The 144,179-nt window shown below is 40.1% G+C and overlaps 4 protein-coding genes across 6 annotated transcripts; 1 reads left to right on the top strand and 3 right to left on the bottom strand.

Moving 5' to 3' along the window:
* The first annotated feature begins 6,609 nt into the window (after positions 1 to 6,609).
* onecut2 (one cut homeobox 2) lies at positions 6,610 to 43,237 on the top strand. 2 transcript variants are annotated; one of them, XM_078271884.1, is made up of 3 exons: positions 6,610 to 6,787; positions 6,821 to 7,819; positions 42,948 to 43,237. In XM_078271884.1, the coding sequence occupies exons 1-3, from the start codon at positions 6,610 to 6,612 to the stop codon at positions 43,235 to 43,237; spliced, it is 1,467 nt and encodes a 488-aa protein (XP_078128010.1). The 2 variants fall into 2 exon arrangements, with proteins under 2 accessions (XP_078128010.1, XP_078128009.1); XM_078271883.1 differs by having other exon boundaries at positions 6,610 to 7,819.
* A 27,734-nt stretch (positions 43,238 to 70,971) lies between these two features.
* On the bottom strand, positions 70,972 to 98,714 carry fech (ferrochelatase). The gene is made up of 11 exons (XM_078270845.1): positions 98,483 to 98,714; positions 96,680 to 96,773; positions 93,082 to 93,201; positions 88,015 to 88,163; positions 86,796 to 86,930; positions 86,056 to 86,162; positions 85,326 to 85,424; positions 82,006 to 82,113; positions 78,690 to 78,854; positions 78,308 to 78,367; positions 70,972 to 75,208 (listed from the first exon to the last, which is right to left on the bottom strand). The coding sequence occupies exons 1-11, from the start codon at positions 98,520 to 98,522 to the stop codon at positions 75,071 to 75,073; spliced, it is 1,215 nt and encodes a 404-aa protein (XP_078126971.1). The 5' UTR covers positions 98,523 to 98,714; the 3' UTR covers positions 70,972 to 75,070.
* A 4,086-nt stretch (positions 98,715 to 102,800) lies between these two features.
* Positions 102,801 to 122,180, bottom strand: nars1 (asparaginyl-tRNA synthetase 1). Of its 2 annotated transcripts, none has more exons than XM_078270635.1 (15): positions 121,993 to 122,180; positions 119,720 to 119,802; positions 119,479 to 119,544; positions 117,011 to 117,103; positions 116,809 to 116,898; positions 116,318 to 116,396; positions 116,033 to 116,103; positions 115,326 to 115,412; positions 112,762 to 112,983; positions 111,598 to 111,797; positions 110,859 to 110,994; positions 108,904 to 109,017; positions 107,950 to 108,081; positions 105,275 to 105,406; positions 102,801 to 102,994 (listed from the first exon to the last, which is right to left on the bottom strand). In XM_078270635.1, exons 1-15 carry the CDS (start codon positions 122,012 to 122,014, stop codon positions 102,863 to 102,865), a joined length of 1,659 nt encoding a protein of 552 aa, XP_078126761.1. In that variant the 5' UTR covers positions 122,015 to 122,180; the 3' UTR covers positions 102,801 to 102,862. The 2 variants fall into 2 exon arrangements, with proteins under 2 accessions (XP_078126761.1, XP_078126760.1); XM_078270634.1 differs by having other exon boundaries at positions 121,972 to 122,179.
* Positions 122,181 to 133,338: 11,158 nt separating this feature from the next.
* Positions 133,339 to 139,359, bottom strand: txnl1 (thioredoxin-like 1). Its single transcript, XM_078271993.1, has 8 exons — positions 139,092 to 139,359; positions 137,793 to 137,889; positions 137,227 to 137,400; positions 136,694 to 136,816; positions 135,222 to 135,291; positions 134,591 to 134,763; positions 133,710 to 133,814; positions 133,339 to 133,609 (listed from the first exon to the last, which is right to left on the bottom strand). The coding sequence occupies exons 1-8, from the start codon at positions 139,187 to 139,189 to the stop codon at positions 133,580 to 133,582; spliced, it is 870 nt and encodes a 289-aa protein (XP_078128119.1). The 5' UTR covers positions 139,190 to 139,359; the 3' UTR covers positions 133,339 to 133,579.
* Positions 139,360 to 144,179: the final 4,820 nt, after the last annotated feature.

Here is a 144,179-nt window from a genome sequence, read left to right as displayed (position 1 = left end):
GTAAAGTCAACTAATTCAGGATAATAGTCCGGTCTCTCCCTGTGTGGTGTGTGTGTGTGTGTGTGTGTGTGTGTGTGTGTGTGCGTGTGTGTGTGCGTGTGTGTGTGTGTGTGTGTGTGTGTGTGTGTGTGTGTCGACCTTTAATAACACTGAGGACAGTTACAGTAACTTCATGGGGGGAAAGTGTTGGGAAACTTGTGGCTAAGACTCATGGGAGCTGTAGTTGTTGAATGCTATAACAAATTACTTTTTAAGTTATGAAATAAACCTGTGAGGGGGGGCGGCGCTTTAGTTCCTGGCTGTGATGTCAGCGTTGTGTTTACACCTCCATATTGCCTACAAACTCTATCACTTCCTCCTCCGCCTCCTCTTCCTCCCCCCTGCAGCTGCTCCTGCTACAGTCTGCCTCCCCCACCTCCTGAACCTTCCCCTCCACCCTCCCCTCCATGTCGGTCATTACTTCATCCCTCCTTTCCTCCACCTCCACCTCTTCCGCTTCCATTTCTCTATCATCCGGATCTCCGTCACCTCATTGTTCACCTCCCCTTTTCCCCTTGTTCCTCATCTTTTGTTATCTCTTCCTCCTCCCTCTCCGCCACCTGCTCATCTTCTTCTCTTCTCTCTCATCCTTCTCTCACCTCTGGTCTCCATCTCCTCCTCCACCTCCTGCTACTTGCTGCTTCATCTCCTCTTCCTCCTTCTCACACTCTTTCACTTCTTGTAATTTTTCTTCACCTCCTCATGCTAATCCTGCTGTATCTCCTACTCTCCCAACACTTCTTCTTTTGTCTTTCTTGCTCCTCTCTTAGCTCCCACTTCCTCTCTCTGGTTTGTGGAACGTCATGTGGAACATAGAATGGCAGCCACCTCTCAAATCAGCTATCCCTCAGCAAGACAGCTAAAGGTTTCAAGAGGAAACAGACAGACAGACAGACAGACAGACAGACAGACAGACAGGCAGGCAGACAGACAGACAGACAGACCCCCTGCCTGTCTCTCTGACAGCTGATCAAAAGGAGAAAATGGGTCAGGCTTCTGGTCTTCTGTCCTTAATTACCCAACAGTCTTTAAACAAAGCAACATCTGCCCAACTACCCATCCTGCTCCTCCTCCCCATCTCTTCCTTTTCCATCTCCTCCACCTTCTTTTCTGCTTTTTACATCGCCTCATCCTTCCGTGCATCACTCAGGCTCAGTGAATTTGGTAACACTCTGTTCAATTCAATCCAAGTTTATTTATAGTGTCAAATCACAACAGGAGTTATCTCAAGACACTTTACAGATAGAGTAGGTCTAGACCACACTCTATAATTTACAGAGACCCAATATTTCCCCCCCAAGAGCATGCATTTGCTGCGACAGTGGAGAGGAAAAACTTCCTTTTCACAGACAGAAACCTCGGACAGCCATCTGCCGTTGCTAATACACAGGGCTGTAATTTAATATGATTTTCCAAGAATTATCCTTAAAAGAACCATACAATGTGTGAGGGATAATATAGGCAAGATAGTGTTCAGTTGCTTCACTTCCAATTACTTAATTCCATATAATAGCTACCGTATATAAAGAATTTTAGTTGCTGCTGAACATGCAAAACATGTCAAATGTTGCTACAGGCAAGATTACAATTCAATATATGTGGAATTTCCAGTGTAATTAGGTAACAAATGAATATTTACTTGAGTTTAAAGAAGCTTTTTTTTTCCTTTAATTACTATCAAATTACATAGTTCATTTCTAGAAATGATCATATTAGAAAATTACAGACCCACAAAATAAAGCAACAACTGACTTGTCAACCCGTTCTCACTCCGAACTCGTAAAATACGGACGTTTGGACAGTGGCTGTCAGCGTCTGAAGCGACGAAAAAAGCGCCCTTCAGCGTGTTTGTAGAACATACCGGGGAGAGCAGCATCTATACAGGGTTTAGCGAGTAGTATATAAGGGGGAAATTCCGCGTAGGGAGGTAGGGTGGTAGGGTGGATGGGTCAAACACAGGACTTTCACCCAGGAGACCTGCGTGTGTCTTTAACTGTCCCGTTATTCCCGAGTGTCACGGAAGCGTAAGCCCACCCACAACCTTTTCCTAAACTCAACCGTCCCGTTCTTCCCGCGAGTCACGGAAACGTAAGCCCACCCACAAGCTTTTCCTTAACCTAACTGCGTCAAAAGGGACGCCAATAGTCCCAACCAAGTCCGTTTAGTTATATGACGCTAAAGGACACTTTTAGCATCATTAACAACGACAAAGGCACCTGACCTAGTGTCCGTATTTTACGAGATGGGAGTGAGAATGTGTTGGACTTGTAACATTCAAAGAATGGTCATGTAATTTTTTTTTTTTTATTTGGACTGTAAAATTCGGAGGATGTCTTAATGAACATCAATCTTTTTACAGTCACAAAACTAATACAGAACATTCAAACTGAAGCATTGCGAGGATATTTGATGCCTACATAATAAGTCACAGATTACAGATACAAAGATTCGGTCTCTGTATCTGTAAAGGTGCAAAAGTGTGTTAAAATACTCTGAGAACGTTGTGCTAGAAATCTTTAAGAGTGTTGTTTCAATGCAAACATTTTTAAGCCTTTTCCAGATATCTTATAGATTGGCTTTCCACATCTCCAACTTGTTTTAGTGATTCAAATATGTTTGGTGTTGTGCTTATTAACTTCTGTTTCCTCAATCCCCCCACATCACAGTTTTGTTGTCACGATTAAGGATCGGAACATCTTCTATCAAAAATGACCACATGGCAATTTGGTCTGATTACTAAAAGAACAACCAGAAAAATAGCCCAAACCATATTAGGATAAATACAACATGGACCACATAGAACATATTGTACTTATACTAATACATGTATTTCTTGATTGAGTATACTGTAATACAAAAAACATGGAAAAGTCAGTAATTGAACTAAAGAACATCTAGTTGTTTTGTTGTATGGAAGATGAAGAATGTCTTTAACTTTTATATTACAATCAACCCTGGTGTCATTGTTGTGTTTTATCACAACAATGTGACATACACAATAATGTACAATGATAAAGGGAGTCCAATCATTAGTAATTTAATATGAAATAAGTGTTGTTGTTGTTGTTGTTGTTGTTGTTGTTGTGAGAGAGAGAGAGAGAGAGAGAGAGAGAGAGAGAGAGAGAGAGAGAGAGAGAGAGACAGAGAGAGAGACAGAGAGACAGAGAGAGGCAGACAGTTATTTAGCAGTCATTTGTCCTTGGAAGTGTAATGAATTGTAAAGTGAACCAGCTACAGGCCATAATGCTCTTTCAATGCAGCTCCCACGCTCATCACTCCACCCAGAGACTGTCGATAACATCCCAACACACACCAACACATCATTTACAGTGCATCAGTCTGAACTCAACACTGTGAGCTACAGAGCTGCAAACATCTGTCAGACACCACACAACAGACCAAACTGTTACTGTATTGTTGCTCATGTGTTGATGTCGCACATCATTTCGTGTTGTGCCATACCGTGTCACGTAATGCCACGTCATATCATATGTATTGTGTTCTATGGTAATGTCATACTTGTCATGTCATGTCAAGTCCTATTATAAAATGTTGTTTCATCTCACGTCATAAGAGGTCATGTGGTATTATATTATGTCATATCAGTGCCCCTAGGATTTTTTCCAGGTACGTGAGTTTTATTTTGGGCTGCCGGAAGATAGTGCTTCCGCTAATGAGCATGGCTTTAGACACATATTTGTACACAGTTGTAGATGTCGTATTACGTTTCATAAAATGCTTCTTACTTATCCAAATGTACAACTTTGTAAAACATATACAATACAAATAACATCAAATCAAATCATGTCAAATCAAAATAATGCAAAAAAAGAGGTCATGGGTCGATAAACAAGAAGCCTCAGTGGAATAAGTCGCATCCTCCCTGAGAACATTTTACCCTTATGGGTTTTTTTTAAAACAAATTGGTGGAGATTCTTGATGCCCCTGATGAAGTGGAAAACACTCGCAAATGCGAATTAGTCTGAAACCTCTCAGTTCATTTTCAATTTCCATGGGGCGTTGTCAACAGGTCATCATAGTGCTGAGTGACCAGGTACCCCATGGCCAATAACAGCACAGTAGTAGGCTACCAGCCAATCACAGCACATAAGGACACCCGAGCGACAGAAAAATGTAAACAGACTACACCGTGCAGAGAGGAGCTGGTATATTATGAATACGGCAAACACATCTTTCATCTTAAGAAAAGCTTCAAGTGCAGTTGATTGTTCTCCTTTTAGCAAAAATATACAGTCCAATTTTGTTCAATACCGATGCGATAGCGGCTTCGACAGAAAGCTCCACACATAAGGCGCTGACACACCAACCCGCTAATCGGCCGTCGGACAGTCTGGCGAGGTCGGTGACTCGAGTTTGTTTGGTGTGTTCCGTGCCGTCGTCCGTCGGGGGGGCCATCGGCCTTCGTTTCGAACAAGCCACCATTATCGATCGGCTGGAGAAGCCAGACCCACGTGACGCGTTCGTCATTTCCGTTTTTCATTTTTCGGCTGTCGCTTCGATGTGTTCCGAGGCACTTTTTGGACCTCGGGAAGATGAGTTGTGTCCAGGTTGTGTCATGTAGTGTCATGTTATTTTATGCCATGCCATTTAAGGTCATGTTATGAATGCTGTGTCATATTACATTATGACAATTAGTTTTAAGTCACCTCATACAAGTTTATTTCATATGATGCTGTGCTGAAGGAAAGTCTGATAATCAGGAATTTTAAGATTAACTTTAAGATTGTTTTTTTGTGGAAAAATCAAACCTTAAAGGCAAATGATAGACAGACAAAACTTTTGGGGGATTGGCGCTTTGCAAGGAAAAATAAAAAGGAACCATTCCTCGGTGTTGGGGGAGGTTTTGTTGTCTATCATGTCAGTTCTGGTTTGATCATGTGTCTATCATGTGTTATTTCCTGTCACCTTACTTTATCTCAACAATCAGAAGCAGCAGGTGATGAGATGAGAGCTGAGATGAGATCAAATTTTAATGATCCCTGTGGGCAAATTGCTTCTTTTCAGCAGCAGCAGAAGAAGAAGAAAAAGAAGAACGGCAGTAAAAACCAGCATCCTCCACGTGAATCCTGTTTCACAGAGTATAATGAATGTGAAGATCAGCAGGACGTACATCACTGACTCTCCACACAGACACTGTCGGCTGAATTAATATCACACGCATGTCCCGGTGATCCTTTAAATTGTCTGGACATTTTTCATCAGGCCGTTTTGCTCCCTGGTGATTTTATAGCAAAACTAGTGATTGTTGTGAATTTGAGAGCACATTTTCAATTTAGTTTCTATATTCCCTTTCCTTTTTTTGTTGTTTGTTTAATTTATAATTAAATATCAATTATTCATATAAAAATGCAGTACACAGTAAAATACAGTATAGGTAACATTGATGAATTGAACACCTTAGTTAGTTAGTACGATACATGTCTATATAAGAAAACGCTGAGAAAGCAACCTCACGATGTCCATTTACTGGAGCTTTCTTTCATATCACTTGATCTTCATAAGCAGATGTGGCCTATAAGTTGTCCAGTTCACATGGAATTGTTCAAAATGTCCATCTTGTGGTGAAGATGATGTGATATGATCAAAAGCTCCAGAACAACTAGCCTACTAAATGGACCTTGTGGTGAAATTCTTTACTAACTGTTACTAACTGTTTGGTGAAGAAAAGTCACAATAGTACTTTATAAATGATCATATAGGCTATGAATACTAAACAGTATGTCTTTTCTTTGCTAGCCCAGGTTGAAATACAGTAAGATAAAGTTAAATAAGGACAAAAATTAAATATTGGTTCCACATCCACACTTATATCTTCAATGATTTTGAATTAATGATTTAGCCTTTGCATTGTGCATTTATAATAGGCCTACTGTCATAATATTAAATAGGGAGAAATGCCACAGTACAGAGCAGAATATGACACATTGCACTCACATTTAAGTCCTTCAGACAAGTGTAACAAAACTATAGCCTAAAATAGCCTATTAGCATCGTTTCAAAACAATGCAAAAAATATTTTTCGTTCAAATCCCACCCAGAGAAGCTTCAAAGTCCACACCGCTGCATACTTTAAAGACGCCGATTGGCCAGTCGGCCCCTTGCACCAATCCCAATGTCCCTCTGATTGGTCCGCTGCACCGTCAGTCAGGCGGGAGACGCCCCTCCATCCGAGCCCGCTTCTCCCTCTCCTCCTCCCGCAGCAGGTTGGGTTGAGCGGTCTGCTAGGGGACCGTGGACAGCTCCCGTCTGAGAAGCAGAGTAACGCAGGAGGAGGAGAGGGCTGGATATGGGGGAGCCACCGCACAGGCCCGTACGATCGAGATAAAAACATTTTTTTTTTTTTTTTTTTGTGCACCTACCAGGGAAAATACACAAAGACACCGAGCTGGAGAGGCCTTAGGAGGACGGGGAAACAACCGAGGAAGTGAAGGAAAAGGGGGAATACGGCTACTGACCCATCCCGGCGCATCAGGGGAGAAGCAGCGAGAGAAAGGAGGAGAAGAAGGAGACATAATTCCGCTCGACCCGATGGACTGAGAGGACAGATGAATGAAGACTGCTTACACTAACGCCTATCGATGCCTGGCCAAGGACCTGGACGCTTATGCCATGAACACGGACATGACAATGGACGGCATTGGCAGCCTGCATGGCGGGGTTTCCGTGAGCTCCGTGGTCCCTGATGTAGAGCTGATGAGCGGCCACAGCCCGCACCACGGCCGCGGAAGCTCTTCGGGGGGACACGGGGCGGCGGCGGCAGCGGCGGCCACCCTGCGGATACACCAGGACCTGGCCGCCGCCGCCGCGTCATCCCGCTCTGCCATGGTGTCCGGCATGGCCACGATACTGGACGGCAGCGGGGAGTACCGTCCGGAGCTGTCCCTGCCGCTGCACCACGCCATGAGCGTGCCCTGCGACACGTCCTCTCCCGGGATGGGGATGAGCGGCACCTACACCACCTTAACCCCGTTGCAGCCGCTGCCCCCCATCTCCACCGTGTCGGACAAGTTTCACCATCATCACCATCACCACCACCACCAGCGGCTCTCCGGGAACGTGAGCGGGAGCTTCACCCTGATGCGGGACGAGCGGGGGCTACCGGGCATGAACAACCTCTACAGCCCGTACCACAAGGACCACATGTCCGGGATGGGTCAGAGCCTTTCCCCGGTGCTGGGTAACGGCCTGGGTTCCATACACAACACCCAGCAGGGTCTCCACAATTACGGCAACACGACGCACGGAGGCCACGATAAGATGCTGAACTTCGACGCGCACCACACCGCCTCAATGCTGGCCAGAGGGGACCACCACCAGCACCGAGGCCTCGGTGGGCCGGCGGCCGGGATGATGTCGCACCTGAACGGGATGCACCACCCGGGGCACCCGGCCGTGTCCTCGGCGGGCCACCACCCCCACCCCCACCTCCAGTCTCCATCCCACGGGCCCGTGTTGGCTTCCACCAGGGAAAGACCGCCCTCCTCCTCGGGGAATCAGGGGGTGAACAGCTCGGGGCAGCTGGAGGAAATCAACACCAAAGAGGTTGCGCAGAGGATCACGGCGGAGCTGAAGAGGTACAGCATCCCCCAGGCCATCTTCGCCCAGAGGGTGCTGTGCCGCTCCCAGGGGACCCTGTCGGATCTCCTGAGGAACCCCAAACCCTGGAGTAAACTTAAGTCGGGCAGGGAGACCTTCAGGAGGATGTGGAAGTGGCTGCAGGAGCCCGAGTTTCAGAGGATGTCGGCCCTCAGACTGGCAGGTAAGAAAACAACAAACCGCGGTGCTTATGCTGGTGTTTTGGTTTGCTCTGTGCGTCGGACAAGAAGAGGAATTTAAACCTCCTCCATTAAACAATCCCAAATGATTTCCCCACTGTCACTTTTTATCATTTGCTGGCTTTGTTTTGGTGTTTCTTCGTGGCTCCGTTCCTGCACAGCACCCAAATTTAGACATTTATTTAGAATCACTGGTGTTATGATTACCATTATTGATCAATAACAAAAAGGGATCGATAGGAAATGACAAGGTCACGGGATTTCCCTCCAACAGTCCGGCACTGTGCTGTAACCTAGATTTTGTTTTTCCTGTCCCTGCATGTTAGAGGGAAAACACTGCACTTTTACTAAATATTAGTTCATTATTTTTGCTCAAATGTATACCCAAATCCAGGCATATAAAAAAATAGAAAACAAATGGAAAGATAAAAAAGGCAGCACTTTCATTTAAAAAGAATTCTTTACAGTTGGAAATTTAGCACAGAATTTCGAGGGAAAAAAAGTCATTCATTGCATATAGACTACACCTAAGTTAACTTTAGGCTTAATTCAATCAAGGGGTGAACATGTTTATCAGTGTTATTCAGTGGCAGCATACTTTTTTTTTTACTTTATTCAGCTGGTGTTGTTACTGTGAGTAGCCTGTTACAGCTTATTGTATTCTTATGGTGTTAGCAGGGAGAGAGGTGTGAGAAAGCATTCACAGCAGGCTGAGAGGCTCGGAAGAGGATTTGTGTTTGATTGTGAGGAGCTTGAAGTGATCAGACGGCTGTGACATAAACATGAAGGTTTGTAGCATCAGTGGGTCCGGTGCCCCCTCTAGTGAGGAACCTGGTTTCTGTCCCAACAACACGCCTCTATTGTCTGCAGGAGACAGCAGCAGCAGCAGGGACCAAGCAACATAAAAAGGATCAGCATGAGAGTGGATTATATTCCGTTTTTAGGAATATTGCAACAGCTTAAATTGCTGTGGGGTTTTGTTTGCCTGTGGCAAGTTTATCGAAAGATTTTATCACATTTAATGTATTTAACAGAGGTGTTTTTAATGGCAATTTTAAATTCTGTAAGCCTATAGTTTGAATCTCCCTTTTTAGTTCATAATCCAGTTTCTGGATTACAGCAACTGCCTTTTTCTTGTTTGTTTTTTTATATATATATATATAGGCCTACGTAAACACATACAAAAATTCAAAGAAACCAAATACATTCACAGGTAATAAAAACAAAAGCCAAATTAAAATAAAACAGGAGGAGGGCAGCATGTATGTATGTAGGTGTAAAGAAAGTGAAGGACATGTTGAATTACCTTATTGCACAGGATTCAAACTGTTCATAAATTAGAGCTCTTGGAACCTATAGTGGATGTTGTCGCTTTTGACATTTTTTCAAAATAAGTTGGGTTTTAAGAAGTTAGAGAATTTTGTCAACCCATAAAGAAACAGTCGGACAGAGACAAATGGTATTTGCTCTATCTCATGAATTTCCAAACTCTAGAATCCATACTGTGTATGAGGTCAGGTTCCAAACACCGAATTACAATACATTTAAAGGTGGCCAACAGTAAGATTTGCAACAAATAGATCTTAGCCTTTCTGGAATGACGCCTAGAAGAGCTGTCTTGGGATATTTTGAAATACCATGATCTTTACAAGCATCAATATTATTTTCCAGTTTTAAAGCAGTTTGCTTCACAATCACTATTTCACTTTGCTTCACTACATTTTACTGGTCATACTGGTTCAAGACGTGCTCCAATATTTAACAAATGGCTTTCTGTGCACAACTTTTGATGCTCCTAATTTTGGGCAAGCAGGATGCCAAAATCTGTATAATACTGTATCCTGCGTTCTTTATCATAACGTCATATCATGAGTACACAATATTGTACTGTATATGCATTTTCATAATCAACTTCATTTGACTCTGGTTGTCAGTAGCTCGCAAATTGCGAATACTGTATAGACACAAAACTTTAGGTCAACACAGATAGGGACACAAACATAACTATTACGTACAGACAAGAGATTTGAAAATAAATATATGTATCGAGACAAAAATCGTATTATTATTATTGGTGAGAGAGTGTGTGGCAGTGAGAGACACGATAGAATAAATATTAAATGCAATTCTTTTTATATAAATTCTTTAATATTTGAAATTATGAAGAATGACAAAACTTTATTATATTCATTGCTGTTCAGTAAAAGACAATGAATTTTCCAATAAACTCAAGGATTTAATCCTCATTTACGGGTTGAGGAAATTCTCTGTATTTTTCTGTCTGAAAAAAAAAACCTCTTTAAAAAGTTGAAGTATGAAAAATGAAAATGACCTTAAATCCTCATTGTCATGCGGCTTTAAACAAAGCAAAACAATTTCATCCAAAGTTTACATTTAGGAGATAACTGGACAGTGTTTTACTTTATTTTCAATAAGGTCCTATCATGAAGTGTGCTTCTAGTGGTAGGCCTATCATATAAAAAAAACAACCTTTAGCATAAACCTTTTTAACTTCTTCAGTTATTTTTTTATATATATATATATTTTTTTTTCCAAGACTCCCTGGAAAGCAGTACTAATACTCAGGGGATAATCCAGGTTAAAGCAGGTACATTCAAATTAAAATACATTCCTTCAACACCGGGACACTTGTATCATACCTGCGTGTACTCTTTGAAATAAAGCACACTCGTGTCACATTTCTATAAGTTGTCATTTAACATATACATGTCAAAAAGACAACCTATAGAAATGACAAATCGAAATTATATAAGAAAAAAATTATAAAAAATGTACTGGTAATTTAATGGACACAACCTATGTGTAGTATTCTGTGCACCATAGCTTTCATAAAATATTCCTAAATTGTAATTATGCCTTAGTTCAAATGGCTATAATAATTCCATTATAATCTTATAATTACCTCATTACTCGTGGTGTCAGTCTATTTAATAAAGTATCAATCATTTAGCTGTATCAAGATAAAACATTTAGCATTACAACAACACTAGAAACAGACCAGAGATAAATAAGAAGAAAAAATATATATACAACAAATATGTGACAGAGTAGATGCAGGAGGCTCTGTTTCAAATATTTATAGTTGTATAAAGTTGGGTGATTTAGTTTATTCATAGCAAATTAATATTGGGTATTCTACTAATCATTGAATATTAAATGTTTTCCTATATGTTTATATAAGGACATTTCAAATACAACCCAAACACATATGAACTCATGGTGTCTTTGTTTGTATTCAGTATAACTATCAGTAATAATAATCCAATAAGTCTTCCCTTTATTTCATATAGTGAATATAAACTTAAGTGAATAAAACAGCGCCGTATTTTCTGCCATATATAATATTCCTACATTAAACAAAACACAAAACAAAATTTTAACTTTTTTTTTTCCTAATACCAACATAATAACATTTATCATATCTATAATATTCCTACATTATACATTTATGATCTCAATGCGTTTGTGATGTATTCATAGTGAGTTATGGAGATCGTATCATATTCTAAAGTCATATATCTGCCATGGTTTCACACATCCTGGTGTAGTTTCTGATATTTGGTGGCTGCATCATATTCCAATGTTTGCTCATAATATCTGTCTGGTATCCTTTTAAAATGTTCTGAGATTTATTGTGGTTTTATTTGTGGTGTAAATGTAACATTGTTTGAAGTGGCTGAACAGTGTTTGTTGAATAGACTCTTATAAAGAATAATCACTGCAAATAGGCAATGTTGTCTTTGAATTTTTTCCAATTAATGGAGATCCAAACATCCCAGCACGAACAGCTGATTCTCAAAACATTGATTGGAATTTTGCCTCTAATTAGCCTAGATTCGGTCAGTGGATTTGGTCCCATATTTGAAATGTGTGCACATGCTAATGTGGATGAGATTATCTGTGCAGGATTTGACTGTTATTTCATTAGGGCTTCTTAGATTTTCAGGGCTGGTATCTGACGATATATGTTAATAAGAAATACTATGAGTGACAGTTTATGGAGGGTGGAGCTGTAGGAGAGCAGGGGAGCATTCATGGGATCTGTGTTGCCCTGTGTGTGTAAAATGTCAGTGTGCAGCTACACACTGGACAGCCTCATACTCATGCTGCTGTCTGATGGAATTGCACTCATTTGCTTTCCCCTTGATAATAAAATCACTCTTTTTCAAAAGGCCCAACAATCACAAATCAAACCTGAAAACATTATTAGGTTGGGCATTGAGCCAATAGTTACAGTACCGGAGTTTTGGTTATAATACCAAAATGATAGGCTACTTTGTTGATTCCTTACAATAATAAATACACAAACACCCTTTTTTATTTTAAAAGTTAGAGAAATAGAAAGCTTTCTGATATTAGTCACCAGTTAAAGAGTCAAGAGTCCGTTTTTTGAGTAAAGCCAGGTGCTACAACTTAGAGGCTAACTATGTTTAGCCTGGATCATCACACAGATTGGAAATGGGGGAAACTAGCTTGCTAGTCGAAGGAGGAAAAACTCTGTTTATAAAAATACCTGTGTGCCTTACTTAACTTAAACTGAACCTCCAACAATTCCAACAACTCTAACAACTTTACTCTGCCTGCTTTTCATAATATTTCTTTCTTTGAAGTTGAAATGCAAAAATAAGACATTGTGGTTTGGTAAGTAGCTTGCTAGCTGGAAAGCTACAGAAGCATCTGATGAAACGGTGCCAAACTTTTTTCCATGGCTAATAGCAGGGTGAAGTCAGAGGCTGGCCTTTGTAGAGCTTTAAATTCAGGAAGTTTTTTTTCTCCTGCTTTTAGCAACAACAGATAGGAACAAACCATGTTTAGCCTAGCTAAACAAATTGATTTGAAAAACCTAGCTGATTACAGGAAGGATTGGTGACTAGCTTGTTAGCTAACAAGAAACAACATGTAAATCAGACAGTTTTGGAGTTCTTGGAGGGTTTGTTTTTCTCTTTAGATGGAGCTAGGCAAGCAGTTTCCCATGCTTCCAGTCGTGCTAAGCTATAGGCTTAATATGCACTGGACCTCTGAATCATGTAAATCAGACACCTTTGAAATTGTTGTTGGGATTCATGATGCCTCCATGTTAAAGATATTTTTAGGTAAGCACAGAAATATGAATCGTTTTCTTTCTTCCAGCTTGACTCCGGAACTGTAATTGGGAGCCTGTGGTTTCACAGAGAATGGGTCAATACTGTTCAGGTTTTTTACGTCAGAAACATGCTAACACATCTAGTTGTGTGAAGGTACTCCTTGCAGTATGATTCTACTCATTTTATTTGCTTTATTTTTGCCAGGCATCACATTTTGCTCGTTTCATCCCTCTCTCTTCTTTCCACGGTGACTTTAAAATGACTGTATGAACAGAGGGAGCCTCAATTCCTAGATCAACAACGCTACAAGCAACCAATAGAGCTGAGGTCAAATGTCAAAGCTGCAACACTCAGACAATGGATGGAGCAAATATCGCCCTGACCCTGAGACTAGCAGAGAGGAGAGAGTGGAGCAGCATGCAGGGGGAAGAAAGAAATGAAAGAGCTGGGAGACAGGATTATTTTTGGGTTTTCTTTTGCTGTTACATTATCCACATTCATGTTGTGTACATTCACAACATTGAAACAACAGGTTCTCTTTTTCAGTTAACTTCTTCTTTACTCGTCTCTCTCAAAATCTGTCTTCTTCTCTAAATGACTCTTTTGATGTAGTCAAAGAGCTGAAATGATTAGTTGATTATTGGATTTGTCGAAATTAAATATCGCCTATTTTTTCTTAAGTCATTTTTGCTTTAAAAATGAAAAACATTCTCTCTTGATCTTAAGAAGATTTTGCTGTTTTCCGTTGTATTATAGAATTGTATTGAATGTTTTGGGGTTGTTAGGCTATTGGTTAGACAAAACAAGACATTTGAAAACGTCAGATTGAGCTTTAGGTAACAGTGATTGTCAATTTGAGCTATTTTTAATCACTTTATTGACCAAGCGATTAATCAATAATCAAATAATCAGTAGCAGCAGGCCGACTCCTTCCCCCTTCCTCACTCTCTCTCTCTCATTTATCTTTGCAGTGTTCCAGGTCAGAGTAATTATGTAAATGTGTTAAGTTCTATTTATATAAAGTAGCACTTTTAAAAACAAAAATTGCAGAGTGCTTTGTATGGAGAATATTTTTGGTCATAATTAAAATGAAAAGTCCAAAGACAAAATTAAAAGAGATTGAATTAAAAAGATAATTCTTTTACTGCACTACTAGTAATAATCAGGCCATAATTTTTACTTAAAAAAAGGAAATTGATAAGTTAAAAGTTAAGTCAAAATGTTAAATGATAAATGTGAAAATGTAAAGTGACAATGAAAAAAGTTAAAGAAAAACAAAAAAAGTAAAACTATTTTTTTTTTTTAGCATTTGCACTTTACTATTTGGCAGACTTTTGAATTGAATTATGACCCAAAATATCCTCCATAGTTCCATGATAAAAGTATTTCGCCTCACAGAGGCTGCGGTATTTTCAACTACTGCAGACAGGAGTATAAGGAAGTACAGTAATCTATGGCATTAAGCAGAGATGGAAAGAGTACTAGAATAGTGTACTCATGTAAAAGTACTTATGCAAAAGGCTACTTAAATAAAATAAAAAAATAGGTCAGTTAAAATGTGCTCTTGCATTAAATGTCATGCATTATACACAGGTGGAACAACACCAGCAACGAGACCCCTTATTACCATATACAGTAAATTCCATTTCTATAGAAGGCTCCTTGTAGCCTGCATACAACTGACGTAATAAATAACTTAGAATTAACCAGAAAAAAGAACTTACTCAGACAATTAAATAAAAATGACACTTTAACTATTACATATGGGTGTCATGTTTGGGTGATTTCTGCCCGCCAAAGACTCGCTACACTATTGAACGCTCCCTTTTACATTACATTTTACAGCCCAAACTGGCTGTTTGTCAGGTACAGAGGTACCTGTTTTGGTGTCCACATACCATGCCATGTAGTCTAAGTACCGTATTGTCAAAGCAGGTTTTACAAGGGTTACAAAGTGTAGGAATTCAGAATTTTGAAGAAAAAGACAACAAATGGTATGCAAATTACTAGACAGTATACTATGATAAAAGAAATACTAATCTGTCTAAATGTCTCTCTGGAGCCTTTCCTCCGTGCCTCCTTCTCCTCTCCTTCTTCATTTTAAATCTATTTCTTTCTCTCGCCATCTCTCTCCTCCCTTGGACCTCTCTCTTTCTCTCTTTTGGGGGGAGGTATTATGTGATCGTCAGGGGAATTGAACACAAGAGCAGAGGCAGCAGCGGCCCAATGAATTATTGATGGGAATCTCGGCGTGACCTGCCTCGGTCTGCTCACTTCACTTCTTCTTCACCTCGCAGCCGGGTTAACCAGGCAAAATGGAGGGAGGGAAGGAGAGAGAGAGAGAGAGAGAGAGAGAGAGAGAGAGAGAGAGCGAGAGGAGGAGGAGGAGTCCATTGTTTGGTTGGAGGATGCTGCCTAACTGTGACTCCAAGTGAATTATGGATGAAAAGACAACAATCAGTGTTAGAATAGAATAGCTCATATAAAAGCTGGAGTCATGGAATAGGAGCCATGGTAAGCACAAATGAAAAAACACAGGGGAAGTACTCTAAAAGTTGACGTGGCTAATTCAGTATAATGTACATTTCCACAGCACTACAGTAATTCCATCAGTACACCAATAGAGTCATGTAGTACTACTTTTTTAACACCATACTGTCATTTATATTCATTCAAAACACTTCGACTTATCCGTTTTTTCCATTGCTGTTAAATTGCTGTCAATGAAAATCAACATTCACTACAGATGTTTCACATTAAAAGCCTACCAGAGAGGGATTATGCACTTTGAGTTGCTGGAAGGCTTTTCTTCGTAATGAAGGAACAATTTTAACAGCTCTTGGACAACAGTGGCGCTCTATGGCACAGATAAAAAAGATATATCAGACTTTGGATACACACACAATACTCATTAGCAATCACTTCATTGCTGGTTATTTACATGGGGTTTGTTGACTTGAATGAAAACCAGGGAATATCACCAGACTTATGCTATAATGTCTTTTATGATACAGAACAGACTGAGAATAGTCCACTTAGAGTTAAATTGTGCTGAAAATCTGAATGACTGAACCTAAATATTTTCCATTTTACGCATCCTGCTGCAAGCAGACACAGTGCATTATTTATGAGCCGGACCCTGCTTTATGACACAGATTACCAGCAGTTACTGTGTGTGTGTGTGTGTGTGTGTGTGTGTGTGTGTGTGTGTGTGTGTGTGTGTGTGTGTGTGCGTGTGCGTGTGCGTGTGCGTGTGTTTGGCCTTACAGTTTCAGACCTGGAATACATTTTATGTCTGTTTTCAGGGTTTCTGTTCTGACCTCCATATTCACAGGCTGATATTGATCTGTAATAATGGATTTCAGGCTGCTGAGAGGAGACTTTTTGATGTTTGTTTGTTTGTCAGCGTGAGATTTGACAGACATTGTTATCTCTGTCCTATCCTGTCGATTGCAGTTTTGGAGTTGGGAAACTGAGACGTGACAAAGTCTGTTTACAGGTGCTGGGGAATACTACTGCATATGTGAAAAAAGTTGCATAAAAACGTTTGTGGCTCCAGAGAGAGCTGCAAAAAGTCTGATGAATTGCCTAAAGTGATGTCACTTGAGTCAGCGTCGGTTGGGGCTGCAGATTACATGTTTATGAATAAAAAAACATCTGATGGTGTTAAATTAGAAGTGAGCTTACCAATGTTTACGACCAGATGGTTTCTCTGAATATAAATGCAGATACATTTTTTAAAAAGATAATAAAAAGCTAAATCATGGTCAGACAATAGCCATTGGGTTCAGAGATTGCATTTTTGGCCAAGGTGCTCTGCTTCTTTTGCTCTCCACACAGACAGTTTACCCGCATACAACCAAAGCCTGCTCAAACATGATTGGTCAATGCTATTTGGACTATAAATGCACTACAAATGGAAAAGTCCTGTCCGTTTGCCTACAGATTAATTCATGTGCAGATATTCGGTGTAAATGGAAAGGCCTGAGATCAGATGTTATTATCTAGATACCGTTTGCAGATATAAATTGCAGGTTACCAGGAGGAGACAAGGGTCTGAAGTGGCGCCTGCAACGCATTGCAAGTTTTTGCCTCTACATGTATGTCATTTACTGTATGTAGACTATAGAGACGCTGACTGCATCATATTCCTTCAGCAAAGGCACCAAGCTCTTTATCAAATCGGTAAACTCCAAACATCAGCCTTGTGCATTCAGACTCTTTACAACCTTCACTGTAGCTCCCAATAACAAAATCAGAGGAATAGCGTAGTGATTTTTGGTTAAGTCTGTCCACACCAATTATGGTGCGCCGGCGGTGCTGGAGAGGTATAAGTGTTGCTGGGGCCAACTGAGTGGCTCGGGTTCAGAGGAGAAAATGGTCCTGTCGCTGCTTTATTACGCCGGTCAAATCAAACGTGACACCTGGACTCTGAGCTCATCGAAGCAGAGCGCACAGAGAATACACACCACACAATCAGTAAGAGCCACACACACACACACACACACACACACACACACACACACACACACACAAACACACACTTCCAGGGGAGGACAGGAACGCAACTCTGAATCATGCTTAAAGAACCATATATATCATTTTTTTTCACATAATTTTTCTGATGCATTTTAAATGAAGTGCATTAGTGGTATCTCAACAGTGGTATTGTTAAAAACCCATCTTTCTTAAAGACTACATTTCCCATCAGTCCTGTTGTTAATAATATAATAGTGTTTAAGTAATGTTCGCTAAAAACTACAGTGCATCCAAGACTGCTGACAAAATGCAATGCTTTTAACACTACACTACGACACTACAGCCGTTTTCACATATAAACTCCGACAAATCAGGTCCCGACATTGTCCAAAGTTGCCCTTTCTCACATGTAGCACATACCAGGAGATTGTCCGTCTCAGATGCGTTCTTACACTGGGAAACGCGTGCAGGACACAGGACATGACACAGATTATTCTGCGTTATGGCGTTGGTTCGTAATTTGGTCATAAATAACTGAGTCTCTTGCCGTTTTTTGATTTTGTCTGACGATTTTGGCGTTGGCCATTACCGACAGAAGTTCCCGAATCTCGTTGTCTCTTCAGTTAAACATTTTGGTTAACGTCTTTGTGTAAATCACCCTCCTTCTTTACCCTCGGATGTTTGTTGTCCTCCGTTTTTGTGCTGGCTGACAGAAACGTCATCATTAGTTGTGAATTCTCTCACTTTGGGCTCAATCAGAGATCACACAGACTTAGGGAGCTGATTTGGACATTTAGGTTCTTACTAATCTTGCCACAGCGCTGCGGAGAAGGATCTGGCGAGTCCACACAGCAACCCGGGATGGGAAAAAAACATACTTTAGTTTATTGGCATTTCTTTAAACCAATCACAACCGTCTTGGGCGGTGCTAAGTGCCGAGCGTAGCCACGGTGCCGCTGCAAAATAGCCTCAGGAAGGAACTTGTTTTGGTGGAACATGAATGTTCAAAGGTTGTTTTAGTCGTGCAACAGAAAACTCAGATTGGACAGATAGTCTAGCTAGCTGTCTGGATTTACCCTGCAGAGATCTGAGGAGCAGTTAACCATAGTCCTCAGAACACAAAGAAAGAGGAAGTTAACAGGACATCCGAAAACAGACATCCAAAAAGAGTGACATCCGGCGGAATTTGGCAGAACGAGAGCAATCCCAGATGTGGAACATCGTGGATATAGACTAGGTTCTCACATACGGCTCTACTGGGAAATGTCTAAATAATTTCAGGTTTGCAGTGCTTGTGTGAAAGGGGCTTGTCTATTAAAATAAGAAGACACATTCAAATTAGTAACTAGCTGCATTGGTTGACTAACGGGTTCCACACAGCGAAATTTCGCTTCGCTCTCATTGAGGTTGAATGGAGACGAAAAATCGCCCTGATTGGGCGAGATGAGAGCGAATCATCGAGGCAAGTGAAACAAAGGTGACGAAAGTTTAACTTTATTCAAATGAGGACCACTCGAGAACCAATTAGGTCCGCGTGTTTGTGTTTGGAGGCGGGAGTTAAAAAAAAAAGTCTGACCAAGATGGTGGAGGTTATCAGAGCTGTATCATGAAAATTTGTATGTGATTAAAATGTTTCTACACGAAGACTGGTACTTGTATTATGAATTGTGATTTATATTACACACGAACTTAGTCAGCTAGCCGACAGGCTAATCGCTAGCATGTTCGGACATTGAATTTCATTGTAAGCCTAGCCAGGCAGCTAGGCTTCTTTTGCATTTGTTTGATTACATGTTTTGTTGGCGAACATTGACGCTTGTATCAACACAGATTTCACAAGCTACTATAGCAACGATAGCTTGCTAGCAAACTACCTGCTAGCTACCTAGCTTCAACCCTCTCTGCTAGCTGCCTAGCAGCCGGTGTTCTTTTTCGCGACCACGCCCCAGAAGCAATATTTCCCTGGCTGAAATTTGCTTGGTGTTTCGCTGTGTGGAACCCTACCGTAATGGTTGGTTTTGGATGATTGGTAGCCCTTTCTCATATCTGCAACCAACCAATTGTTGTTGCTTCTTATGTTTGAATATTATTATTATTATTTGAATTATTTAACACAAAACACAATTGAATGAATTCACAACGATCCACTATGTATTTGTTCATGGTGTCAGCGTCTCAGGGCCAATTAATACGATACGATACAACTTTATTGTCAGTTTAAACTGAAATTAATTTTGCGTTCCCGAGCAGCTCTGCTCAAAAATAGAAAAATAAAAAAGTACACACAGAGTTAGACAACAATTACACACATAGTACAAAGATAAAAACACATCAACAGCCATGACAAAGAAACATGTTTCATGATATCCTCAGATCCAGATCATTATTGGCAGCACACTGATTTTGGTTTAGCAACAGGATAGACTGATGTATTTTGTGAGAGTTCGCAGCCGAGCAGTGCACTTGAAGAATACCTTCAATTCATAGTTCAATATTGGAAACTTGGGGCAATTTTAGTGTGCCCTTAACTAGAATGGAGGTGGACAAGAAAGTCTGGATATAAGGCCTTGTTTAGGTTGTGCTGAGTTTAGAAGGAACGTGTAGAGCAGAGGCTGATTATTTGTTTACAATATGTCTCAAATATTACGTGGGATTAATGTATTGACGTTTATGTTGACTTGGCACCTAGGTCGTTTTTGGCAGCTGCTGCTGTGGTCCTGCTCAACGCCCTGCTATGCCCTGCACTGCTACAACTATTACTACTAGTCATAGTTCTGTTATCTTTATTGTTACTAAAAGTGCCACGGTGCATCATGCCAACTGGTATAATTGTTATGAATTATATTTCTGCATATCTGTATCTCTGTCTCTGTGTCCCAACCGGCAGAAGCAGATGGCCAAGGGCCTGGTTCTATCTGAGGTTTCAGCATGTTTAAGGGAAGTTTTTCCTTGCCACTGTGCTTGCTTGTGGGAAATTGTTAGGTCTTTGTAAATTATATAGAGTGTTCTAGACCTATTCTATCTGTAAAGCTGCCTATACATGATAGGCGGCAAAATCGCTCTCCGGCCGTTCCATCGATTTCCTACGGGGAGAGCAGCGGAATTGCCGCTGTGCGCTGCCCTCAAAGTTCAAATTATTTAAACGTTGACCTAGTCACTTTGACCTTTCAAGGCGCAACCAATTCCAGAACGTTCCTGCGCTTTGCCTCTTTGCTCTGCGCCCTATCATGTATAGGCAGCTTTAAGTGTCCTGAGATAACTCCTGTTGTGATTTGACACTATTAATAAAATTAATACAATTGCATTGTATATGAGGTACATAGAGCACCTTCAAACGGGCTGAGCCAACTGAATGTCACTTCGTAATCCCGTTCAGTTGTTGTTTGTTGGTTTTCTCTGGTTTTCATGTCTTCTTCCTTTTGAATTCTCTTTCTCTTACTCTTTCTATCTTTGCTCTCTTGTTTCTTTCCTTACGTTGTCGCTCCCTCCCTCAGGTTCATTAGTATTGGTGTCGTAGCGCTGCTGAAATAACTCTGTCCGGAGGCGTAATGAACGACGACAGGCGGGACAGAGCTGTCAGGCAGCACACAGGGTTTATGGTGAAGCTGCGCTTTGACCTTGTGTCTGGAAAAAAGCTTGTATTTACCTCTGGGGATGACGAACAAACAAATACATCCATAAATAACTACATTTGAATTCTATTTTAATGATTATAATTATATTATAATAGTCAACTATTCATTTATATTAATGGAAAACAATAATAGTCTATGGAGATGGAAAAAAATATATGAATGTAATATTCTATATATTAATAATAATAACAGTTGTTAGTATGAATAACAACCATCACCAGTAAATCAATAAGATTTAATATAATGTCACAAAATATTATATATATATAAAGAAATTAATAAAGACATGATTTCATTTAAAGAATGGTAATATCCTATGAAGATGAAAATAAATAAATTAATAATAAAAGGAAGTTGGGTCTTTGTAAATTATAGAGCGTGGTCTAGACCTACTCTATCTGTGACATAACTGTTGTTATGATTTGATACTATAAATAAAATTGAATTGAAATTGAATTGAATAGAAACATATTTTTAACTCTTACTAATGTCTAACATCTATTTATAATTGTTATTATTACTATTAGTAGTATTGCTATCATTGTTGTTTTTGCAACAATATACAATATAATATAATATCAATTTTATTTATAGTGTCAAGTCGTATAATATCTCAGGACACTTTACAGATAGAGTAGAGACCCAACAATTCCCCCCAAGACCAATATTATATATTATGACAACAATTATATACTTTGATCTAGTCTGTGTTATTTTCTGTTTGCTCCTTCAGCTGACAGTTCTCTGTATGTAAATGTGCTAAGGTGTATCTATAACCAATCAATACTCTGATGGTCAGATACTGAAAGCGAACACAAACAAGGAAGTAGACGCACATTGTGTTTGTTGTCCTTCCTGTCTCTGCTCACGTTGTTGTTTTCTGTAATTTTGGTCTTTCTCACTCAGTCTGGGAGTCAGTGTGTGTGTGTGTGTGTGTGTGTGTGTGTGTGTGTGTGTGTGTGTGTGTGTGTGTGTGTGTGTGTGAAACAGCAGTTTTGGGCTCCACCGTGCGTGTGTGTGTGTGTGTGTGTGTGTGTGTGTGTGTGTGTGTGGATGATGTGGATCGATGGCTGTAATCCCGAGCAGATTAAAAGAGCATTAATACTGGCAACGATAACGTAAACGCTGCGGACCCAGATCTCCATTGATCTGCAGGAACTTGATCCAGACCAGTTCCTGGAAGAGACGAAGGGGGGAGGGTGGGCGGGGGGGTAAGACAGAGAGAGAGAGACATTATACAACAGGGAGAAAGAGAGAGACAAGCAGTATCTGAATGGCTCATGATGATGATAATAATAGCATATACACTGTAATGTGAAATGTTACATGCAAATGAATAACTCAGAAATTGAAAGTTATCAGTATGATCTGTAAGGAGGTTGATGTCGGACAATTTTGCAAAATCCTGAATTTCTCTCTACAAATATCTGCACATGGCAACCACGCTGCGGTTGAGGTTAGATTGTGATTACAGGTTTTTTAAAAGCGAACATTAATTTCACTATTCTCAAGTAAAAGTCATTTTTTTGTGTTGTGAAATTGGTAAAGATGTTCATTTGCTTGTGTTTTGTCGCTTTGCACCTGTACGTTGAGCTTTTAGGGCCACCGTACCAATGAGGTTATTGATGTGCAAGGCTGTATGACACATTGTTGCAAAGCATCGGCCTCTCTGCAAGCCTTGTGATATGTTGACTGGAGTTTATTAAAGAGACAAATTTGTAACATCATCTACTCTCTCATAACCATTTGCAGACCATGCTGCGTCTCTAGCAGAGCAATGATTTATAAAAGGTGGATGGTGCAATATAGCTAATACAATAGCGTCCTCTGTTTTGGACTCTCCAGCATGAATCCACGTGTTAAAGTGTAACTTAATGGAAAAGATTTGTGCTTATTTATTTCATTTCTGCGCATCTCTGCTGATTGTGGTAATTCCATTGTAATTAATTGACTTCCTTGCAACATGTTGCCTTTTTAAATTCTGTTGGGAGCAGGTTTTTCCACAGAACGTGTTGAAAGTGGCAAGATTTTGGATTTACATGTGGAAAGCTTTGTAATTATGTTTTACCTCACTCATATGAAAGTTGGATTTATTTGTTGACACCTGGATGTTTTTTTCTTTTCTTCTTGGGATGATCTTTGGGTTTCTTTATCTCACCTACACACATTGTATTTCTTTTGTTGACCTTTTGTCTTATCATTTGTACTGTTTGTGCTGACTGAGTCCAAACCAAAGCATGACCTAGAACACAAAGCACTTTTTGATGGTCAAATTGTTCTTATTTCTCTCTCTTGCTCACCTGGTGCAGATTTGGTGGTAAAAGCATTAAAAGCAGCCAGTGCGATGTGTATCAGACAGATGGGTTTGAAGGGAATCCTCCTCTATTTGATTGTGCCACATAACTGGATTCATTAAGCTCAATCTGTCTGTTATTGGATTATGTTTCATATTGGATGGATGGCATCCAATTGTAGATATTACGGCCTTTAATGGAGACAGGTTTAGTTGAACAGAGCAGGCAGAAACATGTCGGAAAAAAGAAAGAAAATAAAGAGAAAATAAAGATAGGAATGAATAATAACAGCAGATAGAACAGAAAAAGTAAAACCAAATAATAAACTATAAACATAAAAGAAATAAAACAATAAAACTGGATAGGAAGAATTGGCAAAAAAAAAAAAGAAGACTATAGGGCCAAAAGTATATGGACACTCAATCTTTTATCTCTGAGCTGCTTTTTATCTCTCAGAGCAGGAAACCGGATCATCTCGTATCGCTTGCCGCTGATCGCTTGGAGACAAACACAGCGGTGAGCGGTTTGCCAGGATGTCCGTATATATCACTGCCCAACCTCTCTTTTGATCAATCACCGATTACAATACAATCTATTGATCAGAGAATATTATCTTTTTGCCTGTGTTTGTTCTCTGTTGGAGATGTGTGCTGCGAGTCCGAGCTGCAATGGCCCTCAGGCTGCCAAAAACATTACTGATAAGAAAAGGTACTGAGAGGCCGGTTAACTCATCATCTATTAGTCAGTGTCAGTGTGTGTGTGTGTGTGTGTGTGTTTGATGTCCAAACAGAGCTTTCCTCTGACTTATCCTCACTGTCAACATTTAGCAGGTTAAAGTTTAGTGAATGTTTTCCCTGAAGAAGAGAAATTCACTTTCAACACCAAACTTTTATTGTACTTTCATTTTTTTTAACCTTATTGAAATTTTCGTTGTTGCTGCGTTTCACTTTTATTTCTATTTGGGACAACCACATTGGAGTTTTGGCACTATAGTTCCCAAAAATGCTTTGTTTGATGAAAACAGGAAGTATAATTTTGCCATGGAGTCAGAGGCTGGTTCTGAAATGACTGCCTATTTGCTACACTGTTTTTTTTACATTACACATTTTTACCCTGCATTTTTACCATTGTATTTAAACCTGCAATAACTGATATGTTGTCTGCATGAAGGCAGCAGAAATGAGCTATGGACACAACACTAACATGTCATCACTTTATGAGTTGAACCTATTAGCAAACACTTGCACATAGCCTACACATTCCAGGAGAGATGGAGCAACATTAGCATTTCTTTGGAGACGTGTTTGTGTCAACCTGATAAATGTAATTCTAATATTCACTGTTTTTGCTCTGTTTTTGGTCTCTACCAACTACTGAGGGAAATATCTGGCTCTTTAGCTGCTAAATGCTCCACTATGTCTCTAACTATGTCTGTCTGCTGTTTGGTGCTGAGCAGGAAGTGTACAGTGGGTTTTTAGAGATTGTTTGCTGAAAACTGCTGTAGCCAAAAACAATGCTGATGAGAGCGGTGAGAGTGAACTAACACCGTATAGTTGCAGGCCAGAAAACCAAAACAATAAGCTGAAAGACGCAAAAAGCTCCATAGAGCTGAGGGGAGCTGCAGAGTTGGGTGCTAACATTTCTGTGGGGTTGTAACTATGAGCAACCCCCTTTACGTACAAGAAATCATGCGATCCATTGTTAATCTAACAAGAAAATTATTGTAGGAGCTTTAAGTGTCCCAGTTCAAGGTGTAAATGTACTGTATATTGCCCTGAACATTTCCCACAATAGCTTGGAAAAATGGCTTGGACACTAGAGCTATGATTGGGCCCAAATAATCAGGGCAGACCCTACATGAACCCGCATAGTTTCTGTCCAATAAAAGTTATAATCAAAGTATTCATATTGTTGGGCATTCCCTCTCAAAATAATAAAAACAACAGAGAGGATTTCTAGTCTCTCCCTGTTTAGTCAGCCAGTCAACTTGAGCTCATGTTAGCTTTGTAGAGATCGTAGGCTTTCCCAAACTGATTAAATACCACACATATAAACACAAAACTGCTTTGCTAGCTCTATCGTGTTGTAACTAAGATATACATTTTTTTAACGGATAGATTTAGCTTCTATACGTCAACCATCTTTAAGCAACAGAGACATTTCCTGGTCCCTGTTTAGTCAGCCAGTTAATGAAGCTAATGTTAGCTTTGTAGAGATTGTGGGATTTCCCAAACTGAATATATACCGCAAATATAAAAATGAAACTACTTTGCTAGCTCAATCTTGTTATAACTAAGATATCTGCTGAAAAAAATATTTTTCTTATCAACAGATTTAGCTCCTGTACGTTTGCGAACTTCACATATTTTTAACATAGCGCTGCGTCACCAGTACAGCTGATGTTAGCCAAACATTTCCAATAACAGTTATCTCCAGAGCGTTGTAAAAATTGAGTTGTCAACTAGGTCTGAGCAATATATCGTTAGGTCTGGGCAATATATCGAAATTGATATGTGAGGCTAGACGCCGTCTTATATTTTGCGTATCGTGATATCGCAATATGACAAAGTCTTGTCTTTCCTGAATTTAAAGACTACATTACAGTATAAAGTGATGTAATTTTCTAAACGTAACCACTGACTGTTCTATCTGTTCTATTTTTCCCTTTACCCACTTATTCATTATATCCACATTATTAATGATAATTTATCTAATATCTCATTGCGTAAATATTTCGTGAAAGCACCAAGAGCAAATATTACAATATCGCTGCCATATCGATATATTTGATCAAATATATTGTGATATTTGATTTGCTCCATATCACCCAACTCTACGTTCAACCCAATAAATCACTTTATATAAATTTGTTGGACAGTTTCTGTGTGTTCCTCTGTGGTTCCTAATTTACTTTCATGAATACAAATGTTTCAAAAACAGTTTTTGATTACACTACGTAATGTTGACATGGAAATAACAGAGTAATATTTTAAGTGATGGAAGCATGGTGTGCTCAAATGGCTCTGGGTGTGCTGTCATGCTGATTTGAGCACGTTCTAAATGTCTAGTTGACCAATCAGATTGCCTAGTTGGATCTACTCTAGTACTCTAAGTAATATACTTTTTGCAAGAAATCCCGCAATGCAATGCTGCAATGTGTTGCATCTGTGTTTATACTGTGTTTATACTGTATGTGGAGTTTCACATATGCTTATTTGTAAGGAGATACTTCTGAGGTGTCACAGGATCATTAAAGGGATGAGAAAGAAAATATTTTTTGTTACACAAAATGTACCTTGATTTTCTTTTGGCAGTTTTCTTTTAGTATTTTGGATAGTGTTACATCTTTGGGCCTCTCAAATCCTTAAGATGAAAGGAAAGGAAGGGAAAATCTTTTTTGGTCGGACTGCTGACAACTCACGTCCACAATAAATTGAATTTTAGAGGCCACAAGCCAAAAAGGTCAGGCGCCACAGTTCCGAGAGCTTGATCAAGGTATTCTCCCAGTCCAGTTCATACATGAATGCAACAGACATCATCAAATTGGAGAGAAAGATCAAATAATGTGTCAAACTGTTGACAATGGTGTCGATTAACAAATAAGAGCGTCACAACTCGGTGAAGCTCTTTTTGTTTAGCAACCTTACAAATTGCTTAATAGCAGATTAAAGATTATAAGAGAGCTGAATGAGATAAAATGAAAAACGAGAGAAATCACAGCGAGGGAGAGAGAGAGAGGGGGGGGTGGGTGACATCAAACCCCTCTGAGGCCATTTTCTCATCAGCTCAATGACATCACTGAGCCACCAGAAGCTCTGATTGGTCACCCCGTTTCTTCTGGTAAACAACTGAAGATACATTACAGTGTGCGTGTGCGTGTGCGTGTGCGTGTGTGCGTGTGTACGTGTGTGTGTGTGTGTGTGTGTGTGTGTGTGTGTGTGTGTGTAAGCGGTCAGAGAGACCTTTGTCCAGTGATGTCACCACAGACTGTGTGGACATACAGATTAAACACTGATAAACCATCTCTCAGGACACACACACACACACACACACACACTAAAATGTTCTCTCTATCTCTCTCTCTTTGTTCCTCGATACAATCAGTCATAAAAACAGATATTTGAGCCAAATGCTAACTTTCGTATGTTACGTAACGTATGTAACATGCTCACAATGACAAAACTAACATGCTGATGCTTAGCAAGTAGAATGTTTTCACCATCTTACTATAGTATGTTACGTACTACAGTACTATAGAACATAAAGTAAATCTAAGGCTAATGGGAATGTCATTAGTTCCGCAGGTATTTGGTTATAAGTTTGTCATTAGGGAAACATGAATGACTTTCATAGAAATCCATCCAATACTTTTTGAGACATTATACTAAAACCAAAAATGGTTTAGGTTTAACTTTGGACAGGAATTTAACACCATTTTGTAACATTGTGGAGGCTAAACAATGAATTGGTTAATTTAACAAACAAAAACTAATCAATATGAAGCTAAACATCAGTGCTGCCTTATTGCTCAGCTGATAGAGAAACATTCCAATACTGTTTTGTTGAATGATAAATATTCTAGAAGATTTTATTCATGCTTTCAGTTATGAGTGTGAGAGAGAAACAGAGACAGAGAGAGTGTCTTTAGTCTGTTGCTTCATTTCCGGTTATCGTCTCAACATGGAAAGAGGGAAAGCATCTTGGTGCATTAAGCACAACCAACCACACACACACACACACACACACACACACACACATACAATGTTATGTATCTCTATAGACATCTGTTTGTGTGAGTTTAAGTGCCGAGATATGACGCAGATGCATCAAGTGTGTTTGTCAGGCTCCCGTGCTGAGCTTAGCATCTCTTGAAGTCTGCAGACTGTAATATACTGCAATATTCCTACTACTAGGAAGAGTATTGCTTTTTACAACCATGTTTTCATAGTTTGGGCCATCATTTCTCTCAGTTACTCACATGGAGTATGGAGTGAGAGTCACTCACATGTACAATAAAAATGTGGATACAGTGTTCGAGGTGAAGCCTTGTTCATTCCCATAAGAGTTGCTCAGCGGCGCATTACGCCCAAAAAGTTCAACTTTCGCGTATAAAATTACCCGGGTGATCAGCACTGCTTTCACACTATGGTGCCCATAGAGCAGGCACACTAAAGACCTCAGCCAGCCAAGCTGACTACTTCTTTGCCTGCTTAAATAATTTAATTGTGCGGCTCTTCTAGACTTTCCAAATTTTATCGGACCGAATAAATCAAATTTTGATAGTGAAACGAATCATTTAGCAGGGGTTGTGACGCTCCAAAAAAATTATTCACTGATTTACGGAAGTCTCTTTTGCCATGTACTGTAAGTCACGTGATGGATACGGAAGTTGTAATTCCACTGTTTGGCCGCTATGTTAAATTGGCTTCAAAGCCTGGTGCACTTCTGGGGGTCTAGTCACTCACTCTTGGTTAATGGCATTTCTTTAAACCAATCACAATCGTCTTGGGCGGCGCTAAGCTCCGCACGGAGCCACTGTAAAATAGCCTCGGGAAGAAACCTGTTTTGGTAGAACGTGTAAGTTCAAAAGTTGATTTAGTCGTGCGACAGAAAACTCAGATTGGACAGATAGTCTAGCTAGCTGTCTGGATTTACCCTGCAGAGATCTGAGGAGCAGTTAACCATAGTCACACATCCGGCGGAATTTCCTAAATGGCTGATATGAATTATAAATTATATTTACATGACTGAGACCTCTCTGCTTATTGTCCCACACAACAATTTATTGGTCAGAAGAAGGACATCCCATTAAGGAAGTAATGATACCATTTCTTGGGACATTTAAAGAATGTAACACTGCATACATAGCATCCATTATGAAACCAATTTAATTTACCGTAAAACTCCAATAATTCACCCATTAATGATGTTGTAATTATTATTGGATTATATGCATGATTTAAAATCATGAGTAAAACCCGAACACCCTTAAAACTGACCAAATAACATGAAAAAGACCCCTAATGTATACCATAAGAGAGCCTCAAGTTTTTTATTTAATGAAGTTGAAAATTCAGGGAATGGTCTATAAGGTTTAAAACCTTCTTAACTGTGCAGATAATCTACTTAAACCCATTTTAATATATGCTAATCCATTAGATTAATTGAATTTGCAATGGAATTGCAAAATCAAGAGGTAAATGTATGTTATATAGTAAATTTTAGGGGTGCATGATTCAGAAAATGTCACGAACGATTCTCGATTAAAAAAACGATTCACAGTATGTAAATGTTGTTATTTTTGCCATGTGATTGTGATGTGATAGACATACAATAAAAAAATTTTTTTTTAAATGAATCGATTATTGGAATTCTATGAATTGATTTTGAATCGGTAGAGCTTGAATCGCGATTCGAATGTGAATCGATTTTTTTGCGCCCCCCTATCAAATATGAAGTGTTTCTTTACAAAACTTAAAGTAAATACATGCAGAAAACACATTCAAATCTATGTTGGATCCATTACTGTACCCAAAATATGGGGTAAGCCTATTAATATGTAGATTAAATTCTACTTAATTTGTTATGTAGTTAAGGGATTTTGAAGTTTTGGGAGGTTTTGGCTTTTTACTTAATTTAATGAATTAAAGGTGGTCTCTAAATTTTATTTTTCTGTAATGTAAATTATTTAAATTGAACTTCTGGGGAGATGCTTTACACCAACGGAACATCACTGATCATGCCGTGAAAATGATAGATTACTGTTCAAAAGGAACTGAGGCAGTAGGCAGAATTAAATGACAGTTAACAGTCGCGATTATTTGGGGGCGACGTCACGGGTGCCATCGCAACGACATCAGACACATTAACAATGTAACCATGCCACAGCTGATGAAGGATTTCATCAAAACATCGCTCAGCTCTGTCGTCTCATGACGGAGTGTCGAAGCATCTAAACGTGGCGCCACACACGAGCAGTGAAGTGTATGGTGAAGGGCGACTTTACTACTTACCCTGCACTTATATGCCCTCTGTGTAATGGATACCAAGGCTTAAGTGGTAATGGTGCAACAACAACAAAAAGATACAGAGAGAGAAGGAGGAGGAGCAGAGACATGGAGAGAGGAAAGAGAGAGAGAGAGACAGAAAGGTAGGAGGGGCAGGAAGATGAGGGAGACAGAGGCAAGAAGACAGGAAGGGAGAAAAGAGAAGCGAGAAGAAAGAGTTAGGGAAGAAGACAGGAAAGGAAAGACAATGAAGAGAGTTAAAGAGAGATAGTGGAGACAAAAGAGAGACCATGAAAGAGACACGAGTGCAAAAAATGCAAAACAGATGACAGACGAGCTGAAAAAAGAAAGGGATGATAGAGGACAAAGACGAAGGAAGACGGCTAGGGAAAAGAGAGTGATGGAGAAAAAAGTGATGAAACAGAAAAGGAAAGGCAAAACAGCGATAAAACACTAAATGACACAAAGAAAGTCAGAGACACAGAGAGAGACATAAGAGACTGTAGATAAAGAGCGATAGAGCTCTCCAGCTGATGGCTGCCCTCTGTGCTATAAATCCTTTATTCTTACAGAATGAAGCCGGTCTGTCTGAGTCTGTAGAGTCCTGACAGACATCTATGGTTTATATTCAGCTATATTGATCCCCAAACTCTATGCTCTCTCTCTCTTTTCTTTCAAGTCTCAAGATCCCTCTTTTACCTCTATTTATGAGTGCATATTTAGCTAAGCATTTTAGCGTCTAATATTTAGCGTTTATATTGCAATGACGAAACCAGTGTCCACAATGAAGCATATTGGACATACACGGTCCAGCCATACACTAGGTTTTGACCGAGTCTTGTTTTAATGCTGATGTTACTGCTGCTTGTTGATGGTTTGGGACACTCACAGTTAATCTCTCGCTACCTGCCCTTTCTCACTGGAATTCTCAGTGTGGCGCATGGCGGAAACAACGGGTGTTTTAATTCAGGCCAACAATGTACATTGTGTCACTTTTTTTGTACGTACCTCCTCCCTTGTTGTTATATATTGCAATGTGGGAAATTGTGTCCATCAGCAACAGGAAACATGCATGCACTGTGGAGCCTGAGGCCGTCATGGTAAAGCTGCTAGGCTGTGATCTATCTTTGTGGTGAGGATCTCTAATGACTCTGCTGAGCTCCTCTCTCTCTCTCTCTCTCTCTCTCTCTCTCTCTCTGTAAAATGAAACCAAAGCTTGTTGGCTCACTCACTTCCTGTTTTTAAACTTTTATTTATAATAAACAAAATGTTTGACATAAAAGTGAATAATTAAAGGAATCTTAAGTAAATAACATATAACTCTAAATCGAGGACCCTCTGTGTGTATGTGTGTATGTTAAATATCTCGAGAACCGTTTACCGATCTACTACCAATGAACTTAGGGTTTACAATTTAGAGCAGTTTGGACAGCGTTGGATATTGGATATTAATGAACTGTAAATAAAACTAAACAACAGCACAATAAAGGTTGAGGAGAAAAAAAAACACTGTCATGACGCTGACTCTTCCGTGTCTACCCTTCACAATAAAAGCCCAGCTTAAATTCACTCAGAGCATTTCATTAAAAGGAAACCAGAATTTTTTTTTGCCAACACTAGATATCAAACAAAAGCCATACACTATATTGTAGCAAGTTGTAAATTCACCACTTCTAAGAAGACGTCAGAAGACAACGTTATCTCTGAGCTGACTGGGCAAAGAGAGCTGTCTTCCTTTGTCTTTCACTAGGTTGTGTAAGTGTACTAACTTATAACACTAATAACATTCCCACCGGCAAAATACCTCTGCTAATTAAATCTATATTTTAATGCTTCTTTATAACTGTCAAGCCACTAAGCCCGTTTGGAAATTAATACCTCTGCTGAAGTGTTAAAATACCTTAACGACAATAATGACGAGACGAGACAGCACCGCCGTTGTTAAATGCTGACTGTGGCCTGACATGGGCGTAAATCTCATCTAACTGTTGGGGGGAGAGAATAAACATAACATTTCTCAAGAGCAATTTTCAAAGGGGACACAAACAATACAGCCAAAAGTATACAGTTGTAGAGGATATGTGTAATTGTGGAACTCCAGTAAGTAGGCTGACATGGCTTTTTTATCCACTTCAAACTGAAATGAAGTGATTCTTTTCAGTTATACGGATGATGCTGAACTGAAAACTGAACCCCTAAGCAAAAAAGCTAGCTAACTAGCCAGCCGGCTCATTTTCTGTAACCAGTGAGATCATGTTGGGTGGAATTAGCAAGTTAGCTAACTAACTATCCAAGAAGCCATTAAACAAGCTACCAAACAAGCTAGGTAACGTTATATTCGCTAACGTAGAGGATTCATGGAAAAATCATTGTTTTTTTTAAAAGACTACTTTATAATAAATTAAAATGACACAGTATGGCGCTGCTCCCACCGAACGGACTTGTGTGTGTTAGAGGATGGATACCCGAACCGAGCCCGTCGGGACCGTCGGGACCGCTGGGACCGTTGGGACCCGACGGGCCGGGCCGGGTTCGGACAGATATTTAGAAATTACGTTTGGGTTCGGGTTGGGCTCGGTCAGAAAAATCTCTACTAGTACTATAGTATTAGAGTATAGTACTATACTCTAGTGTGTGTAGCAGGTAGTGGACCAAACCATCATGAGGCAAGGAAGGGGGGGCTCAAGATGTTTTTAAGCTACGTTTGTATTGTTTTACATATATTACATTATTTACAATGGACAGTATGTTTTTTAATAATTTTTTAGGGGTTGACAACCTTCAGATGGGGTGGGTTCTGACCCCCCCCGACTCCCCCGCGATTTCCGCCTATGTGCGATATCAACATGAAATATTTCTTTGGCATGTTTAGGCCTTTATTGTTGACAGGACAGCTTAGACATGAAAGAGGACAGAGAGGGGGAATTACATGCAGCAAAGGGCCGCAGGTCGGAACCAAACCCGCAGCGGCTGCATCGAGGACTGAGCCTCTGTATATGGGCGCACGCTCCACCAGGTGAGCTACCCGGGTGCCCCAAAATGTAATATTTATTTCTTTCTTTTCATTCAGTGTTTAACTAAAGTAAACTTGATGTCACGTGAGGGAGATTCTTGTTCTCTTCCTGTTTCCTTTCTTCTATCTTTCTTCCCTCATTTTTCTCCTCTACTCTATATTGCTATTTTCTCCTAACTTCTTTGTCATCTCCACACTCCTCATGATTTTAATTTTCTTTTCTGCTATCCATCTTTCCCTCTCTATTTCGACGTAACCTCTCTCCTCTGTTTTCTCTGTTTCTCCTTGTTCACTTGAAATGGCTGCTTCAATAAACATCACCTTGATGTTCCTATTGACATTTAGCAGCCCTTGACTCTAAAAACCTCGGTATAATGCACTGATGTGTTTGCTGTGAGTGTTACCAGCTCTTGAGACTCAGCACTTGACTCAACCCCATTCAAGTGAATATATAAAAAGGCTTTAAGGTGGAGTACTGCATGCAAAACAGCTAGCCTGGTTATTTCAAGTTTCAGAAATACACCTTTCAACACCGCTAAAGCTCAGTAATTAACACGCAATATAGGAACCGTTTATCCTGTTGGTGGGCACCCAGTTCTTCTGTGCAGCATCTCCAGCTACAACACAGGTTGTCAGATGCAGTCGGTGAACACAGTTTTTTTTTTTTCCTCTGTACAGTCAAGATGGTACCAAATCTGGTAACCTCGCTGCGACGAGAAGACTGCACAGTCACTGGGGTCAGCTGTTGTTTAACAAGAAATAGTTTCAGCACGTAACTCAAAGGAAACCACAAACTGTTGTTTTTACTTTTGTGTGCGCGATCACGGAAGGCTTGTATTTTGTGTTGTTGACAGTGTTGTTGTCATTACTTGGAATTCCTACTACTATGCACTATAGCTTTAAGATAAGAAAGTGACAATAATGATTACTAAGATGACTAAAATCATGATAAGCATTGTGCTGAAGATGCTCATTATGTGAATTTGGATACGGTTGCAATGGTTATACAGATGATGATTTAACAATGGCTATTAGTTGTTATAAAGCAAGCGTATAATAAAAGAGACAAGGGAGGCCTTCTGTGACAGCTGACTCACACAGAGAGAGAAAAAAGAAAGGGAAGGCAATAGATTCTCCGTATTTTCTGCTGATCTCGGTTGCAGTTAGAGACGCATTTAGCAACACACTGATGTCTCTGAGAGAGACTGAGAGAGCTGATGAAAGACAGAGGAACCCTGCTTTATTGATCCTATTGATTCAACGCTTACCTTTAAAGAATAGCCATCCCTCCCCCCCTCCTTCCTCTAAAACCGGTAAACCCCTTTTGAATAATATAATTGTGTATTTGATCCTCACTGTAACCTCTACCAGAGGGGGAAAAAAGTCTGATTGAATCGCTCAAGCATGCTCTTTCTCCATTGACGGTACGCTGCTGTTGTGTGTGGGTGGGTGATTTTGATTGCTCCCTTTTTACACGTAAATGTGTCTGCACTTTTTTTTTTTTTTTTTTAAGTCTGGGGCGAACTGCTGCTGAGCTGCTTTTCATCGAGCTACAGTAAGCAGAAAAGGGAGATCCAGAGAGAGGGAAAGGTGTACATAAGAAATTTATTTACAATATTTGAAGTAGTATTTCATTCATTATTTACTTGTTGACCTAATGAACCTATATGCTTTCCCATATTTTAAATCTTCATTCATGCCAACTGCAAGTTAGAAATTATCCAGCAAAATGCTTTACACACAGTTTGTGAACAATACAAATTGACCTAAGTTGATGTTTTGTCATTCAGTGCACTGTCGGATATTATAAAATAATAAGCAGTCATGTTCCAATAAAGTCATTACATTACATTTACATAAAAGACACCATATATCTAAATTATAAAGAGACATCACTGAAACACACAGATGAAGCCAGCAATGTTACGTATGCCATGTCTAAAAGGGGAATTGTTACATTTCTAAGTGAGCATTGATTTGGTGATTTCGAGATCAGTTAAAACTGGGCTTAATTTGGTTGAAAAGTCAAAGTTTTCTGGGTTTTTGTCTTTCTTTGGATGTCCAAGTTTAGAGCCGAGTATGGTTTGAAATGTTTTTGACACTAGTGCTGATACAATACCTGGGTTTAAACAAATGTCAAGAGAATACAACAGCTTTTCAATTCAATTCAAGTCAACTTTATTGTCATTGCCACAATGTGCAGGCACATATGCAACGAAATTTAGGTCGCCACGCTCCAACAAACAGTGCACATACACAGCAAGATTAAAAGACACATTTCAACAACATAGACATTATTTACAGGCTCAGATGATAGACGATAGTACTTGTGCAATGGCATAGTAAAAATACGTGCAAATAGCATATTTAAAGTGCAATGGTGTAGTGTTGAAGTGCTTGTGCAAATGACATAACATGCAAATGACATAACATAGTGTAGTAGGAGAAGGGGGGGCTAAGTAAAGTTCAGCTGATGGTCTGGTTCAGAACAGTGACTGCGTGGGGAAAGAAACAGTTTCTGTGCCTGGTAGTTTGGGCTTTGAGGCACCTATAGCGCCTCCCTGTAGGCTGTTTTCAACAAAAGAAGCTGTTGTCTAATACATATATAATAGTACAAAATGCATTTAATTAAATGAATGTGACCAGACACTAAATGCCAACGTTCAGTCCTTGAGAGTTTTTGTGTATGGCTATCGGGAGCAATGCAAAATGAAATGTGGGATAGCTACGGTCACTCAGAACTGTAGATTTTTGTGTTTAATATCTAAGCATGAAATATGCATGTAAATAATATTGAAAATAAAACCCTGTATACTCTTTTCTGTCAGGTGGAAGTACCTCCAGTTACTCACAGCTACCAGAGCTTCATGATGATCAACACAAGTCCAGTCAGGAAATGCCAGGTGCAAAACAAACACTACAAAAGTGCACAAAAAAAATCATAGACACTGTTTTGTATGTATTTTTGTATGTATATATATATATATATATATGCACAAAAAAACATTCATTTCTCAAACAAATGTAGCCCAGTTTTAACCTAGAAAATAACCAAATCATTATTATTGTTATTATAATTGTTTTTATCCACTATATTAGTAAAATACTTCTTAAAACATTTGTATGACATGAGTTTTGTGAATATTCCATATGTCTCTTCCGGTTTTACAATTCCACTCCATTTCATGCTTTTATCTAATTTTAACCTTTTGTCCTACTTGTGTTTTGTGATTATTTTATTTTAGTATTGTTCTTATCATATTATTATTATTATTATTATTATTATTATTATGGTGAAGACAGGATTTTCTCATTATTAGAACTGAAGTAGTACATCGGACAAAACGTCAAAGTACTTTGTAGTAAAAAAAGTACTAATACAGTGGATGGATTGTTTTGGCCCTACCTGGATTACTGATACTCATAACAAATATGTTATTACTAGGCGAGTAGAAAAACATAGTATTAGAAGTTGTACAAAGACCATGATAGTAAAAGAGTTGTAGTAAACAGCAGGAGCAAAAACAGCCTGTTTCATCATACCAGGTGTAGTAGGGGTAATTATAGTAGTAGTAAAAGTAGTAGTGAAAACAAAATTGTCTTTCCTTGTTTAAATAATGGTTTACACAGTTACAGTGGAAATATTAGAGTTTCTGAGAGAAAAAGAGGTTGACATTTGTGATAACCGTCATTAACAGATCAGCTGGATAAAAACACACTTCAGCTCACAGTCAGATGTGTTATCGCAAAGATCACTCAGTAATTAGCCAGGTCCAACATTTCTAGTTTTTAGGTGTATTCAAAACCATTAATGATGGCTGCATTCCACTTAGGAGAGGCCCTGGTATTGTGCATGCTGACTCACTGAAATGGCTTACTGGGACACTTGATGGAATTGAGCCATCATTAAGGTTATCAGTTTCTGCTGTGCTTTTCATACTATGACAAGTCAAAATGTCTGCTGTGAAAAAGGTCCATGGTCTTGCATTGCCAGATCTCCACAGCGGTTTTTGTGTGTGTGTGTGTGTGTGTGTGTGTGTGTGTGTGTGTGTGTGTGTGTGTGTGTGTGTGTGTGTGTGTGTGTGTGTGTGTGTGTGTTTAGACTTTAAATAAACAAGAACAAAACACAGTCTTGTCACACAGTTTTGTGCTGTTCTTCTATGTACTATAATATGTCCCATCTATACGTTTATACATCTATATATATAAATATTAATAGTAAGTTGAACAGCACTTTTAAGTTCTGTAATAATAACAATCTTAAAGCTCTAAAATTAGATTAAGTCTATAAAATAGGTGTAACCGAAACAGGTTCAAAATAAATGGCGCTGCCAGCAAAGCATGTGCATTACATGAAATGGGGTTCATACCGTTCATTTAAAAGACCAGGCAGGTTCTGATGCAGTTAATATTAATATCATTATTATGTATTATACACAGTAACAACAGTATTATTTCCATTTGTTTATGTCTTTCATTTACAATTTGTTGTCATTTTACTGGTGATGATTCAAAGCAGACGTCTCTTTCGCTCTCTGTCTGTGTGACACACACACACACACACGCACGCAAGCACGCACGCACGCACACAAGCACGCACGCACACACACACACATAATATATGTTTAAAACCCAGTGTGTTTGTGGCTCCTCATATTCAGAGATCAATAGTACCACCTGGCAGTGACTAACTGCATTACCACTCCAGACAATAGGGAGGATTAACATGAGTTCCTTATAACATTTCACCTATTTACAGGGACATTGGGATATTTACATTTGAGTCATTCCATCCAGCAACTAGCACACAATGCTAAACTAAACCCTAAACAAAATAATGTAAGAACAATACAAATTCAAAGCAGGTCATGTATACACTGTACTCAGAGTACAAGTCATGTTTTGGTAAAAGTTCCCCCCAAAACTAGGCCTATATATTTTAGTACCTCTTCACTCCCACAGTGTTTTAGGCTTTACAAATTCATGTTGTACAAACAAGCTGCCAGGAAGCCCACATAACTTTAATTTAGATTCTAGTGGAGATCCCAATGTCTCTGAAGATACCAAATACTGTATGTCAGGCTGAATGTGTCTAAAATGATGCACAAGACATGTAGAATATTTCCATGTTTTGAAATGGTGACACATGGTGGCTGTGGTTTGAATGTTTCACTCAGTGTAAACATCATATACTGTATGTGTATTCATCATGAAAGCTCTAAAGCTACAGAACCATTTACCATGAGAGCAGCAGATCTTTCATTTGCATCTGTCAGCAGGTCGCTAAACGCTGAGAGGAGACGGGAGGAGAGGTGTGTGTGTGTGTGTGTGTGTGTGTGTGTGTGTGTGTTTACAGCAAGGACAGTTTCATCTTATGTGATAGTTGTGTTACTGAATTGAGTTCTTAACCTGATTCGTACTGATCAGCCGGGCTCTGACCGGTGCATACTTAATTGACTTCAGCTACAGAATGGCAGTAAAAATTATAAAAACGGAAGACCACATTTAAAATGTAAAACATTGCCATGAATGACATCACAATGATGTGGATAGCATCTGAGTGTACTGGCAAACAAGTATTAGGCTACTAGGGCTGTCACTTAAAAAAAAAAAAAAAAAAAGGGCTAGCACAGAATTTGGTAAAATTCATTAGAATGCAACCCACATAGCCTAATCCTTATCTCTGTCTTTTTCATAGAGGACATCTGGACATTTCAGGAAAAGCACGTGTAAATATTGAGCCCTTAAAGAGTAATTTTGGACCTTATTTCCCCATGCATTGGTGCCTAAGTGACTAATGTAAACAAAAATCTTTGAAAATTGGTCGATTATTGAGCGTGAGCGCTGTAATCGGCTGTTTCAGCCGTTACTGTTTATTTAAATGGAGTCTGGTTGGTTTAGCGATTTCAGGGATGTTTCATGTTAAACAAAAAGGATCTTACTCTTTAACAAAAAGGTCCATCTCTGAAAGCATCCTTTCCATAATGTTGTCAGACACTTAGAATAATAATCTGAGCCGTGTCAGTGGTAAAACAAGCACTTTTAGTTGACGGAAATAAAAGGTGCGCATTTGCCCATTATTGTTACATTGTAGCTTGTTTCGCAGCGGTCTTGCTTAAGACTGGACCAATTTCAAAGATTGTTGTTCCAATCAGTCACTTAGACACAAGTGACTGGAAAATAGGGTCCAGGTTAAAAAAAAAACCAAGGTTACCCTTTACATTTTAACACTCTTGTGCTGAAGATGATGCCGAATACACTTTATTATAATGTTACATCAAATGTCACTTAATTAAGAGCATCAGTGTTCATGATAAAAGTAGAAGACTTAAAATGAACGAAAACCTTTATAAAAATATTCCTGCTGCAGTGGGGAGGAATCACTCTTCTGAAAAGAGAGAAAGACAATGCATACAGTGTACTGTATAATATGTTGAGACAGACAGACAGACAGACAGACAGACAGACAGACGGAGACAGTGCAAACAGATGTGCTTCTAGTCTTGCATTGCCAGACCTTCCTCCACAGTGCTGCGGAGGAGGGTCTGGCTAGTTCACACAGCATTCCGGTATGGGAGAAAAATCAGATTGGACAGATAGTCTAGCTAGCTGTCTGGATTTACCCTGCAGAGATCTGAGGAGCAGTTAACCATAGTCCTCAGAAATCCACCAGAGTTTAGAAATTACAACACAAAGAACACAGAAGGTAACGGACATCTGGGCGAAATGAGGGACATTCGGTGGAATTTCTGGCGGCACCTGAACAATCCCTGAAATGAAACATCATCAATATAGACTAATGTGCTTCTAAAACACTAAGGGATACGTTTTAGATGTTATTACACTCAAACAGATTTTTTAGAGACAGGACACATTTTGATGGAGATAAACGAACAGTGAAAGAAATTGATCATTTTCAGACCACAGGGTTTCTCCTCCTCCACCTGCTCAGCATAGAGGAAGAAGAAGCCTGATATGGCCAAAAAGAGCTGGACTGAAAAAACTAGACTGAAATATTAGGGCACTTTCACACCTGCTGTGTGGTTCAATTGGTCCAGACCATGGGTACATTGTTGCTTTTCAGTTGTGGTGTGGTTTGACAGGCGACTCATTGATTGGACAGTTTTGGTGATGTCACCAGGCATCATCAGGGCTACATGAGCCCACAGGGGGGTAATTGACAGCAATTTATCTTCACTGGCATCACAAAGAGCTCACCAAGAAACAACTGATTATTAAAATAAATAGTTTGGACTGCAGCTGTATCATAAATAATGACAAACAAAGCAGGATGAAAAAGATTTATCTGTAATATTATGGGGGGATAGTGTGGGTCAATGCGTTTTACTCCCTTTTTTGGGGGCTTTTTCCATCTTTATTTGATAGGACAGCTAGGTGAGAAAGGGGAGAGAGAGGGGGAAGACATACAAGAAATTGTCACAGATCAGATTTGAACCCTGGACCTCTGTGTTGAGGCATAAACCTCTCAGTATATGTGCGCCTGCTCTACCCACTGATCCAACCCGGCCACGTTTCACTCCCTTTTTAATGAGGAACTGCTAAAATACAAAACACACCTGTGTTTCTTACTCGTTTGCGGGGGATTTTTTTCCTTTGCTGAAAGCAGAGAGATGACCGGAAACAAAGAAAGAGAAATGGGGAACAACGTGAAAACAAAGCTAGATGTAAAACAGGTTCATGGTCTGAACCTTAACTCCTATAGGACCAGGGCGCCCCTCTTTCTGATGGGCGTAATAGTAGTAGTTCTTTTTAAAATCACACCACACAAACCGCACCAGAGTTAGTTTGGAGGTGGAACTGGACCCACACTTTTAGGCAGTCTCGGTCTGGTTGTTTAGTCCAGTTTGATTGACAATGAACACAATGAACCAAATCAAACAGGAAAATGCACCAGTTTGTTCGAAATGAACCAAACTGGTTAAAGGACAATTCCGGGGCAAAAGTTTAATAACAGCTGTGTACCCACTCGATCGTTCTCTGGGACATGTTTTCATGCTAATCGAATGTGTTTGTAGCTTGAAACAAGCTAGCGCGGACCGCTGATTAGCTTAAGAAAGACAGTAGCTCCCAAGACGGTATACGAGAACGCAACTGTCTTTATAATCTATCTTTTTAATAAACTGTCTGTACACTAACAAAGTTCTCAACGCTTCGGTTAACATTTAGGGACACTCATTATGCTACCGTTGAAGTGGTGATATTTTGAGTCTTTTTAGTGGTATAAATAGCGATTTTTTTTTTTACTTTCCCTGTGCCCCTAATACTAGCATTGAAAGCTAATCAGCGGTCTGCGCTAGCTTGTTTCAAGCTACAAACACATTCAATTAGCATGAAAACATGTCCCAGAGAGCGATCGAGTGGGTACACATCTGTTATTAACCCCTAGGTTCGTTTTGCGCCTGAATTGTCCTTTAAGAGATTACAAGCTAAATAACCAGGGTGGGATTTTCCTGGGGGGGATGCATGGGATTTCCCCCTTTATGGTCTTCATATCCCTGCCTCTGACACAATGTATCTCCCCCCTCCAAAGTGATCAATGCTACTTCACCAATAGACCATATATTATACTAAAATAGAAGTATTTTAAACTAAGTAAAGCGCTGTAATCTATAGTGTGATAGAACGATAAAATCTGAGCGGCAATTGCTGGTTGTGTTTAGCCGCAACAGAGCTCCGGGCTACCAGCTGCTCCGGGCTACTAGCAGCGGTTGTTTAGCCTCTAATAGGTGACTGTGAGCCGGGTACAGGCACCGCTAGATGACGGTGCTTTCAGGGGCCGTGGTAGTGGAGTTTAGCCAGAAAAAGTGAGCGTCATGCGGCGATGACGGTTAAGTTTAGGCACCAAAACAAGTAGTTAAGTTTAGGAAATAGATCGTGGTTTGGATTAAGACATTCCCGAGGAACGAACGAACATTTCCTGGGTGAAAGTATTTTGTTTTGATCGCATAGTGAACTCCGCTCTCCGGCTTGAAAGACAAATCCTTTTGCTATTTCATTTTGAGATTATTTTCCATTGGATATTGCAGTGCAAGTGTTTTGACATGGCCGGCAGAGTGGCACTATTTCCATGCTAGGCTGTTGGAAGGGGGATTTAATTATTGCATGTTTTGTTTTGTTGTGCATGATCAATAAACACCCCCATGCCCCCCCCACCCTGCTTTCTTCACAAATCACACCCTGTAAATAACTAAATGTTCATCATTAAACTTCACACTGCATCTCAAACTTACACATTGCTTTTTACTTCTCATATGATTCTGTTGTGTCCAAATCAGTGAAATATCTGAGCTGTCTGGGTAAACTTTAGTAATCACACAGTGGAAGACTCAGACAGGCAGATAAAGATAGCAGAAAAACAGATATCAGATGTACACAGGAACATGAACTTCTGTCAACAAGACCTATAAATCCTCCTCCAATATGTAGCTTTTGTTCAAATAATACAAACAACACTAACACTTTTATTTTCTGTCTCTTCTTCCCATCACCCCACCTTCTCTCCTCTGCTTCTATCTCGTTGTCTTCTCTCCCCCTCTCCTCTCCCCTCCCTCCTCCCAGCATGCAAACGGAAGGAGCAGGACACAGCGAAGGACCGCAACAACACGCCAAAGAAGTCGCGGCTGGTCTTCACCGACCTGCAGCGGCGCACCCTGCTGGCCATCTTCAAGGAGAACAAGCGGCCGTCCAAGGAGATGCAGCTCACCATCTCGCAGCAGCTGGGCCTCGAACTCACCACCGTCAGCAACTTCTTCATGAATGCCCGCCGCCGGAGCCTGGACAAATGGACAGACGACGGAGCCAGCCCCGGCGCCCAATCTTCAGCGTCCAGCACTTGTACCAAAGCGTGATAATAGACGGCGAGGAGGGGGAGGGGAGGGAAGCGACAGGGAGGGGTCCTGGGCGGGGTGGGACGGGGCGATGGAGATACGGGGAGGGATGGAGGGGTTGAGGGCACGGGTCGAGGTTTCGTCCGGTTGAAGCGAGGAGGAAAACCTAACTTTTTACATTTTTTTTGTTTGTTTGTCTGTTTTGCTTTTGTCGAGCGTGACAAACTGAGAAAGGGGCTGCTCACTGCGACGAATTGTTTGTAGCCTAACCGCCTATTGCAAATCCATCGTGAATCCATAATGAAGCTGAAGGGTAAACTCACTTATAAAAACCTAGAAACCTCACTGGGAAAAAGAAACTTTTAAATCATAGACTTTTCACTGCAGATGTCTCCTTTAGGACAAAAGGCTGACACACTAGCCCAAATACCAAAGACTAGAAGACAATGTATGTTTTCTATTATGCAATATATAAGCTAGGAACCAACCAACCAAACACGAAACCAATGAAAGCTTTATGTCCGCAGAATGTGCAAGAAGCTCTGGGATAAGATCAAAAAAATTCTCTGCAGAAATGTCGTGGTATTTTTACCTACAAACGTCCCAAAGATGGCAATAATGCATCTGTTTGGGGCAGAGTTGAAGGCTTTCACATTCAGTCGGATTTCAGAGATTGCACAGTCAAATTTAGGAAGCTTTTATTTTTTTTTAACCAAACCAAAGATGTATGAGGGGACATTTCTTGGACATAAGAAACCATACGATGTTTGACAAAATAATCTTCGCATTAGGGCCCTCTTTCTAGCTTGGACAGTGTTGCTGAGTCAGCAGACTGGAAAAGTGAGTGGACTTTATGTTAAAATGATTTCGTCACATACAATGATTTATTTATCTAAATCAGTAGGTAGAGGGTTCAACTTGTCAGTTTATGTATCTGTTCACTAATGGCTGCGTGATGGAGAAAAAAAACTGTCCAATAACTGTGTTCATTTGGCTGTGCAGTCTCCGATTTGAACCGTCAGGCTCACAAACACTAACAGAAAAACCAAAGTTTGTTTGAGATTAGAATTGAAGAGTTGGCTTCCAAAATATTCTATATCCATTTAAAAAATTGATCTCTGGAATATATATAATCCAGGTTGTAGATGGATTATCATTTTTCCTACATAATGACAATGTAACCAACTTTTTTTTTTCTCTAAAAAGAGCAACATGTAGTGATTTGACTCTTTAAAGGGGGCAGTGAGGATTCCTAAAGTTAGGAAAAGGCAAAATATGCAAGCACAAAAAACAAGAAACAAAAACATTCGCCGACATGTAGAATTACAAGCTTTCTCTCTCAGCATACTTAGCATCAGTGGAGTATTATTATATATGAATATATACAACGTATGTGAGCACAATCTTGAAGCACATTTTCTTTGCAATAGAACCGGGGCTCTCTGCCAAGCCGAGTGGTCTTCACATCTTAGAAAACTCAGGATACCATTTTTTCTAAACAGTGGCTGAAATCCATTCGGCATCTGTCGTTACACACTTTAATGTACGGATGCACATACACACACGTAGATACACTCTGTTGCAAACAAGTAAATACACCTGCTTTACAGAAACACACACAACTTTAAAGAGTCATTTCCCAAACGTTCCCCAGAATTCCCACCCTGACCGAAACATTGTCAACGAAACCAAAGCTAACCAAAGTTTACCCTGGCTTCACCCACCCATCATTTGTTACCATGCTAACTCATCCATTAGGGCAGCAGTTTCCATCTAGAATCTTAGCATACGTTAGAATAAAGATGCTATTAACACCACTAAAATCTGGTGCTGTTTGATGATGACAGCTGCAATGGAAATTTTTAACAATTTGAAGCAAATGTGTGTGGTGAACTAAAGGTAGATTTGAGATTTGAAGGCGTATTTTTTTAAATGCACAAACTCCACATGCATCTTCTCTACAGCTACAGCTCTCTTTCAGAGCCCAAACACCAAATCCAGCCTGTGATTTTCCCCCTGTTTAGATGGGCGTTAAATAAAATGGGGGAAATCCCTGTTCATAAATGAAATTTCTTTGGACACAGAACATCCACAGTGTCCAGAGAATCCAAGAGCCAAGAGAGCGCTGAGCTTTCAGAGCTCCTTGGCTATCAATAAATCAGCAGAAGCTGCAGTTGCACACAAATTGGTTTCTTGAGCCATTTCTGCCAAAGTTTTGTGAAATGAGCACGGACAGCACAGAAAAAGAAGCAGTTTGACACTTGAGGCCTAGGTATGCAAACATGTCGTCTGACTACATCTAGAGTCCAGACTGTTTATACCTGCTCCAAATGGCCACAATTCGCCCCATCATAGAGAGGGGCGAGGTCCAATAAATCATACAATCTGTCCTCAAAGGCATCAATGGTATTGGACTATACACAGAAATTGATTGAAGTAGTTGTAGTGAAGTAGAAGTAGTAGTGAAGAATGTAAAAGGATAACTTGAGATAGAAGTTCAAACCTCACCATACTGTCACACCTGAGCACACCTGGCCAATCACTGTGTAAAAGGGGAGTAATTGTCGGATTGTCTGTTTCGGAAAGTTACCTAAATTTCCATTATTCCAATCTAGGAAAGAGAGTTTGTCTGAAGCGTACGGCCCTTTTTACAGAAGAGCTGTCTAGTTTTTAGCTAATGTGATCAAAAACTCAAATCTTACCTTACTCAACACATAATGCTTGAAGATTGACACAATCTTTCAGTGTCCATGTCCAGAGCCTGTGCATCTTTTACAAATGTTTGACTGCATTGGTTCATCATTGCTGAAAGAGGTCCTTGGTTGAAACTTGCTCATAGCCTTGCGGTTTGACCTGTTGGTTTAAATCCAGCTGTAGAACTAAGATGCTTTTTGGAAGCCTAGAGCTGCCATCACAGAAACCCTAAAAAACTAACCACAAACTCTAACTGCATCAAGTGACAGACACAACAGCAGAACCAGTAAACCGCCTGAACCCGTGGAGGACGAACTGTCCAGGCGAATCAGGGCCTTTGTAATAGTTAAAAGAGGACAATCTTAAGACGATGCCTGGCAGGTTCGTCTCTTCCAGAGGGGTCAGCGGGCTGGAAGTCGGAAAGACAGGTATTGACGCTGCAAACGCTAATAAGGTTATATATTCAGACTTCAAATTGGGTTCATTCATCAAGATGAGAAAATGGAACTTTTTCCACTTGTAAATGAACTTGTTTCCTTGTTGACAGTGGTGACATTTACCACTCAACAGTTGTTTTTGAGACAAAAGATTTCGGGGAGAAAACTCGAGATTATACTCAAGATGGAATTTGTTTGCAGCGTAGTAGAGTTGGATGCTCGGTAAAATAGGACACATGGACTGAGACACAGAGGCAAACTTTCCCTGTCTGACCGTCCTAGTGTCCAGACAAACTTCACCAAAGCATCCATCGCTACCAAAACCCACAACAACCCATTCGTTTTTACTTTGATACCCTCACACTGTACAGCCTTTACACATGATGTAAATACTAACACACCGCCACCACCTCCTACTCCATTTTAACAGCCTGTGCCATCAGCAATCACCTCATCAATCATCTCTCACTCAAGCTATCGAACCAAAAATAAAACCAAAAACCAAAGGAAAGGCGTTAGTGAGCAGCCCCTGCTCCTTAGAAACCCTAGGCTGAGTCCCAGCCTGGTTAGAGGCAAGCCAAAGGCTTTAAGAACGATAAAATATGGACTTGAGACTTTTTCTATTTATTGACAAATCGAAACCAAAGAAAACCTTTTTCTGCACCTAACTGTTCCAACAAAACGGAAAAAAACTAACTGAAGATGGAAGAGAATTATTACCAAAAAAAAAAAAAAGAAGAAAATAAAAACAAAAAAAGAGTGGTGGCGACGATGTCGAGGATGGAGGATGACGACAACGACGACAAGGAGGTTAGAAGGAAGGACGACATCATGGGATCAGAGAAGTAGCTTTGTTCTGCCTGATGTTGCGTCAGGCCATCTTTAAGGGGAAGCAAGTTTGGGGGCTGAAAAGGGTAAAACCACACGGGAAGGAGGGAAGGAACCAACGGATGACACCGTCGGCTATTTTCTTGCCTCCGACTTCCAAAAAAAGGCAGAACATTAATGTGTCTCTCACGGTTGAAGAGTGTCTTTAACGTGTGCCTATGCAGTTTTTCAAAGTAAAAAATGGTCAAAAGAACAACAGAAACCTCATCAGCTAACAAACCAAAGATTCACCGTTAACTCAAGTCGCAGTCCTCTTCCCCACCCCCCGAAAGGTAAATCTGGACTTTTCACTCAGTAATTATTATTCTACTACATCTGTTGTAGCAAAAATATCTAGCTTAAACTCCCCACAGCGGACACTTTGTACAGATTTGTACAGTAGGCTGTTGTATCTTTCTAAGGTAAAATGAATACATCTGGTATTTTGATTGGTCATTCCTCCAGCATGGCGTCAACACTTGAATGGCTATGGCCACGTTACCACAAATTTTTGATGCTCAAAAAGAGACAAACGATTGCAAGTTTCTCAGATGGCTGCTGTTGCTGTTTGTGCGTTTTGTTTTTCTTACCACAAGTCATTACCTAATCCACAGGACAAAGTCTACCTCCAACAATCTCCAGTAGTAGAAACAAAAGCTGCCAGGCAACAGTACAGTGACGGTTTATTTCCCCCCCTGCTTCACATCCATACAGTTTGACACAAGCAGTTCGGTGTGTCAGGATTGAGAAAAAAAAAACATCTAGTTGTTAATAGTTACTTAAAAGCTTCCATCTTCCATTTTGCTTCCACCCACCAGGGATTCAAATAGGCCACTTTTTTTCATTTTAAACTGGCTGTTGTCCGGCACACTTCCTACTGCGGAGAGAGTGACAATGTAATGCTATGTGAAACGTACAGTGCATACCAAAGATTTTCTGCTGTACAAACAGTAGCACACTGACACCTTTTTTATTTTCTCCATACCCGTTTAAGAGTCTAATACAGATCCTGGATCTGTAATCTAGATCGATCAATGTCTTTTACATGAAGTCACTCACAGTGTTGTTTAACTCACTGCCTCTGAGTTTTTTAACTTTTCAACCCAAACCCAGAAGATACCAGCTGAAGCAGACTGGCTCAGGTTGTTTCGAGCAGGATTTGGACCGTTTTACCAATTATGACATTCATCATTTAATCTACGAATAAAAATAAAAAGCAAACAAAAAAAGAAACTAACTGAAAAACGAAGTGTCATCCATTCTGAACGCTAAGTTTCACAGGGGTTTCGAATCCAAAATAGCATCTCGCTCACTTTTCTTGTTTGAGATACGTCAATAACAATATGAATTTGAAACGTGGAAACAACCCACTGAATTCCAATTCTACGTAGCATAGATGTGGTACCAGACCAAATGTAATGGACGGAGGAAAATCCAGGGGACGAAAGTCTGCTAGTTGAGTTTTTTAGCTAACAAAAAAAAGAAGCACTGCTGGCTCGGGTGGAAAAGTTTTGAAACTGTCTATCATAACAGCACAGTTTGTTAAAGCTCGCACTGCCATGCTGGAGGAGGAGCCTCACAGAGAAAGTGATCATTGGGCATGCTAACCGTCCGTAGCTAACAAACCCGCGTTAGCTTGTTCTTTAGGGGGGAGGAACTATGCTGCTGCTCCATTTATACAACAACAATAAATGAAACAAAACCAAAAAAAACACTACGCCCACTGAGAGAAACTGCTAAAATATCGGTCAAATAGCTTTATCCTTAATTTTCTCTCTCTTTCTGTATGTAAAGCTTCTAGTCCAAAGAAATCCTCCGCCCACCTGACCCTCCCATCCTGCTGATCACGCCCAACGGAGGGGCATGGCTTGTGGATCAGGGGGGTGGCGGCCATTTTCCATTCCCACTTTGCAGTTCTGTCTGGATGTAACACAGGCTAAACCTGCCAAACCAAAATGGGTATGAAACCAAAAACTGTCCCAAAGAGGTTTTCATTGCTTGTTTATTTTTAATTACTTAAAACAATTATTTGCCAATGCCTATGTGTCTACTATTATTGCTATGTTCCTTCCTAGGTTTTTGCAATATGTGATTTTTTTTTTTATTTAATGTAATTTATGTTTTCTTTTTAATTGTGAATTAATTTAAGCAAACAAATTTTGTTGCCAAATCTCCCTCTGATCCCTTTTACCCTTGATGATTAGCTTTGCCAAAGTTTACATTGTAAATGTTCCCTTTTCTTTCTGTTCAATGCTGTATTTATTTATGAGGTGTTTTAGAACACACTAGTTTTGTACTTCATAATTTAATGTTATTTAATTAGATGTAATTGTTTTTTGATGAATATTTATGGGTATTTAAGAATAGTAGGTTGCATCAAAGATGCAGTGCTTATGCCAGGCCTGTTAATTTATTCTTAGTTAGCTTTACTTTAAAAAGCAAATGCAATGTTGTTTTATGAATGTTTAGACTTAATGACAGAAAAATGTAGGAATGTCAGAATAGACTTGCGTACTTCTGAATGTCAACACTTGCTCTCACTTTTTAGCCAATCTAGTTTTTTTGTCCTGGTAATGATTTGTCTTTCTTTTCTTTTCTTTTTTTCGAAAATGAAAACAATCTCTTTATGACAAATATTAGCCTACTGAATGATGAGCACTGCATCTGTTTATTCCTTTCCTCCCTGTGTTTTTTTATGGCTAATTTATTGGGGTTTTTTTGTTCTGTTTTTAATTTGTTTGCCTTCTGCTGACCATTGTTGAACAAGCAATGAATTTCAGACTGATGTTTTAGTGACACTTGATCAGGTGAAGTAAGGGCCACACGTTGACATAAACTGACTCACCAAAGATAACTGGAATCCTTGAGAGGCCAATAAACAGCGTGTGTTTACATCCACGCAGCTCATACCCTGGTTAAGGTCTTATTCATACATTGAAATTATATACAGTATTAACATGTTCAAAAGTGCCATTTTATGTCCCAAGAAGAAAGAAAGAAAGAAAAGCGTTTTAGAATCAAACCGATGTCTTGTCTCAAACATCTGCATAACTAAAATGAACAATATCATAAATGCTCTTAGACTATGGAAGGCCAAAGAGACCATGGGTAAATATAATTGTAATTATTTCACGATAAAGACAACATTTTTATTTTATGATCACAACCTTAAGAAGCCCCTAAGGAGACATGAGTAACAGCTTTTCTAGTGCACAACAGATGCTTTAAGGAGTAACTTAACACTAAATCCACTTTTTGAGTTACTAAATAAGATGTACAGTCACTTTATTTCACTAGCTATTGATCCCGCTTTCATTTTTTTAGCCTTCATTGCAACAGAAGAGAAAATCCAGTAATTCTGTCAGGGTGTGTCAAGGTTCAAATGCATTTGTTTTGCATTTGTGAACGGGGCTCTTTAGGTTTCTGGTGTGCAAACGAAAAACTTGTTCCATCTGCACCAAATTTGCACCAGTTTCTGGTGTACACTTATGGGCTCCGTACAAGTCAACAAGCTGAAGAATGTCCTCTCCAACATTCCGTTTAAACACCAAACTTTAGAGTAACAACATAAAGTATGACGTGCGATTGGAATCCCAGAGAAAACCTGCTTGTATCCAACTTTTTCTATGATTCTCTATGTCAGTATAAGATCTTATCCAGGTTATTGTAAACAGAATGGGATGTTAACACACAGCACCTCTACAGGAAAATACCTGCTGTGTTTCCTATTTCCCCCCCGAATATTGGTGTGTCTGTGTGACTGCGTGAATGCAAACACACCGACTTGTTTCACTCGTTAGGAAGGAAAACTGAGGAGTCCCTTAAAGCTAGCTGCTTCCAAGACTGACTTTGTGTGTGTGTAAAAAGAAAAAAAAAAAACTTTCTATTTCAATAGTGAGAACCAGAGAGGCTACCTCACTGACTTTCCATTTGTCCTTTTAATCGTGTTGATGAAACCAAAGAAACCAAAGATTTTTGTCGTCTTCAGTACGGTCTGCGCTCAGCTCCATGCGTTTGTGCTCTTCTCTTAATGATGTTGCCTCATTATGTCCTCTTTTCTACTTTCTCCTTTTCTGTCCCTCCCTCTTTCTCTCTATTCCCTCCTTCTCACTTGGCCTTGCATTGTCTCTTCTCCTTGAAAAGACGTGAGTGTGAATGGGAAAGAGGCAGGTGTATGGGGTCAACTGGATGCTGGATATCAGGCAGTGCAAGCAGACAAAAGGCTTGTGGAGACTAAAGAAAAGAACTCCAAACTCAAATGTAAAAAATTATTGTTAGGCATTGTTAGCCAGAAATATGATATATACTGTATAATGTATATGTGACTGGCAAATAATAATAACTAATGATGATCAGATATGGACCCAGGGGTTCTGCGTCCGTTGTTTTCCTGCATTCTCCGTAGCTGATGAAGAAAACTTCAGTTTTAAGGCCTCAGTATGCTTCAAACGTGCTAGGTAGCCCAACAAAGACAAAGGTGCTCATAGCTGTTCCCAACAAGCCTGGCTCCACCCTTGTACGTACTTCCGCTCAATTTTCATTTTCCTTCAGTACTCCGTCTGGGTTTGCGGTATATTCGCGGGTTCTCGGCCAAATCTTTACCGGTCCAATCAGCGAACAGAGGGAGTGGCTGAGAACGATGACGTTGAGGTCGTGCGCTAGATTGAGTTGTAGTTCTGTAATGGCAGCGGAGAAAGATGCGAGCAAAGCCATTCGGTCTGTTGTGTCAACGCTGCCAAATATCCAGAAGTTAAAGCCCGAGCACGGGGTCCCTACGGGGTCCCCACGGGGTCCGGGAAAAGTTAGATTTTCCAGCTCGCTCGGTTAGTGGTGAAGGAGTTGGCTAAGGCTAACGCTAGCGATACTAAGCCGACGTCACGACCAAACGTTAGCGATTGGTTATGGCAGATCCAGAGTGGCTCTGGGCAGATCCAATAGTTTTAAACTTCAACAGAGTACCCGCCTTCAAGGAAGTTAACACTTGGAGAGTGGCCAAACTGTACAAGCTGTACAAATGAAATGTCCCAGAGTCTGGTAGGACCAGGCTAGTTCCTAACAGCACGATGGTAAGAAAAGTCTACCGTCATAGAGGATCATACCACCTAATTCTGCCATCAGAGAGCGGGTTTCAGATTTAGTTTTACCATCTGACAAGCTTTGTTTGAAGCATAATGAGGTCCCGAGACTGTGACATGCAGTAGTTAAAACAAACAAAAATGCTGTTTTGCAGTGAATCCTAAAAGCTGCAGATTCATAAGGATGTATGGTCGTGACACCTGAAAAAAGTAGACCTTTAAACAGATTTACTGAAAATGAATGTGGTGGTGTTTTGTTCAGACACCCACATCCTGTTTCTTCATCAACAGCATGCTTTCTCTGGTTGTTTTTTTTTTCCAACACAATTTGCCATCTAATTACTGTTAGCAAAACAAGGTAAATAGTTACCCTATTTTGCTAACGGTAATGAGATGGCTGACTGTTATCAACGTTGTGCTGCTTTGCAACCACAGTGATGCAATGCTGCTTTAACCCTATGAGCTCAAGGCTGAACTTTTCTGTTTGAGTAGGAGGAACTGTACTTAGGTACAGGGGTGCTTTTATCTGAATGCTAACATCAGCATGTAACATCTTACATGGCGAAAGAGATGTCTGTAAATCAGTGGAAACCTTTTTTGGAAGTGCCACAACCCCCTGCAAAATGACTCGTTTTACCATCAGAATGTGATACATTCGGTCCGATAACATTTGGAAAGTCTAGAAGAGCCGCATAATTAAATCATTTCATCCCCATTCAAGTTAGCGGAGTAAACCTAGCGAGCTCGGCAGGCGGCGGTCCATAGTGTGCCTGCTCTATGGGACCCATAATGCAGAAGGAGCACCGTACATCCGGATAATTTAAACGTGGCAGTTTAGAACTTTTTGGGCTTCATCCACCACTAAGCAACTCTCATAGGAATGAACAGGGCTCCACCTCGAACAATGTATCCAGTTCTTATAATACATCCATGGCTCACAATGCCAACACTAAAATGCTGATGTTTAGCAGGCAATGGTTACAATATTAACCATCTTTATTTAGCATGCTAACATTTGTGAATTGGCACTAAAAGTCATGTCATTAGTCTTAGGTATTAGGTATTTGGTTATAGACCAAACTATAGGATAAATAGAAAGTTTGACCTGATGATGGTGCTACATTAAAAATCACAGGTTCACCAAAATGATTACAATTTATCCTGTGGGGACCTTGAATATCTGTCCTAAATTGAATGGCAATTTATTTGATAATATATTAGCTATTTTAGTCTGAACCAAAGTGGTGGACCGACTGATTGGTGAGCATGGCTAAAAATCCTGCAGAAGCAGCATTTTGATTGATGTTGAGACTGAACATTTAAGAGAAAATAACGTAGTTGTACTACCTTATTCACTTCAAACATAAACATACTGTATGTCATTGTGAAATATAACCAGCACAGTAGAGATCAGGAGACACATACAGTACAACAGGATATCCCAATAAGGCCACAACAATCCTCATCTGTTGTTTCAGTGCAAAATTTGAACATCATCCAAAAAATTCAAATAGCAAAAACCCTCCAAAAATGAAATCTGAGTTTGTTGGTGAACTTTTTGGTTCTGCTTTATGGCCCCTAAACTGCCTCCACACAACCCTGAGATAGATGATGATACTAAAAAAAGTCCATGGACTTTATACTGATCACACACTCCTAGCTCATGCAGGAGAGTGAAGGACAAGAACTACAAGTTGTCTCATGTTTTCATCAGTGTGGAGATTGAAGGCTTCTGAATTGCATATCTTAGAAGACATGTCATTGTCTATGTAATCATTTGATGCAGTTAATAAAACAACATTGTTTTTCCATAAAAAGCAGCAATATAAAAGTAGGGTTAGGTATATACAATGGTGCCATTTTTCTTCCATTTTTACAAGCAGTTGGCTTAAAAATTAACCGGGGAAGCCCAATGGCGTAGTAACAAATATGTGGCTTGTCCTGGTTAGAGTCAAGGGTTGAGCCAGTTTTCAGACTCCTGCTGTTGCACTTTGCGTTTCCAAAAAGCAAACAAAGAAAACACAAGACAACAAGACATAGAGATCGCTTTTGTTGCAAAGTATGAGATAACCTTGGATGAGTGCCTTGCTTGAACCAAAGCGAAGTCTAGTCCTCTCCGTTGTGCTACACTTTCTATTTCTGTGAAAAATAAATACCTCAGCGCTCTGAGTTTCCTCTTGCTCTCTGGTACTTTGCAATGTAATCGGCGCTAAGAAATCCTGAGTCAATACCAAAGGCTTTCTGTTCTGTTTGACTCTTTCCTTTTACGATCCCCTCTCTTTTTCTTTCTCTATGATTTCTGAGCTGGGTTTCCACAGGAAAGATCTGTTTTTATAAGCTTATCATCTTCTCACAGCTGTATAGAAAAAAAGAATACAAGTCCAATCTGATTCCCCTTGTGTTTTTAGACGGATCTGAAATGATGAGGCTACAGCTACATTAACTGAAAAAAAGAATAGTTTAAATTAAATTTCAGTTATTAGCATTTGAAAACTAATCTCATGTTTGTTTCAAGCAGCAAAATGAGATGGAGTCAACACATGGATTAATACCAATAATACATAAGTTGCTAAATACCGGTAGGCTATATTACTTTATGATCATCCATGATCTAGCCGAGTTATTTCGTGCTGTTAACCTGTTTTCTCATGATCACAGACTAATCTTTTGAACTTATTATAATATCAGTCTCAACACATTCTAACGTCCATCGCATCAAAAGTCACGCTTGGTCAGGTGCCTTTGGTTAGTTGTTTGTTATTGATATTTAGACGTGCTCAGTCGGGACTCTCGCCGTCACTATTTGACTCTTTGGATCGGGACGGACGTTTAACTGACGGCACAAGAACGGGACAGTTAGGTTTAGGAAAAGATCGTGGGTGGGGTTACAAAATGTACGTTTCAGTGACACGCGGGACAAGAACGGGACACGAACCCCCGGTCTCCTGGGTAAAAGTCCGTTGTAAAAGTGTTATTGTTTGACCCATCCACCACCCCAACCAACCTCCTTACGCTGATTTTCGGTCTTTCATACTACACGCTAGCATTGCCACTAAACGGTGATTTTTGCGTCGGTTTCCGTCGCTGAGAGTGAACCAAGCGTCAGTATTTTAAGAGTAACATAAGAATACGTTCTTGGGATCACAGGATAGTTGTTTTATGATTAAAGGGAAGCACATATTTTTTTCTGTTGACTGAAAACCAAGCTTGTTCTTCTGAGATCTTGAATTAACTAATCGTGCAGTCTCATCTTTATTGGCACGACCATTAAAACAAACAGTATTTAATACAAACTATCTGACCTAAGCTTTGTTGGAAATGCAGCTCCTTCCCTTTCACCATCCTCCTTCTCTTTCTTCAAATGGTTGCAAAGCTTTAAATGATGAAAAAGCATGAGACAAACGTATGCGAGTTGTGCGCACACCGTGCTCTCTTTACCAAACTGTTGCAGATATACCTCATAGACACTAGTGTTAGGATGATGTTATAATAGCGTATGTCATAAATTATTCACTTGCTCTTCTTCCTTTTTGGTAACTGTAACTTTAAAGCGAAACAAATGTGGGGAAAAAAAAGCTTTACACATTTTTAAGTTGTGATTTTTTTGTAATAGTTAAAAAGTTGAGCTAAAACCAAAAATGAAAAATGCTTGTTTTCTTCTATGCTCTCTTTCTTGTTGATGTATTGCTGTTTTCTCTCTGTCCCATCTGCCGAGGATTGAGTGATTTATAATTTCAGATCTTTTTTGTTTCTTAATTTTAGTCTCTGGTTCATTTGAAGGGGTCATTGTCCCCTCATGTGGAAATTCTTAGGATTGGGAACACGTTGGAATGATGCCCAGAATAATACCGGCTGCTTTGATCCATCGGTTTTGTTTAAATCCAGCCACTTTTTTAGTTTGTTTTTATGTTGTTTTTTTAAAGTCATGTTTTGGTGTCCTTCCTTTCCTGTTCTAATGCTAGCATCACAGTTACATTATCCGTACACCAGTGCTATAGCCCAGATTTTATGCATGAGTATATTTACAATTAGCTAGCCGTGTAATGCATTGTGATACTTATTAGTAACCTTATTATTATTATCATCCTCTCATTTCATTTCCAAAATGGTACGCTATACACACAGAACTTTGCGTTGCATCTCGCATTAGTAAGACCTTTGACCTGCCAATATAAACCTTGTTCCGATTTAAATCGGGTTCCAAGGGCGAAGCGTCAGCGTCTATGAGAAAACATCATGAGCTTTTCCATGAGCTACAGACAGTTTACATGGGTTCATCATGCAGCAGTCTGTAATCAAAGCTGAATCAAGTCTGCAAAATAGGCTTTGAACAACAAGAGTGAGAGAACAAATGGCCCCATGAACAAAATAAAGTAAGACAAAAAACATCAAATGTTTTTCTCTTTCTATCTGGATTTAAGTTACTTCAGCATCAGAACATTGTTATTGGCAAGATTTACAGAGTTTCAAAGAGACGGGAATATCAAAAGGAAAAGTTTGAAAGGCCAAAATAAATAAAATCGGTGTGTTATGTTTGTATTAAAGTTCATGCAGTGTTAGTTTAAGGAAGTACATTTTAAAGTACTTCTAGTCCTACATTCCTGATTAGCTTCAGAACATCAAGCAACATCTGAACTTAGGAAACAGAAAACCTTTTTTCTGATTGGAACATATTTTCAAAATGAAAGAAATGTGCTTAAAAATTGCATTGTTTTTTTTTGGGATGGCCATGAGGTTCAGATGCAAGATATTTCAGATGAATTTTAGCACAAAGAATAATGCGCTAAATGATGAAAAATTGCTTACTGTAAATTGATGTTGATAGCCTTACGCTACACTGTCATCAATATCATTTTCCAGGACTTCGGGGGCTCCGTACCAAACAAATCAGTATAAAACTACATGCATTTAAGTGCATTTGCCATGTAGACAGAGTTACATTTAAAACAAAACACAGCAAAGTCTTGATTCCAACATCAGCAACAACAACAACAGTGAGGTGTCAAAGGTCAACGAGGCAAATCCATGACATCCGTCAGTGAACCAAATCACAATCAGTCCACTTTTGAAGTCACTGTGGGAATCCAGAGGCTTCACAACACACGACTCCTGAGCTAATCATGTAAACCGTATCAGATAACTTATTCAAGCCCAAACATCAAGCTCGACCAAATTATCCAATCACACGCTCTCCCGCCAAAACCTCACCTAATCCAAAATGATATTTCATTCCTTTCTGTTTATTGACCCTTTCTTTTCTTTTCTTTTTACCATTTTCTTTCATGGTTGTCATACAGCAATCAAAAATCAAATGATGCATTTTTATTTTTGACATTTGGTTGAAACAGAAATAGAGAAGTGACTGAAAACTTGTGGTGTGGAATAAAACGATGAATAAAACATGAAGGAGATATTGGGAGAATTAATGTTGTTCCACTCTATGTATAAAAGAAGAAAAAAAAATCAATAAAGAAATCACAATGGTCTTATCCATGTACAACTTTTCCTCTGGTTCTTTTTTTCTCGTCTGAAATATCCTGATGGGAAACACAATTGCAGGTTCATATGCTTAGATTTCATATTTGGGGATTTTAATAGAGAATTAAATGTATTTCCATCTGAAATGTCTTGGTGAAGAAATATAAAATAACAATAAATGGAGAAAAAAAAAACTCAACTAAAAGAAATACCTCAAGACTTTACTTACTGTATATAATGTAAATTAAAGGGGAACTATTATATAGTACTTTCAGGTTCATACTTGTATTTTTTGTTTGTACTAGGACATGTTTACATGCTTTAATGTTCAAAAAACAGTTAATGTTTCTCATACTGCCCATGGCTGCTGCACCTGTATTCACACTCTGTATGAGACGCTCTGTAGGAGCACATGTCTCTTTAAGCCCCCCTCCCAACAAAGCCAAGTCTGATCTGATTGGCCAGCATGTTTTCTGGAATCTCCGCTGCGCTCCAGTTTTGTTTCACTAGTAGCAGCTGGAGCTACTTTAACGGAGTATGTAGCAGGACTTTGTACCAAAAAAAAATCACAAATGAAAGGCTTCTAAACTAGGGTGACCAGGCGTCCCCGGTTTCTGGGGACAGTCCCCAGTTTCGGTGACCTGTCCCCAGCTGGAGCTGTCCCCGGAAATGTCCCCGGTTTTCACTGTGACTGACAGCGCTGCTCAGAGCTCAGATACATTCTAGAATGTCCATATTTTACGATGCTAAAATGACTGTTTATTTACATGGAGTCTGGTGGGTTTAGCGAACGCAATTTTGCAGACTTTTTATGTTTAAAAAAAGGATCTTACTCTAACAGAAAGATCGACCTCCTTAGAAATCCTTTCCATAATGTTGTCAGACACTTAGAACATTAATCTGAGTCTGTCAGCAGCAAAATGAGCACTTTTATGAACGTAAATACAAGCTGGACAATTGACGTCCTATTAACTTACATTGTAGCTTGTTTCGCCGTTGCCGACTGTAGCGATCTTATTTAACACTGGACCAACGTCAAAGGAAAATATTTCCTCAATTCTTTTAATTGTATCCGATACTCAATGAGCTGTTGCAGAAACAAGCCCAGCGTGAAGCAATAAAGCAAAAGCTGTCAGATAAATGTAGTGCAGTAAACATTACAACATTTCCCTCTGAGGTGTAGTGAAGTACAAGTATGAAGTAGCAGCAGGGGCGATATATATGAAGAAAAAACTATTCCACCTGGGTGTGCATGGTTAACATTCTGAAGTGCAAAATAGTTCAGGCTACAGCACAAATACAGTATTTCCATCCATGGATAAGAATAATCAAGTCTTACCTCTGAATTTCTCTTCAAAGTGCACCAGATTGATTCATTTAAACGTTAAAATAGACAAAATGTTCTTACAGGGGAGCATGCCCATGGACCCCCCTAGGGGGGCTTGTGCCCCAGTGCAGCTCTAGGTCTAGACGCCCCTGGAGCAGTGTCCCCGTTTTAAGTTTTACAAAAATAAACACATTACCTTTTTTTGAAGGTATTTACGCTTCTGAGCTGAAAATGTCCCTGGATTTTGTCTCAGAAATCTGGTCACCTTATTCTAAACCAAATACTACACAGCCCGACATGTCCCTACGGTGGCCGACAGGGGCAAACGCCCTAAAATCCAGCTGTTCCACTAGCTGCTCCCTCTAGAGGTCTGGAGAACTTCCGTTGTGTAATCTGGATGCTGCGTTTTTTTGTTGCATTTGTTTTCTGGGTTTGTGTGCTTTTCTTTTTGCATCGTTTCTATATTTGCAGCGCGTTTATGTATTTGGTTGTGTTGTGTGTATTTGCAGTGTGTTTATGTATTTGGTTGTGTTGTGTGTATTTGCAGTGTGTTTATGTATTTGGTTGTGTTGTGTGTATTTGCAGTGCGTTTATGTATTTGGTTGTGTTGTGTGTATTTGCAGCGCGTTTGCTGAATGCTGCGCATGTGTTGTCAAATTAATGTTGTTTTCTTCATTTGCTTGTGTTTTGTCTATTTACGTGTGTTTTCTTAAGTTGTAAGGCGTTTGCCCCTGTCGGCCACCGTATGTCCCAGCAGTAATGTGACCCCCGAAATTGGGGCAAAATGACCAGCATTGGCCGGTCAGATTACAGCTATCTGGCGTTAGCATGCAGCTACTAAATAGTTAGCAGTATGGTAACGTTAGATTGTAGTGGATTATTTAAAGTTTTGGCCACGTTTCACATCAAAATCTGACATCATGATATTGTAGACATGACAGAAAATACAGAAAAGCATAATATGTCCACTTTTATAAAAATACCCTTGTGTTGGGTCAAATTTGGCCCGTTCTCAAAATGTCTGTCAGAAACATGGGTTTCTTTTTAACTACCTAATTTTAATTACCCAAAAATAACATGGATGGATGATCCCATACAACGCGCTTCGTGAGTACAACAAAAGATCAGATCTCTAATTTCATTGAATTTTGGGTGTTTTGTTAAATGTTTGCAAAAAAATTTGAAAAAAAAATTGAAATGTTTCAGAACAGTATCCTCGCTGATTATCTGTGATTATCCTTCCATTAATATTAGTCTAAATAATTCATAACTTCTGCTTCTTTAACTCTAGAATTAGGTATAGTTTCCTATAAATGAGTTTTTTTATTGACCATGAATTCCAAAAAGAAGTGTAAAACTATGGTGGTAGTAAGTTGGTGTTAGTGGTGTTTTTACATGGTTGTGAAAAGAAGCGTTACACGTCAAAAAAAGAGCAAAAAACATTGAAAAAGGGAGTGCGGGAGCAATCGGTTAGTGTTAGGGAAAGATCATGGTCTGGCTTAATACAGAAAAAATCCACAGAGACTTGAGAGACAACGTGTTTATTAACATTTAAAAGAAACCATGGTCTTTCCCCAACTTCAACCAGAGCGCTTATGTTGGCTAAACCGAAGCACTTAGAGGAGTGTCTGGTGTCAAGGCCCCGTGCTTTGCATGCCTGCCATCCGCTCTGAACACCTCCCTATTTATACAAAGTGTCTGAATTTGACACAATTTGTCTCCTACCCAACAATCAATATTGGTTTGTTTTAATCATCATGACTTCGGCCTTCTGGTTGTCACGAGATTGTTGCCTTGTTGTCTTTTAATTTGGGGTTTAGTTGTAACCTATAAAAAAAGACAAATAAAAAAACATGAAAAACACAACTACTTTTTAAAAGCACACAAAGGGCAACATGTTGGTTTAATATCTGCTTCTCCTTCTCAACATTTGCTGCTGCAAACTTATTTCCCTACAGAGATGTTTAAAGTTTCATCAGACCCAATATTTTCTTTCATAAGTCAGGTCAGCCTTTCCTCTCACCGGCTCATTTTCCCTCTCATCTTTTTAAATGCTCCATCCATCAATCCATCTATTTTGATCTGTCTCTGTCTTTAATGACCCTATCGCCTTCTGTGTCTCTTTCTACGTCTCTTGTCCCGTCATTCTTTTCTTCTCTCTGTGTAATCATCCCAGCATCCATCTCCTCCCATCAATCCAACTCGTCACTTCTCTCCGTTCACCTCCCCCTCTCCTCTTTTTAATCACTCCATCCCATCCTCCTGCTCCTCTTCCTCTCTCCGTTGCCGGGGAAACAGCAGTCCATTCTGTAGCTGTTAATCTGGTGACATTGTCTTTCTATTACCTGTGGGTCAGATGCCTGATAAAGGAGAACAAAGGGTGGGAAACCAAAGAGCGACTCACTTTAAACATTTGTAAAATGTTGGTCTTCATTAACACAAGTCAATTCTGCAGTGACAGAACAGCATGCGAGAAAAAAGGGTTTCCTGTAGTACAGAGCTGCAAAAATTAATTGATTAATTAAACTATGGCTTATTTACCATGTGTGTCATTTCCAAAAGCCTAAACGGGGACAAGGACTTCAAATTACAGTAGCCTACGGCTAGAAGTCCCACATACATTGCTTCGGTTGCACTTTGCACTTTGGATGTAGCAATGCCTATATGTATTGTCCCTAACAAATAAACTGATAATATAAATAAATAATTGTTTAGTCGTCAACTACTAAATTAATCGGCAATTATTTTGATAATTGATTCATTGGTTTGAGTTATTTTTTATGAAAGAAAAGTAAAAATTCTCTGATTCCAGTATCTTAAATGTGAATATTTTCTAGTTACTTCACTCCTCTGTGACAGTAAACTGAATATCTTTGACTTGTGGACAAAACAACACTGATCGACATTTTTCACCATTTTCTGACATTTTATAGACCAAACAAGTTATCGATTAATCAAGAAAATAATCGACGGATTAATCGGCAATAGAAATAATCATTAGTTGCCCCCTACTTTAGTAATCTAATATTATTCTCACTGCTCTAAGAACAATCTCTGCAGGGATATAAAAGTAGACCTGCAATGACTCCTGTCTTTGTTTAGCTTCTAATGTTCAGATTGTGTTTTTTTCTTAGCATCTGATAAGATTTGTTTCAATCCTGTGCATTTGCATATTTATATTAAATATCCTGAAATCCTTTACACCCCATCTACACATATGGACTTAAAACATTGGCAATGTGACAGGAGACGTGTTCATTGTGATTTAACCGTTGAAAATATTGCTGGCTCTGGCCACCACTACTCCAAGATGGATTAAAAAAGTGCAAGGACCCACATCCTTCTGGAACACCAACTTCTTTGTCCTGTGCCAGTAGACAACGCATTCTCATGAACGGGTGCGTATGATATCGTACGAAAATGTATACACACCAAAACATTTGATATCCTACGAAATTAGGAGACCGCCGGCTGGTCACGTGACGCCGGTTGGTCACGTGACGCCGGCTGGTCACGTGACGCCGGCTGGCTACGAGCTCCATGATGGCGGGCAGCAGTTGCTAGTTGTTTAAGCCGCTACAGAGCTTTGGGACGCCGGCTACAGACCTCCGTTGTATCAGCGGAAGTTGGTGTTTCAGTTACCCGAAAATATGTGACTTTGAGCCGGGTACAAAGCACCGCTAGCTGACGGTCGTTTCGGCGGACATTATAGTTAAATGTAGTCCACACAATATGAGCGTTTTGCCGCGACGAAAGTTAAAAGGGCGCTATGCGGTTTTGGCAATTTCTTTGCTGTTTTCTCGCTTTTTGCTCGCAGGTTTCTCTGTAGAGCTCCCCCTACAGCTTCGGAATAGATATTTGGCAACACTGTCGTAAAAACTTGTTGGCGACCCTCCCCCCTCCCATCTTCTCCCTCTGGTCATGTGCATTTGTTACTAGCTGTGTGTTCGCCGGCTTAGCCCGTAACAGACAGCAATTATAATAACAACCTTTACAGACAATAGCAAGCATCCTGAGGTCACAATAACAAGAAATACAAAGATTAAACAGAGTTTATCCCAAGGATACTTAAAAGTGCAACAGCAAGAACGCCAGGTCAGCATCGGATTTGCAGGCGTCTGTTTGTCTCAGTTCTCGCCATTCTGAAAACGCAGGTCCGATGTTTACTTATGTCTGACTCCTCGCTCGGTCAGTCTGCCGTTTCCTCTTTCTGTTCCTCCGACAATGCTTTCCTAGCTTTCTTCTTCTTTTTTGCCGCCTCAGCCATGACGATAGTGTGAAAAACTCCATCGCTGCCTTGTTCTTATAGCTAGCCGGCAGTGTTGGGAAGGATACTTTCAAAACATATTCCGTTACAGAATACAGAATACATGCCCAAAAATGTAATTTTTAACGTATTCCGTTACGTTACTCAATCTGAGTAACGTATTCTGAATACTTGGATTACTTCCACATTGAATTACAAGTGTAGGAATGCGGCCATCATATACAGCTTACTAAACAGGCCTATTCTGGTGTGTTCTTATGTTCCAACTGGCTGAATGTGTACCTGAACAATGTTCAATTGTGTACATTTTTGTAGTATTTTTGTAGTATTTTTGTACTTGTAGTATGCAGTTCGGGACTACAAATACAAAAATGTAACTGCAGTCTAAGCTACCACGAGCTAATTTTAGCTAATGTTAGCTAGCATGTCAAACGGGGCTAGTCAGTCTTTCAACAGCTCTGGGGTTAATAAATCAGCACGTAGGAGAATGTAAAGTCGCACTTTTGGTCACAAAAGTTGCAAGGATGGTTTTTACGCTCACAGGCACTAGGGGGAAGCGAGACAACCACCTTTCAACCCGAAAAAAAGTCATATAACCATTCCAATGACTCTGAAGCTGTTCAGTTAAGGTAAATTAAGCTAAAAAACATTTATTTATATATGGAACTTGTTGGCAACTGTTAGCATCATCAGCAGCCTATTAGCAAAATCGAGTTTTTAATATAAATTTTCTGCTTTTTCCCCATGCATGTTGACATTCAATATTTCCTAGTTTAATACCAAACTTCCTGATTCCTCCCTCCTCCAGTCTTTTTCTCATGAAATTTTCTCCCTCCCATGTTTTTTTTGCATGTACTGTATGCCCTTTTATCTTCCCTTTCCTTTCTCCCCTCCTTTTTTTGTCTGTCTGTCTGGCTCCTCCTTTCCTTCCTTTGTCTTCACCCTTCCTTTCATCCTTTCCAGGTTACCTCTATTGCTTTCCTGTAGTTTGTATCTACCTCTCTTTCTCTCTTCCCTGACCTCTGGTCTTGTTCCTCACTGTTTTCTCAAATTTTTTTCCTTCTAATTTCTCTTTTACTTTAGAATTTCTCTTTTACTTTAGTCCTCTCTCTCGCTCTCTCTCTCTCTCTCTCTCTCTCTCTCTCTCTCTCTCTCTCTCTCTCTCTTTGTAGAAATCAATGCTCGTTCTCTCAATAGGAGGTCACGGGGGTTGCAGGCGCTGGTGTCCCGGCTTTTCAATTACTAGCAGCCGGCAGTCACCAAAACACACACACACACACACACACACACACGTTTTGAACAGCCCTTCCCCCACTGAGCTGACCAGACAAAAACAGAGAAAGATTTCAAAATTAAAGAACATGTTGAATGTTGGATGTTGAAAAGAGAGAGAAGACGTGAGAATGAAGGGCAGTTGAGAGAAAACAGTAGGAATAAGAGGAGGAGGAGGAGGAGAATGACAAGAGAAAGTGGATGAGGTGGTCTGGAGAGGAGATCAAAAGTGAGGAGAAAGGAGAGGTAAGATAGGACAGGTAGGAGCTCAGGCATAGGAGGAGAGGAGAGAAACAGTAGAGGTCTCTCTCGGTCTGTCTTCTTGTACAGTAGCTTCTGGTGCTTTCATGGACTTCTAAAATCATCAGCAGGTCCACACAGAATCTGCGGAAGCAGAATTCCGCTGAATTTTCCGCAAATTCCCCAAGATTTTAAACATTTTTTATTTATTTTTTATAATAAAACTTGGAATGTTAACACATCTCCACTCCAAGTAGAAAAAACAGTCACGGCACAAGTACTGTCCCATATCAACGTCTGGATTCAGCCAAATACGGTCCAAATGCCAGGAAGTCTTTGGAAGTTGACCGGTGGCACAGATGTGCGGGGCTGCCCAGTCTACTTTGTTGACTAAATCAGAAAGAAGAGGAAAAGAGGAGGAAGAAACAATAGGAGACTAGAGGAGAGCAGACACCGGGACAGTGAGGCTACACATCTACACGTTTTCATTTTATAAGCGGCATTTTGAGACAAAAACGATCTTCATCCACAAGAGTTTTAGCTCCAGTAGCTAACTACTCTGAGAGAGGAGATGATGGGAAGAGGAGAGGTAAGAGATGAATGTCTTGAGGGAAAGAAGAACACATGAGATGAGGAGAGAAGACAAAAACGAGTAGACAAGTTGAGATTAAACTGGAGAAGACGAGACAGAGATACAAGAGGAAAAGGAAGAGACGAAAGGAGAAAAAAGGCCAGGGAGGGGGACAAGAGGAAAGAGAAGGTGAGGAGAAAAAATAAGAAATGAAAATGAAAGGAGAGATTGCAGCTGGCTCAGATGGTGGGGGGGGGGAGTAGAAGGGGAGGAGGCGCCCAGCCCAGCGCCCTCAGGGGTTATTGGGTCGTGGACAGCCAATCTCTCTCAGCTTAATCAACAGCAGCAGAGGTGATTGCAACACCGCAGGGGACTGCTGGGAAAAAAAAGATGGAGGGAGGGGGAGGAGAAGAGGGGGAGAGAACGAGATAGGAATGAACGGGAAGGTGTGGAGGGATGGAGGGACAGAGCTGGAAGATGGGGAAAAGATTGGAAAAGGAGGAAACACAGGGGTGAGGACGGAGAGACAGGGGGGAGGGTGGGAATACGGGCAGGAAGACAGAAGATTGAAAAAGATAAGAGGGAGAAAAGGGAGAGGAGGGGGTTATTGGGGGAGGGAAAAAAAAGAGGAGGAGCGGTAAAAGGAAAAGGAGGGGAAATTATGCAATGAAGGAAGGAGAAAACGGGTGAGGTAAGGAAGAGGAGAGAAACAGATGAGAGAGGGTTACGGCAAAAGTTCACTAAAGGGGTTATCTTTAGGAGGACATGAATGTGTAACCTCAAAACCAAAAATGTCAACCTCAGCGTGGCGCTTGTGGAAAAGTCAAGGCATCACCAGTCCACACTCAGTCCATACGGTAACTTGAACCGGCGAACCTCTGGTTCCCAAGCCAAGTCCCCACAGACTACTGGGCTACTGCTGTCCCGTGTCACTGTCTTTGGTCTCTAAAGCTCGCTCATTGGTGGATGTGTCTCACAGTGTAATTCATGACCACCATTTTACAATTGACAACCAAATATTTCACCACGTTTTTCTCAAGATCAACTTTCACCCAACATACAGAAGTACATTCTTGTGTACAGGGGCTTTATATCAGAGACGGTTTAGAACCGAGACGCCCCAACTCAGAGTAGTTTCCTGTATCTGTGTCACGTGGACCCCGCCACGGCCACGCCTCTTTAGTATGGAGTTACATTCCTATCTTTATTTCCTATTTGAGAGCATTTCTCACTAATACTACGTTCAGATGTTGTAATAATTTCCCTCAAAACCTTGCTCTCACACTCAAATAGTCACTGCTCCCGCTTGGATTTGCTGTGCTTGTGCTCAAACTCAGATATTTCTCCTTGCACTGGCTGATTCTGCGCGCTTGCAAATCTTCTCCTCTCTGATTTTTCCTGCGCTCTCGGATTGTTTGTGTGACAACCCTATCAAAATTCAGCAACCAATAGAATGCCAGCTGTAGTGTTGACCAATGAAATGATCCCTGCCCCGTTGAGGGTGCGTTCGTTTTATGTTAGAACATCCGTTGCGGAGGGCTCCTCTGTAACCATGGATCTGTAACCCAAGTTTATTTACCCCCGCCGTCCATCGCTTTATTATTAGTATATGTCAATAATGTGCACAGAATGGTCGACGCTCTTTCACCTGCACCCATCAGTAAACGGGAGAAAGCTTTGAAGTGGGACATATCAAGATAGGTACACAACTATGAGGGTGAGTAACATAAATTAAGCACATAGCATATGGCGCTAGCCATAGCTAGCCTAGCTTGATGTCCGTAAACAAATAGCTTTTCTTTATACCGGTAGTTTAGCTAGCTAGATTGAACGACATATGACGGACAGTATGCGTGTATTTACAACTGGTATTTAATGACCCCACTTTGTATTTTTTCCTGTTTGGTTAACCATGTTCCTGGGGATTCGGCTAATTTCAAACATGCTAGCATATAGCCTAGCTAGATGTCCGTAAACAAATAGATTTTCTTTATAGTTTAGCTAGATTGAACAACATATGACGGACAGTATGTGTGTATTTACAACTGGTATTTAATGACCCCACTTTGTATTTTTTCCTCGTTTGGTTAACCATGTTCCTGGGGATTTGGCTAATTTCAGACATGCTAGCATATAGCCTAGCTTGATGTCAGTAAACAAATAGATTTTCTTTATAGTTTAGCTAGATTGAACAACATATGACGGACAGTATGTGTGTATTTAATGACCCCACTTTGTATTTTTTCCTCGTTTGGTTAACCGTGTTCCTGGGGATTTGGCTAATTTCATGTTAGAGCCAATAATAAAACCTAAACTGTAATATAACTGAAAGAACACCAGAAACTGGATTGTTTGTGTCCGTTTTTGCATCACTGTTGTGTGTTGTTCATCAGAATTTAGTCTTAATTCCTTCATATAACATTAGTTTGAAAATGATGGATTCATATCAGTCTGTATAAAACGTTGTAATGTTAAGTACAATATTATCACTATAATAAAAACAGATCTAGAAATGATTTGCTCCTTAAATAGCATTTTTTTTTTTATGAATACAAAGCAAACTAAACAGAAAAAAAGGGCTCGACCAATGCTGCATCATAGCAGCACAGTGTCTTATCACCAACCCATGAAAGCTAGAAGTCACCCTGCTGCTCCAGATCTACCTACTGTATGGCTGGCTACAGACTACAACCATCTACAACATCATCAACAGCTGCACTTAGTCTCTTGGGGTCATATGGGACTCGGTTGTTCTCCATACTGCATCATACACTATATTATTTTTCTGTTTTGTTATATTAGTAGACTACAGACAACACTAAGAATCATTACTTAATCACAGTATATATTATTCTGGTGTACACTGTTGACTTGACTCACTGCTATTGATTATATGTCACTAGCTTGCTACTACCTCATAACTTTACCTTAATTGCTCTTGTATAGTTAATTTATCTTGTACTAGTTGTATATACCTCCTATTTAATTCAATTATTCTTAACTTGTGTAACTTGTGAACACTAGGCTTATCTTCTCTTTTAGTTCATATCATAACGCTGCTCACAAACTCACCTGTACCTGGGTCATCTGTTTGCCAATATCAATGTTCCTGCTACAGTAAATCCTACAGGCAAAGTGTACTGCTTTACAGGAGTATGAACCATATGCTTTTTAGGTTTTGTGTCAAATATTGTGCAGTTTGTTATGAATTACTCATTGTTTTGACAAGGTAAATTAAAGCCGTTTAACAACCTGCAAGTGTCCACTTTGGTAAATTTAATAATCTATCTTACTGCTCTGAAAAACTACAATGATTTAAGAAATATCAGTGATACTTATCAACATTTATTGAATTGATTGTATATGTGGGAAGACATTACAGGCACCTATTCATGTAAGCAGAGAACACAATAGCTTGTTCTCTCTTTTATCACTTGGATTATGCAGGTGATGGTGCAGAAACAGGGGTGAAGTCCTTGTAGATCTCTGGCACTTTGAGGACAGACAGATCCAGCAACTCTCCACTGTTGTCTGTGTATAGTGTGCTCCTATTTAAGTTTAAATTCATAGACATCAACACATAAGATATTAGGTGTACATAGCTTTATTTAACATCATTACTATCTTACCTTACCTTCAATGCTTTGGATTTGTGGACATCACAGTCATTTTCTCTCCCGGGCCTTGTTGTGCACCCTGTGAATTTAAGCAAGATAAAGAAATGATAAGTGTATGTAACATGATTTTACAATTAAATTATTATCAGACTTGCCAACGTTGCAGACGTGCCCTCTGCACACAGGTGAGTACAGGGGGAACCAATGGGATTTTGCGTTTGGAGTAATGTACTGACTGGAACAACACAGCAGTGTGGTTGAACACTGGTCCATGCACAGCTGTGTGATGCAGCTCAACAGGGGTACTTCAGTCACACCTGGAAGAAGGGAAACTGAAACAAAATACTTGTTTTTTTTCTGTTCAGTTTGCTTTGTATTGATTTCATTAGGGTAAAAATAAATAACTGCTATTTTAAATAGTGTTTTATTATAGGAATGAAATTGTACTTACAACTTTCTATACAGATATATATGAATGTTATTGTTAAAATAATGTTATAAGAATTTAGAACAATATCTGAAAAACATGCAACAGTGATGTAAAAACTGATACAAACAATCCAGTTTCTTTTGTTTTTCAGTTATATTACAGTTTAGGTTTTACTATTGCCTCTAGCATGTCTGAAATTAGCCAAATCCCCAGGAACATGGTTAACCAAACCAGGAAAAAATACAAAGTGGGGTCATTAAATACCAGTTGTAAATACACGCATACTGTCCGTCATATGTCGTTCAATCTAGCTAGCTAAACTACTGGTATAAAGAAAAGCTATTTGTTTACGGACATCAAGCTAGGCTAGTTATGGCTAGCGCCAAATGCTAAGTGCTTAATTTATGTTACTCACCCTCATAGTTGTGTACCTATCTTGATATGTCCCACTTCAAAGCTTTCTCCTGTTTCCTGATGGGTGCAGGTGAAAGAGCGTCGACCATTCTGTGCACATTATTGACATATACTAATAATAAAGCGATGGACGGCGGGGGTAAATAAACTTGGGTTACAGATCCATGGTTACAGAGGAGCCCTCCGCAACGGATGTTCGAACATAAAACGAACGCACCCTCAACGGGGCAGGGATCATTTCATTGGTCAACACTACAGCTGGCATTCTATTGGTTGCTGAATTTTGATAGGGTTGTCACACAAACAATCCGAGAGCGCAGGAAAAATCAGAGAGGAGAAGATTTGCAAGCTCACAGAATCAGCCTGAGTGCAAGGAGAAATATCTGAGTCCAAGCACAAAGTTTAAGCACAAGCACAGCAAATCCAAGCGGGAGCAGTGACTATTTGAGTGTGAGAGCAAGGTTTTGAGGGAAATTATTACATCTGAACGTAATATTAGTGAGAAATGCTCTCAAATTGAAATAATGCGCTCTTGAATAAAGATAGGAATATAACTCCATACTTTAGGAGACTAGCGGCAGGTCCTGAGTGTGTTGATTCCAACGGGTGAAGTGAACGTGAACACAAATTATGAGTGATGCTTTCGCCCCATAGTGACTAAAGTAAATATTGGACACATTTTTCACAAGCCACATATCTCCAGAACATTCTGACACCAAAATGGCCTTTTTCGGACCGACACATCAGAAGAAAATTTACTTGTTGTTTGAGACCTTTTTCTGTCTCAGAACCAAACTTTTGCGAGATCTGGCGACACAAATAAGCTAACATCAGCTAACATTCACCAGCACCGTAACAAAACTAATCTCTGTGATGCTTAATGTCTTTTAGATGTGTAAATATGTTAGCTAAATAAGTTATTAATAAATTATATAAATATAACCTTTCATCCATCCACACGACATTCACTACACTTTACGCCCCTTTAGGAGACAGGTGGACTGTTTCATACCATTGCCGCTAGAGGATCTTTGTTTATATGAAGAAACCACACAAACACTTCATCTTACACCAGTCACTGTTTTATTTTATTGTATTTAATTTACAATGCTGTAATCGCAATGCTAATACCATGTCCCTCAAATATATATATATATATAAAAAAAAAACATGTTCAAACAATGGAGACAGTATGTGGTCTGGAACGCAAACAAAAGACCAAAAATAAATAATTCCAAACAAAAAAGTACGCTCGAGCTGCAACAAAGCTATAGCGTCTTTGTTATATGTATAACGCAAACTCTGCTAAATGCATTTTCAGCACACACACACACATACACCGAGCAAAACTTTTAAACACACAGAGTTGTCAAACCGGACACAAGAGTGTATTCAAAATAAATGAGAAACACGTTGGTTAAGGAAAAACCCACCCATCACATTCTGCACAAATTGTTAGTTAGATATAGTTGTATTAAAGTGACAGACTGTTTGAGGAATTTTACTTTTGTGTTACCGATACCGCAGTTTGATGGTATCTTATAACATCAAGATTAGCTTATTTTAGCTCAATGTCTGTGGGATCAGCTAGCAGCTCTGCACAAAAAAGGAGAACTACCCATTTGAACCTCCTTTAAACTGAGCTGACACATGAACCCTATGACATCCAGTTAAAGAGCTAAGCTATTCTAATGTCACCATTTAACACACAGTGCCTTCCATTATGCATGTATAGACATAAAACAGAGAACTCTGGGTAAAGTATTCCTCAAAAACAAAACCATCACTTTCAAACCTGTGGAAGATCACTGAAAGCACAAAGTAGTGCCGTTTGTATTGAATGAGGATACTGTATGTGTTGTAATGCGCATGTATGCATTACACAGTGGAAGCAGAAAGATTTACCAACTAAAAGAACTGTACAATAAATGCAACAATTGTTCACATTTAAGTGTAACCATGTTCAAAGACTAAAAGAAATATAAATTTGGAAGTTGCAAGTGCTGGTAGAAGGTCCAATTTAGCTACACATGAAGAGAAACAGTTATAAATTATAAAGTGTCTCTCCCAACGTCGTTGGTAATCAATGGCAAGCACATCCGAAATCTCCAATGTATACTGTCTGTACTTACTGGAAAAAGGCTGATACAATTGTGACAAGCTCTTTCCAAAGTAAACGCTAAAGACCTCAAAGGTCTTCAAGCAGCTTCACTGACAGTTATTGGGAGAATAAAAGTGAGAAGTGTGAGGGTCTGCTTTTTTGGTTTTGAAAAATAACTTCAAGCTCAAACTATCAATAAGTCAACAGCTATCTTGTATGTTCTTTCACATTATCTTCAGAATGGCTGCACCTACACAAGTTAGAGAGCTAAGTAGCTAGCATGTGAGCACTAGTAATGCACAGGTTAGTTGGCTAACTAGCAAGTGAGCTAATAAGCTAGCAAGCGAGTGTTGCTGCTGCTGCTGTATTTGTACCACATCTGGAGAACTGGAGGATGAAGTGTCTGCGAATTAGCCTTGTACTCACAGTATATAGGTAGCCTACGTTAGCTGCTGTTTTATCAGGTTACATATTTGTAGCAGGTTGTTCAAAAGTGAAACCAGATATAGGCTACACATTGTACAGCTTCTCAATTATTTCAATCGACCTACTGTCCTCTGATATTGGATATTGTATTATATGCAACTGCAAGCGATAAAGTCTTTGTAGAAATTATACTACCCATTTGCTAACACTTAGCTCGTCTTCTATGCTCGCTAGTTCGCCTTCTATGTAGTTAGCTTGCCGTTTGCTAAAGTTGTACAGTTCAGAGTTCATTTACAGAAGTTTGGAATATAAAACACTGGTAAATTCAGATTTCAGGGTGGATTTTTCCTGTCAGCATATTGGTTAAGTCCACGTAAAAAATAACATAAAGCACAAGTCCAGTATTTCTAGTTAGCCAGTGTAAAAGGCACATTCTCATGGTATAACAGGACAAAAACAGTGGACGGACAGGGTTAGAGGTACAGAGTACTACCCATAAAAAGTGGTCTTATTTTGATCGTTACACATTATTAGGGAGTCTCATGCCAAATGGGACAGCAGATAAATCAAACCAGGGAAGTTCAAGACATTTTATGGAGCTTTAGCACCTGACGGCAAAACTAAATAAATAAACCTATAAACCTTCAACCTTTTGACTAATTAGATTAGGTCTTCACATTTAGTTACTGCCCTGTGATCAGGGGAGGTGTGAGTGGATGAAAAAAAACTGCAGCGAGGTTTAGGCAGACCGAAGTCAAAGTGAATCTACATCAAAACTAAACTCTCATCCTACTTAATTGTGCTACTTCTCTACACAGTATTTTATTTAAAGAACCCCTCCTGAATCTTGTTGTAGTAGGACAGTTCCAGTGTCATTGTAGTTTTAAACTTCCCGTGCCGTCTTTCAAAAGTAACTATTTTCTGCTTTTCACGGCGCCAAGAATATGATATGAATTAAATGTAAAAAACCTTTTGTCTTATCACTTAAAACTGAAACTGTATGGCCTATACAGTGTGCTTACAGTAATGGAACAAACGGCTTCTGCGAACTGCTAAATATGTTACAAAATCAGACATCTATTTCGATATTGATGAATCAAAGTATCAGATCAGTATTGGTATTGAACAGAAGTACCTGCACGCAATTATATCAGAGGCTTAAAATGATGTTCAGTAACGAATTAGGTAATTCTCCGGTGCCCCGATTATGAGGTCACTCATGCTGTAATCCGTAAACGCAGTTTAACAATCTCTAACCTGATGGAAAAGTGAGAGCTCTGACTTGGATCAAATTTCGTCTTTAAGAAAGAGCCTTTTCTTATATTTTTTTGTAGAAAAAGCATCTACAACTGCGCTTCCAACATCTGTGGCACCCTGTCAACTTCCTACTGACTGAAGAATGTCATACTGTGGCCTACAAACACTGATACAAAGCTTTATTTTCCCAAGCATAGCAAAGTTGTGGGACCACTATTATTCCTTTGGGAAAAGACTACTGTAGAGTTTATATGTATTTCAAAACAAGTAGCACTTGTTCTTGCTGCACTGTGGTTTATTGTAGAAATCACTTAAGGCTCTTTCTAAGCTCTGCAAAACACCAACATAGAATAGATGAAGGATAAAGAATAGATGCAGGATTAAGAATGAGGATTAAAATATTTTTTTTTACTCTCTTAAGCTCAGTGGTATCCATCTAACAGGCAGCAGCGTTTTGAGCGGCAACCAACCTCCTCCAATCACATTGCAAGAATTGCAGCAGGGCTGGCTGGTGGGTCAATGGCATGAAGTGACAGGTGAAAAAGCTGGGGAGAGAAACAGCCGAGCGACCAGTCATGGCGGACTGTTTTTCATTTAGCACCAGCAAGAAGAGAAACAGGGTCTCTGATGGGGGTTTACATGGGCTGATCGCATGGAATGTAAGCAGAAGAGCTGCAATAAAAGACACACACAAAAAAAATAGTGCAAGGCTTTTGTTTTCTGTAGCTTTGATGGCATGTGAGCAGTTTCTGCACAGTGTCAGTTCTTTTACCTTCACAGACTTTTTGCCAATTCGCGTTTGTTTAATCCGTGTGGTGTGCAGGTTGGGAGTCATTTACGGAATCATGAATTATCTGAAGTGAGTGTTAAGATGCAGATATTAGAAGATTTTTTTTCTTTTCTTCTCATTGTCTACAAATCCCATGAAAAGACCAAAAACAAAAAACAAAAATTTTATTTGTCCGTGTATTCAAAGCCTAATATTAGCATTTCGTTTGATTATTAAAATATGATATACTAAATGCTACTAAAATGCCAATTTTGGATTCAGTTTGTGTATTGTTTCCATTAAGTAAGGTACTTGCTGTGGTTAAACTCCTCCTGTACGACATGTAGGTACAATAAAACAAACGTCAAAATGTATTCACAGAAACCATTTCCCTAAGTCCCTCATGTTATGTTTTTCTATGTAACTGACACTATTGCTGGATACATGGTGTGTGTTTATATATGTGTGTGTGTGTGTGTGTGTGTGTGTGTGTGTGTGTGTGTGTGTGTGTGTGTGTGTGTGTCTTCTGTTTATCAAAGAAGGCCTTCAATTTCTTCACAGGTAGCATTGCTGCAGTAAGGGCACCATATGTGTGTGTGTGTGTGTGTGTTTCTATGAGGTTGGCTGGCTGGCGAAGAAGGCCTTGGTTTCCCCACAGGTGGGGTTGGTGCACAGCGGGCAGCGGAGGGTCAGCTGACGGGAACAGGCCTCGTTGGACTTCAGGTGGGTATTGACCAGGTCTGCCAGAGCCTGGACAGGACAGACAGCATTTAATATTGAGACAGAGACAGTTCATCTCCGTGAACACCTGGTTGTGTTGTCAGACAATGGGGAACCCCGCCAGGCCAGAGAAATCTTTTTTTTTTTTCTTTCTTTTTTTTTTAATGCCAAAAATAACGCTGAATATCCATTATGTTTACCCTATATTCATTCAGCGAAGCACTGCCGTTCTGCAGCTTCACACTGCTGTGAGTCCACGAACGAGACAACTGTCTGTGGTTAGTTCACGTCCGTAACAGCAGAACAGTCAAACGTGTTATCCAACTTTAACTGCTAAAGTCAGCTCAACAGGTAAGGCGAAGATAGCGTTCTCGGTAGGTAACGGTTACAAACAGACTCAGGCTAACATGCTGACGGATTCTGTGTTGTATTTTAGCTGAGGTGGACCAGAGAATATTTGGTTAAAGCAGTTGGATGAAAAACCAATCAAGACTCACACTGGGCTGAGTTGGAAACACTGTGCTGCAACACGTCTTTTGGTTTAATTTAAGGTATTCATTTTTTTAAGGATTCTGTTATTCTACAGTGTTGGGAAAAAAAAAGAATATCCTGGGGTGGCCTCTGGCTCACCTGGTGGAGCGTGCCCCCCCATGTGGGCTCAGTCCTTGCCGGCGGCCCGGGTTCGATTCCGACCCGGGGCCCTTTTCTGCGTGTCATCCCCCCCCCTCTCTCTCAACCATTTTCCTGTCTCTCTTCAGCTGTTCTAAATAAAACAAAAAAAACCTAAAAAAAAAAGCTTAAAAAAAAAAAAAGAAAACCTCCAAAACCCAAAATTGAACACAGAATACCTACTCAAAAAACAAATATCCAAATAGTAATAATATTGGCTGTAGCTTCATATTTACCTACAAACATGAGAGTGGTATCAATCTTCTCATCTAACTCTCGGCAAGAAATTTTATATGCAAATTTCCCAAAATGTTGAACTATTCTTTAAAAACAGAAAGTAAGAGCCTGTACTGATGGAATTAGTACTATGGCAGTATGCATTATTTCTTACCTGACCGTTATTACAGAATCCTGTATTTGTTAGTGCTGGCAATGGCCATGGCAATTATTTGATTAAAACCTGTTTTAGTATGTGCACATACTTAAGGTTCGGCTTTTTAAACACGTGTTGTGCTATATTTGCGGAGAGGAGACGAGGCAAATGCATAATCTGAGAGAATTCAAGGGTAAGAATGTCTACGCGAGGAGTTACATACAGTAAGTAAGCTGATTGAACAAGATGGCAATTTGAACGAGGACTTCTCAAAAAAATAAACCCGACACCAGCCAGGCTCTGCAGTGAAATCTCTGATTAATTTATTTCTCTTTGTTTTCCAGAGGCTGCTGCTTGCAGACGGCAGCAGACTGATGCAGCTCACTGAGAAACTAAAACCACACCAAGGAAACCATCCTTCAGTAACTACCAACTAATCATCTTCTGGCTATTGATTTACCGACACACACACACACACTCTCAGAGACTTGGCGAGGGGTCTCTGAGCACGGCGGGTATGACCAGCCAGCCAGCCGGGCGGTTCAGTTCTACTGTAGTCAGCTCTAAAAGGTTCCCATTGATCTGCCCCCTTCCTTTAATAAACCCGGTACACACACACACACACACACACACACACACACACACACACACACACACAGCTGGAGGAGTTGACTGTTGTGAGAAAGGTTGCAGGGTTGAGGAAAGGAAAGAAGGATGGAAGTAAGAAAGGAGACGAGGGAGAGGAAAGGAAGCAAGGAGGAATCCATTTATTGACCATCTCCTGCCTGGAGTTCACTTACTTCACAGAACCTTCTGCTGCTGCTGTCTCCTTTTCTATTATTAGACCCCTACCTTCCAACAGTCCTCCTTCCTTTTTTTTATTTTTTATTTCTTCCTTCTTTCAATCCTACATGTATTTCTCATTACTTTCTTTTCTTTTGTGGTCCTTTTTATCATCTCCCCCTTTTTCCTAACTCATTTATACATTTCACTCTCTGCATCTCTTCCCTCTCGCTCTAAGCTGAAAGCCTGTTCTTGTGTGAAAATAAATACAGACGTGCTACTTTTTAAACCCAATTTTGAATCACATTTGAAATATACCACATCAGTTTAAATGATTTCATACTTTATAGGTTAGGTTTTATGTTTGTATACATGAGTCAGCTCAGTGTGTGCAGTGTTTCCCATACATAGGTTCTACTTGGGCGCACCGCCCAGGTATATAAAATCCAAATTCAATTTCTTTGTGACGGCGTCAACAACGTTGCACTTCAGGCTCAGAGGCTATCGTTAGAGATTCTGTTATTACATTGTTTGTATTGCTTCGTATGTTTTTGTATTTTTATCTTCATAAGTTTGTATACTTGATGTTCATGTTTACCTGATTCTCTGTATACTGCATCATTAGTCGTAGCATCCCCAAACGTCAAACACTTCAGAAAATAAACAATGATCTAACAAACAAAATGAACAAGAACTGACTTTAGAGAGCCCTAGTCTTATGTGATTTAACAGGAGTTAGGAGGAGACAGTGTTGAGATTAATAATAACTTTCTGTATGGATCGTATTATAGTATTACGGGTATTTTATCTGAACTGTTAACATTTGGCAAAAGAAAAACAGATTTAATTGTGTTTATTTAAATGTCCTGTCATTGTTTTTTTTATTCAACGAGCAATTTGTTGTATTTTAGCAGAATACTAAGCAGCAGAAAGGCAGAACTGAGTACATCTTAATATGTTTATTTATCGCAAGCAATATCATTATCACGATATATTTAACGTTAGGCCATATTGCATATTTTCCTCATATCGTGCAGCCCTAATAACTACACTGAAATTGTGTCAGATGCTGCATAGTGTCGCAATGTTTTCATCTGTATCATCTTTTAGTCCAATTTGTTAAACATGTAAATAGTTATGTATTTCTAAATGATCTGATAATGTTATGTAGTCGTCGTTTTCACCTTCGTTTGACTAGTTTGTCACTGAACCCAGCCATCACGCGCTGTGGCTTCACATCCTGCGACACCCACCGCCACAAGTAAATTCTCACCGTGTGGGAAACGCTGGTGTGTGAAACGTACCTTCATAAAGAGAGGGTTCCCATTCAACGACTCTGCTCTCTTGATGTTCTCCACCCCGCACTAAACGGAAGAAAGACGGAACAAAATGTCACACGTTTATGTTACTGAACCAAACATCCAAACGCACCATTCATATCAACCAAATCTAACAGGTTAGGTGTAAAAAAGCCCCCTAGTTTATATACATACTGAAAATATAATGACATTCAAGTTAACCATGAGTAAGGACATATTTGAAAAGTGAGGACATTTTGGAATGACTTTTTTTTGGGAATGTTTAGATTAAGGCTTGGTAATGCATAATGAATTGTGATAGAAGTACACGCGCACGCACAGCCTGGAGCTGCTAGGGAAGTGAACGTGGAGTTTGTCTCTTCCTTACCTCCTCCCCCAGCACCTGCCCATACTCGATGTCGAGCTCGTGTAAAGTCTCTATGTGGTCCGAGGTGAAGGCGATGGGCACCAGCAGGATGTTCTTCTTCCCACGCTCACACAGACCTTTAATCACATCGTCCGTCTGGGGGCCGAGCCACTGCATGGGCCCCACCTGAATGACCAAACACAAGACACGACGAAAGTTTTTAATTCTATTTAGAGTGGAGATTTACGGGTGCCATTTTTGTGTTGACGTAATACAACAGTTTCTCCATCCGGTCCAACCCTTTGATACAGACTAAAGCTTCATCCACGCTACTACGTTTTCATTTTTAAAACGGCATTTGGAAACTAAAATGATCTCCGTGCACACAAGCGTTTAAGTTGGTATCAGCAATAATCTCCGTTCATATTAACACACCTGACAGCACATATCACATGACCATTCCCATACACTGGGAATGCGTGTCCCGGGGTAAACAGGAAGCAGATTGACGTTACTCTGCAGTTGAAAATCATGGACGTATAAGTTGAACATACAGACAATACTTTGGAGAAAGAACAACAATGGCGAAAAGTAAGACCAGGGTTTTGTTTGCTTGGGCGACGACGAAGTGGAACTGTTACCGAAAGGTAGGTAAGCCTACCTAACCGATAAGACTGACGTGCATCGTCGTTTCCAAAGGCCTCCGTTTGTCCCCGTCCTGACTACAAGGCAACCCCGAAGTTTTCAAAATGGGGTGTCAGCAGTGTTTCCAAATGTCTCCGTTTCATGGGCTGGAAAACGCCGGAGGGAGCAGTGTGGAGGTGACATGTAAATGTAGCAAAAGATATTTGATTTTAAACAAAAAACGTAGTAGTGTTAACGTAGCCTAAATGGTCATGGTCCCCAGAGGATGGTCCATTTTGATTTAAAAGGATCTCTACCACCACCTTTAGTTCAGACTTTACAATTGTAACTCCACTACTGGTAACGTCCCTGACACACCAACCCGATTATCGGCCGTCGGACAGTCTGGCGAGGTCAGTGACTCGAGTCTGTTCGGTGTGTTCCGTGCCGTCGTCTGTTGGAGGAGCTGTCGGCCTTCATTTTTGGCCGACCCGACATGCTCAATCGGAGACAGGGCAGTTGGGACTCACCCGGAAATGGCGAGCGGATGAGCCTCTCAAAATCTGACGAAAATCTTTTAAACTGACCTTTGTCGATCTGAAATGAAGACAGATTCAGCAACTGCATGGCCCATTTCTCACTTAAAATGTTTTCAGAAACACGTTTCGGTGAACTATTTAAGTACAATATGAGATATTCTTAACAATTCTGAACAAGCCGCCATGACAGTCTGGCTGTGAATTCCCGGAGAAAAAAGACCTCCGTGACGCGTTCGACCTATCAGCTGCCGGTTTTCATTTTCTGGTAAACAATACAGACAAGCGCCGCCTGCTGCTATGGAGACGTATTACGTTTTGAGCGTACGCTCAAGTCGGCGTCAGGGACCCGACTGATCAGTCCGACTGCCTTTTCGGCCGTCTGGTTGGTGTGTACGCAGCTTAAGGATCATCAGTATCAGTATGTTTGTTCTGTCCAACACTTTGATATTGTGTCTGAAAGTCTTCAGATCGCTGTCTTGTAATCAGGAGTCTTGAAGTCGTCGTGGTTTTCGCACTACACTGGCGACAGGGTGGTCACACACAACAAGATATTTCACCAGGAGGAATCCCCTGACGTATACGTCTGTCTCCAAACTATTTTTTCATGAAAACGCGAGAAGTGACATGGGGCAGGACGTACTGTAATACCATGCGCAAGTCAGGATTTTTGTTCCAAAATTGGATGTCTGCCAGAAACGAGCACTGATTTGTAGCGATAAAACAAATAAGAAAAGGAGAAGAAAATGGGTTAAAGAATGGATTGTAGCCATGCTTGTTGATGTTGTTGTTGGCACACGTTCACAAAATAGCCTGTTTTCATACGTCTTTACCATTTTCCTCTAGGTGCAACAGCAACTTTGGTCCGTATTGCAATGCAACGCATACAGTAAAGTTGCTATTGTTACAGGGGACCCCTCCCCCAGGTTTTCCCTCAACCTGTGTCTTGCCCTCTCATTGGCTCTTGGACACCCAGACAGGTCCAGATATTAAGCCTGCTAGATATTTGGAATGTGTCGGCTCGCGTCTCTGAGCAGTTAACACATAGCACTTGCGCCTATGACTCGAGCGCCGATTTGCTTCTGATTTCCGGCTTTTTACAGGGAGCTTCAAAAAGTGAGTGGAAAATCAGGGCCAATGTGGTGTAGTGTGACTGTAAACTAGGCTTGTCTTGTTAAATCAAACCTGTGTATGTTGTCCTTCTGTCTGTTTCCAGGTATTCTTACAAGTCACACTTTCATTTAACATGACTGCCCCATAAAATGATTTCCTTATCTTATTTTTCAACAAGCAAAATACAAGCCTTAACAATCAAATGATGTCCTACATATTGTGTATGTTTTGAACAGCAAGAGTATTTAAACCCATGTCTGGTTTATTTTGTGCTGAACAGGTATCCAGCAACTACGTCCCAATCCTCTTCTATTGTAAACAGATGATTGGCTGCAAGATTTAATGAATGATGTGTGAATTTTGAGCCACAGTGACCTGAGGACTAAGAGCTTTGAGGTATTAGATAGACAAGTGGCTCCATCTTGTGGCGTTCAAAGAAAAGAAACGTTGTGTGATGGCAGCACTGAACTACAATAAGTTCACCCTGACAAATGAAAAACCTGTACAGTGAAGAGTTATATAAAGTTACATAGTTATAGTGTAGAGGTTTCTGCACATCTGCAGTGATGTACAGCATGAGTTTGTGAATATTAAAATCCATATGAATAATTGGCTGTATTAAAGTATAACATTACCGTTTTATTTGCCTTCCACCTTAATGTAGGTTTTGTAAATACTGGGTACCCTACTGTGCAGTAGTAGCAAAAAAAAAAACTGAAGTCTTCCAAATAATTATATTGTATAAGTACCAGCTGGAACTTGTAAGTATTTTAGTGGTACCTAATTCATACAATGTAATAACACTGTAAACCGCAGGCATTATAAAGTCTGACCAAATGCGGTTAATGATGCAGAATGGATGCAGCATTAATAGTCACTTACAAACTGACTGTTACAGTACTGCTGGTTGTCTGTGTCACTACTGTTTTCAGCAAACAACCACTGTCGAGGTGCCCTTGAGTAAGGAAGTGTGTGTGTGTGTGTGTGTGTGTGTGTGTGTGTGTGTGTGTGTGTGTGTGTGTGTGTGTGTGCTGTGTGTGTGTGCTGTCTGTGTGTGTACTCACCCTGGACTGCCACACTAGTCTGTAAGGGTTACAGTGTCCCAGTCTCTCCATGACTCTCTGAACGGTGGCTCCCACTTCCTGAGGATATGGGTCACCTCTGTTTACAACCTGCACATGGTACACAGGAGTAGCACTGTCAGTAGTACTACTACTAGTAGTAGTAGTAGTAGTAGTAGTAGTAGTAGTAGTAGTAGTAGTAGTAGTATCAGTATCTGTGGAAAGCCACGAACGGCCATCGTTGCAATTATTTTTACTTATCTCGAGATAATGAGTTAATTATCTCTTTATGTCGAGAAAACAACAGATCTTTTCCTCTTATTATTTATAATATTTTTTCAGAGATCAGAATGTCCAAACGGCACAGATCGAGCTGACGGACATAGCAGAAAGATACAGGTGTGACGTCTGGTTTTCAAAATAAAGTGTTAACAAAGGCTATATAGCTATTGTATACAGCCTATGGGGTGTCTATCTCTATATATATATATATATATATATATATATATATATATATATATATATATATATATATAGTGACTATATATATATATATATTAGGGCTGTCAAATGATTAACATTTTTTAATTGCGATTAATTGCTGAAGTTCTATAGTTAATCGCATGTTTTATCACAATTAAAATTCTATTATTTTGCATTTCAGAACTGTTTTTAAGTACATATTAACAATGGAAAGCAATTCTTACCAGTGTATCTTGATTGGGAATCAAATGAATGCAAAGAAAGTGACTTTATGAACTTGACTATTATTTATTTATTGTAAACAAATGTGTGAATCTGTCATTATTGCACAAATTCTACAAGTACCTAACCTAACTGAGATGTAACACTAACACATTGCTTATACAGTACAAACAAAATGGTCCAAAAACCAGATGCCACAGAAGGACATTTAACCTTTACATTTTTAACAAGGATTGAGAACAATTGACTGAGATGTAACACTAACAACCACCGTTAAGGCAAACGAGTGCAAAGTCCAGCCAGAGTCAATATAGTGTTTAGTAACTCCTAAGTAATTTTGATTACTCACTGACGTCCAGTGATCACCGGTTAATGAGACAGTGTTTGCACTTGGCAGCAGTTCCAGTTTAGCTGCTTTCTCCGTGTCATACAGGCTGTGTATGGTGAAACTACTGTCCCCCTCGACGGCAGTGTATAAGACGGGTCGGAATATGCCAACCGTAGTACGTCTTTAAGACCCGAGTCCTCTACGATGCTGACAGGTCTGCAGTTAGTTGCCACCCATTTTGCAAGAGCTGTAGTAATTTTTTTGGGATTTGGTTTCATCCACAGGTTGGCAAGTAGCACTCTCCAAAACACTGCTTTGCCTGAGCCCACTAGCATCAAACGGCGTCACGTTAATACGCTTAGCTTGTAGGTGGTAGCTTAAGCTTGACGTGCTTCGGTGATATTTTAATTCGGCTTTACACAATGTGAATATGGCTTTCGACTTGTCTACTGAGCCGTCCGGGAGTTTTTTTCAAAAGAAAACGCCATTCAGAAGTGTGTTGCTGCTGTCTTTCTCCATGCCGGCAGCCTGCCTGCATTCTGCAGCAGAAGATGGGTTATGAAGAAGTACAGCAGCGCCAAAGGGTCAAAATAGTAGCCGTTAGGCACGACGCAAAGCCGAGTGATGTTTAAATAAATTAAACGCATGCGATTAAAAAAAATGAATCGCATTGCGTCGGCCCTTAATCGCATCACGATTAACGCTGACAGCCCTAATATATATATATATATATATATATATATATATATATATATATATATATATATATATATATATATATATATATATTTATTTATTTATTTATATATATATAGTTATTACACACATATATACACACACACACACGTCGCCGGTCCATTCCACTCCATTCCAGACAGAATACCAGCTGAGATCAGTTGCATTGTTTTTTTTAATCAGGGCAGCAGTTTTCAGATTACATCATGTGTTTACATAATTGCAAAAGGGTTCTCGACTGTTGTAGACAGAAATGGCTGAACAAACGCTTGAAATCCATGTTTTTTGGTCTAAACGTCATACCCAAATTAAAAGTGGTTCAGCTTCCATATACTTTGACACTCTGGGGTGTGCCTGATATCATTGGAAAGGTGATTGATGTGGGTGTGTTTGTGTATTTGAGAAGTGTTTTATTTTGTACTTTTACTTTTTTGTACAGGAAAACGCACAGACATATCTGTAGAAAAAAATTCATATAAAATCCATTTTTGAGTCTTTGAGTGAGGAGACATGTGGCTAATGCCCTGTGTTGTCTGTCACCTGTCAGATGTGTTTACAGCAGTGTATTCTAATCATTTTACAGATGTATGACTTGGACGGAAATAAAAAACCTCCATTCTAGCCTCTGTAACTCTGTGTTAGTAAGGCCTAGAATCACCCTGACACTTGTAACAAAAACTTGAGTGATCAGGCACACCCCAGAGTGTCAAAGTATATGGGAGCTGTACCACTTTTAATTTGACGTTTAGACCAAAAAGCATGGAATTTCAAGCATTTCTTCAGCTACTTCTTTCTACAACAGTCGAGAACCCTTTTGCAGTTATGTAAGCACATAATGTAATCTGAAAACTGCTGCCCTCATTGAAAAAACAATGCAACTGATCTCAGCTGGTATTCTGTCTGGAATGGAGTGGACATTTCTAAGTGACCCCAAACGTTTGACCGGTAGTGTATATATATGTAAAAAAGATTACTTGAATTATATTCACAAGTGTAAAACATGTAACCTGTGTCTCTAATAAATTTAAAAAGAAAATTCCACTTAATTGTGAGGTAAATGACCTTACTCTTTGACATTTGAGTTATAAATAATAAGAGGAAACGATAATTTTAACACGCAATGTATCTGTGCCGTGGTAGTTTTAGAATAGAAGCAGCAGCGCTACTGCTATTAGTAGCAGCAGTATTATAGCAAACATCCCCCCTCAGTTGCTCTTCCCAAGGTTTTTCCCCCAATAAAAGGGGTTTGTTTGGGTTACATTGATTTGACTTGAATTAGACTTCTGCCCACGAAATTGCCACACAAAAGACCAAACGTCCAAGTCCTACCAAAGCCGGAGATCACACTGAACCATGAAACATTCTTGAATTCATCACACAGGCTTTAATCAAAGTGGATGGGACAAGGAGGAAACGTGCAGAGGCTGGTGCACTTAGTTGTACTAGTAGAAGGTGCGTCAACTAGACTATTGGCATCCATCAGTATCAGCAGGAGAAGAGGCAGGCGGTAGTATTTTTATCAGTAGTACTAGCACTAGTACTTCATGGTACTTACAGCCATAGGGAGTGAGTGTGCTGAGAACAGAATGACAACGTCGTCTCTCTTCTCTTCTGGAAACTTCAGCAGCTCGTTTCTGATGTGTTCTGCAAAACACTACACGTGCACAGACAGACACACACACACACATTATTTTCTTCCGATGTTCTGTGATATCGAAATACTGACACTATAATTTTCCAAACCTTAGAACATGTTATTTATTTACAACATTTTACACACAAAATACACCTCCTTCTCCCCTTCCAAACCCGTCCCTACAACCTCACAAATCAAATAATTATTCATTTCTTAAACTGCACTGAAACTTTATTCTTGTATTTGTGTTTTTATTTTTTAACTGCCGAGGCAATGTCTTTTCGTTCCATCCGCACCACCGTGTGTGTGTGTGTGTGTGTGTGTGTGTGTGTGTGTGTATCAGAGCGGAGCCCCGCTCTCTGTCAACATGCAGAGAGGACTCGCGCTTACAGGTACCGAAGTTGGGCACCGTTTTAATGTGAATCGGTCCTTGGTAGTAGCGACGTCATTCTGTCAGCACCCAAAAAGGTACCGGATTCGGCACTCAGTCGTAATGGAAGCCAAGTTAATAATATAATAATAATAATAATTTATTTTTGTTCCCTCAGTGAGTAGGAGAAGCCTGACAGGCACGTTGGTTCTATTTACTAATACCGGTGTGTGTGTGTGTGTGTGTGTGTGTGTGTGTGTGTGTGTGTGTGTGTCTAACCTCCACCAGCAGAGGGTGGGTGGGCCAACGGTCGATGACACTCCAGCGCATTTTTGGCCTGTCGCCTCTGTTGCTGTAGTAACGGTAGATGGCGTTCAGACTGCTGCCTGGATGGACGGACGGACAGACAGACAAACGCATTAATATTGTAAACATGTTTCATAAACACAACAAGCACAGCCCTCTGTCAACAGCGGAGTGACTACAACTGCTTTTCATTGTATTGTACGACCCTGTGTTGCATGTGTAAATAGATAAACCTTGGATTTGGGCAGCCCTTCACGCTCAGACCTCCTGGGAAGTCCGAGAGTCTGCAGACTGAGCCTCGGCTGCTTCGTGTTCTCAAAAACCTACCAGTTATGTCGACTCTGCCACGATTCAAAAACTCTTCTATCAAGCATGACGCTGGATTTGATTTAGTTTACGAATACTACACGTGCGTGTGTGTGTGTGTGTTTATCAATGGGTAACAGGGTGGATAGCACTCTGGGTGTGGTGACACTAACGGCCACGAAAGTCTTTTTTTATCTTATAGTTTTTCCCTTTTATCTTTTTATTTTAAATGAATTCAGTGCTGACCTGTGGAAAGGTATTCATTACTTCTGAACAGCATGGAATTAGCATTATTGCTACTGTAAAGCAGCTGTACTGAGGTTATTTTACGTGTGTCTGTTCTTGTTGTTTTATCTTATGCATTCATTTATGTCATTTCCTGCATCTGTGCTGTGTGTGACTGTCACCTGTGGTGGAGCAGCTGTACTGAGGATACTGTGTGAAGGCCACAGCTCTCTCCACTCCATCTCTCTCCATCTCCTCGATGGCCTCCTCCGTCAGCGGCTTAACATACCGGAAACCGATATAGAACTTGTGAGGAGCTGAAGAGAGAGACAGTCAGTCAGTAACTGCCAGTCATGTGAAATACACACATTGCTGTTTGAGTAAAACTATGGCTGAGAATAAAACACGAATGTGGCACTTAGACATGAAGTAAAACATCTGAATAATGAAAGTAATACAGTCAGGAACATAAAGGGAAGTGATTATGGTGAGTATAAATTGGTATGAAAGTGTTAAACTGGTTCTCCTATTCAGAATCAGGTTACACTTGTACATGTGGTCAGTTTTCAGACCGCCGTTTGTGTCGTTATCAGCGAGGTGTGTGCAGGCGTGTTCAGGGACACTCCTTCACTGCGTCACTATCTACACTTCACACACACACACTTTCTAAGAAGATCACATCTACAGTGCATTATGTGGGCATTCATAGTGAATTTATCATGCATGTGCAGAGACACTCCTTCACATGCGCGCACGCACGCACTTGTTTATTGCTGTTGTCATTTTCAGCTGAACTGTAACATTTAAAAAGACATATAGTTGAACACTGTGGTCCGATCTGTCTGTGGTCTCTTTTTTTCAGTCCTGTGTTGCTTTGCTAGTGTTTCTGATGAACCAAATCTAACATTACGAACAGCAACACGTCACCGCCGGTCGGACTGACTGCTAGTTTGGGTGGTGTCAGTTTCTTTATTCTGTGGCCCAACAGGTAAATTAAGCCTTCAGCCCAACGTTAGTGAAAGTGTTGACGTATGAAAGCATGCATTTTAGATGAATGAGATGAGAGTATATCCAGTTGTTCCTCGACCCTAGCCTGACGTCGTCTGATTCTGCTCCATTGGGCTGTGATTATGGGGCGTGTTTCAACCGAACTGGTTCGAGCATAGTTGCTCCACAACGGATCAAGTCCAGACCGAACTTCCTGACCTCAAATGTTGTGGCCAGGGGCTAAGTTTGGCTGGCATCCAGGCTACCTCGCCCCCGTTTGCTCAGGAGGTTTTCTACCCGGAAGTTATAGACACACATACTCGCTTTAAATTTCAGGAGTGAGAGCTCTGACAGGCAGGATGACCCTCCCTTCCTGTTAGGCAGCGGTGTATATACTCTCTGGGACCGTCTCACCTGTCTCAGGACTCATCTCGTCCAGCAGCTTCACCATGCCCTCTCCCTGCATGGAGGTCCAGTGTTTGATGGGCGAGCCTCCTCCGATCTTACTGTACTGCTCCTGGATCTTTGGCGTGCGGCGCTTGGCGATGAACGGGCCGAGTTTACTGCAGAGCAAGGGATAGATTGAAGAGTTACGACTAAAACACTCGTAATGTTACAGTACAATATTTACTCATAGCTTTTAACACAAATGGGTCCAAAGCATGATGAATAGGCCCTAATGTGTACTAGTTAAACTAGAACATTTAAGTGGCTTTCATGAACGCAACTTCAATTTGGCTTAGTTGGTTGGTTGGTTGGTTGGTTGGTTGGTTTGTCTGTCAGCAGGATTATGGAACAACTACTAGCACAATTTTCCTGAAACTTGGTGGAAGGGTGCAGCATGGGCCAAGGAAGAACCCATTCAGTTTTGGAGTGGATCCAAATCACGGGGTGGATACACTTATTATTTTTTACTTTCGACAAAGGCTGAATATGTCACACGAATCGGCTTTCTATTTGTAAACACACAGTGTTCAAAGTTGCCCCCCCCCCCAGCAGTGGTTGAGCGAGCTAGAGAGTGAATGAAAAGAGGGAGCGCCGAACAAAGCAGTGAATTAGAGGACTAAAACGATCCTTTCTCATTGTCTCGGAGAGAGGTCATGTTCTGAAACTTCCTCCTGTCTGTTTCTGTGTGTATGTGTCAGTTAGACAGTATGAGACACGGGGGGGGGGCAAAAGAGGCAGTTTGAAACGGGAACACGGTTATTGGCTGGGTGTTACACACTCATGTTACCCTGGAAATCCAGAGTTCTCGCGAGAGCACAATTTGAATTTGCTCAGCGAGTCACTGGTATTCAGTAATGATGCTCGTTAACTACGCCCTTGTAGCCGAGCTGCACCAATCCCATCGGTGTATCTGATATAGGCGGGCCAGAGGCGAGCTAAACAGATGACGACAGTTTAATCTACCAGTTGGCTCCTTGGATGTGGGGCTCTGGATACGTCACCCCATGTATTGTTGTGATTGGTCGTAGTGTTATCCAATTGCGTGCAGTGAGATTTTCAAATGCATGCTTAGTGCCACCCCCGAGTTGGGCCCTTTTCATTACTCAATGCCAGACCCTTAATCTTTCGGATTTGGGTCTGGATTTCTAGGCTACACTCATGTGGGGCCCAAAGGCTCTTTGTTGACGCCCAGAAGCGTCCCAACTCTCCAAAATGAAAAATAAGAGAAAATACAGGCAGAAGGCAGGGTCTCTAGACACACCTCTGGTGGGTCATCAGTGATGACTGAGAGGGATTACTTTTGTAAAAGGGGTATACTTTGTTTTTTGAGGAAATCAGAATCAGAAAAAGGTGTATTGCCACAATAAGTACACTTACGTAGAATTTGCCTTGGTCAATAGTGCAAACAAAAACAAACAAGCATATTAAACATTTATATGAAATAATAAATACAGAAAACAAATATATACATACAAAATAACTGTGGAATAGAAAAACAAGAGGCTGAATGGGAAAGTATTGCAAATTATATTATACCTTAAAACAAAAGAAAGTAAATTGGTTACTTCCTTTGGTAAATAATATGCTCCACTGTCTGTATAAATGTGTATTGTTCTTTTATTCTAGGGACTAGGGCTGGGACCATATGCTTTTGTCCCGATTTGATTCTTTCACGATACAATTTGTATTGCGTTTTTTCATTTATTGCAATTCTAGAAGCATCGCGATTTGATAGTATTGAGTATTGCGATTTTCTTTTCCTTATTTAATAAAAACAAAAAGTTGAATAATTCCCTTCTAGAGACAATACATCATGAGAGATTTCTAAAAACTAATTGTTTTCTAAAAAGAACGCACATCACATGTCAGTCACTCAGTCAGTCTGACATTTAGTTCATTTGTAAAGAAGTACATAACATTTACTTTCTGCATGTTCTGCTTTCGGTCTGTCTTGCTGGAAATGGATGTGATGGAGTCACTGTTGGCAGTGCCGTATAAACAGAAAATATTTAGGTAAATTATTGGTATAAACAAATTTTAAAAAAATATCGATTCTAGGGCGCCCAGATAGCTCAGTTGGTAGAGCGGGCGCCCATATATAGAGGTTTACTACTCAACGCAGCGGGCCCGGGTTCGACTCTGACTTGCGACCCTTTGCTGAATGTCATTCCCCCCTCTCTCTCCCCTGTCATGTCTTCATCTGTCCTGTCAAAAATAAAGGCCGAAAACAGCCAAAAAATTATCTTTAAAAAACAAAAATAAATAAATAAATAAATAAATATATATATATATATATATATATATATATATATATATATATATATATATATATATATATATATATATATATATATATATATATATATATATATATATATATATATATATATATATATATATAAAATATATATATATATATATATATATATATATATATATATAATATATATTATATATATATATATATATATATATATATAATATATATATATATATATATATATATATATATATAAAATATATATATATATATATATATATATATATATATTATATATATATATATATATATATATATATATATATATATATATTTTCTAGGGAAAAGAATCGCTTTTAAAAATAATCACAAAAAATCATGAAACATACGATTTTCAATTTTTTTTTTTTTTTTTTCCACTCCTACTGGGGACCATATGAGTTTGTGTTTCTAATGGTATTCTTTTTTTCCAGAAGGAAAGGAATCTGAACATGTTGGAAGAGCAAGTGCACAGTAGTGTGTACCCTCCACATGTGCCATAGCATCCCTGAGATAAGATGCTGCCACCACCTTTCAGCAGAAAACAAAAAAAGATGAACAAGCATTTTTTTTTTTTAGAGAACAAACATTATCAAAGCTAAATATAAGCCATAATGAATACATTCAATATTCTTTCTTCGAGACAAAGAGGAAAGTCTAGGCTCAGGCAAAGATATTATATCGAACAGAGAATGTATGTATTTTTTTTTGGTCTCGAAAAGCTATTTCATCAAAGTAATTTAATGTAATTTAAACTCATCTGGTTGGTCTCTGTAGTGCATGTTGGTTTAGATATTCTAAATAGCCCATGTACCACTCACAAACAGTATTAAGCAGAAGTTAAACCTGCCTCCTTGAAGGATTAAATTGAGCTTCAATGTAGTCCGAGAATAGCTCTCATCCTACCTCTTGCAATCGGCTTAGTTTAATTTGGAATAGGCTAAATCTTAGACTATTTTAAGATAAGTCTGTGCAACTTGCTTTGAGTTAAGACCGATCAAATGGGCATTTTAGTCTGGGACCAGGCTTAAGCCTCGTCTGTGAAACCAGCGCTATATATGTTCCACAACAAAACTTTGTGGTCACAGTTGTGACGTTGAAATGCCACGTTGAAATGCCATGTTGAAATGCCATGTTGAAATGCCATGTTGAAAAGCCATGTTGAAAAGCTCCAGGGTCTTTATTAGGGGTGGAACGGTACATGTTTTCGTATTGAACCGAAAAAGTACGGCGTCACGGTTTGGTGCATGAATTTACACGGAGAATACACGATATAAAAATAAATAAAACTTGCGTCGCGGCTCCGAACCATTAGTTGGGAGAGACGCCTTGTTTCTTCAGGCTAACTATATTAGCTTTAGCCAGGCAGGGAGCAGCTTGACACTTGAGACTGTATGACACCAAGTGGTACAGCCTGAGACATGCATAATAAAAAAAAAAAATTGCCTTCTGCATTTTTGTTTTGCTTTTCCCGCCATTGTACCGAACTCGTACCGAACTGGGATGTCTGAACCGAGGTATGAACTGAACCGTGACTTCTGTGTACCGTTCCACCCCTAGTCCTTATGCTTCCTCGTCTCGCAGATTTCTTTCGATTGTGGTGGCACCTGGATCGTTTTTGCAGCTGCTGCCGTGGTCCTGCTTGACGCCCTGCTACGCCCTGCACTGCTACTACTATTATTTCTAGTCATAGTTCTATTATCTTTATTGTTACTATAATTGCCATGCATCATGCCAACTGCTATAATTATTATGAAATCATATTTCTGTATATCTGTGTCTCTGTCCGACAGTGACAGATGGCCACCCACCAAGAGCCTGGTTCTCTGGTGTACTGCTGGTTTCAACCACAGAGGGGAGAACACTACACACCAACAGATTGTCCCTGTAACAGCAACATAACACTAAAAGAAAAATAGCAGACTGTTCAGGTTCCCAGATTAATCTGAGGGGGTCACACAGACTCACAAGATGACAAAGAAAAACAAATATATTAATGTCAAATGTTTCTTTTCTTTCCACAGATTTTTTTCTTCTGAAACATTGGAGATTTTCACGTGAGATGAAACAATCTTAGACGGAAAAGAAATATTTGCTCATAACTCACATCCACTATCAAATGTAATGTTTAATCACAATAAAATAAATCATTTCAAGGACTCATAAGCAAAAAAAAAGGTTGGGACCAACTGCTTTAGTGAACAGTATTGTTAAAGTTTTTCTTCTCAGCAGCAACAAGAAACACATTGTTGGTTTAATGTCAGTTATTATGAAACAGAGAAGAGAGAGCATCGTGACCCAACAACCTTCTCCATTTGTTCTCTTTAGTGCGTGTGTGTGTGTGTGTGTGTGTGTGTGTGTGTGTGTGTGTGTGTGTGTGTGTGTGTTTGTGATTTATAGAAGCTGTGATCCAGACTGCATTTGAAATGATATTTTAATCTGTAAACACAGCTAGTGCAAGTCCCATGCTAGGGTTTGTATCCCTAAACAAACACACACTTAATGAATGTTACACTTATTTACTAGATATGCTATCGTTTGCAATACAAATGGCAAAGACTTGTTTGTTGGTTTGTTGGTCCGGGGAACAACTATGCTGCAAGCGGTCAAATACAAAATCACAGGTTTTAAAAAGCTGCTTTTATTCAGATAAAGATAAACTGTGTGTATGTGTGTTTGGTGCGCGTGTGTGTGTGTGTGTGTGTGCGCATGTGCAGCGTCTCCACGGTGCATACCTCTGTACAGGGAGTTTCATCAGGTCTGTGTCCATGAAGAGCCGCAGCAGGAAGTCGTGAACATCTTCTAGTTTCTCAGGTCCTCCCATGTTCAGCATCAAGATGCCCGTCTTAGGTTTCCTGCAGGCACAAAAGATTTATAATTAATAATTCATATCTAACAATACCTCGACCCCCCACAAAAAATATGTTAAGCTTATTGATTATTAAATGATGCTTAATCAATAGCCTTACTACAATTAAATCTCACAATATATTGATTTTCTTAATTTCTGCTGATGTATTAGTCTTTGTGCACAGACTATTGTAATTATTGATTGCTAATGCCATTATGCTAACACAAAACAAAATTCGTAGAATATTGATATTTCTACATATATATATAGTTTATAGATAATAAATAGCGGTGTCTGTGTTGGGCTTTCAACCAGTTTGAAGGACATCATGTGAATGTTTTAAACTTAACTTAAAAGCTCTAAATTTGAAACTACTAGAAAGCACCCAAAGTCATCTTGTCCTGTCATCCTGTGACATTAATGTTATCTTACAAGTAAGGAAAAGGTGTCATACGCTCTGGCTTCATATGCATTTCTCTATTTATTTAAATGACGTTTCTGGTCTGAGGGCCAAAACCTTCTTCAAAATCAAGGCCTGAGAGCCTAAATGTGATCAAAATAAATAGATAAATGCATACGAAATTAGAGTATGCAACACTTTTTTCTTACTCACAAGTCTACTTTCATGCAGGTTTTTTTTCCATGCGTTACTTTTCTGCGTTATCTTAAATGTTAGCTTATCCTGTCAGCCTGTGTCATTAATGTTATCTTAAACAACTAATGTTAGCTTGTTGTATCAGGCTCTGATGCTAATGTCAACTCAAGTCTCCAATGTTAGCTTGTCCTGTCAGCCTGTGACATTAATGTTATCTTAAGCAACTAATGTTAGCTTATTGTATCAGGCTCTGATGCTAATGTCAACTCAAGTCTCCAATGTTAGCTTGTCCTGTCAGCCTGTGACATTAATGTTATCTTCAGCAACCTTTTAGCTTACTGTATCAGGCTGTGATGCTAATGTCAACTCAAGTACCCAATGTTAGCATGTACGCCTTTGACATAAATGTTAGCAAAAAATAACTACTGTTAGCTTGTTGTATCAGGCTGTGAAATAATGTCAACTCAAGCACCAAATGTTAGCTTGTCATCACAATTTGTGATATTAACTTTAGTTCCAGTAGCAGATGTTCACTTTTAAAAATTGTATTTTTATTTCTTTAGAAAGAAAAGCAGCAGAGCAATGAACATTACCAGCTTTGTACCTGATTGTTAAAAAATGTTTGTTTTTTTTAGCAGGTTTCCTGCTGTCCCACACAGTGAAGACAAAAATGATAAAATAACATAAAGGCAAGACAAGCAATAAAAGTAAGAAGTTTTTTTTATCAAGTCTTGTGAAATTAATGCTAGCTCCAGCAGCTGATGTTAGCTTGTAGTGCAGCTTGTGAAATTAACATGCTTGTCACCTCAGTCTATGAAACTAGCCTTAGCTCAAGTAGCTAATGTTAGCGCTTTCTGTCATCTTGTGAAACCAACTTTAGCGCCACAAGCTGATATTAGCTTGTCAGTAAATTCTGTTGGGTGCTGCAATGCTTTCAACTTTGCACTACATCACAACTCATTTTAAGATTCACAGACGCACTGCGTGCACAGCTCTGGTTTCTGTTTTTTTATACACATTTATAAGCCTTGAATGAAGTCTAAAGCTGACAGCATAACTGTTTTGATCTCCTACTCTAAAATATTTCAATTGCTTTCATCTCTTACTCTAAAAGTGACAGTTCAACTGCTTTTATCTCTTATTTTAAAACTGACGTTTCAACTGTTTCCATCTTAGTCTAAAGCTGATAGCACAAATGTTTTTTATCTCTTACTCTAAAAGTGACAGTTCAACTGCTTTCATCTCTTTCTATAAAACTTATAGTTCAACTGTTTCATCTCTAACCCTAAAGCTGACAGTTCAACTGCTTTTATCTCTTACTCTAAAACTGGCATTTCAACTGCTTCGGTCTTTTACTCTTGAACCGACAGTTTAGCAGCTTTTAAAGTTTCTACAAGGAACTTCCATTTTATGTTGATTTTGGCAGCCTCAGTGGACAAAAGTGGTAGTGTTTCCATGAGCTGAAGGAGTTTCTGGTGAATCATGTGAATCCTCTAGCAGGCATTAGGAATATCTGCTGAGGCGACTCAGGTCCTTTGGAGTATGCAGGACTCTCCTCAGGACTTTTTACGACTCTGTGGTGGCCTCTGCCATCCTTTATGCTGTGGTCTGCTGGAGAGGGGGCAGCTCGGACAGGGACAGGAGCAGACTCAATAGACCAGATCAGGAGAGCGTGTCCTCTGTACTCCATAGAGGAGGTGGGGGAGAGAAGGACGTTAGCTAAGCTGACATCCATCATGGACAACACCTCTCACCCCATACATGACACTTGTGGGGTCCCTGAACAGCTCCTTCAGCAGCAGACTGATACACCCAGGGTGTAAGAAGGAGAGGTACCGCAGGTTGTTCATCCCGGCCGGTGACAGACTCTACAACACCTGCACCACCAGATAACGTTGTAGTTTTCTGTTCCTGTTTCAATTACCCACCACTTACCATGGCTCTATGTATATCTTTATTGTTATTATCTGTATTTATATTTTTCCATTCAGAGTACTTCTTTTTTCAATTTTATTTATATTATGGTCACACTTCAATACCATTTATATTATTGTTAATTACTTTTGCTATGTTATTTAATTACATATTATTCAATCTAATTTCACGTCAATTACTTACATTACAAAACATTTCGTACTATGACCACCTCACTTTACTTTACAATACTTTTTATATAATGCCACTTTACATTCATTCAGTACTTTTTGCACACTGTCTGTTGTTTGCTGTTGTTTGTTTGTTGGTTTGTTTTTATTGTGGAAAAACTACTGCTGTAACAAGTGAATTTCCCCATTGTGGGATGAATAAAGTATTATCTAATCTAACTACAAATATTCTCGCTGATGGTCTTGTTTTCTTATGTGATTATATAATATCAGTATTAAATTAAGTTTCATCACCAGTTAAAAGACTCTTTGCAGTAACGAGACGCTGATGCAGCTGTTAAAGATGAACTAAAACGCTAAATCCACTTTTCTGAGTTAGTTAAATTACATGTACAATCACATCATTACACTATCAATTGATCCTGGTCCCATTTCATAGCGTTCATTACAACAGAAGCCGTTTTCCGTTTTACAGAGAAACAGTGATTCTGTCCACTTGACGGTGTATTCTGGGACACTCCACAGAGAACTTGCCGTTTAAGTACCACCTGGAGCCAACAACCCCAGAAAAGACTGGGCAACTGGCCGCTACAGAAGCTCAACAAATGACCCACAAAAGATCCCAGATGGCTGTAGCAGACTGTTGTCTTGTTGTGTCAGGGTTCTCTGAAGCTGCATTAGCCGTAACAGTTATGCTACGGAGTGTATTTATGTACATCTACATCCACTTAGTATAAAACTGCCACCGTGTGTTGCCAAACAGTTGTGTGCGTGCGTGTCACCTGTTCTCCTGTGTTTCTAGAGTCGCAGCCTGGGCTAAAGCAGCAGCAGCAGTGGAGCGTTTCCTTACACTCAGACTGACGCTGCTCCTGGCAACTAAAGCAGAAGGAGAAAACATCCGTCACTCACACACATTTTTTATACAGGTTAAATAAATATTACTAGGCATGCACGGTGTTTCCCACTACCTTACATCATACATTGTTATTAATCAAGAAAATAATCGACAGATTAATTGACAGATGATAATTGTTAGTTGCAGCCCTATTCAGTGTAGAACCAAACGGGGGTTCTTAGTTTTCACTATTAGCAACAAATGAATAGTAATTAATCATCACAAATAATCATTATAAAACAACACAATATGTTGTTATTAATACCACGCATTTGTTTTGCTGAAAGTATATCTGATTTTGTTTCACCTCTTGACTTTCTCCTTAAATTTAACTACAATTATTTCTCCCAACATTCAATGGTTGTTCTTTCTCCAAGGTGCTCCTGGAGCTTTCTCACCACCATCCATCAATCATTAGTTTGCTTTTTTCCAGCTGTGAGCAGCTACTCCATTTTCTTTGTGCATTGCATTGTGGGACAATGGAATACAGCAACAGAACACATAAAGGGTTTTTACTATGCACACTCAAATCCTGTATACAATTAGTGGGTAGTCTGGATTTGGGGCACAGCAGGACAGTGACCTTGCACTATTTCATCAAATGAAAATAACCATGTGAATCATTACATACAAAGATTCTGCTCGATACATTTGGTATCTTTGGAAACGTTGGGCTCTTCACTAGAATTTCATATAAAAGTCTGTTAGTTTGAACAATATTTGGCCAGTAAACATACGTTTGTAAAAAAAGGATGCCAAAAAAGTAAAATAATGTGTTTATGACTGACCTATTTCATGATGTCACACTAAGTGATCCTAAACACACTTTCATAATTAGCACCACTGAGATCAAAACCAGTTTGTGAAATAGCGAAGACAAACGCTACAAGCTGCAGAGAGCACAGAATCCAATGTACTTTGAATTATGTAAATGCTCGATCTAACAGATCGAGTTAGCTTTACTTTCATAACCCGGGCTGCAGTACCCCGAAGCGCCGCCAGGAGGCCTACTTTGGTTATGCAAGTTTACAATAGAATTGTGTAACTCCATGTAAATGTTTAGTTCTTACTAGCTGTGATACCATAGACGGTTAACGGATACGTGCAGTATTTACGGATCATCTGGCTTATACTAAATCCATCACAAGTACTAGATAAATTCATTATATAACATTAACATTAAACTGTAACCTACAGTAACGTTGGGCTGCGTCAAGATAACGGAAGTTAGTGACTGGCTATCTACGGAAACACCGCAATTTGTCTATAAAATAAAAGCACCTTTCAGCAAATATTAGGATTTCGAACTGATTAAATAGCAAACATGGGCAAGGAATATAACACCTGAGTCGGTTGAGTAAGCACAAAAAGACAATGAAGCTTTAAAAGCCAACAATACAAATAATTGCGCGTTAATGTTACTGCGAGGATTTTATTGTGAGAGTATTGACAGGAAGTTGAACTTCCATATCATTGCTAGTTTAACGCCCGATTATAAAATGATGACAATGTCAGCGTGTTGTTGAGTTAGAGCGAACAACGCCGTCCCATCACTTGAAACGGCCTTTAAACTGCATTAAAGAAACAGAGTAACACAGTTTTCTCTGGGACATCCTGGGCTAAATCATAGAACTTGAAGGTTTCCGTGCACAGCTTTTACAAGGCTGACTTCGTGCAGAGTCACACTCACATTGGATCAAGCGACCGGCGCTTCCCATCACTGCCATCATGGTAATTTACTGTTTTCACAGGCCGATTCAAGTTTCAGTTCCCGCTGTAATGAAGGCTGGATACTTGTGCTGTCATCGGCTGGTTCCACGAGTATTCCACGCACTGAGTGACTCGCTGGCCAGACCAGACAGCCAGTTTCCTTCAGCTACCACCTGGCTGGCTGTACTCGGCTGCAAACTCCAGTCAAGTTCACCTCAACACTTCCGGTTTGTACTTCCACAATAAAACCACCGACGTGTGAACGTGGGATAATGCAACATTTCAGAGACAATTTGGGTTTATTATAATCCCATGGATTCATGAGTTGTTTATTTATATTCTATTCATCTATTCATTGTGTAATATTTAATTATATATTTTCTTTTCTTTTTTCTCATTCTTATTTAGCCTAATTTTCAAGTAGTATGTTCTACTGTTTCAATTAGTAGGCTATGTTCTCTGTCTTAACTGAGCAATACAAGAAAAAACAAGATCTCTGCGAAACTTAGTTACTTCAAAAGTAAAATCAAAAGGAAATGTCTATACAAATTGTCTAGATAAGAATTTACAGGGAAATATATACAGACAAGCTGTTTAAGTTTGATTATGAATCTATGAGGATCAGCATAGAAAGTATTTAGAAATGTGTGCACAAAAACATTTACACACACTCTTAATGTTGCAGGACTGGAAGTGTATTCAAAGCCACTTCCATGGGTTGTACAGAGTAATACACTTTAGTTAAAATAGGTCTGTTATAGTTACAGTACACCTTTAGTGTAATGGTTGTTTTGACTGTTTTTTTTTCTTTTTGCCATATCTATTTTTTTATACGTTATTGGAAATGTGAATAATTGCATGCTTTTATTGTGGAGATCATTTTGCCACATTTCCGATCTGAAGCTAGTTTACTCTGGTTTCCTTGACGCAGAGCCGTCTGCGGCGTCAAAACTACGTTTGTCTAAATTATAAGATAACCCCGCCCCCGCTGGTCACACCCACTTGCGTGCGTGCGTGCGTGCGTGCGTGCGTGTGTGTGTGAGTGTGTGTGTGTGTGTGTGTGTGTGTGTGTGTGTGTGTGTGTGTGTGTGATTATCATTATCAGTTATAACCATAGACTGTATACGCAACTGTTTACGGTAACCCTGTTCCTGGTTCCGGAAAGAAGGAAAAAAGGAAGGAAGAGAGAAGAGCATATCAGTGAGGGGAAAGAGAGGGAGATAGAGGCAGGAAGGAGGGAAAGAAAGAAAGGGGGAGAGCGGGGAGAAATGATACAGTATTCTGGTAACAGTGCTTGTAATATGAAGAATTAATAAAACACTTTTTTTCTCAAACTAAACACGTGCGCATTTCCTCAATTTTCACATCCTCCTTCCGCTACATTATGTGGGCAAGAGTATGTGGACACCTCTGCCTACATAGCTTACATATCCTGTATATTCAGTACACTGTTGTGTACTGTTGCCTGGGGCCTCTTGTGTGTCCATATACTTCTGTCCAAGCAGTGTAAATCTGCAACTTTGAATTCAAACTCCTTCATGAAAATATGAGAAGAGATAAGATAAACCTTTATTGTCATTGCACAGAGACCCACACAACAGAATTGTGAGTGCCAGAACTGCAGGTGCATTTAAAGATAATAAACAAGATAGACAATAAATAGCTCAAATCAAGAATAATTTAAGACATAAAAACACTAATGACGGGACAGGAAAAGCATTGCACATGGTGTAGTATGATTATTGTGAAATTATTGCGGGATGATAAAGGCAAGTTAATGGTTTGGATGTATGTTGAGTGTTCTGATGGCCCATGGAAAGAAACTGTTTTTCAACCGGTTTGTTCTGGTTTTAAATAAGATTTGAAAACACTGAAGCAACACTAACCTATAAAACTGTCTGCTCAAATAAAACTGCACAATGACGTTGACAAACAGGAAAGAGTTTTTACAAAGTTGTTGGTTACAAACTGGTCAGGTTCCTTTGAAATGAGACCAGTTTTTCTAGAACTGAGCCCTGAAGCCGTGTTTCCTTCCTCCTTTTACAATCAACTTTACGAGAATGAAGCACAAAGCCAAAGAGGTACCAGGAACTGTATTTTAATTCAATTCAATTCAATTTTATTTATGGTGTCAAATTACAACATGAGTTATCTCAAGACACTCTACAGATAGAGTAGGTCTAGACCACACTCTATAATTTACAAAGACCCAACAATTCCCCCCCAAGAGCAAGCGTTTGCTGCAACAGCGGCAGGAAACCTCAGACAGAACCTGACTCTTGGTTAGCGGCCCTCTGACGCTGCCGGTTAGGATACAGAGACACTGATACAAATATAGAGAAATATGATTCATACTAATTATAGCAGTTGGTATGATAAACAGTGGCAATTATAGTAACAATAAAGACAATAGCACTATGACTAGAAATAATAGTTGCAGCAGTTCTTAAGAAACACACACAATGAGAAAACGGAAGCTCCTCACAGTCTGCCTGTCTGTCTGTCTGTCTGCCTACCTGCCTGTCTGTCTCGCGCTCCAGTGTGTCAGCCGAGTGTTCATTTCTGTTCAAAATGTAATGTAATGTGCTTGCAAAATATAGTTCTCTGTGCTGAAAACATACAATTACTCGCTCAGTAATGAGGCGCATACAGTATATAACACCATACACCTTAATGGTCGCAGACCCCCTGTTGAGATCTCTGGTCTAGAGAGCATAGAAATAGAATAATTCTCATCTTAGTGTGGAGTCTTGTTGTTGATACAAGTGTCCATAATTGTGTGCATAGTACCATTTTCTTTGTGTCTATACAAAACCACATTTTTACTGGAGATCTCAGCTATTCCTCCAAAAAACATATTTCATTGTTTGCTAGCTAGCTAAAAAGTCAGTTAGCCTGTAGCTATTCCTTAACTAAACATTTCATTGTTTGCTAGCTAGCTAAAAAGTCAGTTAGCCTGTAGCTATTCCGTAACTAAACATTTCATTGTTTGATAGCTAGCTAAAAAGTCAGTTAGCCTGTAGCTATTCCCTAACTAAACATTTAATTGTTTGATAGCTAGCTAAAAAGTCAGTTAGCCTGTAGCTATTCCCTAACTAAACATTTCATTGTTTGCTAGCTAAAAAGTCAGTTAGCCTGTAGCTATTCCCTAACTAAACATTTCATTGTTTGATAGCTAGCTAAAAAGTCAGTTAGCCTGTAGCTATTCCCTAACTAAACATTTCATTGTTTGATAGCTAGCTAAAAAGTCAGTCAATTAGCCTGTAGCTATTCATGTGCTTTTACAGAAGACTTATGGGAAGTTTACTTCAATATGCACTCACAGAATACTTCAGTAGTGATTATTCTACAAGTTTGTTTTTCACTTTTAGACAAATTTTGTTGCTGTTACAGTGTGGTAAAAGTTGTTAATAGTACTTTTAAGGCTAAGCCTTTTAAGGTCAAAAGAAAAAGGGCTAAATAAATGAACTTGGTTTGCCTTAAGATGAAGAAACTTAAAAACATGAAAATTAAAGTTGATTATAAAACTGAATACTCAGCAGGTGATTGATTTTGGCATTAGCCACCACTCAAAGACAAGGTACAAATGACCTGAACATGGATGTGACATATGCAACCTGAAGAAAACCTTCAGACAACCATCTGTTTGAATCCCATTTATTCAAGTACAGTAGATTGAGTTGAGTATTTTCAGATGAAAAGGCGGAAACATAAACATACTGTAATGAGACCCGATGCCAATTTCTAAACCAATTCAATGGAGGGGCTGCTGCCCATGTTATATTACTACCTTTGATTTCTAGACCTAGCGGTTTATTTCAGATGAGAAGTAAAATGTTCCCAAATACATGAGAAGTGCACAAAAGCAGGGCTGTTGTTCACAGTCAGGATGGTGGACATCCTAAGGCCAATGTTAATAAAATAAACAGTAAGTTGAAAAAACAACTGAATTTAAGGTGGAAAATTATTATTTAGCAGCATTCAAGACCACATTTGAGAATTGTTTTCCAGGACTTGCAGAAAATTACAGGAAACTACAGTATTTACTATTTGAAATCGGCCAACGAGCATGAGCAGAGGCAGAAAAGATCTGATTCAGGTTTCAATTCAGAACAAACAAAAAGGAAGCTGTGAAGTTTGAGGCAGAGCACAGCAGGTGATCTAACTCTGTCTGAGTGAAGACAGGGACCTTGCATGAGGTTTGATACAGAACCTAAAACAGCCAAAAGCACAAAACAGAACTCTTTGTGATTGTATTTAATATTGTTAATATTAACATTGTTTAATATTAATATTGGATGTGTGTGTGTGTGTGTGTGTGTGTGTGTGTGTGTGTGTGTGTGTGTGTGTGTGTGTGTGTTCAGGGTCGGCAGCGCTGGATGAATCGGGGGTACAGGCAGACGTCTCTGATGTGATGTCTGTTCAGCAGCCAAGTGAGGAAACGCTCCAGACCCAGGCCGTAACCGCCGTGAGGACACGTGCCGTACTTCCTCTGAAACACAAACACACAGCGGCCTGTTAATACACAGTAAGAAAACAAGGCAAAGTTCTGGACAGATTTGGAGAACCCACAGGTCAGCAGGGCCTTGTCCATGTCCCGCTGTTCCTCGAATTTAAAAAGGTTGTCCACAGCTTTTACAAACGAGCTTCATATTTTCATCTCAACACCTCACTGACTACGATTCGGGTAACCAGTACTGCTACTCCGTAAAGCCTCTTTCCCACCGGGCAAAAAACCAAACACCACCTAGGGCTGTCACGGCTACCGCATTACCGTGGTGACGCACGCAGTCCACTGCAGAGTCAAGCTTATCACTGCTGTTTTTTTATTTTCTTTTTCCCATCCCTGTTAGGCTTGTTCAGACAGCCAGCCCAAATCCGTTCTATCCAAATAGATTTTAGAAAGTCTGGACAGCAAAAAACAAAAAAAAAAAAAAAAAAAAACATATTAAATGCAATTTTTGCAAATCTAAACCCCATTTGGAGGTGGTTTGAAATGCGATTTCAATTGTTTTCTTACAGATGTGTCTCAGTCCACTTCCACATTGTCACCAGCACCACAGCTTTAGGGCCCTATTTTAACGATCTAAGCACACGGCGTGAAGCGCCTGGCGCGGTGCGTTTAGGGCGTGTATGAATCCACTTTTGCTAGTTAAACGGCGAAAAAAAGGGTCCGTGGTTCAGAAGGGTTGTACTTAAGTGTCTTCATTGATTCATAGGTGTGTTTTGGGCGTAACATGCAACAAACCAAACAGAGTGTCAACGCCCATTGCCTTTAAAAGCCAGGCGCGTTTGGACCTTGGCGCGTTGCTATTATGATGGCGGATTTGCTAAGCAGGAAGGAGACATTTTCAAGTGAAGAAACTGATCTGCTCGTGGGGATGAAATGAAATGCTGCGTTATTGGCTTTAGACCAGGTTTTTGTTGGTCGATGGCGCCATCACTTTCCGCTGCTTCAAGATAGCAATACGCCAAGAATGCACCTGAACACACCTCCCTGTAAGACCAGCACGACCATGGGCGCACAGATGGGTGCAGGTGCATTTGCTGTTTCAACGATGTGGGCGCTGGACGGGAAACTGACAACTGCGTCGGTCTTAAACTAGCAAAAACACTTGCGTCGGGCTTTGCGCTGCGCCGGGTGCAACATAGGGCCCTTAGTCTTTCCGGTTTTACCTTTACACAATAAAAGTTGTTACTCACAACAAAACACACAGATGACGTCAAATCCAGAGTGACGGAAGTGCTGAGCAGATGCTGCTACTACCACAGCTCTATGGAGGACATGGAGAAGAACAACAGTCTTTTCGGGACCTGACAGCGCAACTGTTTGGAGGGCAAAATCATGTAACCTCCGTTCCTCAAACTTCTGCGTTGGAAAGCCGAGTCACCAGCATAGCTATATTGACGCTAGGTCATTACCACAGCAACCTATACAGATAGGTTGGTGATGTCTGAACACACAAATCCTATCTAACCATGTGCAAATAACGCAGACAGTCTGATTTAGCCTTCCAAATCGGATTTGCCTGCAGTCTGAGCATCGCCTTACTGTCAATAAACAGTGTTCAGTATCTGTCTGTCAGTGTTGTAGTCGAGACCACCTAAACCGAGACCAGGTCATCACCGAGACCAGAGTGTATCGAGACCGAGACTTTGAGGGGTTGAGACAGAGCCAAGAACAAGACCAGTGCTTCTTCTCCTGTCTCCCGCATTCACTTTCTTGGGAGTGTGTGTTAAGGGGGCAGGGAGAGGGCGGTTACAATAACAAATTTCCAATAAGATACGAGTCAGTTATTGGTTGCATTTGCAAGTTTTAACACATAGGCCTAAATCAGACAACGCACAGGCAATTTAGCGAAATCCCTGCAGTTGTGGTCTTGAAATAAGTCCTCTTTATCCGAGACCGAGCAAAAATGCGGTTGATTCCGAGACAAGACCGAGACCTTCAAAAAGTGGTCTTAAAGGTGCTCTACGCGATGTTGGGTGACGTTACTTCTTGTTGACGTTCAAAGTATTTTCAAACAAAACGAAGACTAGCTCGCTCCTCCCTCCTCCTCATCCCGTCCCCTCCCTTCTGTGCTTCAGCTCGCTTTACCTGCTCTGCACACCCGTCATTCTTAAAACATCAATAACGAACCAGAGAATATTTCATGTTGGGCTTAAATCAAAATGCACTTAAATGATGAATCAGTGGCTATCAAACAGAAATGCTATTCCTTTCTGGGCCAAGATGCAACAAAGCAAAAAGAAAAACTCAGTTGTCGGTTACCTGGTCAGTGTACCAGTAGTACGGGGTCGGGTCGATTCCCTCCCTCTTGTATCCCTCCAGCAGCTCCTCCGAGTCCCAGATACGCATCGAGCCTCCGACGATCTCGCCAACATTCGGCATCAACAGGTCGACCTGCAGGACACACACACACACACACACACACACACACACACACACACACACACACACACACACACACACACACACACACACACACACACACACGAGATGATCATATAGCTCATAAGTTAGAAAATAACTTCATGGCTTCCTGCACGTATCAGTACAATTTTAAGGCCACAATTTCTGAAATCCCATCTTGGCTCCAGACATCAGGTCTAAGTGTTACTACATTTAGTTTAGAGCAATATATACTCTAAAATAGAGATGCACCAATTGACCGGCTGGTGACCGGAATTGGCCGACTTTTACGTGATCGGCCATGACCGGCGACCGGCCGGTCAGTCCGGCATATGCCGATTTTATGCCGCACTGGCAACAGTTTGTTTGTGTTGTCGTAGCAACCAGTAGCAACATGCGCGTTCATGAGCTTCTCTCTCGTGTATAGTATAGTTCGTTCTCTTAATACATCCATGGTATACGTGGCGAACTCATGAACTCGCCGTGTCATTGTCTAAAATATACACTAACATTGTGTTTTCGTTGTTCCTGATCGTTTACATGCTTATCTTATTAACGATGGATGTATTTAGACAACCAAGGAGATGTAATCATTAAGTCGTGCTACTAGCTAGATACTAGCTAGCGCTAGCTACTAAGGTTAGCCTGCAGTCTTTGACATCAACAGTCAACGACAATGTTCATTATAACACTTCACTTTGGCATGTATTAATTAGTAATGCTTATCAAAATAAACGGATGTTTTGAGAGAACCAAGGCGATGTACTCACTATGTCTGTAGTAACGTTATCTAGGCATATAGCTATGTATAGTGTTACCGTTCTCTTAATACATCCATGCTAGCTACCGCTGATGTTAGCTACTAGCCACGGCAGTTTGGGAAACACTAATGACGTTACATCCACGTTACAGGCTTTACAGCATACATACATCCCTCGGATGTATCATAAGATAATACCATGGATATACTAACAGAACACATGGTGAATTACAGCCATTAGCTATATCCATTATTACAGCTACAGGACCTCGGGAGAACCGTCATATGAGCCTGCGGAGTGCAGGGCGACATGGGCGGGCGCGGTCCCGCGGGTCTGCTCGCGTTCATCATGCCTAGTTTAATAACTCTGGATTCGGCTACTAGTGAAAGTTAAAAATGTTAAAAACGTGATGTTTTAAAAAAGGACCCTTTAAGTGTTCGGGCTGGTAAGTTGATGTACCCCAAAAAAAGGAAATATCCACTGAAATATAAAAGTTTCTGGGAGTCTTTCTGGGCCAGAGGGGTGCAGTTCCACCGCTGGCTGCTAAGCCCATGGTTGCTTTAAAGGCGCTGACACACAGAGCCGATTATCGGCCGTCGGACCGTCTGGCGAGGTCGGTGACTCGAGTCTGTTCGGTGTGTTCCGTGCCGTCGTCCGTCGGAGGAGCCGTCTGCCTTCATTTGGGCCGACCCGACATGCTCAGTCGGGACTTACCCGGAAATGGCGAGCGGATGAGCCTCTCAAAATCTGACAAAAATCTTTTAAACTGACCTTTGTCGATCTGAAATGAAGACCGATTCAGCAACTGCACGGCCCATTTCTCGCTCAAAATGTTTTCAGAAACACGTTTCTAAAACTATTTTAGTATAATATGAGATCGTATTCTGAACAAGCCGCCATGACAGTCTGGCTGTGAATTTCCGGAGAAAAAAGACCCACATGACGCGTTCGTCCAGTCAGCTGCCGGTTTTCATTTTCTAGGAAACAATACAGAGCAGCGCCACCTGCTGCTATGGAGACATATTACATTTCGCGCACGGGCAGAGCGTACGCTCAAGTCGGCGTCTCTTCGGTGTGTTCCGAGGCACTTTTTGGACCTCGGGGACCCGACTGATCAGTCCGACTGGCTTTTCTGCCGACGGTCGGCCGTCTGGTTGGTGTGTAACTACCTTAAGACATGGCGCTGTTGTTATACTGCAAGGCTATATTTATTTTATTTTTATTTGTTATTTATATATTATTGTATTGCCATAACCTGTTTTCATACAGAAGTTTAGTTTGCTAAATATATAAATTTATTGGATACTGGATGTGAAAAGAAGGAAATTGTTCTTCCATAACACTGCACTTTAGATGTGTGTGAATTTCCCACACCAGGAGTCATTTATATAGTTGTATTTTATAGCGATCGATTTATCTGTTCAAAAATTTTTCTATGTTCTATGCAAAATGTAAACTGTTCTATTAAAGAAAAGATAGAAAATAAATATTTGTGTGTGCTGTAAAGTCGTTAGGAAAAATGGTATAATCGGTATCGGCAGGTCAAACTCAATGAAAAATCTGAATCGGACTAGAAAATTGTAATCAGTGCATCTCTACTCTAAAACAATAGGAATGTTACAAGTGTCAGAGATTTTGCCGTACAGTTTGCATCTACCCCTGAAATATCTCTAGTTGTTTTAGACCATTGCAGGAAAGAGCCACCCTGATGTACCTCCTGGTTTTGTGCCCAATGTTCAACTAGATTCTGGCTTCCCCCGGGGGGGTTCGTACCGACTCAGTGAGGCGTTTGTCCTCGGGACAGCGCTGCATGTAGAAGGATTTGATCTCAGCCGGGAAACGACAAAGCAGGATGGTCTCGTTGATGGCGTCTGTCATCAACCTCTCTGGAGCCTCAGGGATGTCCTGAGAGGGAGGCAGACAACAGACGAGTCAAAACGCAGAATTAAATATCAAAGTCAGGCCACACAAAAAAGGGGGATTTCACAAATAAAGAAATGATTTAAGTAAGTTTGAGTAACAATTTCTTCAAACGTGTTGATGAAAAAAACAACGCGAGGAGAAATCTTTGTTTACAATGTCAAGTTACAAGTCTAATAACTACTAAATATGTTTAAAAAAAACCCCAGAAACAATTCCACAAAGTAGAATAATGAATAGTGAAATGAATGAATGTTATGTTATGAGTAGTGACAGAAACATCTTGAGCTCTGTAAATGAAAAGCATGGTCTCATGTTTCTGACAGACTAATAGAGCTCCAGCTGACAATAAAGACAGCCACACCCTCTACAGGTGAGTCTGAAAACTGCAGCTGAGCTCAGCACTTCCTTGCTGACTGGATCTGATGACCCGCGTGCTCCACAGATGTTTAATAACTGAACTTCAGACTGAGAACAGCACAAACTCAACTGTGTGCTCTTTAACTACCTGCTACACAACTAAAGGATTACACGATCCTCAAAAGCCTCAAACATCCTGTTTGTTGATGTCTGTTTATCCGAGCTGAATCTGCATCCAGTAGAGCCAATGACGTACAGGAAAACTACATCACCACCATCACCACCATGCTCTTCCAGGATGACTGCTGACATGAAATCAAAGGGATTTCTGGGCTAATGAGTCATGTTGTGAGCTCTACTGACAAGAACCTGAATGATGCTGGTTAGATATTCTGGTGTGTGTGTGTGTGTGTGTGTGTGTGTGTGTGTGTGGTGTTTAGTCGTCACCTCTCCGAACTCGTAGTACGAGCCGTCGTCCTTCTTGACGTCGTGCTCTCTGAGCCACTCGATGGCTTCAGTGTAGTTCATCCTCTTGAATGGCCTCTTGGGGGCTTTGAAGTTCTAGGGGAAAAAAAAAAAAAAAACATCAAAGAAATATATTATTACTATCAAATTAGTATGACATATACAATTTATCCATATGGTTATGAAGAGCAGGGGATCAAAAGCTCCAGAAAAGCTACTAAAGCTTGAGGTAAAATTGTTATGTCAACTGCGGTTTCAAATGTCCAGAGTGAACTTTGAAGCTCAACATTACCACGACTGGTATGGAGCTTTTTCACAGCAGACAGTTTGACTTGTCACAGCAGAAACTGATAACCTTAACGATGGCTCAATTCCATCAAGTGTCCCAGTAAGCTATTTCAGTGAGTCAGCATGAACAACACCAGGGCCTCTCCTAAGTGGAATGCAGCCATCATTAATGGTTTTGAACACAACTGTGCTTTTCCTACTATGACACGTCAACATGTAGGGGTGCACGATTCAGAAAATGTCACGATTTTTAGGCTCGAGATTCGATTCAAAAATGATTCTCGATTAAAAAAAATTTTTTTTTAAAATGATTCCCGGGTCCGACTCCGACCTGCGGCCCTTTGCAGCATGTCATTCCCCCTTCTCTCTCCCCTTTCATGTCTTCTGCTGTCCTATCCAAATAAAGGCTGAAAATGCCCCAAAAACTAGGGCTGTCAGCATTAACGCGTTAATCGCGATGTGATTAAGGGCCGAGCATAACGCGTTAATTTTTTTTAAAATCACATTAATCGCATGCTGCCATTTATTTATTTATTTTCACTTCACTCGGCTTCGCGTCATGCCTAACAGGCTACTATTACTACTATTTTGGAGAGTGCTACTCGCCGACCTGTGGATGAAACCAAATCCAAAAAAATGACTACCACTCTTGCAAAATGGGTGGCAACTAACTGCAGACCTGTCAGCATCGTAGAGGACTCGGGTCTTAAAGACGTACTACGGTTGGCATATTCTGACCCGTCTTATACACTGCCGTCGAGGGGGACACTAGTTTCACCACACACAGCCTGTATGACACGGAGAAAGCAGCTAAACTGGAACTGCTGCCAAGTGCAAACACTGTCTCATTAACCGGTGATCACTGGACGTCAGTGAGTAATCACAATTATTTTGAGTTACTGCACAGTAACTCTAGATTCAAATGTGTGACTAGATTAACACATTTTCTTTTATTTACAGTAAATAAATAATAAACAAATACAAATCTTAAAATCAAGTTCATAAAGTAACTTTCTTTGCATTCATTTGATTCCCAATCAAGATACACTGGTAAGAATTGCTTTCCATTGTTAAAATGTACTTAAAAACTGTTCTGAAATGCAAAATAACTTTTTTTTAATCAAACTAACAAATTAAATTTAATCATGTGATAAAACATGCGATTAATCGCGATTAACTATAGAACTTCAGCGATTAATCGCGATTAAAAAGATTAATCGTTTGACAGCCCTACCAAAAACATAATCTAAAAAAAAAAAAAAAAAAAGATTCACAGTATGTAAGTGTAGTTAGTTTTCCCATGTGATTGCAGTAGACATACAATTTAAAAAAAAAAAAAAATATGAATCGATTTTTGGAATTCTATGAATTGATTTTAAATCGGTAGAGCTTGAATCGCGATACGAATGTTAATCGATTTTTTGCACACCCCTATCAACATGTCCGCCGTGAAAAAGGTCTACTGTTGGCTATTATCGATGTATAAAATGAATATTAATTGATGAACGTTCCATCAATCAGCAATTTGTTTTTGCACTAAATCAACTGTTAATTAGGAAGCCATCTGTGACAAAACGTAACACGTTATAGCTTGAGCATGTTCCAACATATATTTAAAAAAAAAAAAAAAAAAAAAAAAGGTGCCATACGGGGTTGATGTCGTAGAGCAGCGGTGCAACGGGGGATTTGAGCACTCGGTCCACCACGTCACACACCAGATCCTCCAGTCTGTTCAGCAGATCATCAAACGTCATGAAGGGACACTCGGCCTCGATGTGAGTGTACCTGCACAGAAAAAACTAAAATCAATAACCATATTATATATATATATATATATATATATATATATATATATATATATACACACACACACATTTTTTTTTACATAAATGAGTAATATTAATGACACGAAAGTCACAAACTACAATTCACCTCATCTCATATCCCTGTACTTTGAAGAAACCGTTTTATCTTTGAAAACTGAACTTCTACATGTGTGTATGTGTATATGTGTGTGTGTACACACTGCTGTGGAATGTACGCATCAGTGGCCAGGAAATAATAATAAAAAAAAACATAAGCCTTTAAGAAATATACTGATAACTTCTCTGTGAATTTCTCTGTGATCACAGTACAGATTTTGTCTTTGAACTATATCGATGTTTATTTTGTGTCAGCAAGGGTTGCTGATTTTGTGTCACTGAAAACTATTTTACACACAGAAAGACAATTATGTGATTGAAAACGATGAAATCACTGGTTCAGCTGTATTCACACACAATATAGGAAACAGTTTCTCTGTCTGTGCTTGGCTTGGCTAAAAGCTAAACGTGATTGTAAAGAAATCGGGCTACTTGAGTGTACTTTAGTGTTGAACAGCATGCTCACTCGGACAGGTGTCTGCGGGTGCGGGACTGCTCGGCCCGGTACGACTGGGCGATGCAAAAGGTGTCGCCCAGGGCAGGTATGCAGGTCTCCAGGTAGAGCTGAGAGGACTGCGTCAGGTACGCCTGCTCGCCAAAGTAGTTGAGGTTAAAAAGCGTGGAGCCGCCCTCCACCTGAGTCTGCACCAAGGTAGGAGGAGTGATCTACTCCCAGAAAAAAAAAAAAAAAAAAACAAACACAAATAGATAAGGCAGTTAGAAGGCTGCAACAGAACGACCTGCATGTGTCTGAAGTCCGATTCGCAGGTTATCCGTTCACTAAGGTTGGGTTCCTGGGTTAGTACAATAACTGATTTGTTATTAAGCTCAGAAGGCGACTAATTTATAATTAAATCTTTTATTATTTATTTTTTTTCTCTTGATTTGCATAGATCAACATACAAAACATTCACCTAGCAGGCTCCCTTATTTTTGCGACCATCACATTCGCTGACAGAAAAACATGGTCAGCAGACCTCATCAGCTGTATAATTCAGAAAAGTTGTAAAGAATATATAGTATATGCAATGGGCAGATGTAAAGTCCAGGATGAAGGTTAGTGCAGTGTAGTGTGGTGGCTAATGGCTTCAAATTAAAAGTTCAAGAAGACATGCGAAATGGATCTGAATATTACACTGGATGATCAGGATGGGACAGAAGCTGTAGGAATATTAAAACTACGTCACGTGATGTGAGGGCGCGCTTAACTGAGTTCAAGATTACGCATCGCTTCTATTAGACTCCCTCCAGATTGTTTAGAATTGGTCTGAAAGACACACCCAAATTGCTGGAAATGTAAGACAGAGCCAATTACTTCATGTCCTATGGTCCTGTGATAAAGTCCAGGAATTTTGGACCGGGATACATAATAACCACATTTTATTTCATTTTAACCTTCAAAATGTAATGGATGTGCTTAAATAAATATATGTCTCTGTGCTAAAAATATACAATTGCTCGCTCAGAAATGAGGCACAAATATTACGCCATAAAGCGCTGGCTACAGCTGCTATCATCTGCGACGTTAGTCATTTAAACCTGTGAAAGCAACAGTCTGACTGGATAAAATGATTGTTTTGTTCATTGCCTTTTGCTAACAGAAATAAACTCGGGTGTTGGTGTGCTTCACCTCGTAGTATCCGCGGCTGAAGAAGTGGTCCCTGAAGCACTGTGTGACGGTGGATCGGACTCGGAGGACCTTGGAGACGTTCTCTCCTCTGATCAGCATGTGTCGGTTGTTCAGCTGGACGTCCACATCCGACTCTTCATTCAGCAGGTTATCTGCCCCGCCGGCTGGAGCTAAGCCAACCAGCTCCCAGAAGTCACAGTGCAGCTCATGGCCTCCGGGCGCCTGGAAGAGCAAAACAAGCATGAACAAACCTTCTTCATGTTTCTTTATGCTGCATCCACCCTGCAGTAGGCCTACACGATTCGGGGAAAAATATGAATCACGATTTTTTTGCTTAGAATTGATATCACGATTCTCTGCCATGCTTTTTTTCAGACGAAGTGTAATGTTTATTGCACACATGAACCATGACAAAACAAAACAAATTGCCAGTATCAAACACAGATTTTTTTTGGCACCTATAGCACATTGCGCATCACCACAAGCCTGTAAACACAGAGGCTTCAATGAATAAAGAAAATAAAGAACATACTGGCCATTTATGTACAGTAGGCTACCAAAAATAGTGACATATAACACATTGAACTAAATATGGCCCTGATACAGGCTCTATCTGAACTCCTTGAACATGTCTTTACATAATTAAAACATGTTAACGTCAATGTCGAATGCTTTCAATAAATTAATTGGAGGAAAAAAAAATCAAAGTCATTTAAAAGTTAAATCGTGAACAGGTGTGAATTGAGACCGCGATTTTATAACGATTTATCGTGCAGGCCTACCCTGCAGTATTACTGTATCCACCATCCACCCTGCACTATTACTGTATCCACCCTGCACTATTACTGTATCCACCCTGCACTATTACTGTATCCACCCTGCAGTATTACTGTATCCACCCTGCACTATTACTGCATCCATTGTCTGTCCTCATGACGGTTGCAGAATATTATATTATATATTATTAAGTGCAGGGTTCATACGCATTTTAACCAATACTTTTCCATGACTTTTTCATGAGTTTTCCATGACTATGTATTCCTGAACTGCCTTGCACTACATTTATATTTACATCTTAAATCTCAGACTATACTGATGTTGCACTATTCCTTCCTTCTCTTTAATTGTTATTGTATATTTTTAGTAAATTCTATTGTATTGTTATACTGTATACTTAACAGTATTTATTATTCAGGGTTCATACGCATTTTAACCAATACTTTTCCATGACTTTTTGGCAAATTTCCATGACTATGTATTCCTGAAAACGTCAGACAACATTATACAATAAGAATAACAATCAGTGTTAAAGGTTACCCTCAGAGGATTAACAATAAAATGAATGACATTGGTTCATAGTGGGATTCGTAATATCGCGCCCCGAATAGAACGTTGAGGTTAGGACGACGTGAAAATACATTTATTAATCACATATTATTATGCTGTGTTAAAAAAAAAAAAAAAAAAAATTCCATGACTTTTCCAAAACTTTCTGGGTCTTTTTAAGTCTCCAAAACCTTTCCAGGCCGGGAATTTGCATTTTTGAACATCTGAACAACCCTGCAAGTGACACCGGAAGAAGATAGTCTAAAACAAACTATCTAGGTCTCAGCAGAAACAGATCCAAGTCTATCTTTTCAGTAAAGATATTCAATTTACATTGATAATTAAAAAAAAAATCAATCAAGTGGAAAGAAAATGGAAGGTGTGGGATACCTATGAATATACCTGTGAAAATACCTTGAACTACGTGTGTGTGTCCCCTCTGAGACGGAAAACCAGACTAATCTTACTTCTTAAATGTCATGTGAACAATACTGGTTTCCATAATGGTAGGGGATTAGAGAAAGCTCATTTCCTAGACAGATTTCTCCTAGAGCATGCCACGTATCCGCATTACCAAGTTTCTTATCAGCTTTTGACATGTTTTACGTATGTGCAGGTCAAAGACAAAGACAGGGAAAGTATCTCTGTGCCAGCAGAGGGCTGTGATGAAACTTGTAGAACTAAAATACACTGTTAGGTCAGGTAAGTATTTACAAAAATCTGATTAACCTGCTGCTGCATGTGCAAACCCCAATTCCAATGAAGTTGGGACGTTGTGTAAAATAAAAACGGAATACAATGATTTGCAAAACCTTTCCAACCTATATTTAATTGAATACATGTGTGTGGTAAACATGCCCCTGTTCCAGATTGTTTGGAACGTGTTGCAGGCATCACATTCAAAATGAGTGAATATTTGCACAAAAAAAGAAAAAAGAAAAACAAAATAAAGTTGATCAGTTTGAACATTAAGTATCTTGCCTTTGTAGTGTATTCAACTGAATATAGGTTGAAAAGGATTTGGAAATCATTGTATTCTGTTTTTCATTTACGTTTTACACAACGTCATTGGAATTGGGGTTTGTACAGTATATGTGGATCTTACAGGGACTAGGCTGATACAGTTCATGTAAATATGTGGTCTGTTCCACCGGTTCCTGCTGGTTTCTTTTTTTTGCATGCATGCATGCATGTACACATACTGCAGGTTCTGTCTGTTAAGCAGCAGGTGTGCTTACCTGTTTCCCCTCAGGAACAGGAGTGACAGTCCCGTACAGAGCTACTGTACTCTCTGTGGACAACACCAAGCCATTGTAGCACTGGCACTGAAGTCAAGAAGGAGAAAAACAAGCCAGTGTTAGCATCAGAGGCAAGAATACAGTATGACATATATGTATAAATTTGAAAAATCAAACATGTTCGTTTTGAGCATGCTCTGATGAAAAGCTTTATTTTGCCTTATTTTGATTTCAACATTTGCATATATATATATATATATATACATACACACACACACATATATATATATATATATATGTATAAGTAAATCAGGTTTGAGGCTTACAAGATTATGTGTTTGTCATCCACTTATGCTTCGTGACAAACACAACCTCAAGCGTGGTGTGTGGTAGTGATATCATCAACATTTAAAGGCCAGTTATGTATATACGAAATATATCTATGTATCTAAAATTAATTTATTCCCCTGTCAGTTTTTTTGGTTGCGTCCTCCGTTTCAGTTAATTCCATTTCCGAAAAAAAATAAATCACTTAAAAACCTAGCTTTGTTACAGTTGTCTTTTTGTAAATAATAAAGCCTTGGAAATTAAAACATACACACTTTTAGAGGACAATTGATCTCAGCTTCAATTAGTATATAACATAAACAAAGAGAAAAGATTCAACACTATAAAGAGTGTAAAATGGTGACGTTATAAAGCTGTACCAGTAGATCAGACAGGACACACTGGAGGAAACCAGTTCCGTCTCTCAGCACGATGAACATCAGGTTCTTCCCTGTAGGAGACCGGAAATATACAGTGAACAAAGATACGAGTCAAACACTCTGTCAATGAAATTTAAAAGTAAAGAGACATTCTGAACTTAAGTGTGCCCTTTTCCGCTCTGAAGCCAAAGACACAAACATCTTCCATCTCAGCTGTTAGATTCCTTTTTAAACGGCAGGTTTTAATAAACGGTTATATTTGTTTTCATGTGCCAGGCTCCTCACCCTGTCTCCTGAGGCGATGAACCCATCCAAACACTTTGACTCTCTGCCCTCTCTTGGCCTCCAGATGATGGATTTTAACCTGCAAACACAGTTAACACTTACGTCATTCGCACAATAGGGCACAACGATACTTTGGGGTTGGGTATCGTTTGGGTTTTTTCCGATACCGGTGCTAAAGCGACACTTTTAAAACGGTGCCGGTGATTGATTGATTGATGGTTGCGGTTAGCGCACAATGACTCACAACACACAGTTAAATACTTATGACCATATTCATAAACTCTGTTCTGTGTTATCAAGCATTCATTAATTGTCTATACACTAGTTACAAATGCTTTAAATGTGGAGTTGTGATTAATGACAAATACGGTGATAAACATAAAGTGTAACCACAAGAAGTCATTACATGAAAGGTTTTAGCAGTTATACCGACACCCAATGAGTACATTAGATATAGACACGGATAAAATGGTAGAAACATTGTGTCTAACCGTTTCAGGCTTAGGCAGGCTGGGGTTGTTCTCAATGATGATCTTCTTGGCTTCTTCCAAATTCTTCTCTCTCCTGTCGGTGTCCTCGGCCTGCCACAACAGACATGGAGCAAACATTTAAAAACGCCGCATCTGCTTCTTGATCGTACAGACGTATGAATCATAGCTCGCTGCTCTCGCAGGAGATATGAAGCAAACGCACCTCCTTCTTTTCTTTGGCATCGCACTTCATCTGCTCGCGGTTAAAGGCCTTCTTTGCGTTCTTCATCTGCGTCTTAGAGATCACGGCCCAACGCTGAGGAAGAGACAGAGGAGAAACACCAATGAACAGACTGAGAACAATACATTAAAGCAACATGTAAAGTGTGTCAGTTTATTCTTGGGCATCCAGAGATAGTGGATTACACGTCAACGTTTTTTTTCCTTCACTTTAAAAGGGGAGATACCATGAAAAACTCACCTTTTCAGTGTTTGTGCACATACATGTGGGTATCGGGAGTGCCTACCAACCCACAAACTTAATAAAACAACGAAAATAAGACAACTCAGTCAGTAATTTGTGGGCTGCCTTTGTCAAAAAAAACAAAAACATGGGATTCAACCATTCAGATTTGGCTTCCCTCCCTATGTCACATGCAGGCTCACGCAAGCCAATCAGAGCAGACTGGGCTTTTCGGGAGGGGGACTTTAAAAGAGAGGCGCTAAAAAAAAAAAAAAACGTGTTCTAGTAGAAACCCAAAATACAAGTATAAACCTGAGAAGAAAAATGACATTTCTCCTTTTAAAATGTCTAAGGTCTAGTGCAGCTCATCTGTTGTGCATCTACTGTATCAAGCGGTGTGGTCGCAAAAACAACACGCAAGAGCGCAACAGAACACCGGCTGCTAGGCAGCCAGCAGAGAGGGTTGACGCTAGGTAGCACAGGTAGCTTTTTTTGAGTGTTTAAACTAACATCTACAGTGTCTAGTTGTCAGTCCATTTGGTGGTGTATTTGCCCCGTTTAAGTTCGTGTGACATATAAACAACAATCCGTGTTGATACAAGCATCAACGTTCGCCAACAAAAACACGTAATCAAACAAAATGCACAAGTAGCCTAGCTGCCTGGCAAGGCTTTACAATGAAATCCAATGTCCGAACATGCTAGCTGAACATTCCGAGTGTTTAAACTAACATATACAGTGGTCTATTTAGTGGTGTCTGTGCCCTGACTAAGTTCGTGTGTCATATAAATCACAATTCGTGTTGATACAAGTACCAGTGTTCGTGTAGAAACATTTTAATCACATACACATTTTCATGATACAGCTCTGATAACCTCCGCCATCTTGGTCTGTCTTTTTTTTTGTAACTCCCGCCTCCAAACACAAACACACGGACCCGATTGGTTCTCGAGTGGTCCTCATTTGAATAAAGTTAAACTTTCGTCAACTTTGTTTCGCTTGCCTCAGCGATTCGCTCTCATCTCGCCCAATCAGGGCGATTTTCGTCTCCATTCAACCTCAATGAGAGCGAAGTGAAATGTTGCTGTGTGGAACCCTACTGTAACTATGTTTTAATTTGACAAGCAGTTCATTCGTTTGTCCACTAGGCGTCACTATCATCCAATTGTCTGTGTAGTTTGTTTACAATCAAGTATCAAAAACTGAGGACACACTGTTGGATGCCGTCCTCCTCTCCTACTCTTTCGTCAATGCCTGACGAATCTCTCTCTTTCTCTCCCAGTGTGTCTCTCTGCGTGAGCAGCACAGGTTGAAGCCTGAAAATATTGTAAACAAATCAATAAGGTAACTAATTCCAGTGGTCGGACTGTTTAGCTCTGTCTCAGGCTGATACCTCCGGTTCAGGCTGGTCCTCATCCTCAACACGTGCCTTTTTCAGTCGCGGAAAATACTTTTCAATACTCATCTGGATTGAAGCAGCAAACATTCAGGGTAAAGAGTAAAACATAACATTATTTATAATAACTTTATTTGATTCACAGCTGCTACATATAGTGTTTTGACCTCGACAACCCAACTGTATTTTAACACAAACTTGCGACTACTTTCTAAAGCCGGCGCAATCACTTGTTTGCTAAGAGTCGGGTCTCCAGCATTAACACACTGACAACATTGTATTCAGAATATAAAATATTTATATTATAGCACTTTTTAATGTGTGACTGTGTAAAGGCGTTCACGAGATATCGACCTTTCGTGAACTTGTGACTGTCACCAGTCGTCTTCTCCGTAGACGTGTTTTCATGGAGACAGACGCAGCTGAACGAATGCTGCGCGTTTTAAATAGCGTTAAAAAAAAAAAATGTTATAACGAAACGCAATGTGCGGCGGCAGGTGTTGATTGTGCGGCGCACCGCCAAAATATAGTCTATGTGTGGGAAACACTGGAAGTCACTGATCAATTCTGTGGCGGTGTCTTTTACTTAAGGTGCATATTTACTGAAGTGATCTAAGAGTAATCCTAAAGTAATCAGATTACGTTACATGTTTTGGGTAATCCAACAGATTACGTTACTGATTACAAAAATTGCCATGCAATTTGTAGTCAGTAATGGATTACATTTCAAAGTAATCTGACCCAACCCTGTTCCTGTGTATACAGTATAGTACGCTGATATGATAAAGGTTTAAAGTGAAAATAAGGAGATGAGGAAAAAAAAAAAACCAACCTCTCCCTCCTTCTGGGATTCTACGTAGATGGTCGGAAACGGCTCCTTCCCGGCGAACATCAGAGCCTGCGAGGATTTGTTCATAAACACAGTGAGATGCTGACAGACAAATTGGTGCAACTGGATCAACCAGTGAGGCAAATATCAATAACATGCCTACTATTTTTACTACTGTTTGAAACACGTGTCTGGAAACGACAACAAAATAACAGAGGTACTTTAATAGACATGACCGCTTTACCCTGAGAGGAGTTTTGAAGGGTTTCTGCTGCGTGCCGTCCCCATCCTGGTCGCTGCCACATTTGTCCGACACATACAGCTCACCTGTGAAGCAGAGGCAGAGTGAGACGCAGAACTCCCTCTCACTCATATTCAATGCCTGGGCTAAAAAGTACAGTTTCCAGCTGTTCCAGGAAATGATTGTTGAACGCGCAGAAATAGCCCCCACCCTTACACTGAACAAAGTCAATCGACACTGTTCTGCTCATCTCATCATTGTATATTTCAATATTACAATTACAATATTGTTATTAATATATTACCATTGCACTGAACTGCCTTGCACCATATTTATATTTACATCTTAAATCTCAGACTATACTGATGTTGCACTATTCCTTCCTTCTCTTTAATTGTTATTGTATATTCTATTGTATTGTTATACTGTATACTTAACAGTATTTATTATTCAGGGTTCATACGCATTTTAACCAATACTTTTCGGCAAATTTCCATGACTATGTATTCCTGAAAACGTCAGTCAACATTATACAATAAGAATAACAATCAGTGTTAAAGGTTACCCTCAGAGGATTAACAATAAAATGAATGATAATGTATGTGGTTCATAGTGGGATTCGTAATATCGCGCCCCGAATAGAACGTTGAGGTTAGGACGACGTGAAAATACATTTATTAATCACATATTATTATGCCGTGTTAAATTATATTTGCATTTTTCAAATTCCAAAACTTTTCCAGGTTTTTTCAAAACGTATGAACCCTGATTATTTCTTACTGTCCTTTCTGTTTTTATTCTTATATGTTCAGTGAGTGTTGTACTTTGAGAGCAAATATTAATCTGAGTCAAATTCCTTGTTTGTTTATCAAGGCCAATAAAGCTGGTTATGATTCTGATTACAGATTTACATCTTCAGGAGGAACCGTTGACTATGGTCACACACAAAGTGCCAAATACATGTTAGGTTAGTCAGAAAGTAATGACAGACTGACTAACCCATTTTTTTTTTTTCTATTTCTTATACTTTATGTATATATTTTTCTCCTATGTCTACTTAATGTGCATTTGTGTTATTCTGATGTGTGTACTTTTTTTTCTTCTTTTGAGCTGCTGTAACACAGGAATTTCCCCAGTGTGGGATTAATAAAGTCTATCTTATCTTATATTGTTGGTTTTTCGTGACATGTCTTAAAAAAATGACATGAAAATATAATATCACCAGGCTTATATTGTACATACAATGTAATTTATAAACATTTTACAGGGTGAAAGTTCTAGCTGGTGACTGACGACAACGGTCATCTGCAAATGTAATCAGATGTAGCTCATTAACATCAGTTCCACGAGTTGGCCATCACACACAATGAAACACATGGTTGATGTCAGTTTGGTGTGTTCTCTAAGTGGTTCAGCTTTAAGTCAAAAAGAGTGTAACTCTTAAAAGAGAAAGAGTGAAAGAGAGCCGATGCTTCCTGAGACAGCAACGCCCAGAAAACTATTTCCAGTAAATCAGTCACAGTTTCGCTCAAGGATGAGTACGTTTTGAACTTCTGCCTTCTGAAGCAAAATTGATAAACATTTTTAAAGAGTTTAGTCATCTGCAGCTTTAGCAAAACCAACTTTTCATGTTTCCTCCATTTCCTTTAGTAAGGTACAGTCAGAGCTTAAAGGAGGCAGCTACTAACAGCCACCAGACTTTTTGCATGGTACAGACTCAGAGAAATAAGAATAACGTTAGATGAAATGTGTTAAGAATAGCATACAGACTATTACATATGTAGACCCTACATGTGGTGGCACGTGGCGCTTAAAGACGAAACCGAAAGCATCACAAATTACTGAAATAACGTCCTTACTGACTTTTTTTAAAATTTTTACATCGTTGACTAATGGACAGTCAAATTACAAAACAAAAATGACACCGGGTTAACTGACTGACGCAGCCCCTTAGCTGCTGCACAGGCAACTGACAGCTGTCATTGGTTAAATATTTAGCTTACAGTTTCCTCTGTCTGGCTAATTTTTTTTTTTTTATCTTTAATCGGCATCGCAGGCTAAGTTAGCGCTAAGTGACTGTGTAAACCTGTTCCGTATAAACGAATATCGAAACAGAGACCTACAGAATCAGAAATTAGCGTTAGCTTAAATGCTAACTGCTTGCACCACTGCAACTGATGCAATACGCTAGACACACGTTTATTCGGGAGTTAGCTCACTAGCTTGCTAGCTCAGGTTAGCTATTTCTTTCTTACCCACTGAGACCTGTTCCACACCTTTCGTTATCTCCGTCGCCATGTCAGACCGACCACAGTCCGCTGAGAAGTGGAAGCTAAATAATATTTATTCAAAAAAATCTTCTACTGTACTGTACAGACTTCTACTGTAGGTGGTGTCTATTGCGCTCTGATTCAGCTGCAGAAAACGCAACTTTACATCAGCCCAGCCGCAGATCGGGGGAATCGAGGGCAGGTTTTCGGCACAGTTCACTGATTGGCGAGCGTGTAAACGTCACTTCCATAACAGTAAATCCAATTGGTGGGGTATGACAATTAACTGGTTACATCATACGCAAGATGATGGACCTTTTTTCACAGCAGACATTTTTGACTTGTCATAGTAGGAAAAAAGCATAGACATATATATATATATATATATATATATATATATATATATATATATATATATATATAGCTTTTTTCTATTTGTGAAAATGCAATAAAGGGAGATTCTACTGTTTTTTTCACATGTAGACCACATTGGACCAGGTCCAGATCCAACGGTCATCTGCAAATGTAATCAGATGTAGCTCATTAACATCAGTTCCACGAGTTGGCCATCACACACAATGAAACACATGGTTGATGTCAGTTTGGTGTGTTCTCTAAGTGGTTCAGCTTTAAGTCAAAAAGAGTGTAACTCTTAAAAGAGAAAGAGTGAAAGAGAGCCGATGCTTCCTGAGACAGCAACGCCCAGAAAACTATTTCCAGTAAATCAGTCACAGTTTCGCTCAAGGATGAGTACGTTTTGAACTTCTGCCTTCTGAAGCAAAATTGATAGATAAACATTTTAAAGAGTTTAGTCATCTGCAGCTTTAGCAAAACCAACTTTTCATGTTTCCTCCATTTCCTTTAGTAAGGTACAGTCAGAGCTTAAAGGAGGCAGCTACTAACAGCCACCAGACTTTTTGCATGGTACAGACTCAGAGAAATAAGAATAACGTTAGATGAAATGTGTTAAGAATAGCATACAGACTATTACATATGTAGACCCTACATGTGGTGACACGTGGCGCTTAAAGACGAAACCGAAAGCATCACAAATTACTGAAATAACGTCCTTACTGACTTTTTTTTAAATTTTTACATCGTTGACTAATGGACAGTCAAATTACAAAACAAAAATGACACCAGGTTAACTGACTGACGCAGCCCCTTAGCTGCTGCACAGGCAACTGACAGCTGTCATTGGTTAAATATTTAGCTTACAGTTTCCTCTGTCTGGCTAATTTTTTTTTTTATCTTTAATCGGCATCGCAGGCTAAGTTAGCGCTAAGTGACTGTGTAAACCTGTTCCGTATAAAGGAATATCGAAACAGAGACCTACAGAATCAGAAATTAGCGTTAGCTTAAATGCTAACTGCTTGCACCACTGCAACTGATGCAATACGCTAGACACACGTTTATTCGGGAGTTAGCTCACTAGCTTGCTAGCTCAGGTTAGCTATTTCTTTCTTACCCACTGAGACCTGTTCCACACCTTTCGTTATCTCCGTCGCCATGTCAGACCGACCACAGTCCGCTGAGAAGTGGAAGCTAAATAATATTTATTCAAAAAAATCTTCTACTGTACTGTACAGACTTCTACTGTAGGTGGTGTCTATTGCGCTCTGATTCAGCTGCAGAAAACGCAACTTTACATCAGCCCAGCCGCAGATCGGGGGAATCGAGGGCAGGTTTTCGGCACAGTTCACTGATTGGCGAGCGTGTAAACGTCACTTCCATAACAGTAAATCCAATTGGTGGGGTATGACAATTAACTGGTTACATCATACGCAAGATGATGGACCTTTTTCACAGCAGACATTTTTGACTTGTCATAGTAGGAAAAAGCATAGACATATATATATATATAGCTTTTTTCTATTTGTGAAAATGCAATAAAGGGAGATTCTACTGTTTTTTTCACATGTAGACCACATTGGACCAGGTCCAGATCCAACGGTCATCTGCAAATGTAATCAGATGTAGCTCATTAACATCAGTTCCACGAGTTGGCCATCACACACAATGAAACACATGGTTGATGTCAGTTTGGTGTGTTCTCTAAGTGGTTCAGCTTTAAGTCAAAAAGAGTGTAACTCTTAAAAGAGAAAGAGTGAAAGAGAGCCGATGCTTCCTGAGACAGCAACGCCCAGAAAACTATTTCCAGTAAATCAGTCACAGTTTCGCTCAAGGATGAGTACGTTTTGAACTTCTGCCTTCTGAAGCAAAATTGATAAACATTTTTAAAGAGTTTAGTCATCTGCAGCTTTAGCAAAACCAACTTTTCATGTTTCCTCCATTTCCTTTAGTAAGGTACAGTCAGAGCTTAAAGGAGGCAGCTACTAACAGCCACCAGACTTTTTGCATGGTACAGACTCAGAGAAATAAGAATAACGTTAGATGAAATGTGTTAAGAATAGCATACAGACTATTACATATGTAGACCCTACATGTGGTGACACGTGGCGCTTAAAGACGAAACCGAAAGCATCACAAATTACTGAAATAACGTCCTTACTGACTTTTTTTTAAATTTTTACATCGTTGACTAATGGACAGTCAAATTACAAAACAAAAATGACACCGGTTAACTGACTGACGCAGCCCCTTAGCTGCTGCACAGGCAACTGACAGCTGTCATTGGTTAAATATTTAGCTTACAGTTTCCTCTGTCTGGCTAATTTTTTTTTTTATCTTTAATCGGCATCGCAGGCTAAGTTAGCGCTAAGTGACTGTGTAAACCTGTTCCGTATAAACGAATATCGAAACAGAGACCTACAGAATCAGAAATTAGCGTTAGCTTAAATGCTAACTGCTTGCACCACTGCAACTGATGCAATACGCTAGACACACGTTTATTCGGGAGTTAGCTCACTAGCTTGCTAGCTCAGGTTAGCTATTTCTTTCTTACCCACTGAGACCTGTTCCACACCTTTCGTTATCTCCGTCGCCATGTCAGACCGACCACAGTCCGCTGAGAAGTGGAAGCTAAATAATATTTATTCAAAAAAATCTTCTACTGTACTGTACAGACTTCTACTGTAGGTGGTGTCTATTGCGCTCTGATTCAGCTGCAGAAAACGCAACTTTACATCAGCCCAGCCGCAGATCGGGGGAATCGAGGGCAGGTTTTCGGCACAGTTCACTGATTGGCGAGCGTGTAAACGTCACTTCCATAACAGTAAATCCAATTGGTGGGGTTCCTTGTCAATTAACTGGTTACATCATACGCAAGAGGATGGACCTTTTTCACAGCAGACATTTTTGACTTGTCATAGTAGGAAAAAGCATAGACATATATATATATATATATATATATATATAGCTTTTTTCTATTTGTGAAAATGCAATAAAGGGAGATTCTACTGTTTTTTTCACATGTAGACCACATTGGACCAGGTCCAGATCCAAAACCAGTACACCTAGACTTGTCAAATCTGGACTACATTATCATAGAGAGGCTAAAGATTCTTAAAAACACAGTTTCAGATTTGTGAAAGTTTTATTGTATTTGTTAAAATGCAATAAAGGGAGATTTTACTGTTTTTTTTCATATGTAGACCACAATGGACCAGGTCCAGATCCAAAACCAGTACACCTAGACTTGTCAAATCTGGACTACATTATCATAGAGAGGCTAAAGATTCTTAAAAACACAGTTTCAGATTTGTGAAAGTTTTATTGTATTTGTAAAAATGCAATAAAGGGAGATTTTACTGTTTTTTTTCTTCATATGTAGACCACAATGGACCAGGTCCAGATCCAAAACCAGTACCAGTTTTTAAGAAGCTTTAGCCTCTCCAGAATAAGTTAAGGAAATCAAGGAAATTGATAACCTTAACGATGGCTAATTCAGTGCCTCTCCTTTTTTTTAAGATTATTTTTTGGGCATTTTAGGCTTTTATTTATAGGACAGCTTAAGACATGAAATGGGAGAGAGAGGGGGGGAATGACATGCAGCAAAGAGCCGCAAGTCTAGTTGAACCCGCGGCCGCTGCGTCGAGGACTATATCTATCAGGTGAGCTACCTAGGTGCCCACCAGGGCCTCTCCTAAGTGGAATGCAGCCATCATTAATGGTTTTGAATACACCTGTGCTTTTCCTACTATGACATGTCAACATGTCTGCCGTGAAAAAGGTCTATTAGGGCCACATGTGAAAAATGTATTTGAGTTCTGAGTTTAAAGTCAGTTCTCAATTTTTTTTTTTGAAGTTTACATTTTTTTATGTCATGTGCCGATTGTACAGAAGAGGATTAGGGCCAAAAGTTTTTCTCAGAATTCTGACTCAGAATCCAATATTTTTTTTTTCAAATGTGGGCTTAATCCTCTTCCGTACAATCAGCAAATGACATACATCTGTTTTTACAAACTGATCATGTTGAATATACAGGGAAAAATATACAAATGTTTTTTAGTTCAGTGAAGGTTTAAGGACTTTGCGAACGGGGTCAAAAAATATTGATTGACAAAAAGGTTTAAAGTGCCCATATTATGAAAAAAAAAAACACTTTTTCTGGGATTTGGGGTGTTCTTTTGTGTCTCTGGTGCTTCCACACGCATACAAACTTTGAAAAAAATCCATCCGTGCTGTTTTGAGTGAGATACGGTTTCTGAATGTGTCCTGCCTTCAGTCTCTGGGTGAGCTGTTCAAAATCGTCACGGCTTGTGACGTCACAAGCCGAAACGAGCTGGCTAACCGCAACCGTTAGCTCGTAGCGTTAGCGTTAGCATGCTAACACTAGCATGCTACCTCGTTCTCAATAGCAAAGCACTGCTACAACACACACAAGTTCACCATAATCTACAAAATAACTACTTACATGTGTTGCCTCATTTAGAAGTCTCCCAGCTAATCCTGCCTTGTAACTGACCGAAGTTGGAAAAACAGCCTTTCTTTTACCGTCTATGGAGCTAGCTAGCTGACATGATCTACATCTGAGCTACTGCGCATGTGCGAGTGCTATCAAAGATAGTACAGAAGAAGAAGAAGAAAAGAGGTCTCACTCTGTAGCTAAAACAGAGACCAGCTGAAAAGAGGATCTGCAGCAGTGAGAGAGAGCGGTGCAGTACAACAACAATATGGTGTTTTTTGAAAATTAAACCATGTAAACCTATTCTGGTACAACCTTAAAATACAATTATGAACCTGAAAATGAGCATAATATGGGCTCTTTAAATATTTATTTAATGTTTGATCGCCTATATTAAAATACTACCGGTACTTATAGTGACACTCCGTTGAGGCCCATGCAGCAAAACAGAGAGCTGCGAATATTACAGCAACAATACAAACATACATCAAGCAAGAATTACAATTCAATTTTATTATATGACGGTCAATAATCACAGCAAATTTGATACAACAGGCAAAGTTCTGAGAGGTCGATATGACAATATCAATAATAAAATGTATTTATTGTGTTCGGTTATTTTTTGCCAGAGATATGATTTTTAAATTGCTACTTTTCCTTCAAATATCAGAAAACAATCTCCGACAATCCTACAGAAACGAAGATCACAAAGTTACTTCTCTACTACCTTCTCACTACACAGATTTAAAAGAAGAAATATCCCAAACTAATTGTGTTTTTAGTTTTCTATTTGTATTTTATTCATTTATATACATTTTAAACAATCTTCAAGATGAAAGAAGATGAAAACTCGCTCATCATGCAGTGATAACTATGGCTAAATGAGACATATTGCTACATACATAAACCCCTTATATACTATAAGTTGTCATTTGTGTTGTCTTGTCTCTGTTGATTTCAGTCCTCTGTGTTTGAAGCTCTGCACATTTCAGCAGAAGCGCCATAATTATGTACGCCAAATCCAGGACGGAGCGGCTGAGTGAATGTGGTCTGGACTCTGTGGAGGAGGGTCATGGTTTCAGAGACGCTGTAGAAACACAGAACACCTGCACTGTGATCCAGGTACACTCCCACTCGGGAGGACTCAGGACCCGAGACGGAAGTTCTGATGTTGTTATGTCTGAATTCATAACCATTATGGAAACACTGTAATGCCCAAGACTTGTCATTGTGCCCAAATGCACTTTCTCTTCCTGCTCTGCTAATATTCTTGTATGCAACTGCTATAAAAATGCCTGTCCCTTTAAAGTCCACCTCCCAGTAACAACGTCCAGTCAGACTTTCTCTACACAAAACCTGAGCCCAGTCAGTAAAACTGTCTGGGTGACAATAACAGTCCAAATTACGATGATATTGGTGTGTTGCTCCTAGGACACTGCAATGCATACATTTATTGTATGCTGTGTTCTGATCCACTGTGATTTGACATGAATATTGTAAGAATTCAGCTCTGGTCTTGGGTTCTGCCTGTGGCAGTAAAACATCTTCAGTCCCTGTAAGCGACATGTTGGTCCATTCCTCACTCAGAACGTCCTGTAGTTTATCTCTGACCTCTGACACAGCTGCAGCCACATCCTCAGTGTACCTCAGAGGACGGATATCGATGCTGGATGAGTCTGTAGCTCCACTAAGACGTGACAGCATTTCACAAGATGAAATTGTGCAGAAACTGGATGTGATCGTCTGTGTGTAACAGTTGCTCCAGCTCAGTGAGTTTCCGGTTCAGCTCAGTGATCTCCTGCTGCAGCTTCTCCTGAAGCTTGATGACGTGAGCCACTTCCGTTTTCTGACGAGATCTGATCTGCTGCTTCGCATCTGTGAAGATCTTCTCGCTGTCCTCCGCAGCTTTTTCAGCAGAGTGATTGATGGCTTCCACTTCCTGCTGAAGTAGTGATGGGCGAAAATGCACGAACAAATATTTTTGAACGACTCTTTTATGTATTGACCCTTTGCAAACACGTCACACAACCACGGGTTGCACAGGCTAAACAGTAGGGGTTTTTTTGTTTGTTTTTTTATTGCAGAATACATTTGTTACAATTTGTCAAAAAAAGGAAATTGAACTTGTAGAACACAAATCATTTTGTTAATCATGTTTTCATAAAGAATAAAAAAATAAGTAAGAAAGTAAAAAAATAAAAAAGAGAAAATAATACATATCAGTCAATAGATATACAGATGAAAAAAATATCATATAACAAGTAGTCAGTAAAAAATTATAAACAACAAAAGTACATAGCCAGAGTATCAGACAGTAAAAATCTGTTAAATTAATTATAAAGTTAAATCAGATAAGCATTGCATGCATTCTGATGCTGATTTACCCTCTAATCCAGAAATACAATCAATATCATTTTTTTAAGTCAAGTTTAAAAACACTGAAAATGGGTTTGTTTTTCATGAACTTCGATTTATGAATAAAGAATTTTCCAAGCAGAATTATTAAGTTGACTATATATTGTACAGAGGAGTTTGAGTCAGAAAAGTAAAAGAAGATATCAAAATGAGATAAATGTATGTCTGAGCCAAACTGTCCATTAATGAAACATTGTGTATCATTCCACAGAGAAGAGCTATGTGAACAGCTATAGAATAAATGGTCTAATGTTTCTGTTTCCATAAAGCAAAAGCTGCATTTTATGTCTACGGTAGGGATACATTTAGAGATAATCTTGTTACAGGGGTAAAAATGGTGAAGAATTGTAAATGATATTTCTTTTACTTTGTTTGTAACTAAAAATGTTACTCCATGCTCTATTCCAGTTAATATTTTCATATAAGGGGGACCATTTGTATCTGGAGGCAGGGATGGATTTTGCACATAAAAGGTCTTTTATTACTTTGTTGTTGACTTTTCTGTCTAGAAAAGATAGACCATTTATTGAAACACTGCTGGAGAAAGATATATTAAATTGATCCAAATCTGTCTCATCTCTAAGTAGGGTGATGCTCCCATGGGGTATAGCTCTGGGTACAATATCACATCCTTTTCTTGGAGGATGGAAATTAAATGTATGGGTGAAGTCGTCGTAAGTTAAAATTTGATTTGAGTTATTTAATAATTGGGTTACCAGTAGAATATCATGTTTAACCCAGTTTTCTATAAAGAGAGTCTTGTTTCTATATATGATGTTCATGTTGTTCCAGATAAAACATTTGTGAGGGGAGAAATTGTGTTTGTATAGAAGACACCAACAAGTTAGAGCCTGTTGATGGACGTTTGACAATGTGACAGGCAGTCTGTTGACGGAGTATATGGGCAAAGAAGCAAGAGTGTGATTTTACCAAGTTTTTCAAAGATAAAGTTTGGCACAATGTTCCACAAACTGTTTGGATTTTTCAAAAATCTTTTAATCCAGTTGATTTTTAACATCTCATTGAAGAGTGAGAAGTCAATTACCGATAAACTCCCCCCCTCCTCAATTTTATTAGTCAAGATGTTTTTCCTAATTTTAATGGGGCTTCTTCCTCCATATAAAGTTATATAATAGTTTGTCTAGATTGGCACATTGTAACTTAGGGATTTCAATTGAAGTAAATAAATGTGCTGCTCGTGAGAGACCTTCTGCTTTAGAAAGAAGAACCCTGCCATACATAGATAAGTCTCTTGCAAGCCAAGAATCAAACTTTTTATGAATAGAGTCGTGTAGTAAAGATATGTTACTCTCTGTCATCAATTTGTGATAAGTTACTAAATTATCAATATTTATGCCACGTATTTGACCCAAATGTTTATTTTTAAGAGAAAACTCACATTTTGAAAGATTTAGATTCAAGTCTGAGCTTTCAGAAAATTGGTTTAAAACATTTAGTGCAACTCCTATTTGGGATTCGTTTTTTAGAAACAGGGTTGTGTCATCGGCCAAGCTGTGACATTTTTATTTCTCTTTCATTTAATGTAATTCCTTTGAAGGTACTCTTGTGAATTAAATCACAGAGAATTTGAGCTACGATCAAAAATAGAAGAGGCGAGGTGGGGCAGCCTTGGCGGATACCTTTGTTTATGTGAAATCTGGGTGAGGTTCCATTAGCCAATTCAACACAACTGTTTCCTCCCATGTACAGAGTTTTAACAGCATTAATACAATTCTTATCAAAATTAAAAAAGTTTAAGGTGTCAAAAATAAATTTGTGGCTTACCGTGTCAAAGGCTTTTTGAAAGTCTAAGAATAAAATAAAGTGTTCGTCATCTAGACAGTCTTTGTATTCAATCAGATTAAAACTAGGCGAACGTTATCGGCTATGTGACGATTTTTCATGAAACCAGATCGGCATTCATCAATTAAAGTGTGTAATTTAGATTTAGATTTAAGACGTTTTGCTAAGATAGATGCTAGAATCTTATAGTCATTATTTAGCAATGTAATGGGACGCCAATTTTCAATTAATAGAGGGTCTTTGTGGGGTTTTGGGATAAGTGTTATGACACCTTGCCTCAGAGAAGGAGGAAGCTCCCCTCTGTCAAGAGATTCTTTGAAGACAGCTAAAAGAAATGTACCTAGTGACTCAGAGAAACATTTATACATCTCAGAGGTCAGACCATCACAGCCTGCTGATTTATTGTTCTTTAATAGAGTTATTCCCCATATAATCTCAAGAGTTATGTCCTGACAGCAGATTTTATTATATTCTGCATCCACACATTTAGGTGAGTTAATCAAGCTAAAGATTTCCTTTGGATCATTGAGATTAATATCTCTCCAGTAAAGTTTTTCATAAAAAGCACTTATAAAGTTTGATATCTCTTTACTGTCCTCACTAATCTTTTCCCCAATGTCAAGTTTTCTTATAGAATTGATTTAATTTCTTCTTTTTTCCATGTTAAAGGAATATCTACTCTTTTTCTCACCCTGTTCCATCCAATTCCTACGTGACCTTATAAAAGCTCCTTTTGCTTTGTTCTCATATAAAATGTCTAGTCTAATAAGGTATTATTATCTTCTTGGCTCAAATGCTCATTTTCAGTAAGTTTGTTAATATTGTTGATTAGCAAGTATGTTACATTTTTCTTTTTTTGTGCCAATATCTTGCCATAACCCGAGCAGACGCCTCTAATTTTATATTTGAGAAGTTCCCACGATGTCCCAAAATGATTCCCTTTTCTAGCAGCCTCCCACTGTTCTGAGATAAGTAGTTCTATTTTAATTTTTAGCTCTTCATGAAATAGTAGAGGATTATTTAATTTCCAGTAACCGCTAGAGAATCTCCCTCTTTGTTCCTTGCTGACCTGAATAGCTAAAGAAATGGCCGTATGGTCTGTCAGAACAGCAGGAGAAACAGTGCATGACTCAATGGAGGGCTCTAAATCAGCCGAAATCAATGATGCATTCACCTGCTTCTCAGTTGGTCATTTTTCAGACTTCTGTGTGTTATAGAGCTTTGGGTTTAAGTCTTGCATTAACATTTTTATTAATGTAAACCTATGATGGCTGCTAAATGCATTTTAGAAAGGTTTTGTGAGGCAGGCTGCAGCTGTGTTGTAGAAAACTGATTTGCACTACTTTTTTTTTTTGCAGGATGGTAGGGGAAGACTCAGCCCTGATTGGCTCGCCCTGACATCCTTACCCTACCGTAATCAATCCCCCTCCTCTTGCCTAAACCTAACCAACCCAACCAGAGCAGGCAACAAGTACTAGCCATTCAGGGATGAGTTCCCTAACGAATATTCATGAGTCTTCCCCTATCATCCTGCAAAACAAAATTTCGCCCGCCCCCCATCCTCATGGAATAAAGGTGTATGACAGGTGTGCCAAAACTGCACAGGTCATAAACTGTCAATCAATCCCTGTCGTACACACCCACAGACCTGAGCAAAGGTCGAATCAGTTGGAGAAAGTTACAGTCCTGCACAGTGTTACACATTATGAAATACACACTGATCAATATGTATTTAATATTGTACGTATTAATAGGTATACCTGTAGATAGTGTAGGCAATATATATTAAATTTACTTTCACCCTGTTTCATACAAGAAAAAAAAAACTATGTAAAAGCAAATTCATGTGACAATTTGATAAATGTTTAATTGCGGAGGTCGGCAGGATTTTTGGGAGATCACAGTCCAAAAGAAGAGAAATCTTCAAATACACTTATTCATTTCAGAACAAAGTCTTTCTGAGTCGTAGTTTGGATTTCACATCTGCTCTCAACACCCTGGCTGCACTTTTGTGAGAAATACTTTTCCTTGAAAAATCTACTTTATTAACTGATTTGGAAGAAAGAAACTTAAGGCTGCTGTTCCTAGAACCATGACAACTTTACTGTACTTAGTTAAACAGACTTTAAACCTGCAATAACATTTTTTGGGCAGTTTGCTGCTGACAAATAAATGTTATTTATCCATATTACAGAGTGCTGCACTTATTGCCTATATTACTGATGTCCATGCTACATCCACACATGCTGTCTGTATTGCAATACTAGAACTGCTACCAGTGCCACATTCACTGCTACTGCTCCCACAGAAAACAGACACAACAAACATTCCCTTGAAAAAGGATTGTGTTTTATTTACAGTGATTTTCATCAGAATTACAATACAAATGATTTATAGTCTCCACAGACGGAGAATTCATTTAGAGCTTGAGGAGGTCCGCTGAAGGCTGTGTGTTTTTTGTGTGGCACAGCAGAGTGTGGCAGCTTTGGCAGAGGGACAGTCCTTGGATGTATCTGCAGCCTCCTCTTCCTCTTCCTCTTCTTCTCATCCTCCCCTTGGTTCACCTGCTCAGTGGCTCTCTCCTTTCTTTCCCACAACCTACATGGCAACAGAATAAAATGATCCACCGCGTTGAGTACAAAACACTCAAACATATCTGAACATAAAATGAATCCGCGGTGCTGTAACTATCCCATACCCTCTTGAAGTCGCTCATGTTGGTGGCCTGTACTGGAGTGCCAATGAATGTCAGGTAGTTGATTTTTGTCGTTTCCTCGTCTCCTTGGTTTGACTTGACAAACAACTAGTAAGGGGGGGGGAACAAAATGACAAATACCATCAATATACATACCAGCTCAGTTGAAGATGTAGGGTAGCAAGCTCAAAAACAGCAGAATTCAAAGCAGAGTGAAACCTCGTCCTGCAGCTTTCCCGTGAGAGTCTGTGAGACTGTGGTGGACCTTGGACCCTCTAGGGGTGTCCGTGGGCATGCACACCCGCAATAAAGTTTTCTACATTTGAAAGTTAAACGCATCAATTCGGGGGTGTTAGCTCCAGAGACTACCGCCCGGCTAGTGTAAGCTACGTTATTGAGTTTCCTTTTAGGAAAATACTCTTGAGTGAATATAATTCCCTCTGGTAAACAGGTACGCAGTGTTGCCATAGACTGTAGAGTGAAACGGAAAGAGGGTCTCTGGTAAACGCTGCCTTTGTCGAGGTTGAAAGTCATGCTCCCCGTTTATACAGCCTTGTGTTGTTGTATTAAGATCCTCATAATAAGTAAACAACACAATGGGATTGTTTGACGTTTTTATTCACGGTGCGAAAGCGCCGAAAAATGCACTTCGGGGAAAAAAAATGTATTGCTTTATCGCCACATAATATTTGCATTCCATGACAAAAAAAAAAAAAAAACAGTTTGAAAAATTATATTGATTAAATCACTAGAAAAAAAAACGTCCCCGGCGTGTAAACGTCTTTACATTAGCCAGTGCATTTCAATACATTGAATAAGACATTTGGTCTCAAGCCTAACCATGGCTCGCTTTCAGCAGTTCTGCATGTTAACCTGGTCCTTACCGTAACACTCTGTACATTCTGGAACTTGACGTAGCGCAGAGGAATCAAACCGTCCTCCTTGTAGTCTTCTTCCGACAACTCCAGAGTCTGAGTGGCTTCACATCGCTCGGCGTCGTCGAAACCCATCGACCGAGGGAGATTAATGAACAGCTTCACCACCTTAGGGGCTTGGGCTGACACGAAGAAGGACGAGAAGAAGAAGAAGAAGAAATAAGAGCAGAGAGAAAGGAGGGGAAAAGGATTGGGAGAGAAAGGTGGAAGGAAGGAGGGAGGGAGGGAGGGAGGGAGGGAGGGAAGGGACAACGGAGCGAAGGATAGGAAATTCGTTATCGGGGAGCTGAGTATTCGCAATACCTCCAGATGAGAGATTCAAATTAATGAAGTTTAATTAATAGTTAGTCATGTTTTTTTTAATTTTCAGCCTTTATTTTGATAGGACAGCTGAAAAAAAATGAAAGGGGAGAGAGGGGGGGGAGAATGACATACAGCAAAGGGCCGCAGGTCGGAGTCGAACCCGGGCCCGCTGCGTTGATAAGTAAACCTCTATATATAGGCGCCCGCTCTACCAACTGAGCTATCCGGGCGCCCTGTTAGAAATGAATAATCAAGTGCAGAGCAGCTTAAAACTCACCAAAATCTGAAGATAGTAGCTTCATAGAGAAGAGCTTCACAGGCTGGTTGAAGGCAATAGTTATCAGCAACTAGACAAGGTTAAAAAGGACAGCAACGTATTAGACAAATTACAATTTAATTGAATTTATCAGGCAGGTAATCGGAGTACAACGGAGTTGTTGTTTATCTGCCACAAAACGCAATTGTTAGCATATTTGGCTAACTAGCTTCTTACAGGCAGTAGTAACCAAGCCAGTGTTTTCCCTAGGTTTGTGAAAGACTTAGACGCACGTATTTTTCTTCTTCCTCAAGAAAATGTTTTCAAAACAAACAAAAAAAAGCTATTTCATATCATTTTGGACCATTATTACCATATCTAAAGGCCTTTTCATGGTTGTGCGGAGGCTCCACACAGCGCTTTCGCCGTAGCCTACGTAAGTGGCCTGATGTTTATACTCGTGCGCTGGTGTGTGCCTCGAGCCGGCGTGTGTGTGTGTGTGTGTGTGTGTGTGTGTGTGTGTGTGTGTGTGTGTGTGGAGTGGGTGATAGAGCGAGGGAGAAGTGAGAGAGTGGCGGCTACTAGCTTCGGAGCGAGTAGCGACTCTAGAGTCATAGTGAGAGAAACAAAGTGTCTCCCCTGTGTTTTCTGACATACGGTGGGAAATCTGTTGCAGGAGAAGTTAACCCTCTCCTTGATGTCATGTTGTTTATGGAGAAGGAGAACCAGGAAATGAGTCGAGGGGGGGGAAATGCAACGCTACCAAGCCACGGCAGAGTGACGTGGAGTTACATTTTTCGAGAGGTGCGCGTCAGGCTACGGCGTAGACGCAGAGGGGTCTGCGAGGGTACGCTGTCGATTTGACGCACAACCATAAAAAGGCCTTAAGCCTTTTAATGGTAGGGAAAACCCTGCAAGCATTACTTCCAGGGCCAGGAGCACATCGTTAGCTAACTACATGGTATGGGTTTGTGAGGCTACAGGTTACATAAAAAAAAAAAAACATGTTCGCGACTAGAAGCTCCACTGTAAAGTATCTCCCCAGCTCTGGTCCGGCTATCAGAGTTTAGGGTTACATTAGCAGCTACAAAGGAAATCAGCAGAATGTGACTGGCTACGTGCCGCATGTCATGTGTGATCGCATGTCTTTGACTGACCAATGCAGTGTACTGCCCGATGACACTAGTTGAAAAACAGGCTAGGACTAATCTCTGACTGACAACACAACTTTTTGGGGAAATAAAATCCCATATGCAATTACATACAGAATCTGCGAGGCTTTTGGCTTGTTGAAGACACGTTGTGTGTTGAAAATGGGGTGATTAAAAGAAATTGCTAACATTCTTCCAACCTGCTTGTTTTTTTTTTGCACAACTTTTTGGGACTGGGGAAAAATTACAAACGTATGTGAGAAATGCACGAACTGACTGAGTTGTTCTTCATTCTTGCGATTGCAAGATCACACATTTGGGCAGATTTTGGACAGCTCGTACCTGTTCATCGCAGTCAGACTCCATGTAGGTGGAGTCTTTGATTAAGCAGTTATCGAAGCCGCAGTCATCGCTCTCATTGAGGCATTCGCAGCCGGCTTTGCTGACAAAAGGCATGAGGTCCATCTGAAAAAGAAACAAAACAAACTCAACTCCTGGGTCTATTCCTGCCTTTATTTTACAATTACATTTATACATGTCCTTTTGGGGCAACTGGCTGATTCACATTTTCTCTGTGTCGCACAAATACGTGTCGTTTTAAACTTTTATTTCTTCTTTTTCATATATGCTACATTCTCTTATTCCGTTGATATGGCAAACATATCTCGATGCAAAGTGTACGCTGCTTTGCTTCTTGTTTTCCCCCCGCCAGATATCATTTTTTACTTTCTACAGGGCATTTTTAAGAGTAACGAAAAGGGACTATTTAAAACATGTTAATGGTCAATTTTTAAAACAACACACACACACACACACACACACACACAAACACACACACCTTCAGCAGAGAGGCGTCAGTAACATTGTCAACTCACGTATCCCTTTGGAATGTCGGAGTCCTCGCTGTTTCCCGGGTCATTCTCTGTGTGCTGTTTGATTTTCTCCTCCAGACCGGCGGAGTCCGCCCCCTGATACTGATCCACCCGGACCCGGTTCCTGAAGAACAAGAACGTTGGTGTGGCTGAGATGTTGTTGGCTGCCGCTGTTGCCTGAGAAAAAGAGAAATGGTTTCAAGAATTTAGCAGCACCAAACCCTTGTCTAACCTAACAGCTAATACTGTGCTGGATCTCCAGGCTTGCAGCCTTCCCCCCCCCATTATTTACGCCATAATCATTTTTGTGTCTCTGACAGGCAAAGGTTACATAAGTGAATGAATGGGTCAACAAAAAGATTGCAGACCTGACTTTAGCAGTGGTCTGACAATGCTAGAATAATCAAAAAAAAAAGCATAGGCTATTAAAACCTTAAATGTAAATGCTACACCTGGGGTTACAGTGGAAAGTGGTTTACCAACCACTGTTCTTATTGAATCATTTCTCCAGCTTTGACGGGACTCTGTCGGATGAAAAACATATGGTAGATGTGGCAGATCAGACTTACCTGACAGACATGAACATCTACTTCAAGGAAGACGACCTGTGGGTACTTGTTACTCAACATGTTGAAAGCCGGAGCTATTCTGACACAAGGCCGACACCTGAGGAGGCAGAGGAGAGCGTGTTAGGGGTCTGCTCTCATCTCTCAAGTAGTGCTGAAACCATTAGTCAATTAATTTTCAAGTCAATCAACATTAAGAAAACTGACACCATTAAATAATCAATTAACTGTTTCAGTTATGTATCATACTCAATTATAAACTTTAGCTGGTCTAAGCTTCTAAAATAAGATGATTTTTCTGCTCATCTCTGTTGTATATCGTCACCCCCAAACTGGACTATGTAATGGAGACATTGTTTCAATATGACATATATCACCTACTGTAACATTACTGACATTTCGTGCTACGGCTGACAATACAATACATCGCAGCTAATATCGACCCCAACGACGTAACGTAATTGGTTAAACTTAAACGTTTCATACTTAAAACTTCCCAAGAGCTAAATTTACTGATATAACGTTTCATCTCCTCTTGTATTACTCTTAACGTTAAACATTCCTCATTATTAACACATAGCAGCTAGCCTACATATTCACACATCACGTTATAACACTTACATAAGCGTTGCTAGTGCAATATGCTTGATTAAACCTATAAAATGTTGAAATTGCTTAATTTATTTCATAAATTCCACAAGGTAACGATTTAATATAAAATTATGAGCTAAGTTACAAGCTACCAGAAGAAAAAATAAAATAAAATCAGTAAAACCTCACATAAGTCATTTATTCAATAATTCCATCCAACTTTACAGCCCACAGACTAAATTCAACGTCCTGTGAAACGTCACTAAGTAACCTAACGTTAACGTTACAATGAAAGTGTAGCTAACTAACCGTTAAATATAACTGACGCTACAAGGACTGGCTACAGTGGGGAGTAAAATACAACACCCTTTTGTAAATCCATTTATATTGGTGCTAATGTTGCCGTTTTTCATCATAAAATCGTACGATCCCTCAGCAGCAAAGTTAATGAAATATTGCTATGTCATTGTAAGCAATAGAGCTAGCTAGCTAGTTAGCCAACTCCACTAACGATAGCATGCTAAACTTGGTTTCCTACCAATGAGAGCTACACCTATCATATACCGTATAGCCTATATACAGCTCGTGTCAGCTCCACAAAACAGTAAAAACGACGAGCTCTGAATATTTTCTAGTCTCATGTTGATAGGACAGACTAAAGTGCTAAGCTCGGCTAGCCGCTCGGCCTGGAAGCCGGTTTGGTGAGCTTACCCAGCCATTGTAAACTTCACCACGGCAAGCCTGGAGCCGGAGGCCGCTAACTCCGGCTGGAAGTCCGGGTCGCTCCCGATCACTTTAACACCAACCATGGTACAGCTTGCGGCTATGGTGTGAGCTGGTTACCCGGGTGATGTTCAGGAGCGCCTAGTCAAAATAAAGTGTTGTGTTTTTAGCTTTCTGCCAGTATATTAGCTAGCTAACTAGCTGCTTTCTAAACCACACTACAGGTACAGTGAGCGGTTTGGGAAGTGGACTCCTGATTGGCCAATAGACAACAAAAGGCGGGGTTTTTTTCCTTCTTCTTCTGTTTTTTGGCAGTTTATAAGTTTATAGGGATTTTACTGCCCTCCACCGTTCTTATAATACATAACAGGGCCAGCACCTTCGGCAGAGACCCATCCATGGCAGAGACCAGGAGCTGGCGCTGAGAAAGCAGTTGGTCTTTGGAGGCCCCCCCTGCCTGAAGCCGCTGACCTCCAGTCAGCCAGAACAGAGGGGCTGACCGGCTCTCCTCCGAGCTACAGAGCTACCAGCTCTGTGGGCAGGGATCAGGGAGCAGGGTTAGTTAGTGCTTAAGAAAGGAGGGTGGGTTAAACAACAAAATCAAATAATCAAATACACACAGAACCCCAAAAAGACCCCAACCGGTCGTGGCCGATCACCGAGAGTCAGGTTCTGTCTGAGGTTTCTGCCTGTTAAAAAGAAGTTTTTCCCTCACCGCTGACATTTTAGGTTTCTGTAGGCTAAATTATAGAGTGTGGTCTAGACCTAGGCCTACTCTGTTTTAAGTTTAATAACTGTGGCTAGCATATTCTCCCGTTAGCTAGGCATCTTGCTCCAAGGCTAAGTCCTTTTTGTCAATGGATAATTAGCTATGTAACATGCTAATAATGCAAAACTCCTTCTTGGACTTCTTGCAGTCTAGCGACTAGCCTCCTGTGACTACCCCCAACAGTTGTCATAAAGGGCAAATTTAGCTTTAGCGATTAAAACCTTGTACTGTACCAGGCTGTAAACATAATTTGGGCATTTTAACATGGGGTATATGGAGATTGACTCCTTTTTGGTTGCCAGCCTCAAGTGGCTACTCGACGAACTGCAGTTTTTGGCACTTGCAGATTGGCTTCATTGTGGAGTAGAAGTAGAAAGTGGCATGGAAAGAAATGACTAAAGTAAATTACAAATATGTCAAATTTGAGCTTAAGCACAATTGTCTTGAGTAAATACTTAGTTACATTCCACCTAGTCTCGCTTTGCCAGACCATCCTGCGGAGCGGAGGAGGGTCTTAATCGGAATTAATCGGAAACTGTTTTGATTGATACCTAATTGTCCTTATGGGGAAATTAGACTTGAACCCGTCAACACACATGGGCACACAGGACCAGTAAATACACAACATGAAAGAGTAATAAAATGAAAATACGCACCCTGAGGCATTAATCAGTGTGGGTTTTTGTACTGCAGTACAGCCTCTAACCTCTGCTTATCTTAGGCTCCTGTTAAAAATTGTGATACAAAAAAAAAAGTGGTACAGGCACAAAGGAGTTCTTAAACCGATATAATGTGCACTGCTGAGCTCTGTATCATCTGGTAACAGCTCATACTGAGAGTACATAATATGGGATGAAACGAAGAGGATCATCTTTACCTGTTTAAGTACGCACTGGTCAAAGAGAGACTGACGTTAATGATGATCTTTCTTTACCAAATGCAATAACTTTGATTTTGATGATACAGGAAGGTTCCCAAATCATGCAGTCATTCCATGGCGGATTACACTCTCCAAAACAGCCTGACTAAACATTTAATAACTTGTCATTTATCAAAACAAAAATGCAAAACATTTGGCCAGAATCTGGTCAGACACAAATAATAATGTATAAAATAGCAGGTTCACACCAGGGTTATTATAGATAACTAAATAAATGAATGCCACACGCCACATGGGTGGCAGTGAAGGTCAGGGGCCTCGACGGACCAGACCCGGGCAGCAGAGGCTGGCTCTGGGGACGTGGAATGTCACCTCTCTGTGGGGGAAGGAGCCGGAACTTGTGCGGGAGGTGGAGCGCTACCGGTTAGATCTGGTGGGGCTTACCTCTACGCACAGTCTTGGTTCTGGAACCATACTCCTGGATAGGGGTTGGACTCTTTTCTTCTCCGGAGTTGCCCAGGGTGTGAGGCGCCGGGCGGGTGTGGGGATACTCACAAGCCCCCGGCTGAGCGCCGCTACGTTGGAGTTTAACCCGGTGGACGAGAGGGTCGCCTCCCTACGCCTGCGGGTTGTGGGGAAAAACTCTGACTGTTGTTTGTGCATATGCACCAAACAAGAGTTCAGAGTATTCGGCCTTCTTGGAGACCTTGAGTGGAGTCCTGCATGGGGCTCCAGTCGGGGACTCCATAGTTCTGCTGGGGGGACTTCAACGCGCACGTGGGTAATGATGGAGACACATGGAGAGGCGTGATTGGGAGGAACGGCCTCCCTGATCTAAACCAGAGTGGTTGTTTGTTGTTGGACTTCTGTGCTAGTCATGGATTGTCTATAACGAACACCATGTTCGAACATAGGGATGCTCATAAGTGTACTTGGTACCAGAGCACCCTAGGCCAAAGGTCAATGATCGATTTTATAATCGTTTCATCTGATCTGAGGCCATATGTTTTGGACACTCGGGTGAAGAGAGGGGCGGAGCTGTCAACCGATCACCATCTGGTGGTGAGTTGGGTCAGGGGGTGGGGAAGACTCTGGACAGACCTGGTAAGCCCAAGCGGGTAGTGCGGGTAAATTGGGAACGTCTGGAGGAGGCCCCTGTCCGACAGACTTTCAACTCACACCTCCGGCGGAGCTTTTTCGTGCATCCCTGTGGAGGCTGGGGGGCATTGAACCTGAATGGACAATGTTCAAAGTTTCCATTGCTGAAGCTGCGGTGAGGAGCTGTGGTCTTAGGGTCTTAGGTGCCTCAAGGGGCGGTAGCCCATGAACACCGTGGTGGACACCGGTGGTCAGGGAAGCCGTCCGACTGAAGAAGGAGTCTTTCCGGGATATGTTATCCCAGACGACTCCGGAGGCAGTTGCAAGGTACCGAAGGGCCCGAAGGGCTGCAGCCTCTGCCGTGAAAGAGGCAAAGCAGCGTGTGTGGGAGAAGTTCGGAGAAGACATGGAGAAGGACTTTCGGTCGGCACCAAGGTACTTCTGGAAAACCGTTCGCCACCTCAGGAGGGGGAAGCGGGGGAACCATCCAAGCTGTGTACAGTAAGGATGGGGACGCTGTTGACCTCAACTGAGGAGGTAATAGGGGCGGTGGAAGGAGCACTTTGAGGAACTCCTAAATCCGACTAATACGCCCTCTATGGTAGAGGCAGAGCTGGAGGATGAGGGGGGATTGGCATCAATTTCCCTGGTGGAGGTTGCTGAGGTAGTTAAACAACTCCACAGTGGCAAAGCCCCAGGAATTGATGAGATCCGTCCAGAAATGCTTAAAGCTCTGGGTGTGGAGGGGTTGTCTTGGTTGACACGCCTCTTCAACATTGCGTGGAAGTCTGGGACGGTGCCTAAGGAGTGGCAGACCGGGGTGGTGGTTCCCTTTTTTAAAAAGGGGGACCAGAGGGTGTGTGCCAATTACAGGGGTATCACACTTCTCAGCCTCCCCGGTAAAGTCTACTCCAAGGTGCTGGAAAGGAGGGTTCGGTCGATAGTCGAATCTCAGGTTGAAGAGGAACAATGCGGATTCCGTCCCTGGTCGTGGAACAACGGACCAGATCTTTACTCTCGCAAGGATCCTGGAGGGAGCCTGGGAGTATGCCCAACCAGTCTACATGTGTTTTGTGGATCTGGAGAAGGCGTATGACCGGGTGCCCCGGGAGATACTGTGGGAGGTGCTGCGGGAGTACAGGGTGAGGGGGTCCCTTCTCAGGGCCATCCAATCTCTGTACTACCAAAGCGAGAGCTGTGTCCGGGTTCTCGGCAGTAAGTCGGACTCGTTTCAGGTGAGAGTTGGCCTCCGCCAGGGCTACGCTTGTCACCAATCCTGTTTGTAGTATTTATGGACAGGATATCGAGGCGTAGTCGGGGTGGAGAGGGGTTGCAGTTCGGTGGGCTGGGGATCTCATCGCTGCTTTTGCAGATGATGTGGTCCTGATGGCATCATCGGCCTGTGACCTTCAGCACTCACTGGATCGGTTCGCAGCCGAGTGTGAAGCGGCTGGGATGAGGATCAGCACCTCTAAATCGGAGGCCATGGTTCTCAGCAGGAAACCGATGGAGTGCCTTCTCCAGGTAGGGAATGAGTCCTTACCCCAAGTGAAGGAGTTCAAGTACCTTGGGGGTCTTGTTCGCGAGTGAGGGGACAATGGAGCGGGAGATTGGTCGGAGAATCGGCACAGCAGGTGCGGTATTACATTCAATTTATCGCACCGTTGTGACTGAAAAGAGAGCTGAGCCAGAAGGCAAAGCTCTCAATCTACCGGGTCAGTTTTTGTTCCTACCCTCACCTATGGTCATGAAGGCTGGGTCATGACCGAAAGAACAAGATCCAGGGTACAAGTGGCCGAAATGGGTTTCCTCAGGAGGGTAGCTGGCGTCTCCCTTAGAGATAGGGTGAGAAGCTCAGTTATCCGTGAGGAGCTCGGAGTAGAGCCGCTGCTCCTTTGCGTCGAAAGGAGCCAGTTGAGGTGGTTTGGGCATCTGGTAAGGATGCCCCCTGGGCGCCTCCCTAGGGAGGTGTTCCAGGCACGTCCAGCTGGGAGGAGGCCTCGGGGGAGACCCAGGACTAGGTGGAGGGATTATATCTCTAACCTGGCCTGGGAACACCTCGGGATCCCCCAGTCGGAGCTGGTTAATGTGGCCCGGGAAAGGGAAGTTTGGGGTCCCCTGCTGGAGCTGCTACCCCCGCGACCCGACCCCGGATAAGCGGATGAAGATGGATGGATGGATGAATGAAGTGCAAATCATTTCCGTTTTACTTTTTTACAGAAACTGAACAAGATGGCGCTGTGCAGTAATTGCTTCACATCAGACACTAAAGTAGCGTGAAGATTAAAGGGGTGATAGAATGATTATATCGGGTACTTCACACTGTTCC

Source organism: Sander vitreus, chromosome 16 (genome assembly GCF_031162955.1).
Source record: "Sander vitreus isolate 19-12246 chromosome 16, sanVit1, whole genome shotgun sequence".
NCBI lineage: Eukaryota > Metazoa > Chordata > Actinopteri > Perciformes > Percidae > Sander > Sander vitreus.
Note: the sequence above shows the minus strand (reverse complement) of the source record. Positions and strands in the feature narration are given on the sequence as shown.

Coding starts and splice junctions, on each gene's coding strand:
- onecut2 (XM_078271883.1), top strand. CDS start 6,610: ATGAAGACTGCTTACACTAACGCCTATCGATGCCTGGCCAAGGACCTG. Junction 7,820..42,947: donor GTCGGCCCTCAGACTGGCAG/GTAAGAAAACAA, acceptor CCCTCCTCCCAG/CATGCAAACGGAAGGAGCAG.
- fech (XM_078270845.1), bottom strand. CDS start 98,522: ATGATGGCAGTGATGGGAAGCGCCGGTCGCTTGATCCAAT. Junction 96,774..98,482: donor CGCCGGTCGCTTGATCCAAT/GTGAGTGTGACT, acceptor CTTCTGCTTTAG/TTGCCAGGAGCAGCGTCAGT. Junction 88,164..93,081: donor ATGAAACTCCCTGTACAGAG/GTATGCACCGTG, acceptor CTTGCTCTGCAG/TAAACTCGGCCCGTTCATCG.
- nars1 (XM_078270634.1), bottom strand. CDS start 122,014: ATGGCGACGGAGATAACGAAAGGTGTGGAACAGGTCTCAGTGG. Junction 119,803..121,971: donor TGTGGAACAGGTCTCAGTGG/GTAAGAAAGAAA, acceptor TCTGCTTCACAG/GTGAGCTGTATGTGTCGGAC. Junction 108,082..108,903: donor CGTACTACGAGTTCGGAGAG/GTGACGACTAAA, acceptor CCTCCCTCTCAG/GACATCCCTGAGGCTCCAGA.
- txnl1 (XM_078271993.1), bottom strand. CDS start 139,189: ATGGTTGGTGTTAAAGTGATCGGGAGCGACCCGGACTTCCAGCCGGAG. Junction 137,401..137,792: donor TAGATGTTCATGTCTGTCAG/GTAAGTCTGATC, acceptor TCTTTTTCTCAG/GCAACAGCGGCAGCCAACAA. Junction 133,815..134,590: donor AGAATGTACAGAGTGTTACG/GTAAGGACCAGG, acceptor CCCCCTTACTAG/TTGTTTGTCAAGTCAAACCA.